Raw genomic sequence first — 144179 nt, forward strand, 5'->3', positions numbered from 1 at the left:
TGATACCAAGTCCGAGAATTCAATCCAGCCGAACACAATGAATTTCTTTAAAACAAATTATAAATTATAAATCACACACATATGTAAAATAATTTTTATGAAAATTCACACACTAAAAAGAATCCGAAATTTCCTTCCGTTGCTTCTCAAGAAGAATTTAGTGCAGTCGCTCTTGATGCCTCATTTTGATTACTATGACACTCTCTACACTGACCTTAACATGAAATTGACAGACAGACTACAGCGTGTTCATAATGCATGCGTCCGATTTATTTGCAACGTCCGTAGATCTGACCGTATCACACCTTCACTAAATATGCTGTCCTGGGTCCGTCTCAAAGAGCGAAGAACTATTCACTCTCTCACTTTACTCTTCAATATTCTACAAACCTCTAACCCTAGCTACTTAGCTTCTCGTTTTCAACATTTGTCCTCATATCACGAAATAGATACTCGCTCACAACACCATATCACACTCTCCATTCCTAAACACAGAACATCCTTCTACTCTTCATCTTTCACCGTCTCTGCAGCTCATCTCTGGAACTCTCTACCACAACATGTCAGAGACTGTCGGACATTGTCTAGTTTCAAAAATAAATTAAAATTGCACTTTTTGAATTAGATTCCTTTCAGTTATAAGCCCTTTTCTCTGCCATAGTTTCGTAAAAATATAGGCTATATATTTCTTTTTCCTTCTTTTCCCCTTTTTGCTCTCTTTATCAGCCGATGAATTTATTATCATAGCCTTTTTATCGTAAATTGTATTTAATTTTCGTATTTCTTTTCTATTATTTTATTACATTCCGTTTTGATATGTTCTTCCCTACGTTTTATCATATTAACTATTTGTACTAAATGAGTTGCTTTCACTATATTCCAATGTATTTTACTTTCTTTTTTTATTATGGTATTATTTTCATGTTGTTTAGTGTCGATTTTATTATGCTGTTATTATTTTTTTTGTAATATGTTAGTATTCTGTTCTTTAATTTTTTGTTACATTTTTAACTGCTTGTATACTTTGTGACTTGGTAGAGTATAAGAGAAGGCCCTATGGTCATAACTCTGCCAGTATAAATAAATAATAATAATAATAATAATAATTATTATTATTATTATTATTATTATTATTATTATTATTATTATTATTATAAGGGATTTAAGGGGGCATTGGCCTGCAAAAATTTAGTGAAATTCATTTTTTTTTTATATCTCAGCTACTATAAAAGCTAAATGAACAAAACTTTCCATGCTCAATTTACATATACATTACAACCGAGTGGTGTGGCTCATGGGACTCGCATTCGGGAGGTCCGTGGTTAGATTTCCGCACCGACCAACCTGACTATGGTTTTTCCATGGTTTTCCACAGTTACTTAGGCCAGCCGTGGTGAAAATGTGATCGTGCGCCGAGCCACTGTGTAACCTGCAACGTGCATAGCACCTATGGAGGGAGGCGGACATCCGAAGGGGAAGTAAAGCAACTGTCTGACTTATTAACGGATTTTCATTTTCCTTACGTCAAGCACTGAAATATAATTTTATACAGTATAAGGTTACAAACTAATGTTTAGTACGTGTAACGAAGAAAGAAATGAATAAGAAAACATAGGACACATTATCACAACCTAAAATTAACTGTCTTCAGAATGTCTCTGCGACAGAGTTTCAAAATCAGGAATTATGTCACTTACTGCCAGTCGTAGTTGATCACGAAGGTATTTGTCTGTCAGTCGTGATCTAAATTTGGTTTTTACTATTTTCATTGTTGAAAATAATTTTTCATAAACGTAAGTTGTAGCGAACATGGCTTCAACAGAGCAAGCGAAAGAACGAAGTTTCGGATATTTATTTTTTGGCAAAGATTTTGAAAAGTTCAACATTTGTCAAGTCCTTGCGTCTATCTTTCATTTAACATCACATTGTAAAACTGTGAGCTTAAATTGAAGATCTAACCGCATTATTCGTACTTCTGCTGAAAAAGTATCGATATACAGAGATAATAATAATAATAATAATAATAATAATAATAATAATAATAATAATAATTCACCTTTTAATGTTTCATGAGTGACATGTAGTATAATGCCGTTTTATGTTATACAACCGTTTTCCTCGTAATACTTGTGAACAAATCATACATTTAATATTCTCATCATATTGGCAGCAAAAAAATGCGTCCTCCCATCCTACTTGAAACTTTCGTTTTTGTAGAGGCACATGGTTTCGAGAGAGACATTGGACAATACGCCACTCACAGGCCAGAAACAAATACAAATGGAACGGAGTTCGACTCCACTGAGTGAGAGAGGGTGGGGGTTGGGGGAAGTAGGAAGTAAGAGAAATGCATAGCTGTCATTGAGAGCCACAATGTCCTCGTGAGTCACATTTTCGCCACGCCTGACTTAGGCAAATGCCGGGTTGGAATTTTCATTACCACGTTCCATTTCACTTTCCCTCCATTGTAAAAAAAGAAATTTAGATTTCATTTCAGTCATCTTCTTCGTCTCATTCCATAGACATATTCAGGTCATCCGCATATATTCGTCCGCTTAAGGTGAGGGGGGGGGGGTGTCCTCTCCGCAACCGTTCCTGGGTTCACATCCTTCCGCAATATCTTTTCCAGGATTTATTTCTTAAGAGCACTTTCAAGGGCGCTTCTATACCTTGTAAGGGTCGTTGGAATGAATCCTGTGGTGCTTGGCGGTATAAACTTAGGGCGGGGGGTAGAGGGCACCCATTGGGTAAGCGGGTGAGGGATCACATGCGTCCGGTGGACTGGTACACCTCATCCTCATTCAGCCCATAAATTAGGGGTGCACAATAGGCCTCAGTATGGCCGGCTTGAAAAAGGGTCGTTCCTAACCCGCATATAATTCTAAAATTCATTCATTCATTCATTCATTCATTCATTCATTATATTCCATAGATCTTACATTAGCAATGAAGCTTTAAGATGTGGAACAAGTCAAAATTTTACAATATTACAATTACAATTTTTACAAAATTTTACAGTTTTACAATTTTATAATTTTCTACAATTTTTACATTTTTTTACAATTTTTTACAATATTTTGGCAAGATGTAGTGAGATGAAGTGAGGTCCGAGGATTCGCCAAAAGATTACCCGGCATTTGCCTTTTGGTTGGGGAAAACCTCGGAAAAACCCAACCAGGTAATCAAATCAAAGGGGGGTAATCAAATCAAAGGGGTTGATGCCGAGGACTCGTCATAGAACATCCGGATTCAGTCCCACGGCTGGAGAAAACCTCGGAAGAAACCACCAAAGGGGGATCCAACCCAAGCCCGAACGCAGCTCCGGATCAGCACCCCAGCGCCGACTGAGCTACATCGATGGCTCTACTAAAAATATACAATACATAGCCAATCAGATTTTTAAATTTACAAACGCAAACGATCATTCATAAGTTGAGCTATATGTATTATAAAAAACAAGTAAGTTAATTAAATTTAAGGCATAAACAATTCAATAAAAACTGGCATAAGTTCATTTTATTCACATTATTTATTAAAATTGAACCTTATCAACTATAATAACATGATTCGTAGAATATGAAATCGTGGTAATACTAACAGATATATGGAAATCACTGTTAAAAGTTAATTTTGTTTGCATTAGTAATCAAAAATGAACCTTAGAATCAGTTTTGTCATGGCTACGAGTTTTGCTATGTGACGATGTTCACTTCGTGTTGTTGCTAGGATACGAAATCTTGATAATGCTAAAACAAACAAAAAAATCGTTGTTAAATTCATTTTATCTAGCGTCAATGGAATTGGTGACAGAGTAGTATTTTAGCGAGATGAGCCCAAGGAATATAAAATAATTTAAAAGCAAATAAATAAGCAAGAATGAAACTCATTAAATAAATTACAGAACAAAAATCGGAGCTAAATAAAAAACTAAAGATAATATACAATAAAAAAATGTAAAAGCCGAATTTCTAGAAAAAAAAGTTCATTGGTTTTAATAATTTAATAAAAATATTGGTCTTGTAAACCAAAAATAAGGTACTGTATATCTTTTAAAACTTCAAAAAAAAGATTATATCTTTTCAATGAGATTACCTGACAACCGCCTTAAAGTTGGAAAATCCTCTTAAAATTCAGTTAATCAGCACAAGCTAACTTCGAACCCAGGGTCAAATCCGGCTCGTTAAATACGTCGTGCCTAGGAACACAATGCAGTAGTTTTCAAATGCTGTTGAACTGGTAATAATGATCGTTGTGAACTGTGGTATGGAATAATGGTAGGGAAGATAGACATCCTGTCCTGGCAATGACTGTCGATTACAAATTTCCCTTCATCTCGTCGGGATTTGAACTCGGATATCCAGTGCGGAAAGCTTACTCTCTAGCGCTCGTTGAATTGTGTGCCTGAAGTTCTACGAGACGGTAACCTCGAATTTACGTCCTTTTCGAAGAAGATCTTATTGATTTTTAATGCCGTTTTTCATTGAGTTTAAATCCTCAAACTCGGCCACCGGCGTAGCTCAGTCCGCTAAGACGTTTGTCTGCCGATCTGCAGTTACGCACGGGCGCGTGTTCGATTCCCGCTTGGGCTGATTACCTGGTTGGTCCTCCATGTTGAATCTTTCGTACACTACTTTTAACACTTGAATATAAATAATTTATTAAATGGCGATCTTACAACATCATAAGGAAGACAAAACAAAAACTCAACACACACAAAAACACACAAAACACAACACAAACACAAGAACACAAGAAATACATCACACTAACATACGAAAACAAAAATACACACAAGATCGCATCCTCATTCAGAAAACAGAAATACAACATAGCATACAAAACAGAAAACACACTACAAAGACATCTCAACACACAAACAACACAAACAAATAAATACAACCACACAGGCGTATACAAACACACATGCAATAGTTGCGACAGTTTCTACATTGGACAGACTGGCAGATCATTCCAAACTCGATACAAAGAACACATTAAAGCAATAACCAGAGGACATAATATATCTACATATGCCTAACACATAACTAATGCTAACCATACATACAATAACATAAATACACACATGGAAATCCTACACATACAACCCAAAAACTCAACACACTAGAACAATGTGAAATATACAGACACACTAAAACACACCCTAATCAAATTCTCAACACACAGTTCAATTTCAGAACACACACACTATTTGACACAACTCTTCATCACACGAACGCACCCACACAACAGGCAGCGAAGTTGAGATAGCGCCGAGATCTAGTAGGCTCTGAGGATGGTGTCAAGTAACACCGAAACAGCTGTAAGCCACACATGCTTACATAATAATTAACACGAGTAAGATCGCCATTTAATCAATTATTTACCTGGTTGGGTTTTTACCGAGGTTTTCTCCGATCGTAAGGGAAATGTCAGGTAATCTATGGCGAATCCTAGGCCTCATCTCGCTAACATCATTTTCATCGACGCTAAATAACTTCGTAGATGATACAGCATCGTTAAATAACCAAGCAAAAAATCCTCAAACTCAGGATGTAATGTCATGTATGATAACAACGGGATTATTCAGGAAGTAAAATGCTCAGCACGAATGGGAAAACAGAATTCTCGATCACTGACAGTAAAATAACATAATGTAGACTTCCTTCAGATCTCTAGGTCTGCACTTTCTCACACGTCCGTGGTTGTGGAGACCAATCACGAAGGGACAATAAATTAATGTAGAGTATCCTTCATTTCTTTTGTCTTCGGTTTGATTTGATCCATTTGCTGGTGCCATTGTGGTTAGGGTTACCAGATGTCCGGAATTTGCCGGACATGTCCTGCTTTTTAGGCGTGTGTCGTAGGCCTACATCCGGCCGGGCATTGTAGAAAATCGGAAATTATCCTGCTTTTCTTTCATGTCAATTCCCAGTGGACCAAAGAGAGAAACCGTCTTTATCTAGGGTCCATTAGAGGAATAAATGTTTGTGAAATTTAATTCTAGACAACTATGATGCATGGATTTTCCCAAACATTGACTAAATTAAAAAAAAAAAAAAAAACCTTCCTTGCTCAAACAAGCTGAGTCATCAGTGAAGTATTAACATTCAGGAAATTAAACAAGGTAAAAGCTTATTTACAATCTGTATAATTTTGTTAATCAATTAATTCAATCAATGATAACAGCTTTGTACTTATCAATTTTATTGTAACAAATTACTTTATTAGGCTATATAGGCTAACATACTGACAAAAAAAGCATTACGTCACGTATCAAGTTAGTCTATTATGTCCTGATTTTACGTCGAAAATCCTGCTTTTTCAGATAAAATGTCCTGCTTTTAATTGTTTTCGTCTGGTAACCCTATAGGTTAAGGGTGTTTGAGAATAAGGTTCTTAGGAAAATATTTCGGGCTAAGAGGGATGAAGTTACAGAAGAATGGAGAAAGTTACACAACGCAGAACTGCACGCATTGTATTCTTCACCTAACATAATTAGGAACATTAAATCCAGACGTTTGAGATGGGCAGAGCATGTAGCACGTATGGGCGAATCCAGAAATGCATATAGAGTGTTAGTTGGGAGGCCGGAGGGAAAAGGACCTTTGGGGAGGCCGAGACTTAGGTGGGAAGATAATATTAAAATGGATTTGAGGGAGGTGGGATATGATGGTAGAGACTGGATTAATCTTGCTCAGGATAGGGACCAATGGCGGGCTTGTGTGAGGGCGGCAATGAACCTTCGGGTTCCTTAAAAGCCGGTAAGTAAGTAAGGTAACCCTATTTGTGATGTTATTTTATTTTCTGTTTAATGTGATCTATTATTGAACAAATTTGTAAGTGTATTTTATTGATCGTTAGAAAGAGCTATTTATAGCTAAAGATTACAAGGTGTAAACGGTATAGATACCAAAAATGTGATAAGGATAGTGTTTCTAAAAAAAAGTCTATAGAATTTTTCGAAATTCTCAAATATGAACTGAAAAAAAAAATCACATATTTCAATTTGCTTTTTTTTTTCAAACTGTACACAAAAAAAAATATTAACTTTCTGATTGAACACCTCCCCGGAAAAAGGATGTAATATCAAATTATTGAAATATAATAGAAATATAATAACTCGTTTTTCCTGAATTGAATATTTTCACAGACAATATTACATGCATTTTCTTCGTATCTAGGTTGTTAATCCGTGGTTATATTTTCGTCACTGCGTGAGAGATTCACGGTTTCAAACCTGTATAAATTTCTTTAGTATGACTTATTAACTAGATATTATTTCGATTTTACTCGGTTTCTCCAGATTTTTTATTGTTATTTGCCAAGGCTTCAAAAAACTTATACATTCGCTGAAAGGTAGGTACTAATCCAATCTTGTTTCCTTATAGAGATTTTATAACTACAGATTTATTCAGTCTTTTGAAGATAATCATAAACGTTTTGGGGGATGTATTAGTGTAAAATTGTTAGTAATTTTGATAAATATGTTTGAGGACGTATAGTTAGAGATGGTAGGCTCGTCTTTTGATATTCTTGGAAATTTTTGTGTTCGTGTGTGAAATTCTTACATCATGCAAAATGTCGACGTTTGCCTGTCGGTTTATTTTGGAGAAAAATCTCGGCGAAAACGCAATCAGATAGTCAGTCCAAGTGGTATTCGAAACGAGTTTGGCTATCTTTCTACAAAATTTATGTAAACATTTAATATTGCAAAATTCATGTAGGAGAGTATACTGAGTCCTTCTGGGCCACCTCCAATGGGAGGCAGTTATTACCTTATCTTACCAGTAGGTACTTTCAACAATATGGCATGGATAAATATATAATAGGATGCGAAACTCACTGAGTTTCCCGTAACACATACTAGAGGCGCTGTTGTAGAATTGATCGTGCTGCCATCTATATGCGGTTAGAGGCGTTATTACATCTAGCAGCGCACCAAGTAGCGAAAAAAGTAACTACTCCGTGCATCCAGCAGCGCACCCAAGTAGCGAAAATAATAACTAATTACTCCGCGTATCTAGCAGCGCGCCTGGCGGCGAAAAGTTGAACTATATGCAGTAAATATTCCTCCTCCCCCCCCGCCCCAAACCCTAAATTTAAAGTAAAACTTTAAAATTTTTATTCCTCACATCATCTTTCACTGAAAATTGTTATTGGAGCCAATAGTTGGAAAAGACGGTCTATTTTACACTACCTTATAATGTAACTAATTAAAATACAGCCAAACAGGGACAGAAAATAAAAGAAAACAAGGTTAGATAATTGGGATTTTATTCTTTAGGTAATAGTGTATAGTGCACTTTAAGTCTGCATAAAACTAGTTACATAATTGAAATTACTATATTATTGTATACTATTTTACAATACATTCAACAACACAATTTTGACAAGGTCCATCATATCACTGTTTAACATACACTACATGTGCAGTAGGGTTACCAGATTGTAACAATTTAAAAGCAGGTCATTTTAAATGAAAAAGAATTTTCCATATAAAAGCAGGGCATAATAGACTAACTTGATACTTGACGTGACGTCTTTTTACATTCTGTTATATAATTAGGTAATTTGTTTGTCTTTGTACAATAAAACTGATACAAAACTATTATCATGAATAGAATTGAAGTATACGGATTCTAAATTAGCTTTTACCTTATTTAATTTTCGGATTGTTAATACTTCTCTGGTGACTCGACTTGTTTGAGCAAGGATTTTACACACATAATTCCTCTAATGGACCCCAACTCAATAGTTACTCTCATTTGTCCATTGGGAATTGGCAAGAAAGAAACAGGACAATTTCTGATTTTTACGAACCCTGGCAGGATGCAGTCCATGTCAAGCGAAATCCAGAACATCTGGTAATCCTATACACACAGATACACTTACATATTTAGTGTGCAGTACATTGGTAAAGTCTATACAACAAATTGAATAATTGAAATTTTGGGGCCCAGTCGGATAAGAGAAAAAGCCACATCTATATATTTATATTTTGGAATGCTCTGCCATCTGTGCTCGTTTACAGATGTAAATGATACCATTTGAATAATGTGTTGTCATATAGTTTAGTCAGAACATATTTCTTCACATTCCAATGAGATATCCTACGTATCGAAATTTATGGTTTGTCCCCTTGTCTGCCTGGACCCATCAACTATTGGTTAGTCAACTGTCCAAAAACAGGTTTGGACCCTACAAGTAACACTCATGGGACAATCAGAGCAGGAGGTAATGAGTAAGAGTGGCCAATTCCTTTCTCCCCTCTGTTGCATACATCGCTGACTAGATACATATTACATTAATCGGATTTCAGATACTACAAAAAAATGTTTGATAATTGAAACTGTCATATTACTATCTACTATTTTGCAACACATTTTAGAATACTTTTCTAGGATCACATCTAAGGTTCTTAGACATTGTTGTTTGGCATACACATAACGGTAACGTATACCAAAATGTTGTATGTACTGAGGGTCAGAGTGAAATACATGAGCTGCATCACTTACTTGCATTATGTTGGGCAAAAAAGTTTACTAGGTGAACTGAAGGTATGTTAACCCCCAACTTCCAAAGTCAAATATCTCTCTTACATACACACACATGTACCACATACTGTAACTTTGCTCCCTACAATTACACAATATATTTAACATTTGCTAAAAACATTTTTTTCTGGGGCAAAAAAAAAAATAAATAAATAAAAATAAAAAAAAATAATAAAAAAAGCTATGAACTTTCTACCAATATGATATTATACCTTTTTGTTACACACAATATGAGCTATTTACACTACTTTAAAGACACTGCAATTTTTTCTGCAGTCTCTTCACCTTTGCTTTCAGAGCTGCCATTTTTAGTTTGTTGCTCCTGGGTGAAGATGAGAAGTGAGGACTCGAGAAAAGTTTTCGTTTTGCAACACCAGGACCTAAAGATTACGAAATTAACTTCAGATTAATCTAATTGCTGGGAACTATTTTAAATAAAAAATGAAACGTGACAACACCTTTAGCCTTGTTAAGTTAATGTAGGCCTAACAAAAGGCATGCAGGCTATGGATAGGCTATATAACATACTACAAAATTGACAATACATCAAAATGTGATCAATATTTACCAAGTTTGGAAGGAGGTGTAGCTGAAGCTGAAGGAAACTGTTCCATCTTGGATGTATTCATGTCAGTATCTAAGGAAATAAATGATAAATTAAATTGAAGCAAGAATTGAACAGACTTTGTGCTCCATTCATTTCAAACTGCTCTTAACTGTATAAATTATAACTCATATAAATGTTAAGTAATAGTAACAATCCAAAAGTTTAATGCTGCAACAAATTTGATTGTGTTAATCTGAATTGTTCGTTGTAATGTAATATAAAATATTTTTTTGCTAATAGGCTGGGCCATAGAGGACAACTGACACTAACAGAAAGGGATAATCAGCAGAGGTGTTGGGATATTAAAGAGAAGTCAGTAAGAGGGAATGATAGTGTACTTCGTGTGCCAGGGAGACTTGTCAGGATATCAGTTGCAATATCGATCGTCTGGTTCAAAAGTGCGACAACTCAAAAAAACAAGTTTTGAGATATCTTCAGTTGAAAGTTTCAAATAAATCCCCTAAAAAGGGACAGATTTGTGGTTCATAACCACGACAATTAGAACTGAGTCAGTATTCAGGACGAGTATATCACGATCTTCCAGTTCATTATTAATAGATTTCGAAATGTAGTAATAATGAATTAATAAAGTCCATAGTTAAAATTACTTCTAAAGCAGTTTATTTCGTTTTTATTCTTTTTGGTTGTAAATATGACTTATCTCAATATTGAATCGGAAAGAGCTCCGAAAGGGGCTTTCAGTAGTATAAATAACTAAAAAATGGCAATTTTTGAGTTGTCGCACTTTTGAACTGGACGATCGATATATAACAAGATAAACACCCTGCCCTGTAGTTAAGAGGATTTGTTATTATTCGCTACTGTAAAAGAATGAAGTATGAAAACTGCAGACATATGGCAGGGGGCAATTAACTTAAATGATTACTAGCATGTTACCAGGCTCACAAGACAGTATCGCTTACTTTCAGCTGTGGGAACCACATTGAATAGGAGCGATGGTTGCTGATAGCCCCTCAGCTGTTCACCAATCATACTGTTCCCTGTAATAATCACAAAAAAAAACGAAACATAATTAATTATGTATTTTGAAACATGTAATGTAAGAACAGCTGATGAGAAACTAAGGCATTCCTTGAAATCCATAAACTTGACTAAGTGGAATAATTACCTTGTTGGCATGCATCTTTATTCATCCCGGCATATGCCGTCGAAGCAGTAATCTTTGAAGCTGGAGTACTCATAGGAGCAGGAATTGTTTGAGGCATAGCTGCCAAGCCTGCAGCCTACTCAGTTGCAGCTTGTAAACCTATGAGACTACGCGTACCTGAAAATAAAGAAAAGAGTAATGAAATCGGAAATTTTAAACATGAATGACATAAAAACATTGCTAGTGTACTAACTACCTTCAGCAGCTGCAGAATCAATCTTCGCCCTCCTACCATACGTCCGCAAAGTCTTGTGATGCCTGAAAGTTGGGGTAGACCCCGGTGATAAGGTCGCTCGAGGCATAACTGGGCTAGATGGTGGGCTCCGGATTTTAGGGTTTGATGGCACCACTAATCCATTAGCATGAACAGTGGGCACTGCAGTTTGCTTAAGTATCACTTTTTGTGAAGAGCTATAATAGTCAGACTCAATGAAGTGGTCCATGCAGATTCTCAACCTGTGTGTGTGGCATGTGCGGCAACTCGATACCGGTCCTCTAGCCCACAAAATCGGAGCCACTTCCAACACCTAAAGCAATGGATTACAATTACTAATGAGATAAAGTAGAAGAAATATTGAATAGAAATCATGCAAAACTTGGGGAAAAAAATAATAAGTTATCTGCTGCATTTGTGTTATTTTAAGAGATGTCTAATGCGCATCACTAGGTGGTGAGTGACCATAGGAAAACTGGTAGCAGCAACAGATATTGGGTAAAACTAAATTAAATATTAGGCCTAAGCTTATTATTATTATTATTATTATTACTACACATGATTGAGAATTTCTCCAGAATGGCTAACTACATCAAAGAAGGCATAATTTTATTTTCCATAACTGTGAGATGTTTATACTAAAAACCACGTGGTTTTAGTTTGCAGCCATGTGGCCTAATGCTACAATTCAGGTTTACGAGGTTTCATTTTCAGCCTTCTTGCTCTTTTTCGTCAATATTTCACATTTCGTTACAGTTTGACTGAATTTCGGAACCATCTAAATTTATACTCCTACTATAATCCTAAATAAACTAGCAGAAAGCAATGCACAGCTCGTCTAACCTACTTCACCAAAAAGTACATTGTTTTCAAGTGTAAGGTTTAGGCTACACAGGACACAATAATAATACTAAAGCTTACCTCATAGGTTCCTGAGGAAAAAATGCTTCCCTCCCACAGTATTAACAGTCTTGCATCCAGGCGCTGAGCATCTTCCTCGAATCTTTTGCATTTTTCTGGAATCCATCTTGCCTTCATAACGCTGTTGGCTGGTCATCGGCCAACGTTCTGACTACTTCGTATCGGAGAGTGGAGAACGCTGGTCCTCACGTAGTTCTATGATTTACCACCTACGACGTCGGGCGCTGATCACCTTATTTCAGAATACCGCTTCTAGATCGTGCTGTCCGCAGTTTCGCATCCTATTATATATTTATCCATGAATATGGCATCCACGATCTCCATGTCTCAATCCTGCAAACTTTGCTTGTGGAATTACTAGCGTATAAGGAATTACTCCCTATTCGCTGGGTTTACCTTCATGAAAGAATTGTCGTGGCACACCCAACAACCCTATAGCAACTGAATGATGCTATCGCGCAATAAATTGGGAATATTCCAAGACATTATCTGCAGGGTACTGTTGTACATGATGCCGCAGAAAGAAGAATGATTGTTCAGCAAGAGAACAGCGAACATAATGTTTTGTAAATCCAAACCCCATTGTTTGCCCAACATAGCGATGTAATTTTTTTCCTACCTCAAATATAATATTTTACGCTTTAAAGTTCGATGTGATTTTTTGAATGTTATATAATATTTATTGTTCATTCCCATGCAAAAGATTGGCTGTTGCTATCATTCGAAGTGTTGGGTCACACGATCGTGGTATGGTGAAATTTAATTCCTAGTAGGCGTGGTAGGGGGCAGAATCGCATAATCGGGCTTGAGGTACATCTATTGTCAACTTCTCAAACCAACACCACTGCAACGCCAACATTCTCACAGAATTTATTCCTTCTACCTCAACTCCTTGCATCTTGCGGGAAATTTTTATCTGTCCATAACCAACAAACTGAACCAATGAAGATAACACAGATGGTTTATGCTCTTTTCGATATATCGAACTATGGCATTTTCGCATGCGCAGTCGGTTTTGATAGTGATACATTCGGAGGTTCTTTACGTGTGAGATAAAATATGGATCTTTCAAGGTTTTTTGTGTGTTTACACAAAGTTCAGAACATTCCTATTGTCATATTTATTACGTGAACATTAATTACACATTTATAAACGTTTATATTTGATTGTACATGTTCAAGGCCAGTGGTGTTTCAATGTCAATCTCATCTGTCTCATTTTTCGTCATCAGTAAACATGGCGCATAGAAGCCAGTTGTGTTTTCACTAACGAATACTTTTCACTACAAATTGCAATGTTTTCCACGCCATCTTCAACATCAGAACCACATAATTATGATTTTGAAAAGGAAGAAAACGCTGCAAAATGGAAAGGAGTATTTGTCAATTCTTTGCGAAAGGTAACATTGATAGTGTGTAAGTGTACATAGTTGTTACTTGTGATTAGCTCTGTGTGCTGATCTTTCTTTGTGGAAATTAATCATTGCCTTTATATTTCCGAAAACTTTCTCGTCTTGTTACAGGAACGTGTTACGACACCATGTCAAATGAATTTGGCCTAATACAAGATTGAAATTGTAGTTCGTAAACATTGTTAGGTATTTTTTTTAATCCAGTTCATATACATTTTGACAGAACACCAGTATATTTATTACATTTAACATTATTATTGTAATTTATAAGACTGTGTTTTATTTTGTGACCATATTGATATCCCTGAAAGATTGCCATGAGAGAAAATGTTGGGAATAATCATTTAAGTGTCATTTTGTTGTTTCATTCTTACATAATTTTTGTTTGTTTTGAAGTGAACCCTTATAGCCTAAATAGTCTATGACTGAAAAAGTTTAAAGATGTCAGTAACAGAAAATGATTTACAAATGTCTTAGTTTTGTAAAATAATTTTTCGTCATTACTCATGTTAAAGATATTAATGTAGCTAGTCTATTGAACATCTTTCGTGTAGGCAAATGTCATTTCTGATTTCCTGTGCACAATGGGTAGTTTATTCACCTTAGAAATACGAGTTAAAAAGATAAATTTAAAAACCTGCTAAGCATAGGAAATGTTACTGTGATCTTGTGGAGGCGCTTATTTTAAGCTTTTGCGTCATTCTTTGTTTATTATGTATACTTTGTAATGAAGTCGAGGAAAGGACAGGAAAGTAGACATATAGCTAGCTCATACGGCAGCATGTCATGGGAACTTAAGACGTGTAGAACTAGAAATTAAGTAGTGGAAGAGACTAGTTTTTACTTCGATATTGACAGAATTCGTATCCTGATTTGGGCAAAATGCCTCGTAAAACTGCGTAGGCCTACTTCTACTTGAGACAAAATTTTCAGAATTTCCATTTCTTAACATTTCGATCTGTCATATTATAAAATGTGAATTGCCGTGTGGTAATAGCAGGAGTAGCCGATGCTAGGCTCCAACGTCTTTCCCCAGTAAATTACATTATTAATATTCGGAGTTTCCTTTCTAGACTGAAACCTAGAAGCCTGATTTGGCTGTAAAAGTTTTGTGATAGTTGACAGACATGCAGTTTTTAAGCATAAACTAACTTAGTAGCTATACAATATAAATTACAAGTACACCTACAAATTTGCAGATGGTTGTACTCTTAAGAACCTACTCCATATAAAGAACAATTTTCAGCATGAATGCACTTACTGGACATTCAGATAGTTGCACACTTGTTCCGATTATAGGCTACCATACTGATAACTGTATTTTTTGTCGTTTTTTACTTTAATGGCACTGTTTGTTTACCATATTTGGCTTATAGCAGTTGATAAAGCGTAAAACATTTGGCAGATATTAATGGTAGCGTTTGATTGTGGGGATCATGTTGCACTGTATTTTTCCATCTGCTGGTATGTATTTCCGTAAATATTGCTAGTTAAAGATTAGGTTGAATTAGGTTAGATAAGCAGATAGCTAAGTGATATTTACTTGACATAATCCCAGAAGGAAAAATCCATAGGGTGAGGTCCAGGGAACTTGGTGGTCAGGGTTTCTATTCATTCCTTCGATGCATTTCTGTAGACGTATTTCATTTAGAAATTTCTGAACTACGCTAGAAAAGTGCGAAGGAACATTAGGCGTACCATTTTGCTGAAAGATTACATAAAAAGTGGCCTCATCACTAAACATTGTACACACTCTAAGAATTATTCGTCATTATCAATTTAACAAAATTGTCCTGGTGTAGTATATACACAGTAGGAACTGAATTTTATCGTCTTTTTCAACACCTTAGGAACTGTCATTTTTTAAATGCCTACTTACTACTTGTTGGTCAATTTACACGCTGATTGCTTGGGACTACACACACAACTTGGTTCGGATTGCTTCAGTAGACTAATTAGTTACTTAAAGAAGATCTCCCTAAACACACACTGCTCAGTAGGCCTCCTGCTTCTTTTAGCTGTTTATTCCAGTGGTGAATGTTTTCATATGGAAAATTCTTATTGAACATATGACGGAATTCATATCAGACAAGAGTAACAACTGATTCAATCCATGTTGAATCTTTCGTACACTACTTTAACACTTGAATATAAATAATTGATTAAATGGCGATCTTACTCGTGTTAATTGTGTTAAGCATGTGCGGCTTACAGCTGTTTCGGTGTTTCTTCACACCATCCACCACCACATTTCAACACTTTTCAACAATCGAACGCACCCACACAACAGGCAGCGAAGTTCGAAATGACGCCGCGATCTAGTAGACTCTGAGGATGGTGTGAAGAAACACCAAAACAGCTGTAAGCCTCACATGCTTACACAATTAACACGAGTAAGATCGCCATTTAATCAACTGATTCAAGTTCTGCAAGCTATAAATTTCATTACGTACACGTCTTTTTTACGTCCATCAATAATATTTGATCTGTAACCATGGTAACCATGTTGTTGTTCAGTGAATTGTCCGACATGGCACCATTTATGAGACAACTAGGCCAGGAGATAATGGGGTAGAGTGGCCAGTTCCTTTTCCCCTCCATTGCATACATCGCCATGATGGGACACTACTACAACAGTACTGCGACACTGCTATGGACATGTACCTGATAGTTTAACGATCCAGGGCATCGGTATGAAAAATCTTCATTTTCATGGAACAGCTGAATTCTGTGCCATGTCCTGGCAAATGTTTTGCGGAGATAATCAAAGATCACTTCGTTGAAGGCATCTTCTATACACAGCTGCTCATAATTGTGCCATTGTGTTATAGCGGTGATTTCGCACTATGTCCTTGAACTTCCAGAGAGCATTATCAGCGACTTCGTGGAGGCCAGGCAAAAGGAGCTTGATCATTGCAGATCCTATTCCAATCCACCGGTTGGGAAAAGTATTCAGGTATCGGCAATGCAAAGTGTGCTGGCACTCCGTCCTGTTGCAGGACCGCAGTGTCTTCGATACCAGCTTGTTGCAATTATGGCACCAACCATTCACTAAGCTGGCCCATTAACGGAACCTTGGAAGAAGCAAAGATCTTGTTGTTGGCCTTCCACTTCTGGAACAGTCTTTCACACTACCCATTGCGAATGCATGTTTTTCCCACCCCAACATTGTTGCTTTCCTTGGCGGTTTCACATCAAAGTGATCTCGAAATTTCATCTTCACTGTTCCCACGGTGTTGCCAGTATAACATCTTTCATGAAGCCGAACTACTGTCACTAATTTTTGTTAGATGATAAATGGACTCTGGTCAGCCATGTTTGTTTATAACTGCACTGTTACCCAATGGCGCACCCAGGTATTTCTCTTGGGGGTGGTCCAATAAAAGGATGTAAAGTTACATAAAAACATATCTTCCTCTATTTTTTTTTACAAAACAAAGTCCAGTCTTCTTGGTTCTTTCTTTAGTTCGTTAACACCTTGTGGAGGAACTGTGATATCACGATGCGTGACAAAAAGTGTTATGTACATCTACATGAATCATTTAGGTGAAATTATAGATAACGAAATTATAGGCCTATATCAATGCTTAAAATTTCAGTAAAAATGTTACAAAATGTTGAGGGAGGGGTCCGGACCTGATGGACCCCCCCCCCCCCCCCGTCGGTGCGCCCTTGCTGTTACCTTGGTATCATGGTACCGATGTAAACATGAGGGGTCCACACCTGTGGAGTAACGGTCAGCGCGTCTGGCTGCGAAACCAGGTGGCCCGGGTCCGAATTCCGGTCGGGGCAAGTTACCTGGTTGAGGTTTTTTCTGGGGTTTTCCCTCAACCCAGTATGAGAAAATGCTGGGTAACTTTCGGTGTTGGACCCCAGACTCATTTCACCGGCATTATCACCTTCATTTCATTCAGACGCTAAATAACCTAGATGTTGATACAGCGTCGTAAAATAACCCAATAAAATTAAAAAAAAATAAATAAATAAACATGAGGGTACCAACATTCACAAAGTAAGTGAAATAAGAATACATAGTGACCTCCCAATATAATTATTTATAAACCCACCGTGACTTTATGGATACATTGCAGCTGTATGAAAGGTAAAGTCATTCCCATTATAGACCATGGAAGAGCAGGAGGTTGATCCTCCCACCTGTACAATGTTACTCCTACATGTGTGCTGCCTTTATCCCCAATTAAATACCCCTGGCATTCATTTCTGTTATGGACTGAGTAAAACCAAGTGCCGTAGTATGGCTGGGAGAATTAGATTAAAGGAAAAAATTCCTGAACCCATCGGGAATCGAACCTGCCACCTTTCGATTTGCAACGTCACAGAGAAAGCAAGCTTCTTTGGAGTTTTATCACAAGATTACTAATCAAAGGTTAGTAACCTACCACAGAACAAATAATCATGTACATTCTTGTCTAAAAAGAAACTGCAAGATAAACCTTCAGTTAACGGCCACACCCTCAGTATCACTATCAGCAGCAACTTTAAGGATAACAAAGAAGAATGAATTAACGTTATCTTACAAAAGACATATTTAAAACGCACCTTAACCACAATGCTACCACTCACAATATATATGTATATGTGTTTGTTTTCCAATGGCTGGATATTGGCCTAAATCACTAATTCTCTTGCTTCCCACCATCCTGCAAGATCTTGTCTTCCTTATTTTCCAGATCAGGTTTTTGCTCATGGCTGGTGAAGAGTCGGAAGATGGCTGCTGTTGTTTTCCTTGGTAGATGTTCAGTCGCTCTTGTGTATTGTTTTATATTTTCGTATGGTTTTTCAAATAGTTTTTTTTTTTCTGTTGTCATGGGTTGTATTGGTTTTTGGATTATTGCAGTGCCTTTCTTGGCTGATCCAGACAAAATAATTACAAAACAATCAAAAACTTCTCAAAGAGAATTATTATATCATTAGTAATGATAAAAGTCAAACGAAATTCCTTGTTATTTCACTGTTTTTTTTATTATTTTCATTATTACTTGTCCATGGTTACTGACTCCCTAATCTATGGTTCCCAAACGTCATGGTATAGCTAGTACAGTCCCGAATTTCTGACATTTGTCCCCTTGTCCTGAAAGAGTGTGTCCAAGATGCCAAATGCCCCGGTTTTTGTACAAAATACAAGATAGTATTGTATATTTTGTAGCTATTTAAAATTTTCCGATTTTATTAGTATTCGGTATTCATCTGGAATGAATTCTGTCTTCGCCTATACTCAATGAGAATGTGTTAATATGATAATGACTTCTTATCAGTTTTTGTTTGCTTTGTTGGGTTCTAATGCTTCAATAGAGGGGGTTTTCTCACACTCTAAAGACACATTACAGAAATAGAATTATATGAGTTAATTTTCAAAGACAGCAAGTTGTAGAGAAGAGTCACTCATCAGAGGAGTATTGCTGTTGCAGAAAGCATCAGTAGTTAAATCTAACTCTTGCTAAGTACTGACCTTTTGTACATGTTTACTACTGTAAATGTAAGTTACTCCCTGCCTTTATTGTATCATGTCCATACAGTTTCACATTTTCTTCATACGCCTCCCCCCACCCACCCAAATGTTCTAGTGTGTCCAATTTTTTTCGGTTTTGATATCTGGGAGCCCTATGTCATACGTACAGATGCCTCAAACTAGGAAGCTGCCTGGAGAGGGGAAGTAGTATAGCTAACGGAGGAGGCCCACCTAGGCTCCGATACCCAGGTATAGTCATATTATCTGAAAAGTTGACCTCTTGACAATGTATTCGAGATGTACCCTCCCTATGTAGCCTTCTCAACTGTTATTAGAACTGAGCTGTACCGTTCTATAGTCCACAGTGCACAGCAGTAGGCGGACAGTGGTAGGGGAGAAGTGCTCTGTGCGCCTGCGCGAACGAGACAGCTTGCTAGTTTGAGGCATCTGTATGTTATAAATAACGAATACCACATTCTGATTTGTAACAAGACTTGAGAGTAAGACGGACCACTGAATACAGCAGTGAGAAATAATTTACGAAACTTTCCACATTGAGCTTGAAGCATGTGTATTATTAAAATGACAAAGTAAAAAGTACTTGAAAGTGGTCAACATGGTGCGAGATTTTTGGGTATTTGCACTACATGTCTTAATATAGAAACATCCAATGTTTCGGAGTTGCATGTTGGCTCCATCATCAGGGAAGCAAGGAATCAATCTTCTTAATGTATCCAGCTGTTTGCTGACAACATAAAGTCCACTATAGTCCACTGTAGTCTATTCAGTTGTTGTTTTTCACGAGAAATGAGGGGTATTTTGATTGGTGTTCATTATAGATCACTGTTGCTAGTAGCCAGAGGTGGGGTGTAGTCAATATATACTGCAGGGCTGTGTCTTCTGCAACTGGTACTGATGATTTTAATTTACTTCTTTTGGGGTTTATGGATGGACAGTATAGAAGAATGTGTTCCAGATCTTCATCATGATTATTACACCACAGACAAGTAGGATTATCAGAAAGGTGAAATCGGTGTAGGTACAATTGAGTGACAATGTGACCTGTTCTGGCTCTTGTTAAAAATGTTTGAACATGTCTGGGAGAGTTTTTGTGCATTTCCAGGTCATTTGGTTTCTTTTGTACAGACTGTAAAATTTTTCCTTTGTCAGAAGAGAGCCGATTGTTGATCCATAGGTTTGTAAAATGAGACTTTACTGAAGCAAAAGTAGTGGATAGAGATATCACTTGAAGAGGTCTTGGTTGCAAATATGTTGCCTGTTTTGCAATGTTATCGACTTTCTCGTTTCCAGGTATACCACAATGACTAGGTATCCATTGAAATGTTATTTCCTTTTGGAGTTCTTTTAGTTTACTTAGCTGTTTCTGAATTGGAATAATTCTACGTGCATATACGAGGCGTGTTCTTAAAGTAAGTTCCATTTTCAATTATAGCTGTCGCATCGCTGCAATCGTTATTTTGTGCATACGTGTTTTCTTCTTCAGTCCTCAGACAAGCTGTGCATGCAGTTTCAGAGCTTCAGTCCGTGTGTGTGGTTAGTTGTGATCAGTTGAAATGATTAAAGTGATCGAGCACCCCGCCGACTGTGAGATGCGGTCTGTTATCCGTTTTTTGAAAGCGAGAAACATCAAACAAGCTGACATTCATCATCAACTTTGTGAGGTGTATGGTGATGATGCCATTAGTGATGGAATGGTCAGGAGATGGGTTAGAAAGTTCAACGAGGGCCGCAACTCTGTGCATGACGAGCAGCATACCGGTCGGCCATCTTTGATCAATGACGATTTGGTGCGTGCTGTCGATGAAAAAATTCATGAGGACAGGAGGTTCACAATTTCTTCGCTTTCCTTGAATTTTCCACAAATGTTGCTGAGTGGTTCGCAGGCGGGTGAATTCTACAATGAGGGGATAGAAAGACTTGTGCCACGACTCGATAAATGTCTCAATAATGGTGGAGATTATGGTGAGAAGTAATTGAAGTGTGGGGAATACAATGCTACAAAAATGGTTTGTAAATATTTTCCCGTTTACTTTCTACTCCCTTTTGGAACTTACTTTAAGAACACGCCTCGTAGGTTTGGTACATATTTAATTATATTAAATATAGCCCCCTTGGAGTCGGTAAGTATGCAAATAGATTTTTCAGAAATTTGAGTAACACACTGAAGGGAAGCAAGGAAAAAAGGCAATGTTTATGTTGGATCTGTTACCAAGAGATATTCTCTGGAACTTACTTTATTGAGGCCCACATTTCTTGAATATTTGAGGCTGAACAGCAATTAATAAAAACAGTATAATTGGACATTAAAAAGTCAATTTAATTTTTGATATCACTGCTTGGCCATTGTATTGAACCATCTAGCTATATTTGATACAAAGAAATAAGATAACAAAAGATTAACGTATATTAGGCCTATTTTACAATACCCCAGGCTTACATAAGTGCTTTGCTATGACTTGCAGTGTTATGTCTTAATTCAGCATTTATTTCATAATATTCATGCTCTGTTTTATTACATAGCCACAAACGAGGAAGGAAGTCGATTGTTGTTGTGGTTTCTGTTATTCTGAAAAGTGCATCTTTGTTTTATTTTAGTAGATTATTTTACGACGCCTTATCAACATCTTAGGTTATTTAGCGTCTGAATGAGATGAAGGTGATAATGCCGGTGAAATGAGTCCGGGGTCCAGCACTGAAAGTTACCCAGCATTTGCTTATATTGGGTTGAGGGAAAACCCCGGAAAAAAAACCTCAACCAGATAACTTGCCCCGACCGGGAATCGAACCCAGGCCACCTGGTTTTGCGGCCAGACGCGCTAACCGTTACTCTACAGGTGTGGACTCTTTGTTGTTATATCCATATAATCCAATTATGTTTTATTACACATAGGCCTAGGCCTACCTAAAGTTTTTTGTGCGTTTTAAATATGCCTTTTGTAAGATAACGTTAATTCATTCTTCTTTGTTATCCTTAATGTTGCTGCTGATAGTGATACTGAGGGTGTGGCCGTTAACTGAAGGTTTATCTTGCAGTTTCTTTTTAGACAAGAATGTACATGATAATTTGTTCTGTGGTAGGTTACTAACCTTTGATTAGTAATCTTCTGATAAAACTCCAAAGAAGCTTGCTCTCTCTGTTATGAAGGATGAGTGGAATGGAGAAAAATTCTCTCCGGCACTGGATTTGAACCTGGGTTTTCAGCTCTACATGCTGACGCTCTATCCACAAAGCCACATCGGATTCCCATAGATCTCATAGATGTATGACAGTGGCACAATGTCCAACACATTATGTGCAGAGGTGCACTCATTATGAGTGACTAAGTGGCCGGGATCCGATGGAATACATCTATGACACAGTGCATGAGGGTTGGCCACCAGAGGGAACCTAAGAGGTGGAACTTAAACTGAGAGGATTCAATCCGGCATCGGGATCAGAGACTGCAGCATAATATTCTGTGTGATGAACATGAGTGAGACAAGCAGATTAGTCTTTTTTTTTTTAGTTGGTTATTTAATGAAGCTGTACCAACTACTAGACGTAGGTTATTTAGCGTCGATGGTATTGGTGATAGCGCAATGTGTTTGACAAGATGAGGCTTAGGATTCGCCATAGATTACCTAACATTCACCTTACGGTTGTGGTAAACCTCGGAAAAAACCCAACCAGGTAATCAGCCCAAGATGAAATTGAATCCGTGCCTGAGCGCAACTCTGGATCGGAAGGCAAGCACCATAGCCAACTGAGCTATGCTGGTGGCAAGCCAGTCTTAGCCACTGGCGTGGCTCAGTCGGTTAATATGCTTGCCTGCTGGTCTGAAATTGTGCTCGGAAGCGGGTTCGATCCCTTTAAAATACCTTAGTTGACTAGTTTCAGCTTGGGAGCCATCTTCAGAACTGCATTGTCCTTGCGTCTTCTGGTGTCTTTGCTCCCGGTGGGGGTGTGTTTGTGTTGTGTAGTGTGAAGTCAAATAGTGTGTGTGTTCTGAAATTCAGTTGTGTGTTGAGGATTTGTTTTGGGTGTGTTGTATATTTCGTATTATGCTGGTGTGTTTAGTTTCTGGTTTTTCTGTTGGATATGTACAATTTTGGTGACTGTGTCTATCAGTTTTTACAATCCTTATCACACAACTGCAAACCCATGCACCATTTAGTATTGTCCTCCTGCTGGACTGGCTGCATTGTATTACTTGTAAGCAAAATGTCTTGTCAAAAGAAAACTTGTGCTAATTGCCAAAAAATGTGAAAATAATTGAGCGACTTCGGAAAAGACAAACAGTGGTGCGTGTCACATCAGAATATGAGATATGCATTACAACTGTTTGCGATTTAATAGAAAACAAGGATAAAGTGCTACATTTTACTGTACTTCTTTGTGTTTGTTATTTATTGCGAACATAATATTGCACAGTAGTGTCTAGCATGAAGACATCTGTAGTTGCAGCATGGCAAGAACTTTAGATTACATATAAATAAATAAATAAATACATAAATCTTCCTCAACTTGTTGAGGTTGCCAAAGACAAACAATGTTAAATAGTAACATTTAAAATTACATTAAAATGTCTTACAAGAAATTTGTTTACCAGAAACTAAAATTTGCAGTAGATAATATTTCACATAATGAAAATTTAAAAAAATACAAATTAAAAAATGGACTGAGAAAATTCAACTGTAATTTGAATTGAAATACAAATGTCGCTGTAAAATCTGCAGAGAAACCTTCAAAGCTATAATAGAAATTTCCTTAATTGTTGTTGTTGGGACTCCACATTTATGACAGAATGACACAAATTGTTTTGTTATGGTCCCTCTAGCGCCCACCATTAATCTGATGACTTCTATATCCCTGAGTTTATATGATGTTTTGTAATAAGGGATAGTGGGTTCGTAAATTCTCCTTTTCTCTAGATTAACCTCCTCAGGTTGATTCTGATGCGTCTCGAATCCAGAATATAACCTTTTGTCTCTCCAAGTTTAAATGTTATAATATCAATACGCCGATGACTTCCAGTATCCACTATTCCATGGACTTCTTCATAGGTAGTGTAGCCATTGGACTTAAGGCATGTTGCGATTACAGACCTGATTTTGTGATGTCTGCTGTTACAAAGAGTTTTGCCAAATGGGCATTAACCCAAGACATGAGCCAAAGCTTCAACCTCAACAGTATTATACACTTAATTGATAAAAATCATCCGTGGTATAATTTATCCAATTTTCTCGATTAACCGTTCAGTTCACCCTCTTCATTACCATGAATAATCGAGGTTGTACTGTATCTCAAAACTTATTTTTTCGGCATCATAATACTTTCTCTTTTATATAGAGCTAATCTATACTAATAATAAATCTGTAGACGAAATTTTTCTGGTAATTTTCGATTTTCCAAAAATAATTGGTCCTAACATATATAATTAACCACCCTGAAGCCGAAAATCGTCTTTTTGAAATTTTTGTTTGTATGTCTGTCTGTCTGTCTGTATGTTTGTTACCTTTTCACGCGATAATGGCTGAACGGATTTCGATGAAAATTGGAATATAAATTAAGTTCGTTGTAACTTAGATTGTAGGCTATATGGCATTCAAAATACATTATTTAAAAGGGGGGTTATAAGGGGGCCTGAATTAAATAAATCGAAATATCTCGCTTAATATTCATTTTTGTGAAATATGTTACATAACAAACATTTCTTTAAGAATTATTTCCGATAAGTTTTATTCTTTGAAAAATTTTGATAGGACTGATATTTAATGAGTTAAATGAGTTTTAAAATTAAAATAACTGCCATCTAAGGCAGTGTAATGAAATAAAGAACAAATGACTTCGTCTATAAGGGGCCTTGGTCAACAATCGGAAGCTATGACAGATAGCCTACAGAGAATGTTTCTGTGTTTGTATGAAGTAATATCGGAAGCTAAATTAACCGATTTGTGTAATTAATTATTATTTCACCATTGGAAAGTGTAGTTTCTCTATATGGACATAATGCTATAATGTTATTACAGTAACCTCTGAGTGAATTGAGGACAGGTAAGATTAAAATACCTTCTTATGCACAGGAAACTTGATAGGCTATTCTGTATATTCAATTCCTGTATTTCTTAAAATAATGTCTATCTCAGAGAATTAACGAACAACGAGAGTGTATTAATTTAGTATGCAGTAATAATATATTAGCTGTTCTGTATGGTTGTGAAACTTGGAGTCTCACTCTGAGAGAGGAACATAGGTTAAGGGTGTTTGAGAATAAGGTGCTTAGGAAAATATTGGGGCTAAGCGGGATGAAGTTACAGGAGAATGGAGAAAGTTACACAAAGCAGAACTGCACGCATTGTTTTCTTCGCCTGACATAATTAGGAACATTAAATCCAGACGTTTGAGATGGGCAGGGCATGTAGCACGTATGGGCGAATCCAAAAATGCATATAGAGTGTTAGTTGGGAGACCGGAGGGAAAAAGACCTTTGGGGAGGCCGAGACGTAGATGGGAAGATAATATTAAAATGGATTTGAGGGAGGTGGGATATGATGATAGAGACTGGATTAATCTTTCACAGGATAGGGACTGATGGCGGGCTTATGTGAGGGCGACAATGAACCTTCGGGTTCCTTAAAAGCCATTTGTAAGTAAGTAAGTAATATATTAGCTTAACATTCCATTATTTTATAATCCAAATTTTAACTATGCTCAATTGAATCGTGTTAAAATACATAAAATACATATGCATTAAATGCAATGCAAAAAAATAGGGCAATGAGCCAAGCAGATTATGTTGCGCTGTTGTAAAATAAAATTTGTTCCTCCTGAGATTCAAGAGCCCCCATAACAAATTAAAAACTTACTTATCGGAGTACATCCGTTATCAACACACTTTTTATATAATATAATATAATGTCTTAATATAATATAATTTAAGTTATTTCAAAGGTTCAGAGCCATAGTGGGCCAAGCGCCATTTACTGAATACGTAGAAAACAAGGGTTAAAATTAAGTTATTAACATAATTCAATGGAAACATATAGCAAGTAAAATAAAGTGTACACATTAAATCTAAATGATGTCAATGTTCATTTAACTATGGTTGCATGTAATAAAAATTAAGAAACATGTTAAAGGAATTGTCATTGCACCAAATGATTGCTCTCTGGACCAAAATGATCGCATTTTAATTATTTAAATACAATTTAAATTAAGTAACATATTAAACGATTTATCCTTCTATCAAACACGAATGTTCCCTGGATCAAATGTCCTATTTTAATTATGTAATTACTTTATATTTATTTCTAACGGGTGCAGCGGAGCACACGGGTACGGCTAGTTAGAAAATAAGAATGGTTAGAGCTGATTTCTAGTGAATCACCTTTTTTTAAATGTTTGATTTATTTTTATAATAATTATTATCTTTCATACTCATCATTTCCATTTGAATTGACTTGTAGGTACTGGCAATATATGAAAAAAAATTCCGTCCTGTAGTTCAGGAGAAATGTTAAACACAGTAATAGATTTACACTGTTTTCCAAAACCTACTTTTTCGGGTATGCTGAAATTTATGTATTTCTGTAAGAATCTTAAATCTATTCTTTACAGAATCATAATACTTAAAGAAAAGTTGTAATGTGAAATTAAAATAGTTGACCATCATGATTTATTTAAACCATATCACCGTGAATTGAAAGAAACAATAGGCTAGTAAGAGTGATGAGACTAATTTTGAAGATTGTTTTCTTGGAATAAAACGTCATTGATTCAGAGTTGCAATGCTATTTCTCATTAGCGTTGTCCAGATCATTTATATTTATCTCTGCACTTTATCAGAAATCTGCTAATGGTGAATGTGTTTATCAACTCGTTTCCTGCTCTTGTAGAAAAGATGGCCTTCTGACTTGAATCCTGCATTGCTGTTATCAGTGAGAGTTTGATTGTGTTTCATAATCACGCTTTGCAAGTTATCTGTCTCCGCAGTCCTTGGATTGAGATGCAGGACTATCTCTTGGCAGAGCCTTGTTTTCCATTGTCACTGTAACAGCTGAGCTGTCAATCAGCTAATGACTTACCAATAGGGATTCTAGGCATCCCTTGTTTGTCCTCGGTGGTATTGTTGTTATCGTGCTTCCCACTGAATCTGAAGTCCCAAGTTCAGTTCCAGTTGAGAATTAAGGACAAGTCCCTAGCATGGCTTCCTTTGGTGGGACATTAAAGCTAGGAAGTTCTTGTCTAGGGCTTAAGTTATGTAAAAACAATCTATTTGAAGTCCTCTGGGAAAATTTATTGGTCATTCATCACGTGAAATTCAACTCTGGAGGTATCAAAATGGGCCCAGATAAATGGCTTAAATGTAGTCTGTCTTGGAGCATACACTATGAAATATCATCGCAGTGCCTCCAAAATCCGTTATGTGCATTTAAAAAGATTTTGCAGAAGAAATAAAAATGCATTGTCACTTTTATATCCCTTGATTTTCAAAGCTACTTTCGGTAGAATTTCAATCTTCACATCAAAAATGAGGAAATTATACGTAAAAGTGGCTTTGAAAATCGAGGGAATTAAAAGTGACGGTGCTTTTTTCTTTCTCCTGCAAAATCTTTTTAATGCATTTAGTGGATTTTGAAGACGCAGCTACGATATACAGAGTGAGTAAAAGTATGGAACAATGCTGTAACTTTCAAATTTCTAATTTTATGAAGAAACTATTTATACAAAAGTTGTAGGGTATCAAAGAAGAAACATTTTGAACATGTTTTCAAATACTGTGCTTTTCTTTTATGAAGAGTGTGCCAAAGGCACCATGTACTTCTTTCTCCATTAAATATAGAATATAATCTAAATTTAACAGAAGAAATACTGAAATCAGAAGTAAACACTGAAATAATGAAACAATTGTCTTTAGAGACAATTAATATTAGGTACCCTCCACAAAACTGGCTTTATTTATACACTGATGGATCCTTGATCTCCAGAGAACAAGGTGCCGGTGCAGGTGTTACGTGCTGTCTCTTCTCATTTTATAGATCTCTTGGATATGGAACAACAAGTTTTGATGGAGAAATCATTGCAATAGGCGAAAGTCTCAGGAATCTTCTATGCCACATCAATAAATTTAGGAATGCAGTTGTATTGTCAGACTCCAAAGCAGCTATTCTATCAATAGTCTCTAAACACACACCTTCTTCTCAAACATCAGAAATAACTAAAATGCTCTCTCAATTAATATCACTCAATAAAAGAATTGTATTCCAATGGATACCATCCCATTGTGGAATCCTGGGGAAACGAGAATGCGGATGCTTTAGCAAAGAAGGGCAGCACTGCTACTTACAGACCTGTTACAAAATCTACGTATTACTCTGTGAAAAAATTTATTAAATCTACATACTTAGACTTCGACAAACAAAATTTGATAACACAATCTCAAGGGAAAAAATGGAACTCTCTGCATCATAATCCACAGTTAATTTCCGATTTACCACGAAAATCGTCTTTACCTGCATTTAGATTGGCAACAGGCCATGATTGTTTGGCCAAACACCTACATAGAATTGGAATATATCAGTCCCCTAACTGCCCATTGTGCAACTCAAACCAAGAAATGGATTCAGAACACCTCAAAATCTGTGCTTCAGTGGCTGGCCATGATAGTATCTTTGAAAAATATTGGAGTGCAAGAGATCAAATGACTTTATTGTCAAATGCCTGGCATTAGAAAACAACAACTTCTTTTTCCATTTTTTGGATTCTTCAAGTCTCAGTATTTACAAAATCAAATTTTGTTTCGCCAATTATAAACTATTGTTTTGTAAAAATTACCTCTTTTGATGACAATGTATGTGCACTGAACAGAGGGAAATTTTAATGCTTCTGTACTTCAATTTGAGAAGGCTTTGGATTAAACAATTGCAGACAAAAGCTAATAGAAACAAGTGAATAAAGCTAATAAAAACAATTGAATAACAATAGTTATTTAATTCCAATATCTTCCTGAAAGTAATTAATCATGGCAAATCTTACAGAAGAACAACGAATTGAAATAGGCCTTCTAATAATAATGATCGGCTATGGTGATAGAAGGAAGAACCAAGAAGAGGTTTGTGTCTTATTTAATTAAATGCATCCAAAAAGGAACTTTACTGATTCTAGATATCTAAAATTTTAAGAAAATTCAATGAAACTGGAAGTGTTAAAAATAAGCCAAAGTCTGGAAGACCAAAACAAATTACAGACTGTGAAAAAGCTCTTGATACTGTATTAGCAGTAGAATAAAGCTCACATTTAATCGACTCACCAGCTTGCAGTTGACCATGATGTCAGCCATTTTGAGCATCTTTTGTGAAAACTGAAATCAACATGTGACAACACAACAATGCTAATTTTAGTTTTAATGGGTTTTCTTGGTTTAAAATCCATGTATTGTATTACTATTGCAGTTAAATTTCAATGATACATATCCTAAAACATGTCATTTTTAAATTAGCTATAAATTTAAATAATATTAATACCTATTGTTATTTAATTATTTTTATTAGCTTTATTCAGTTGTTTCTTTTAGCTTTTGTCAGTTATTTAATCCAAAGCCTCCTCAATTTGATGTACTGGAGCATTAAAATTTCCCTTTGTTCAGTGCATCTACATTGCCATCAAAAGAGGTAATTTTTACAAAACAATAGTTTATAAATTGCAAAACAAAATATGATTTTGTACTTACTGAGACTTGAAGAATCCAAAAATGGGGAAATAAGTACATGGTGCCATTTAAAAAAAAAAACAGTCTTGTTGGTACACTCTTTATAAATGAAAAGCATAGTATTTGAAACTGTGTTCAAAATATTCCTTCTTTGATACCCTGCAACTTTTGTTTCTTCATAAAATTAGAAATAAGAAAGTTACAAGCATTGTTCCATATTTTTTACTCATTCTGTTTTACCCTTTTTCATAATGGCATAAAATGATATGAAAAGCACTTAGGGTGTTGAAATTTGACACAAACGTTTATTTATGATCATCACATTCATTCTTTCATTTATAGCTCTTTGCCCAAGGTCAGGTCCTTCACTGCAAACCCAGCTTCTCCAATCTTCCCTCTTTTCTGCCTTCCACTTAGTCTCTGTATATGATCCATATAGTCAGCCTAGGTAGCTTAGTTGGTATAGTGCTGGCCTTCTGTGCTCGAGGTTGCGGGTTCGATCCCAGCCTAGGTCGATGCCATTTAAGTGTGCTTAAATGCGACAGGCTCATGTCAGTAGATTTACTGGCATGTAAAAGAACTCCTGCGGGACAAAATTCCGGCACACTGGTGACGCTGATGTAACCTTGGCAGTAGCAAGCGTCGTTAAATAGACCATAATTAAAAAAAAATAATTATCCATATATCTTAATGTTGTCATCATATGATATGTTCTGGCCCGAACTTTTTCCTCCTTCCACCATTCCTTCCAGTCAGCCTGGGTGGCGCAGTCGGTAGAGTGCTGGCCTTCTGTATCCGAGGTTGCGGGTTCGATCCCAGCCCAAGTTGATGGCATTTAAATTTTGCTGAAATGCGACAGGTTCATATCAGTAGATTTGCTGACATGTAAAAGAACTCCTGCGGGACCAAATTCCGGCACACTGGCGACGCTGATATAACCTCAGCAGTTGCAAGCGTCGTTAAATAAAACACAATTTAATTTTTACATTCCTTCCAGTTAGTTTCTTCAGTTTCTTCTTAGCCAGTGGCCCCACCAGCTCATCATATAACGCACAAGAATTCGAACCTGACTACTTTCCAGTAGCACTTTGGTAAATACAATTTTTGAGTTACAAATATTCATGATTACATGTTTTTTTTTTTTAATTCGTGCACGACTCGAGAATGTTGTCTGTGTTTCTTTGAAATACCAGTAATATTTCTTTAGATTTCAAAAATGCGTTAACAAACGTAAAAAAAAATTCTATTAATCTGAATAAATTTATTTTAGTCAGCAATATGAAAAGAATTTTGCGATGGTAGTCTGATGCAGAATGAGTTTTATCACTTTTGTTTGTGTGTCTTTTATTTTCAGGACTGCGAATCGTATCCCTTAAACTATTATTATACATTAGAACCCCGATTATCCGTCACCCTATTAACCGATGGGCGGATTATCCGACTGTCTATATCTCGCGCTCTTTTTTTTCTTCAGAAATAAATAACTTATATAAAGTACTGTTTTGTATATCATATTAGTAGCACAGTCTAGTATATACAGTCACGAAGCTCAATACGTAGGGAATATGCATCCATAGATAGTTGCTAACCACTAGGATCGCTACTATCGCTACTACCGCCTCATTATAGACAATACGAAATAGTACCGACAGAGTCTATTGTTCCTAGTACTCTCACAACTCGAGCTTCGTGACTGTATATACTAGACTATGTTAGTAGGTTCTACATAGGCCTGTTATGTTTTTGCTATAGTGTTTTATTACAAGCCTTTATCGTTATACAACATTGTTTACTGTTCAAATTGCCGTTCTATAACATAACGTCTTCCACGATGTTAACAGAAAATGTGTTGTGCTAAGTATCGAAAAAAAATGGAGATAATTGAATGGTTTGAGAAAGAGAAACTGTGGCTCATCTCGCATCAGCATACGAGATTGGAGTTACAACTGCGCGATTTAATAAAAAAAACAAGGATAAAGTGTGAAAAAGTATGTAAATCTACAACATGAGACCTCCTTTATTCCTATCTTTCCTGAGACAGTCATTACAAAGGGCTTCCTTGTCCTTTAAAAACCCGTCGTTTATAACCAGATTTAAATTAATGAACTTCTGATCCACTACATAGGGAGTTAAATACAAGACAATGGAGGAAATTACAAAATCTTTCATGGTGCGGATTATCCGATTTTTTCGATTAACCGTTCAGCCCATCCCCTTCATTACCACGGATAATAGAGGTTCTACTGTAGTTCCATCTGTAATCAGTAGACTACGTTTTTGGCATTGGTTTAATGTTACAGCCTGATTTTTCATTTCAGCAAATCCCATTAATAGTTACAGTGTCTCTCTGCAATATTATTTATAGCCTACATATAGGTCCTAATTATGTAGCTATTTACAGTTTTTCCATAATATGAGCAAAACCATTGCAATTCGTACAACACTAGGTCGACTCTGTCAAACAATTACGGCCTTGAAGATAAGAAACATTTCAAAATCTTCACTCTTGTGCATTTATGTTATTAATGAACTAGGCCTAAGTGTAAACACAGCCACCAGCGTGGCTCAGTTGGTTAAGGCGCTTGCCTGCCGGTCTGAAGTTGCGCTCGGGCGCGGGTTCGATCCCCTCTTGGGCTGATTACCTGGTTGGGTTTTTCCGAGGTTTTCCACAACCGTAAGGTGAATGCCATGTTATCTATGGCGAATCCTCGGCCTCATCTCGCTATCACCAATCTCATCGACGCTAAATAACCTAATAGTTGATACAGCGTCGTTAAATAACAAAAAAAAACAATTGAAACATTATTGCGAAATAGACTACGAATTTTTAGTAGCCTTGTAACGAGAAATCAATTTTGAGGAAGAACGTTTCGTAAAAAGAAGGGATAGAATTGCCGATTTTTATAAACAGAATTACAGAATTGAGATGTTGTGTACTGATTTTAAATGTCTTTTGTAATCAGATTTCCAAATTATTTTTAAAGTTAGGAGATAGTAGCCTACGTATTATTTGTTGTGATTGTAATTCTAGAGGATGGTATATTACAGTAGTATTCAATCTATGGAACCCCCAGAGGTACGCATCCCACTGATTATGTATGTAAAAATGCTGACATATTAATTTTATTATACTTATACAAATCTGGCTTTCAGGTAGTAGCTTCCTGTAAAGCAGGTTTGAATAATTTCAAGGATCGATACCCGATCCCGGAACAATTTTTCCTTGAAATTATTCAAACCTGCTTTACAGGGAGCTACTACCTGAAAGCCAGATTTGTATAATACATTCGTTACTGGAGGTACGTTAACAGAAAGCCACAATTTAAGTCACACAAGTAATTGTGTGCACTCATAGTTGAGTTCTGACGTCTTGTCAGCTCATTTGAGTTGTGTGGATATAAAAGGAAAAATTGTGACTGTCGTGTGTAGTTGCTGGGATAGCTCAGTCGGTAGAGCGTTCGCGAGCTAAGCGAAGGGTTCCGGGATCGATAGCCGGCCCCGGAACAATTTTTCCTTGAAATTGATTATACTTGTTGATAATTATTGCATTATATTATAGTTTCTTTTGCAATATCAATTCTTGTTTTTTCCTTGCTTCAATAACATTTTACGTAAATCATTACTATTATTATTGCATCAATAACTGCTGTATAATAATAGTAGTAGTAGTAATAATAATAATAATAATAATAATAATAATAATAATAATGAATAATGATATGTTTTTAGTACATCAATCATAGTCTTTTGTTAATTCTTATATAATTGCAATGCAGTTTGGGAGTACAAATATATTTTGGGGTTACGCTAGCAAAAAAATCCACACCTGTGGAGTAACGGTCAGCGCGTCTGGCCGCGAAACCAGGTGGCCCGGGTTCGAATCCCGGTCGGGGCAAGTTAACTGGTTGAAGTTTTTCCGGGGTTTTCCCTCAACCCAATAGGAGCAAATGCTGGGTAACTTTCGGTATTGGACCCCGGACTCATTTCACCGGCATTATCACCTTCATTTCATTCATATGCTAAATAACCTAGATGTTACTACAGCGTCGTAAAATAACGCTAGCAAAAAAGATTAAGATACCACTGGTAGGCCTATATTATATATTTCGATATCATTATGACTTCTCTTGGATGTACTGTATTGATTAGTGAGTGAGATTTCGTATATAAAAGCTTGCTCGTTCGGCTCTTCCTAAGTTATCGTAATTCGTGTATCATTTCTGCACGGAGAAAATAACTGCGCCTTTGTGTTATTGTTTCAACAACATTTAAATAAAAATTACAAGAGAAAATAATGTTAATACGAAGTTACATACTCTACTCAAAATTGCACGATATACTGGGTGTTCATTTCAAAGTGTGTCATGACGTCACTGTTGTAGAGTCACCGGTTTGAAGCGAGTTTCAGCATATATGTCAGAGAAGTTGCCTATTATTCAAGGCGTTCTTCAATCTGAACTTGAGAACGTGTACGGTATAACTTGAACGTCGTAGCAACAGATGGCGGTCTGTACGGTCTGTGTGCTACCATAACCTCTTTCGAACGGTGTTTTGCGCCGGCAAGTCGTATGTAGGGTATTTGTTATCATCGGTTGCGTACGGTAACATTCCACAACACAAATCAAATACTCCGTGTCCATGTTGACCGTCGAAGTTAATGTCAACAAATACGTAAGTAATCGTCTTAACCCTCTTCCCATAACCCGACAGTACGTATTTCCAAACAGTTCACATTCCTGCCACTACCGGCGTTATCGTACGCATCGGTACGTACTCTTCAGAATGAACGCCGTACTTGCTAGGCAACTTCTCTGCCTCCTAGGTAATACACCTTTGCGGAAGTGTAGGAAGATTGAATTCTCTAGGCTGATCGGCTAGCCACATGACGGCATACAGCGAGCCATGACACACTTTGAACTGAACACCCAGTAGTTTTATAGATTTGTTCATGGCAGCCTAGGAAGGAATGGAGTTACGTCATATTTTCTACAAGACCCTCAGAAAGTGGTTCGTTTTGTTACGCATTTAAGTCAGTTTATTTACTTTGTGTACCCAGAATATTGATCGTGCACTGCTAATTAATTATAAAGTTCTTCACGTAGTTTTTGGTAAAAAGTGGCATTAGTTGGACTTGAACCCGCAACACCTCATTCTTAAGGTATGCAATCGTGTTATCCATTACGCTAATGGGTGTATTTACAGTTACTTCGAGAGTGCCTTATGACATCATGTTGGAATATACTAGCGTCATAACAAGTTAATCATAAGATGAATTGTATTTTTTACTGCGTAAGATATAATATAGATAAGACTGAAATAACTTATATTAATCCACGTGTTGTTTTCTTCCTTCTTAGCCATAATAATTGCGCTTCATTGCTAAAATATCTTCGATCCTAAACCATTTTCAGCAGATTTACTTTATGTACAGTCTTCTAAACAATTGATAGCGCGATTCTTGGTGGTGAAAAAGTTTAAAGTACGCGATTCACACCAGTAATTTCCCTTTTTTGTCCGTTTCCGTACAGTTTTCTTTTGTGGTCTGTTTTGTTTTCACTCTGTTATGTTTTGTCCAATGAGGTAGTCCCGTATGTGTACTGTCTCCTTTGAGTTCCAAATCGTGCAACCGTAAGCCTTCCTATATCGTTCGCCCCTGTGAAGCAGTCAGTAACACTCTGGCTTGCGACGTCAGGGGTCCGGGTTCAGTTCTTGGTCAGGTGGGAATTTAAATTTGAAAAAAAAAAAAATAAAACTTTGCTAATTTTATACATGTCACCTGTCAAATTTCAATGCTATTTTAAAAAATGGAACAACTTATATCCAATATCTGTGGGTTAATGCTTGGCTCGACTTTATGCTAAATAATGAATTACTGTGGCCTACATCCCTAGTCAACAGTGTGACGATTAAACACAATGTATTAATAAAGGCAAGTAGGTCACATTTATAGTAAATGAATAACAATTTTCACACAAAGTTACTTCATTTAACTCACAGGGCATAACAAAATGGTTCATTTCCACAACTATTTTAAACTAAATCAAGTTAATGTGCAGTTTCATGATTTAAGCAAGTCGTGGAGTATTGCATCGCTTCATACAGACCATTTCTATCACGGACGGTTTTAGCCTAGTGGAAAGAGCACCTGCTTGCTTCCCATGCTTCTATGACATGTTCGAGCCTGCTGTCATGCATTCCTTGGAATTGTTTTTATCTCTTCTTTTATTTTGTTTCATTTACAGTCTTCATCGCGCTCTTCCCTGGCACTTGATCTTTCTACTTAGGGACGACGTATAACGAAACAGAACTAATATTATTACCTCAACTAGTGGTTGACTTGTGAACCTCTGATCATGCGCATTGCCTCCTTTCTGTGTGTGTGTGTGTGTGGGGGGGTGTTTGTATGGCGTGTGTGTGTGGTGTGTGGGGCGTGTTTGAGTGTGTGGGTGGTGGGTGTGTGTGTGTGGGTGGGGCGTGTGTGTATGTGCGCGCGCGTGTGTGGGGCGTGTGCACGTATGCGTGTTTGTGTGTGTGTGCGCGCGTGATTGTGGGGGTGTGTGCGTGTGGGGCGTGTGTGTGCGTGTGTGTGTGGGGCGTGTGTACGTGTGCGTGTTTGTATGTGTGGGGCGCGTGTGCGTGTGTGTGTGGGGCGTGTGTGCGTGTTTGTATGTGTGGGGCGCGTGTGCGTGTTTGTATGTGTGGGGCGCGTTGTGTGTGTGGGGCGTGTGTGTGTGCGTGTTTGTATGTGTGGGGCGCGTGTGCGTGTTTGTATGTGTGGGGCGTGTGTGTGTGCGTGTTTGTATGTGTGGGGTGCGTGTGTGTGTGGGGCGTGTGTGTGTGCGTGTTTGTATGTGTGGGGCGTGTGTGTGGGGCGCGTGTGCGTGTGTGGGGCGTGTGTGTGTGCGTGTTTGTATGTGTGGGGCGCGTGTGCGTGTGTGTGTGTGTGGGGCGGGCGCGTGTGTGTGTGTGTGGGGGGCGTGAGTACGTGTGCGTGTTTGTGTGTGTGGGGCGTGTGTGTGGGGGTGGGGCGTGTGTACGTGTGCGTGTTTGTGTGTGTGGGGCGTGTGTGTGGGGGTGTGGGGCGTGTGTACGTGTGCGTGTTTGTGTGTGTGTGGGGCGTGCGTGTGGGTCGTGTGTACGTGTGCGTGTTTGTGTGTGTGCACGTGTGTGTGGGGGTGTGTGCGTGTGGGGCGTGTGTACGTGTGCGTGTTTGTATGTGTGGGGCGTGTGTGTGCGCGCGCGTGTGTGTGGGGGGTGTGCGTGTGGGGGTGGGGCGTGTGTACGTGTGCGTGTTTGTATGTGTGGGGCGTGTGTACGTGTGCGTGTTTGTATGTGTGGGGCGTGTGTGTGTGCGTGTTTGTATGTGTGGGGCGCGTGTGCGTGTGTGTGTGTGGGGCGGGCGCGTGTGTGTGTGTGGGGCGTGTGTGTGTGCGTGTTTGTATGTGTGGGGCGTGTGTGTGTGTGTGTGGGGCGTGAGTACGTGTGCGTGTTTGTATGTGTGGGGCGTGTGTGTGCGCGCGTGCGTGTGGGGGTGGGGCGTGTGTACGTGTGCGTGTTTGTGTGTGTGGGGGTGTAGGGCGTGCGTGTGGGGCGTGTGTACGTGTGCGTGTTTGTGTGTGTGGGGGTGTGTGCGTGTGGGGCGTGTGTACGTGTGCGTGTTTGTATGTGTGGGGCGTGTGTGTGTGCGTGTTTGTATGTGTGGGGCGTGTGTGTGTGTGTGTGGGGCGTGAGTACGTGTGCGTGTTTGTATGTGTGGGGCGTGTGTGTGCGCGCGTGCGTGTGGGGGTGGGGCGTGTGTACGTGTGCGTGTTTGTGTGTGTGGGGGTGTGGGGCGTGTGTGTGGGGGTGTGGGGCGTGCGTGTGGGGCGTGTGTACGTGTGCGTGTTTGTGTGTGTGGGGGTGTGTGCGTGTGGGGCGTGTGTACGTGTGCGTGTTTGTATGTGTGGGGCGTGTGTGTGCGCGCGCGTGTGTGTGGGGTGTGGGGGTGGGGCGTGTGTACGTGTGCGTGTTTGTGTGTGTGGGGGGTGTGTGCGTGTGGGGCGTGTGTACGTGTGCGTGTTTGTATGTGTGGGGCGTGTGTGTGTGTGCGCGCGTGTGTGTGGGGGGTGTGCGTGTGGGGGTGGGGCGTGTGTACGTGTGTGTGGGGGTGTGTGCGTATGGGGCGTGTGTGTGTGGGGCGTGTGTGTGTGTGCGCGCGTGTGTGTGGGGGGGGGTGGGGCGTGTGTACGTGTGCATGTTTGTGTGTGTGTGGGGCGTGTGTGTGGGGGTGTGTGCGTATGGGGCGTGTGTGTGTGTGCGTGTGAGCGCGCACATTCTTCATAATAATTATTTCATTAATCTGCTGCCTGTTCTAAATGATATAGTAAATACTGAATAGTCTGTGACAGTTGATTTAATGGCTTTCATACTGGACCTGTTGAAGTGAAAACAGAAGCCACCACCCCAATAAATTATTTCCTTTTAATGTCCTATGTTTATATCTACTACTTTTAATGGGGATGAAGATGATTTACATTTTGAAACTGTTGATGTGGTACCAATATGTTGTACCTTACATATTCTGAAAGCAATTTAGTTTTAAGATAAAAGTGTGATTCAGTTAGCATGATATCAGTGACAGATTTAGTGTTCCCTGTTCAGTGATATGAGCTTTTAAAGTTTTTAACTGCCTTTTGCGTTGTTATTCGCATATTTCAACATTCTATTGTGAATAGTATGAGTCAGAACTATCGTGTGCACACATGATTACTCTTATCAGCAAATGCAGTGAACAATGCAGGCCTCATCTGTTTCAACCTAAGACACATGAATGTTGACAACACTTGTTTCTGTGATTTAATAAATATAAAAAAAAACTGTTTGCTTCGTTATTTTTTCTTCTTCGTCTTGTTCTTTTTCTTCTTCTTCTTCTTCTTCTTCTTCTTCTTCTGCTCCTCCTCCTCCTCCATTATCATCACACCTTTCATCTTCAGACCATTGGTGATGTCTATATGAAACTCTTCTGTTGTCTGTTCTGGTTCTGTCTATTGATTGGTAATTTTGGTATTTCTTTCTACTCATAGTTTTGTCCATTTTTGGCTTATTTATTTTTGATAAAGTTCATAGTTTTGTGAATTCTTTGCAAGGAGCGTAAAGAATTTTATTTCTAGGAAATTTGTTCTGTGTGCTATCTTTTCTTTGAGCATTTAAAAGTCTGATTAATTATGTTTTTCCATATTGCATTTGCTGTTTCACAAGCATATTTGTAATACAGCATTTACGTTTTTAATACATAATGTACGGTACATGATGAGAAAGTGTGACAAACTTAGGAACATAGGTTAAGGGTGTTTGAGAATAAGATGCTTAGGAAAATATTTGGGGCTAAGAGGGATGAAGTTACAGGAGAATGGAGAAAATTACACAACACAGAACTGCACGCATTGTATTCTTCACCTGACATAATTAGGAACATTAAATACAGACGTTTGAGATGGGCAGGGCATGTAGCACATATGGGCGAATCCAGAAATGCATATAGTGTGTTAGTTGGGAGGCTGGAGGGAAGAAGACCTTTGGGAAGGCCGAGGCGTAGATGGGAAGATAATATTAAAATGAATTTGAGGGCGGTGGGATATGAAGATAGAGACTGGATTAATCTTGCTCAGGATAGGGATCAATGGCGGGCTTATGTGAGGGCGGCAATGAACCTCCGGGTTCTTTTAAAGCCAGTAAGTAAGTAAGTAAGTAAGTAGCTGAGATATATAAAAAAATGATTTCATTAAATTTTTGCAGGCCTATGGTGTACCTCCCCCCCTTAAAGCAAAAAAAAAAAAAAATATATTCACTAGTTTTCCACCATATTAAAACCATCCTCTCTTGTTAATTTGATTGGATGCTGACAAATGCATCAATAAATTCTGAGATTACATGGAGAGGTAATTCATATTAACATCTTTCTTGCTGTACAGTACGATTATTTAGTCCGGAGATATGTGCCTAGATCAGGCAAGTCCATTTAGTTACGCCAAGGGGTGTATGGGTTAGTTACTCGCTTGTTTTCGAAGTGATCGGATGTCATGCATGTGGTAGAGAGTTATGTTTCCAGTACAATTAAGCTGTACTGCATTCCTTTACCGACCGCTCGCCCTTATCTCTACTCCGAAGCTCTCCCCACTACTATTACTTCCCCTCTTTCGCGTCGCTGAGCTGTCAGGACTAAATAATCGGTCTGTACATTTAATCTTCCTCTCATTAAACATTCACAAGGAGAAAAAAATTGCATACTTCTTGCAAAGTCCTTGTATTCTCGTAGTGACTGCAGTGTCATCTTGCTGTTGTTGCATTTCAGGTGCTAGAACAGGTGCATCACTCCCTGGATGCCCGGGAAGATGCGCTGGATTATGTAGAGAGCTTGATTCTACGGCTGCTGGGAATGCTCTGTGCACGTCCTTCACCACACACCATACAGGATGTGGAGGAGAGAGTGCGACGCACGTTCCCAACCCCCATCGACAAGTGGGCACTGTCCGATGCGAAGGAGGCATTGGATCGAGGCAAGAAGAAGTCTCCACTTGTCTTGCCTGTTGACAAAGTCCATCATATGTTACAAAAGGTATGTACTGCTATTTTTGGAGTTTTGTATTGCAGGTGTTGGCTGCATTCATCACATCTAAAGCATGAAAAAAAATGTACTCCAGTTTACTTTCAGACTTCTATTGTGGTGTTGCTGTTCAACCAGATTTATTGTCTTGTGCATAAGAACCCGAAAAATTAATGATTTCAAATTCATTTCATTCATTCAAGTGTTCTGCCCAAGGACAGGTCTTTCACTGCAAACCCAGCATTCTCCAGTCTTTCCTGTTTTCTGCCTTCCTCCTTGTCTCATATCATCCATATATCTTAATGTCGTCTATCATCTGATATCTTCTTCTGCCCCAAACTTTTCTCCCGTTCACCATTCCTTCCAATGCATCCTTCAGTAGGCAGTTTCTTCTCAAACAGTGACCCAGCCAATTCCTTTTTCTCTTCCTGAACAGTTTCAGCATCATTCTTTCTTCACCCACTCTTTCCAACACAGCTTCGTTTCTTATTCTGTCTGTCCATTTCACACACCTTCATTTGTCTTCACTTCGTCATAATGTCCAGGTTTCTGCCCTCATACAGTGCTACAATCCACACAAAGCACTTCACTAGTCTCTTCCTTAGTTCTTTCTCCAGAGGTCCGCAGAAGATGCTCCTTTTTATATTAAATGCTACCTTTGCCATTGCTATTCTCCTTTTGACTACTTGGCAGCAGCTCATGTTACTGCTTATATTACACCCCAAGTATTTGAAGCTGTCCACTTGCTCTACTGCCTCATTTAGAATTCGCAAGTTTACCTTCTTTACTTTTCTTCCTATGACCATGGTCTTCGTCTTGTTGGCATTTATCTCCATTCCATACTGCTCACAGCTGTCATTTAGCTCTAGTAACATATCCCTTAGTATCATCTCCTCTTCTGCTAACAACGCCATATCATCAGCAAATCTTAATACACTTTATTCTTCTTCCTCCTCCTATCACTCCTCCCATGTTCTGAAAACAGTTCTTCACTAAATGCTCCAAGTAGATGTTGAACAGGGTAGATGATAAAGGGCATCCTTGTCATACTCCTCTTCCTATTTCACTTCCTTCATACATTTCTTCTCCTATCCTGACTTTGATTTGTTTCGCATAAAGGTTACTGAACAGTCTCTTCTCTTTCCAATCCACGCCAATTTTCGTCAGGATTCCCATCAGGATTCCAATCCACTCTGTCAAATGCCTTTTCTAGGTCCACAAATACCACATACACTTCTTAATTTTTCTCTAGGTATTTTTCACCAAGCAGTCCAATTTCATCTCTCATACCTTTTCCCTTCCTAAAGCCAAACTGCTCTTCTTCCATCTTAGAATATAAGCGTCGATTCAGTATTCACACAAGAATCTTCGCCGAGTGTGATATCAGGCTAATAGTCCTTTGTAAAAAGGTATCCCCATAACATACCATGAAGGCACTTGGGGGGGCATGGAGGTAGAGCCTCATGTTTTCCATGACCTCGGCACTAAAATGAGGTGGTGTGGTCGGCACCATGCTCTGACCGTCTTTTACCCCTGGGAAAGACCCAGTACTCAATTTTATAGGAGGCTGAGTGAACCTCGGGGCCGTTCTGAAAGTTTGGCAATGAGAAAAAAAACCTGTCACCACCTGGGATCGAACCCCGGACCTTCCAGTCCGTAGCCAGCTGCTCTACCAACTGAGCTATCCGACCACCTCCTTTGTAGAACATTAAAAATGAGTAAACATTTTAAGAAAATGCCTTGTTGTATCATCAGGCATTTCATTTCAAGCCTTTTTAACCTACGAATTCTCGAGAATTTTGTAAAACTTGAGACAATAAACATATTTCCATGTATACCCACGAATTTTACGACAGATACCAAGTACGAAAATAGTTGGCCTCCCCCTTCCTGACGTAACTAAAAAAAATGCCATTTACATTTCAGACAATTGCTCAGCCAATCAGGAACCAGTTTCGTTGAGATCTTAAATATATTTATGTATTTACACCATTCGGTAAACAAGTTTACTCTAGAAAGTTTTTGTTTTCAAACAGTATTAAAATTTGTAGTTAGGCCTACATGATACTTCTGATCACATATATAACAGATTGGCCATTCCCATGTCCCATTCCACTGTCAATTGGTAACGACCACTAGATGGAAGTACAGTTGCTTCATGCAATTCAAATGAGAGTTACAACGTGATGGCAGTTCGTGAAATTGATAAAAGTTGTTGCCTTCAAAGCCTATAAGGCTGTTCAATCTGTTAATATATGATCAGGAATGGTACTCAAACAGATTAATGGGGACCATATTGTTTTGTAAATGTGATATGCGTGAAATTTTCCACAATCACTGTCTTTGTTACATTTACCCTTCTAGGTAGCTGAAATATCATATTTAAGCAAAACATTTTTCGAAATTTCTATCGCAAAAAATACGAAATATGCACCAAAATTTTATTCAATATTATTACAAAACATGTTGAATTTTTTTCCAGTCACTTAGTAATGCCAAGTTACTGTGTACACTCATTTCTCATTTTTACTACTGGGTGTTCAGTTCAAAGTGTGTAATGGCTCGCTGTATGCCGTCATGTGGCTAGTCGTTGAGCCTAGAGAATTCTATCTTCCTACACTTCCACAGAGGCATATTAACTATGTCAGAGAAGTTGCCTGGCAAGTACGGCGTTCATTCTGAAGAGTACTTACCGATACGTACGGTAACTCCAGTAGTGGTAGGAATGTAAACTATTTGGAAACATGTAGTGGGGTGAGTTTTTTTCTTACTGTCGGGATATGGGGAGAGGGTTAAGATGATTACTTACGTATTTGTTGACATTAACTTCGACGGTCAACATGGACACGGAGCATTTGATTTGTGTTGTGGAATGTTGCCGTACGCAGCAGATGATAACAAATACCCTGCGTACGACTTGCCCGCGCAAAACACAGTTCGAAAGAGGTTATGGTGGCACACAAACCGTACAGACCGCCATCTGTTGCTACAACGTTCAAGTTATACCGTACACGCTCTCAAGTTCAGATTGAATGCCTTGATTAATAGGCAACTTCTCTGACATAAAAGCTGAAACTCGCTTCAAATCGCTGACTCACAATAGTGACGTCATGACACTTTGAAATGAACACCCAGTAGTTCCATGGCTATCAAAAGAAAGTCGATTTCTGTGGTCGACTGTAACATACAACATAACATTCTTTAATCTTTGCTGCAATAGGTACATTTTGTATCGGAGGCTGTATTTTGATTCAAAGAGATTTGTGGGGGAACTAGCAGAGGACCGCAGTGAATTCGGTGTGAATTGTTTGCAGACAGTGTGGTTCCCTGTGTCTAATGTGGACAGTAAGAGGGGCTTTTCTGCATACACAAAAATACTAATTGCCACACATATCTTCTTGTGGACAGTGTAGAAATCACCATGCTTAGTTTATGTTTTGGTGTTGTATTGTATTTATTAACATTCCATGGTATTCATACATGCTTACAGCTAGAATATGGAACAAGTCAAAAAACTTAATACTATTATAAAGTCTTAATTTATAGTCACAGTCTAGATGAAATATATATAGACGAGATTTACAATATAGTCTACTAGTACAACACAAAGTTCTAGTATCAGTTTCATGAAGCGTTATTGAATGTCACGAATTCACCTACAGAATAGAAGGCGTGAGAAATTAGGTACTTCTTTAATTTGGCCCTAAATAATTTTATGTTTTGAGTTTCATTTTTTATATCGATAGGGAGGCTATTAAACATTTTACTGCCATATAACGCACTCCTTTTTGATAGCACGATAGACTTGCCGATGGAGTACGAAAGCCATTTTTTTTTGACGTGTATTTATGCTATGAACTGTTGAATTAGTTACAAAGTTTTCGCGATTACATACGAGGAAGACTATTAATGAAATGCCATGGGCATTATTTGTAGTTTTTTTAAAATAGTCCTACACGACTCCCTAGATTTCGCACCTACTATTATTCTAATTACTCTTTTTTGTAATAGAAATATATTGTTACTATCTGTGGAATTTCCCCAGAATATTATTCCAAAACTCATTACCGAGTGGAAGTATGCAAAGTATATTGTTTTTAAGGTATTGATATTTACTATCTTTTGCATAGATCTAATAGCAAAACAAGCTGAATTTAGTTTGGGGGTAATTTCTTTAATATGATTTTTCCAATTTAACACATTATCGATTTTTAAGCCAAGAAATTTGGTTGTTGTTTCTAATAGGGATCTATTGTTAATTATTGCGCTAGAAATTTGCGACGTTGAATTTGGACAGGATTTAAATTGAATTATGTTAGTTTTGTTACAATTTAATACTAATTTATTGACTGAGAACCAGTCACATATTTTGAAGAGAATTTCCTCTGTTGAAGATTGGAATGTGTTGCAGTTATTGGCTGTAATTACTATACTTGTGTCATCTGCAAATAATATGGGATGACCTACATCTTTTATAAGGGGGGCAAGGTCATTTATAAACACTAGAAAAAGTAGGGGACCTAATATTGATCCTTGAGGAATTCCATTATTAATAGTTCCCCATGTCGATGTAGATTTCATAGTTGTATTGATTTCAACTTTCTGTTTCCTATCTATGAGATATGAGTGACACCATTGGTGTGCAACACATTTAATTCCATAATAATCTAATTTATCTAGCAGCATTTTATGATTGCTGATATGTGGTAAAAGAAAGTAACAAAAAGTTTTTATATCAAACATAACACATTACATTTAATTGACAACTTATTTCATGAAATAGTGGCAGAAATCATTCATTTTATTTCACCAAAAAATACAGTCCCTACAGATTAAACTTCACACGCGCATGCACACACACATAATGGAAGTTCGATTATCGAAATTCTAATAATCTTTGTTTTTGTCCGATAGAAATGCAATTTGGTACATGTAATATTAAGCCTTTAGACATTATTTTATTCCATTTTGAATCTTGCGTACACTACTTTTAACACTTGAATATAATTAATTGATAAACTAGTGGACTTACTCGTGTTAATTATGTAAGATTTGTCCGGCTTACAGCTGTTTCAGTGCTTCACGCACCACACACATGGTAGGCTCTGAGGATGGTGCATGAAGCACTGAAACAGCTGTAATCCGGACAAATCTTACATAATTAACATGAGTAAGTCCACTAGTTTATCAATTAATTATTTTAGTGCTTTGTCTTTTTCATATAAATATATCTTTTCTTCACAGGAGGTTCTTCAGTACAAAATTGACTCCCAGGTTTCTCTCTATGTTGTTGCTGTGCTGGAATACATCTCAGCTGATATTCTCAAGGTAAAGTTTTTTTTTTTTTTTTTCTGAAGCATTCTGTTTAGATTCAGGAGTGGTAAGCAGTCAAAATTTTAACTGTTGTCATAAAGCTGTTTGAACAAATCTTGTGTCTTTGAATGAATACCAGTATATACAAAAAAAAAAAAAAAAAAAAAAAAAAAAACAAACAAAAAGTTCGTATTTCATGGTGCCAAATGTTAAAACTGCAACCATGTGAAGCTTATTTCTTTATCACTTGCTCATAACTGAATAAACATAAAAACTGTGTGGATTTTCTTTATTACAACACATCACACAGTGACTTACACCTTCTCATCATATGCACTGCGGAGAAATTTGGAATTTAACCCAGGCAAATTGGTGCACAATTTAGTGATTACAAGTTGTGCACCGCCATCTCTCCTAGTCCCGAGGTAGAAATTTTACATGAAAATTTCTGATCCTGCCGGGAATCGGACCTGGGTCGGCTAGTCTGGAGGCAGACGTGCTACTGCAGAGCTAACTCGGCGGATATATACTTACATATAAAGAATTATTGTTACTGAATTAAAAATTATAAATATAGTCTGAAAAGAAGATTAGATTGCCATAACAGTTGAAATTTAATTTTCTCCATTATAACAGCTGATCTCTAAATAGCTGAATGTTTTGTATTTCAGCTGGCAGGAAATTACGTGAAAAATATCCGCCATGTGGAGATTACGTGCCAAGATATTCGTGTTGCCATGTGTGCAGACAAGGTAATAAAAATTATTCTTATGTTTTGTTTCTCTAATTTATTTTATATAAGACAAATTATATTTTTATGTTATTGCTTAAATTGTGCAATGTCATAGTTGGCATAGAAAGTATGCATCTTGTGTTTAAAAGATTCTGGGTACAATGGGTATTTAGTTTAGAAGTTGCGAGAGATGTGGAGAGAAGTAGAGCTGTAATGAAGCTCTTGTTGGCAGTTATTTCTTGTTTCGTCTCTCTCCTTGATATCAAGTCCATCGTCCCTAAAATTGTATTGTACATTTCCTTGTACATCATACATTATGGAAAAATACAGAAATAAAAAAAAAAATGATATTTTTTGTGAGTATTGTTGATTTAGTTTGAATTAAGAGAAACTGTTCTATATTTAAGTTTGACCATCAATATGACCAGAAATTACGAACATTAGTGAAGTGAAAATAAGCCCTTTGGCAGTTATTTAAAGTTTGATAATGATCTACTGGATGTAACAGAATAACTATTCATAATTTCTGATGTGATAGAGAGCATGAAATTAAACATTTTTTTCCTTAATAAAGTAATGTCTGGAAATGTTTCATTTTCAAGTGATAGTGGTATGAAGGAAAAATTGAAAGAATCTCAATTTGGAAAGTTACTTTATTTACTCTCTGTGGTTATACACAGTAACTTTTTTTTTATCTTATACCAAATATTAAGAAAATGGTATTAACAAACTGTAGAAACTTTCAAAATTGCGACCGCCATTGTTGACACACAAAGTATGATGCCGTATGATTAACGTGGAATCCTTCAAAATATCTGTGGTCAGTTATGAAGATCGTCAAAAGCAAGAATAATTCTAGCAACTAATTCTTCTGCTGTGTCGATGGGTGATTCATAAACAATTGAATTCAATATGACCCCAAACACAAAAATCAACTGGAGTTATATCTGGAGAACATGCTGGCCAAGCAATTGGACCTGGTCTCCCTATCTAACGATTTGGAAAATGTGCATTAAAATATTTTTGACAGTTTAAGCCGAAATGTGCAGATGCACCGTCATGTTGAAAGATCACGTTTCTCCGAATATTAATCAGGACATCTTCAAGTAGCTCCGGAAGCATTTCCACAAGAAAAATACCATAAACATGTTCATTCAATCGCGCAGGCATAAGATATAGCCTCACTAGATAGTTATCAACAAATCCAACCCAAATATTTACAGAAAACTTTCATAGATTGAGGAGATTCTCCATAGTTTTAGGATTCGTGTCACTCCAAATGTAACTGTTATGTTTATTAAAAAAGCCATCTCTTGAAAAACATGCTTCGTCTGTCCATAATATCTGGCCATTATTTTTCCTTCATACCACTATCACTTGAAAACGAAGCATTTCCGGATGTTACTTTATTAGAAAAAAATGTTTAATTTCATGCCCTCTATGACATCAGAAAATTAGGAATAGTTATTCTGTTACACTCTATAGATCTTTTGATAACAGTTAGTAAAACTGGCTAACGATTTGGTAACTCACTGATTAGGTTATAAAGCAGTGTCTTCTATCTTGAAGCCCGAAATATTGAAAAATAAACATTTTGAGGAATTTATAAATTGTTGGTAACTTCATTTGCTGTTAATTCTGAATTGTTTCTTTGTTAAATTATTTCCATCATTAGCAAACAGGAACCTTCATTACCGGCCTCTAGTTCTTCTCAATCTTTTCTTTTTTCAGTTTTACATTTGCTATAATATTACAACCTTACATTAATTATTCATATTGGGAATGAAATTTTGACTAAAATATTTTACTGCAGCTTTGTCTATACGATTATTATGTTATTTGTATGTTTGTAAATATATTTTGAAAGTTCTTAACTGTATGTAATGTATATTTGAATAGTAATGAAATACAGATTTGTTTGTAATTTTAATTCTAGTTACTAAGATGTATTAAGAGGTGAAGCACGTGGACACCTACTTCGATATTAGGAATACAGACAACAAATGGTTTACTTGTATAGGGTATGAACTTTGTACAGTATTGTAGAGTGAATCAATGACAGAGAATAATTTTATTTTTTCTTACTTATAATATAAAAACAATACGTGTCTTCTTCACACACAATTCAACTAGGACTCAAGATTTGCCACGAAAAAAAAGTATATGAAAATTACGATCATAACATTGTTGTAACCAAAGTAAATATAAGCTGGACTTTAGCTAACTAACCATTTTTTGGGATGAGGATGAGGGGAGAGTTCTCTTGGATAGTTTCCATTACTGAAAATGTTGTAGTCAACACGATATTAATTTTATGCCATCAAAAGATTGCATCAGTCTTTGTTGTATAAGGGACAGGCGTCCTCATCTTACCTGTTAAAATAAAATGTGTAACAGACTTTTGAAACTGTATTTTATGTATTTACAACAGTAGGAATAATGCAAAGAAGTCTTCAAACAGCATTATCAGAACTCTAAACTTCACGGTTTCTGAAAGAAATCAAAGATTGTTGCCAGTTTTAACATAATAAAGTACTGTATTTGTTTGCAAGACACAAAAAATTATTTTTGTTGTATAAAGAGTTCAAGTTGGAAATTGTCACTGAAGTAGTTCTTTTGCCATTCAGTTTGTTTTTGCTGAAGAAGTCCAGTTTGCTCAGTTCAGTAGAACGACTGGCTATAGGCTGAAAGGACATGTTACAGCACCAGTTCTTCTAGAAAGGTTTCGGTGTCATGTCATTCTGTACTGATAAAATGATGAAAAGTTATGGGAGCTCTGCCTTCTTGATGTTACTCATTCTTCATGATTTATACATTGAGAATTTTACTTTGCATTGCAATGAGTGATGAACTATTTGGATTGTTAGAAATGGAACTGAGCTTCTGTTTGATACATTAAGTTTGGCCAATAGAATAAAGTCTTCTTAGTGGTATGAAATAATGGAAACTATTTTACGAACAAAATTTTATAAGTTAAGAAGTCAGTAGACAAAATATTTCTCTCGGTGAGGAGCAGTTTTAAGTCCTTGAATGATTCAGATAACTTGGAGAAACTTAATTTTGTGCATTAGGTTCATTCAGTAAACAAAAGTTTTCTTAGCAGAATGAAGTAAGGGAAAGTAATTTAAGGGAACTCGGACCTTAATAAATAGTAAAAATTTTCACTTTTGGTTTTTACTGCATTATATTCTCTGAAATTTCCTCTTTCCAACAGTATATGAAACTTGCATGTTACTCACTTCTAAAGAGCTATTTTTTTTTCTAATACTGTGCCATATGCGGCTTGGATATATTAAAAATTTTGAAGGCCACATTGAAAAATAGTGAAAAATTTTCGTTTTTGGTTTTTTACTACATTATATTCTTGAAATTTCCTTTTTCCAACGGTATCTGAAACATATACACTATTGACTTCTAAAGAGCTAAAAAAAATGTTTGTAACAATCCCCAATATACAGCTGGGCTGTAGTACTAAAAATATTGAAGGTTATTTTCCTTAAGTTTATATTTTCTGTACAAAATGCACCTTTTCTTAGTTTCTACCTGACAGAATTACTTCAGACTTTCAGAGAATATTCATAATAGCTTAGTACATGACTTAACACAGGGATTTTATGAAATTTAAATTTACAAACCCTAAAAATATAGTAAAAAATAATATTCAAATTTGCATTATATGGAAAAAAATTCATAATTTGTAGGTTAAATTATATTTTTCCAAAAACCTCTGTTAAATTAACGCTTTTTAAGTGCCAGGAATAACCTGGACTCGACCCCCATTTTGATAAAAGATGCATTAAAAATCATTCATTTAACATAGTTTGAGATTGGAGGGTCCAGGTTCCCTTAAGGACATGTATGACCAGGAGAACTTCGAGGTACATAGAGAAAAATTTATTTTATTGGTTGAGGTTAGTTCATACATTAAATCTCCCTGTTTTTGAGAGGCAGTGGAAGCATAACTTTGGTGAGAAATAGGTATAACAATACTGCAGAAAAATATTTTCTCTTCTTGCGAGTATTTCCAGCCAGAATTGATTATCATCATCATTCACTTCACGGATTAGACCTCATGGCCTGTTCTGGCTTCATAGAGATCTGCGCAACGTTTCGTTGGATGTCCAACTTTCCTTTTCCCTATTGGTATATAACATAATAACTTGTGTGCCAGTCTTTGAGGTTCACCACTTAATTGTCGTTGTCGATATATGAGGGGTAGTCATAAAGTTTTAATTATCACCTCGAAAAAATGAAGCTGCGACCATGAAACTTGGTGATGGTGTTAGTCCTTTTCTACATATTCACCCTTCAAAGTGACACATTTTTCCCAACGATGGATGACTTGACGGAGGCCTTGGTTGTAGAAGTCTGCATTTTGGCTGTTCAGGAAACGTTCCACCTCAAAAATGACCTCGTCGTCGTTCTGGAAATGCCTGCCACGCAATGGTTCCTTCATCCGAGGAAAGAGGAAGGAGTCACTGGGTGCCATATCAGGAGAATACGGGGAGTGAGGCAAAATTTGATAGCCTGAAGAAGCAGCATGTGTGACTGTGTCCTGTGCAGAATGAGCTGGGGCATTGTCATGAAGCAAAAGGACCCCCTTGGACAGCTTCCTGCGACGCTTCGTCTTGATAGCCTCCCGTAACCTCGTCAGGAGATTTCGGTAGTATGCTCCTGTGATGGTTTGCCCCTTCTGAGCATAATTTGTCAGCACTACACCTTGGATGTCCCAAAAAACACTCAGCATCACCTTGTCCGATGATTGTTGGGTGTTCGCCTTTTTCGGAGGTGGTGAATCCACGTGTTTCCACTCCCTGTATTCTCCTGATATAGCACTCAGTGACTTCGTCCTCTTTCCTCGGATGAAGAAACCATTGTTGGCAGGCATTTCCAGAATGACGACAAGGTCATTTTTGAGGTGGAATGTTTCCTGAACAGCCAAAATGCAGAATTCTACAACCAAGGCCTCCGTCAAGTCAAGTTGAAGGGTGAATATGTAAAAAAGGACTAACACCATCACCAAGTTTCATGGTCGCAGCTTCATTTTTTCGAGGTGATAATTAAAACTTTATGACTACCCCTCATTTAAGTTGAAAAGTGTAGGAGGCAAAGAGCATCCTTGCCTAATTCCACTTGTTGTGAGTTTATGTTCATCACTTAATTTATTCTTTATTTTCACTTTTATTTAGTATTGCAGTATAAATTTTGTATCACATTAATTAAATGATTTGGGATATCCCTATCTTCTAGAATGTGGTACAATTTCTGGCGATCTAATTTATCAAAGGCTTTGTGAAAATCAATGAATGCAATAAGTGTATCTCTGTGTTTTTCTATCAGTTGTGTGATAATTGATAACTAATAGGGTAAATTAGGGTCTTTTGGACAGTCGGGCATGTTGGACACTTTGTACTTTAACGTGTTACCTCGCCACTTGTGGGCACCACATTCTGCTAGAAGTCAATGACGGAAGTAGCCTCGAGTGGGGCTACTACTTCCGTCATTGACTTCTAGCAGAATTTGGTGCCCACAAGTGGCGAGATAACACGTTAAGGTACAAAGTGTCCAACATGCCCGACTGTCCAACAGACCCTAATTTACCCTATTATTATTGTGGCAAAGTTTTCATTTTAGCATAAAGTAATATAAACTGTTGTAAGTGCATTAAAAAAAACTTTTGAGAAACTGTATTCTGTAGATTAAGATCAATCAATAGATAACTTTTCGTTCCTGTATGAATTAATTGGTACTGCACATATTATATGATTGAAGAGACATAGAGACACAAAGCAACCTTGTTTCGTAGATAGGCACAGGGGAGGGCTAGCGTGTTTGCAAGATCATTATAGTGTCGTAATTTGTTGACTTGGAGTCATTGCTCTAGTTATTATTGATTATGCTGTGTATGTACTTTCCATGCGTCCTGTTGCGATCCGATTTGAACAAATCAGGTGGTATGTAAAACAAAACAAGAAATATTGACACTCACCCCTCCTCATTTTCTACTTTAAACTGTGCCTTATACATACTTAGTTTCCATGGGTGTACACTTAGACAATTAGCTGGATCTTGCAAACTTGTCTTACAGAATCACAGCTGCTATGTAGGCTTTTGTTATTCTGGATTGTTCATTCCATGCCTGTTTATTTGAATGCTGTTTTTTCACCCATGCTTTAATCATATGTTTTTCATACTCTCTTACTGATTGGCTCTTGGGAGAAAATATTTCACTATATGGCATCTGTGTGGATTTCATGAAACGTGTGTCTTTATATTGTAATAAACAGAAACTACTTACGATACTACTATAAGATCAACAACTTGTGATGTCATTGTAATAGTATCTTGTGAACAATCTTGTGCATTTTAACATCCTTTCTTCAGACGATTACTGTACTTACTTGTGTAAATGTGCATTTGTTAAAACCCCAAACTCTTACTTCCTGATCCCCTTCACTGGAATGCATGCTTCTTCAACATAGGGACATGCATGTTCAAAGTTACCAGTGAAATATACAAATTTGCAAGATCATGCGATGTTAAGATTTTCATTCCACAAAATTTTACAATTTCATTAGTATATTTTGTTTTTTTTTTTTTTTTTAGTACAGTGTGGCACAAAAGTTGCTTTACAAATGGAAAAAGTAGTACTGTTCTGAAATGACAGAGATAGCTATAATAAATTCGGAAATTTTACTTGAAGCAAGTAAAGCGATCGGTTTGGAAGGAAATCCCGAAAAGACAAAGTATATGATTATGTCTTGTGACGAGAATATTGTACGAAATGGAAATATAAAAATTGGAGGTTTATCCTTCGAAGGGGTGGAAAAATTTAAATATCTTGGAGCAACAGTAATAAATATAAATGACATTCGGGAGGAAATTAAACGCAGAATAAATATGGGAAATGCGTGTTATTATTCGGTTGAGAAGCTTTTATCATCTAGTCTGCTGTCAAAAAATCTGAAAGTTAGAATTTATAAAACAGTTATATTATCGGTTGTTCTGTATGGTTGTGAAACTTGGACTCTCACTTTGAGAGAGGAACATAGGTTAAGGGAGTTTGAGAATAAGGTGCTTAGGAAAATATTTGGGGCTAAGCAGGATAAAGTTACAGGAGAATGGAGAAAATTACACAACGCAGAACTACACACATTGTATTCTTCACCTGACATAATTAGGAACATTAAATGCAGACGTTTGAGATGGGCAGGACATGTAGCACGAATGGGCGAATCCAGAAATGCATATAGAGTGTTAGTTGGGAGACCGGAGGGAAAAAGACCTTTAGGGAGGCCGAGACATAGATGGGAGGATAATATTAAAATGGATTTGAGGGAGGTGGGATATGATGATAGAGACTGGATTAATCTTGCACAGGATAGGGACCGATGGCGGGCTTATGTGAGGGCGGCAATGAACCTTCGGGTTCCTTAAAAGCCATTTGTAAGTAAGTAAGTAAGCTATAATAAATTAAAACAGCTTCTGTGAAACACAATATTGTTCCATTATTTTCAGTTAAACGTGACTGTTTATATCCGAATATTTAGTGTTTCATTTACTTCAAGACAATGTCGCATTCAATTCTATATTCCTGTTATATTTCGAAATATTTACTGGTGGACTTTATTGGATAAGGCTTTTGTAAATGCAGGCTCTTTAAAAAAAACGTGCTGTTTGATACATTACACAAAAAAAAAAGTCGAGAGGTATGAAGAAAAGTTTCATGACAAGTTTACCACACCCAATCCAGTACACACCAATACCATTGGGAGTCAATATGATTGCTTCATTTACGTCATTTGTGGCAGTTGACATTGGATACACGTCAACATATATATGCCTAAAAATTGGAGTCCGCCACAAAGGGAAACATCGAAGGAGGAAAGTTCTATTCGGTGCTGTGGTTCGAATTCGGCGTAGCTCAGTGGTCAGAGCGCTTGGTACGTAGAACCAAGGACCCGGGTTCGATCCCCGGCGCCGGAGCGAATTTTTCTCCTAAAATATTAAGTGCATATAGACATCGTGGTTGCACTGGGAAGACTAAATTTTTAGACATAAAACCAATTAATGTTGTCTGAGAATAATGTGGTGCTGTGTTTCATAGCAGTGTAATAATTACGAGTTTTTTTTTTTTTTTTTTCCCTTAGAAAATAATGTATTATCCCTTTCTTTATCACTTCAAAACGGAGCTACTTTCCCATTTGTGTCACACTGTATTTGTTAAAAAAATTTCATGTATTTATGAAACCTTGGGTTTTAAATTGTTACATAGCAGCAAATGATAGGTTTGGCTTTTCATATACAAACAACATAAGTAAATACAGTAATGAAAATACATTTTATGTGTTGTTTGTTAGGCGGAAACATGCAATTTCCGTAACGAGTCATTTACCACAACTAATTTCGGAAAATGTTTTAAATATTGCACATACATGAAAATTATTGCCGTCTTTTCAGTAACTTACTTTTTCCTTTTTTTATTGTACGGACATATTCGTAAGATTATTATTATAATTTTCTAAGTTCACATTATCTTGAACTTTGTCATGAAAAATCATTTTCATTTATTTATTGTATGTCTGTTGAAATTTACATACAGCCTCCCTTTGGTACTGAGAAAGTAAACATTATGGAAAGAAATAAAGAAGTCCAGAATATTAAAGCGTAACAAAAGTCACATAGCATAGAATCTCTTTTATTGTAATTTTAAATCTGTGCTGTTATTTTAACATACTTCGCCCACTTAGTCTTAATAAGCACTACAAAACCTTTGTAATTGCTAGAAAATGCTTAGCATTTGCAGCAGTATTTGTCCATGGTTTATAATGTGAGCATGTAATACTTTTTCTGTCAAATTTCGAAATGAAACTTATGTATTATTTTTAATAGATACAAGTTCAGGAATATTTCATTTATGAGAATTTCACTGACTAACAAAAATAAACTTATCTTATTAAATTGATTTTCATTTTAGCACTCATTCACAGTTTCCCAGATCAATTCTGATAGCACTTTTCTTGGATTAATGTTTGATTCAGAAATTCATGTGTTTAAAATAGATCTGCTATTAGCTAGGTTTCTTGTAATTTGTTTCCCGTACATTTAAGCTATTGAAATGAATTCAAAATAGAAAACTGAATAAGTACAATCAAAATTCTGTTCAATCTTGGAATGTAGGCTTTCGTTGATAGGATGCGTGTTTTCCGGGCTAGAGGGCCGTGGTCTGTTGGCGTTACAACCAAACGTTTCGTCCACAACTCCGGTGGACATCTTCAGTGGCGTGGTACACGTGTGCGGAGAGATCTGCTGTGTGTATCAGGAACTGGCATTGAGACTGGTAGCACGTCGCTATTTAAGGTGTGGGGCTGTTGTTGCTTGTCATTGTCGCCGTGGTCCGCACCAGTGGCTTCGGTGTTCTGATTGTTTGTCGTAGTGTCTAATTGTTGGAGAAAGGGTTTGATATGTGTGCTTCTGTCAACATAGCTTGGTATCCGGCCCTCAGAAGCACACATATCAAACCCTTTCTCCGACAATTAGACACTACGACAAACAATCAGAACACCGAAGCCACTGGTGCGGACCGCGGTGACGACAAGTAACAACAGTCCCACATCTTAAATATCGACGTGCTACCAGTCTCAATGCCAGTTCCTGATACACACAGCAGAGCTCTCCGCACACGTGTACCACGCCACTGAAGATGTCCACCGGAGCAGTGGACGAAACGTTTGGTTATAACACCGACAGACCACGGCCCTCTAGCCCGGAAAAATACGCATCCTAAAATTCTGTTCAGTTCATTATTGGGAAATACTGCAGGTGCAACTGGAGGAATCTTAGGGAACAATTATGTGATTATTGTAATTTTAACAGCAGTGTTAAGTATGCTTAAATGCGACAGTATATTTTATGGCATGTAAAAGAACTCCTGCAGAACAAAATTCTGGCACACCGACGCTGATATAACCTCGGCAGTTGCATCATTAAATAAAACATACTTTAAATTTAACATCAGTGTGGGGCTATAGGATAGCTCAGAATAAGTTGGACTTGCAATTCCTTGCTGTGCTTGGGTGTGGGTACCTTTTCCATTTGTATTAAGGTTTTTACCGATGTTTGCTCCAATTGTAAAGTGAATATCAGGTAATCTGTGAGTTCTACATCTAACCTCACCAGTTTTCAGCAGTGCTAGGCAACAATGAATTTGATACAACATTGTTAAATAGCCTCTTAAAAAAACACAACAGACAGAAAGTTGGCTTTTCATGTCAAAAGATGCAGGTTCAAGCCCCAACAAGTCCAACTGAAATTTCTGGTAAACAGAGGAAGATTTGGGTTGGGGTTTCACAGAATAATTTGTTTCAGAGGGGGACACTTGAGGCAAAATGTTGAGAGTCAGTAGTTTCCACAGTTAAAAAATAAATACACTCTGTGATCAGTATTCATAATTATGATGATTCTAAGAGACTGTTTATGCAGTTTGCAATTTTGATATTGGATTAAGACTTTCTTTAAGACGAACTATTTTTGTGTTGAAATAGTTTACATACAATTAATCAGCTTCCTAGAAATATACATCTTGAAGCTATAGAACTTGTCTATTCTGGGGTTAAATAAAGTTATTTGCGAACTCGGAACTGTCAGTAGGTTACATTCCCCTTTCAGACTTCTTCCCTACAGAATTCTTAAACGTTTTCTTAGTGGAATGGTGTAGCTCTGTGTGAGATGAGTGGCCTACAAGTTTGGAGCTCACATTATTGGTCAATCCCAAGATTGTTTGTAAGTACTTCTAGTCTTAAAGTTTTTCCCCCATTTACTTCAGTGTCATTGTTTAACTGCGTACAGACTTTGTTAAATGTTATGTTTTATTTAACGACGCTCGCAACTGCAGAGGTTATATCAGCGTCGCCGGATGTGCCGGAATTTTGTCCCGCAGGAGTTCTTTTACATGCCAGTAAATCTACTGATATGAGCCTGTCATATTTAAGCACATTGAAATGCCATCGACCTGGCCTGGGATCGAACCCGCAACCGTGGGCATAGAAGGCCAGTGCTATACCAACTCGCCAACCAGATCAACTACAGACTTTGTTGTACAAGAATATTGTGTATAGAAAAATTTCGTAACTTAGAACTCTATGATCCTTCGAAACTTGTAATTTAAGTTGTTCATAACTACATTCATTTGCATATAATCTTGAAAATCTTTTATCTCTCTTCACACAAGAAATGATATGTATTCAATGGAAGCAGTTGTCATGGTGATTAGTTTGTTTGAAACTAGTTCTGTAATATGTCTAATTCTATTGAAGTGGTGTTCTATAAATTTGACAGTGGCCTTTTAACAGGCTTGTATCCATAATGCTTTGAGTTGGTCTATGTAGTTTGAGTTCTTTCCAGAAGCTTTGAGAAAATATTGAATAAACTGATTCAGTTATGGTTGCAAAGAAATTGGAAAGACTTCTCATGACGACATGTAGCACACTGTTTAGATGCTGAGAACCTGAATGGAATAGATTCATCTACATTTTTAATAATATACAGTGTCTGGGTTAGAGGTGTCAAGAAATAATTGTTAATCATTTATTAACAGAAGAATATTTTATTATTATATGTTTGACACAGCATGCAGAAACTTTCCAAGATTTTACTTTTATAATAACAATGCTAGAAATCTATACAACAGAGCAAAAGAATTAAAGAAAATAAGAAAAAAAGAGAAGTTTTATATGATATTCTTATTGAATTTGGTATTCCCAAGAAACTAGTTCGATTAATTAAAATGTGTCTCAGTGAAACGTACAGCAGAGTTCGTATAGGTCAGTTTCTGTCAGATGCGTTTCCAATTCACTGTGGGCTAAAGCAAGAAGATGCACTATCACCTTTACTTTTTAACTTTGCTCTAGAATATGCCATTAGGAAAGTTCAGGAGAACAGAGAGGGTTTGGAATTGAACGGGTTACATCAGCTGCTTGTCTGTGCGGATGACGTGAATATGATAGGAGAAAATCCACAAACGATTAGGAAAACACGGGAATTTTACTGGAAGCAAGTAAAGAGATAGGTTTGGAAGTAAATCCCGAAAAGACAAAGTATATGATTATGTCTCGTGACGAGAATATTGTACGAAATGGAAATATAAAAATTGTAAATTTATCTTTTGAAGAGGTGGAGAAGTTCAAATATCTTGGAGCAACAGTAACAAATATAAATGATACTCGGGAGGAAATTAAACACAGAATAAATATGGGAAATGCGTGTTATTATTCGGTTGAGAAGCTTTTATCATCCAGTCTGCTGTCAAAAAATCTGAAAGTTAGAATTTATAAAACAGTTATATTACCGGTTGTTCTTTATGGACTCTTTATGGACTTGGACTCTCACTTTGAGAGAGGAACATAGGTTAAGGGTGTTTGAGAATAAGGTGCTTAGGAAAATATTTGGGGCTAAGAGGGATGAAGTTACAGGAGAATGGAGGAAGTTACACAACACAGAACTGCACGCATTGTATTCTTCATCTACATAATTAGGAACATTAAATCCAGACGTTTGAGATGGGCAGGGCATGTAGCACATATGGGCGAATCCAGAAATGCATTTAGAATCTTAGTTGGGAGGCCGGAGGGAAAAAGACCTTTAGGCAGGCTGAGACGTAGATGGGAAGATAATATTAAAATGTATTTGAGGGAGGTGGGATATGATGATAGAGAGTGGATTAATCTTGCTCAGGATAGGGACCAATGGCGGGCTTATGTGAGGGTGGCAATGAACCTCCAGGTTCCTTAAAAGCCAGTAAGTAATAAGAAAGATACGATTTATGTCAGAATTACTAACAGTCAACATTAATCATTTCGTGTAGCTGGAGCTTGTACACACATAGTCTGAGTCGTTTATGAAGAATCATGAACAGTTGATTTGGGAATCTGTAACTGATGACTAGCCTGCCTAATAGACTTCCTGGGCTCCGGTTGTTGGGATGTTTGCCTGTTTGTGGAATCAAGGATCCTGTCTCGTAAAAGAGTTCTATCCCACTGCAAAATTGATTTCGACATATGTGGATCCACATTGAATTCTAGACGAAATTGGCGTCGAACTCTGGTAACAGATTGAAGTTCTGCAAGTCAAAGCACGACTTCACGTTTTGCTGTGGTGTCCAGATTTTACGTTCAATTAGACTGATTAATATTGACTAAATCTAAAGAAATCTAAATCTAAAGAAAACATTTTAAGCAGAGAAAACCCTCTAACCTTCGAACCAATTAACATTCAACTAGATTTAGAAGAACCAGTTACAAAATCTGAAACTTCCAAACCTGTACTAAAAGCGCTGGCATTAGAAGCTGTGAACAATAGATACCCACCAGAAGAATGGTTACATATCTACACAGATGGGTCTACTATCGATAACAACTCAGGATCAGGAATTACGTATGCGTTATTCTCATTTTATCAACCAGCAGGACATCATACAACAAATTTTGATGCGGAAATAATGGCTATTCATATCTCACTCCAACACCTACTGTACAGAATAGATAAATTTCAAAATGCTGTCATTCTCTCTGATTCTAAAGCAGCATTATATGCAATAAATTCATATAAAATGATGTCAATCCAAATTAAAGAATGTCACAAAATGATCCAACAACTTCAAAAACTACAGAAAACAATTCAATTGCAATGGATACCTGCACATTGCGGAATTGCTGGAAATGAAACTGCTGACATTCTTGCCAAAAAAGGATCCAATTTAATTCAGAATACAAATACAAGCCTACCTTTTACATCCATCAAAAGACTAATTAAAAATAAATATAAAATCAAGCAAAACCAAGCACTATGTACCAAAGCCAAAGATATAAAATAGAGCATTTTAATAAAAAAAAAAAAAAAAAAAATTATTCCAGAAATCCCACGTAAATCTGCAGTAGCAAAATTCAGACTGCTTACAGAACACGATTATTTGGCCAAACACTTGAATAAAATAGGAATTTACACAAATCCAAATTGCCCTCTATGCAACAAAGAAGAAGAAATGACTGAAGATCATCTCATAACCTGTGAAGTCCTACCTGATGGATCCACCACTGAGAAATATTGGAGAGCAAGAACGCTAATGGCTTCGTTGCCAAAGCCCGGCATTAGATAACAACAACAACATATTGACTGTTAGCAATTCGTGACATAAATCGTATCATTTTTGTTTTCTTCAATTTTCTTGCTTTGCTGTATGGAGTTCTAGCATTGTTGTTATAAAAATAAACATATTATAATAAAATATCTTTCTGTTAATAAATGATGAACAACTATTTCTTGATACCTTTAGCCTGGACACGGTGTATTAAATAAATGATTTAATTTTTACATCTGGAAATTAATAAAACGCTCTTTCATAATTTTAAATTGGCATTAAACTTGTTAAACTTAACTTTATTTAAACGAACAAACTTGTTATTGTGATAACAAAATGCAAATGTTGCTTACATTGTAAAGAAACTTTTTTTTTTTCTGTAGAAAGACTATGTCCGGATTTTTAACATTCCATAACAATTGGTGAAGACATGAGCTATTTAAAATGACTTTCCTCCTCACATAATTTTGAATGTAGTGCAGCGTAGAATTACAGATATCTGGTCATTACCAGTTATGCTCACTGTTTGCCATTGACAAATACAGTGTCGTTCTCTTTTTAGAAATAAAAATTACACTAAATGCAGAATTTGGAAAGCAAAACCACACATGGAAACTAAGTGCGTTGTGATTTATATATTTATATTCCGACAGTGTAGTGTGATACATATAAAAAATAATATTAACCAAGCATCTAAAATTCTAACTGAACACCTTCTTAAACTCTCTTTCATTACTCCAAGTTTGTATGCCCCAGTCCCATGTTATGTTCTGTGTGATGCAAGCATTGATCGTTTGTGGTTGCTGCATGAGTAGACTACAACAGAGCTTCTCCGTCCTGCTCTGGGGTCAGGAACATAGGTGGCACTGCATTGTGTCTGTTAAAACCAACAGTTGAATGTTAGAGTACACAAATGGCCCAAACAAGAACTGTCGGCCATGTTAGCTCATTAAAAATGCAGTATATGTCACTTCTTACATAAAATGTTTCATTTTAGTCAATGTCAGTTGCTGTCGTTATAATTTGTTTTCTTTACTATTTTATTATTTCTTTTAGCTTTGAAGAATTCATAAAAATACGTCAGACAGTTTTATTTTGCCTAAGTGATAACATGTATCCTGTATTGAGAGTTGGGTGGATATCATAAGTGTTAAAATGTCATTGTTTGTTGCAGTGTGTTATATTGAAATGAACTTCTGATCATTTTGATAAAAATAATTGCCACATGGTTTATATGGCTGTAATTTGATTTAAATACAACATAAGTTCACGAAGATCATTTCAGTATAAGATACTCACTATAAAATGTTAATAGAGAAAATGGAGGATGTTGTAAATTTATTCATATCACTCCAGAATCTGTGTTAGTATGCGACACTAGTCACAAAACTGTAATTAGGACATTTTATCAATGTGATTTGAAGTATTGAAAGCACAGCTACATAACTTGTATCAATACTTGGCTGTCACATACACTGAAATTGAGCTGAGATACATTACAGCCTAAAGAAATAAGATTATTTTAAATGCTGGTACATGGATATTAATTTTGTATACATGTCTTAAATCAAGATCTATTCAAAATGGATCATGCCATTCATAATTAGAGATTTTATAGGCGAGAAGGATAAGACTTGATCGTTTAAACTCTTCTTTCGATATAAGAACACAGTTGTGTCTGAAATTAATATGAATCTTAATTTTGTTCAGGATTACTGCTGATTTTGTTGAGTTACAGTCGTTATACATAATACTGTTTTGGTAATAATGTACAATGAAAAGTTATACTTTCTTCAAATATACACAATTTCTACATAGCAAAAATTGAATACTCATGCAGGTATGGTTAACCACATCAAAGAGTTCATAATGTTGGTGTAAAATATGTATATGACTGTACAGATTTTGATGGTTTGTAAGTACTAGATAAGGTGGAGGAATTAGGTGGAAGAGAATATAAATTAATTCTACGAGTAATGTTTTAATATAAGATAAAATAAATATATCATCATTGATTTTATGAAATCTCCTATGTGACAGTACAGAAAATAATTTTTCAGGAGGAAGAAAAAATTAATTAAATATCAGTAGCTGTACATTGATCTTCAATGATGTCATTCATATTCATATGTAGCCCATTAATTTGTAACTAATTTTTTTCTTCCTCCTGAAAAATTATGTTGTGTACTGTCACAAAATCAGCGATGATATATTTGCTTCTGTTCCTGGCTACTTTAATTAACAGTATATCTTAAGCCACTAGTGCCAAAATTATAAAACGAAATATGTGAAAAACCAAATTATGCATCAATCAAAGGTTGCTGAGTTTGTGGCAGTGATACATAAGGGTCTGCCACCTTCTAACAGAACTCATTAAGTGTAGGTACTTCATTTGCGTTTTTAAAACAAAGATAGTGTCTTATATCAACTTCTGCTAATGCAGCTTTGTCTGCTTTCAGTAGGGAAGACCCTAGAGATATTTAAGTTTCATACTTCACCTTGCGTCGAAATCTCGTAAAAACTGGTACAGCTGTTCTGAGAGGTTGCTATAAAACTGAAATGGAAAGAGCATGTGAATTACTCTGTGTATCTTCATTTGCCCAACTGTTATTTGTACATTGACTGTTACAGATGCAGAACTTCTAAAAATACATTTTAAATCATTTCTGACTAGTGTTACATTTTATCGAGACTTAAATTTCCTTAGATTTATTACCTGGGAAATTAATTTTAGATAGGGAAGGTAACAGAAAACCAACAATATAAGTAGTATTTGTGACAAGAATGCGCAATTTGGAACTTCATTAAATTGCTTATGTCTACATTCAACTTTAAACACATTCATTAATATAAATAAAACATTTTCATATGCATTGGATGTCTGTCTGTTCACTATAGTGCATTTAGCATCATAGTTTCAAATCTCATTAAGCTGATGCTAAACACTGATCTTTTCATTTTGGCACTATTGACTTGAGACATACTGTTCGCGCAACTTATCTGGGCAGTTAAAAGAGCGGGGAAGCGGGGTATAGCGAGGTTGCTTGTAGCGGTAGCGTGGCAGGAGAGGGAAGGAGAGGGACAGCGAGAGAGCACTAGGGAACCCAAGTGCCTAGATAAGTTGCGCGGACAATACTATAGAAGTACATCAATATTTTAGGACTATAAGATATTTTCAGTCTGTAGATGTGTCCATAAAAAATTAATTAGAGTGGATATTGAGGTGAATTAGGGCCATGAGAACCTTCAGACCTTCTGCATATCGATGGTGTTGAACAGCAACATATGTATAAAAAAAAACCCAAGGAAATGAGATTCTGCTTTATCCTTGTAAAAAAAGTTTTACCGAATCTTCTGCAAACACATCTTATGTCCAGGCATGGATACGAACTGTACAAGAAGATATTAAATCGCCTCTTCTTCAGACATTTGTTTGTCTTCTTCTTCTTCTTCTTCACTTCAGGGATTAGGCTTAAAGCCTGTTCTGGCTTCATAGTGACTCTTTCCAACGGTAGGTTATTTCACGACGCTTTATCAACATCTTAGGTTATTTAGCATCTGAATGAGATGGAGTTGATAATGCCAGTGAAATGAGTCCGGGGTCCAGCACCGAAAGTTACCCAGCATTTGCTCATATTGGGTTGAGGGAAAACCTCGGAAAAAACCTCAACCAGATAACTTGCCCCAACCGGGAATCGAACCCGGGCCACCTGGTTTCGCGGCCAGATGCGCTAACTGTTACTCCACAGGTGTGGACTTTCCAACGGTCTCTTTTTCCTTTTGCTCTATATGTTAATATTCGTCTTGGAATTCGGTTGCCGTCCATTCTCTCTAGATGTTCAGTCCACTGCTCTCTAAATTTACGAATCTTTTCTTCCAATGATACCACGTTTAGTTCGCTTCTTATGTCGTCATTCTTAATTTTATCTAGCCTAATGCAACCTTTGACCGATCTTAGAAACTTCATTTCAGATGCTTGCAATTTCTTTCTGTCATTGCTTGTGAGAGTCCAGGTCTCTGATCCATACAACAGAACTGGTACTGCTGTTACATTATAAAACTTCGAGGGTGCTATTCATAGACATTTCGCTAGCCTGCGCTACGAGCATGCTAAACTAGCCCCGACTATCGACTGGTTACTTGTACGGGATTCATATCATATCGCTAACTCTGGTTTATGATTACGAAAAACATTAGTTCGCTGATCATTCACCGGAAGCCCGCGCCAAGAATGTCTATGAATATGGGTGTCTTTTCTTGTTTTACCCTTCAGTGTTCTATTTGTTGTACCACATATCTGCTGGAACATCGAAAGTTTGTTTCTACTTCACTTGTGTGTTTGTAAGTACGAGGGGGATCCAGGAAATAACGACCGTTTTGTTGTAATAATTAAAATATATATATATTTATTTGAAAAAACAAAGTCTGTTACATAACTGAAGCTTCCTTTACTTCTCTACATAATCACCACCTACATTTAAACATTTGTCGTATCTGTTCACTAGCTTTAGAATTCCCGTGTTATACTCCTCTGCCGCCAGTTCATTAAGCCAGGTGTTCACTGTCTTCTTCAACCCTTCATCACTTCCAAAACGATCCCAAAAGACAGTAGCCATGACTTTTTGTGTTGAGAGAGTCTGTTTGAATTTCCTCGGTTTCTTGGGTTATGAGGGATGATGCCACTGACGTGATTGGCGCTTGGTCTCTGGGGTGTTGTGAGACACCCAGGTCTCATCACCAGTCACAATTTGATCAAGAAAGGCGTCTCCATCTGTGTGATATCGCATCAAGAATGTCAATGCTGAGGCCATTCTCTGAGTTTTGTGTTGGTCACTCAGTTGCCGTGGAACCCATCGTGCACAGATTTTGTGGTAGTCAAGATGTTGTGACACAATTTCACCAAGCAAAGAACGAGAAATATCAGGAAAGGCAATATGCAATTCGTCGAGTGATGTGTGCCTGTCTTGCAAGATTCTGTCGTTCACTTTAGTCTTCAGGTCTTCTGTGATGAGTGATGGGCGTCCGGGTCGAGTTTCATCGTGGACATTTGTTCGCCCATTGTTGAAGATTTCGCACCATTTTCTCACATTTCTTTCATTCATTACAGTATCACCATACACTTCTTTCAATTGCCGGTAAATTTCTGCAGGTTTCAAATGTCGGGCATTCAGAAATCGAATCACACTCCTCACCTCACAGTCGGCGGGATTATCAATAGCGTCGTTCATTTTGAAGTAACACAAAATGCACAATGGCGACTTGTTGCAACCAGTACTCACAACATTATGAGAACACATGTTAAGGAAGCCAGTTGACCTTCAAACAAGGAAGGGGAGTCAGCTGCGCGGCGGGTATGCGCGAACGGTCGTTATTTCCTGGATCCCCCTCGTAACTTCACATTCTACGTATTTGGAACTAGTGACCTCTTCTATAGGTGTATCATTTAAAATAATTTCATTTCTGACACTGTATTTTCCATTAAAAGCCATTGTCTTTTTTCATGTGCTGAAATTTTAAAATTATACATCTCACTTATTCTTTGTAACTGATATATTGATTTCTGTAGATCTTCACTTTTTATTTATTAAAACCCGGTCATCTGCAAATAGCTTCGTCTTAATACTAAAATTAGGAGTGATTTAATACCATTAGGTGATTATTGTTCCATTCTCTAAAAGTATCGTCCATATAGATTAGAAGAAAACTTGGTGAAATACTGCAGCCTTGTCTTACACCTTGATTAATTGGAATATCCTTGCTGTATTTGCCATGTCCAATATTAATGCTAACTGTCGTGTTTTTGTTTGTTTGTTATCAAGATATTAAAATGTTTTTTCGCTCTCTTGTAAAATTGAATATTTTGACATACGCGGTTGCTGTTCAATACCATATAAAAGGGCAGAGTTATTTTACAGTACAGTTCCTCAGAATATGAGTCTGACAGTTTTGAGTAGTGTTGTCAGATTTTATCTGTTAATTCCGTTATATAATTTGTACTGAAACATAATAAATTACATACACAGAAATTCGCGGTATTGAAAACAATTGAGGACCTAACATTTTAAATGTGCTAGTGTCAAAAACAACTTTCTGAGATATTGATGAAAAACACTGTGCAATGCATGTTGAGATACCTACAACACTGTATTTTGGCACACGAATGAGTCACTTACAATTGAGCTACGACAAAGATAATTTAGTATGATATTCTCATATGGATGTTCTTCCCTTAGATTGAATAAAATTAAATTTGAAAAATTAGCACTTAGCAAATTTAGAATGTTAGGTCTTCAATTCTTACCAGACTTATTTATTGCAGTTTATCACAGTTATTTGCGATTTCAAAACAGAGGATAGACGTAACACTTTCCATGAAGATTTTTTTTTAGTAGGTTATTTTACGACACTTTATCAACAGCTCAGGTTATTTAGCATCTGAATGAGATGAAGGTGATAATGCCGGTGAAATGACTCCGTGGTCCAGCACCGAAAGTTACTCAGCATTTACTCATATTGGGTTGAGGGAAAACCCCGGAAAAAACCTCAACCAGGTACCTTGCCCCGACCGGGAATCGAACCTGGGCCACCTGGTTTCATGGCCAGACGCGCTAATGTTACTCTGTAGGTTGGACATGAAGATGTTCCTTCATCAATTATTTTTTCTCAGTTAATACAGTGTAAATGAATAACCATTTACAATATGATTTTAATTTTCTGCTTCCTTCACTCTCTTCTCTTCCTCACATACCTGAAACTGAACACTCGCCACAGAAATTCAAATAGCCAACATAACCATGTACAAAAAAATTTAAAGCATCTTCCCATTTTTTGGGATGTTCAAACCATTGTTCTCCTTTTGTTATGGAGCATGGTTCAGTATTAAAGGTTTATAACCTAGATCTTGTGCCTCCCAAATTCCGTTTGTTTGGGCCTCTGAAAGAAACACGTTGGAGGATAATGGTTTCCAGGTGATGCAGTGGTATAGAATACTGTCTGAAAGTGGTTTGAATGTAAAGAGTTGCTGAAAAGGAATCAGTTTCGTGTCAGGATAAGACAAATGCATATGTTCTCGGAAATTACCTAGAATATAAACAGTAGGATATAGTTAACAAAATAATTGTAGTTCTTGTATCATATGCAAATAAAAATCTGTATAAAATGGGAAACCTCAATATTTTTTATGCTCGACCATGCCGAAATGTACTAATTATACACCTGGTAGCAGTCCTTTAATGCATGTCATTAAAGTACACCTACTCATTAAAGGTCAGGTCTTTCAGCCAATGACGACTCAGGTTATAACTGTTCAGCCAATGACAGGTCAGCTTTCTACCATTATAAAACCGCAAGTATCGATTATTCTCGGATATGCAATCGGAAGAGAATTAGCGAAAAGTCACGGAGGCTGGAAATCCAATACTGTCGCAGAAGGTTATGTTCTGTTACTATAATAATTAGCGTTAATTGTAAATAATATTCAAATAAATTCAATTTGTCATCTCGTTTTTCAGTGTCGAATTCAATAATCAAGGTTATAATATTATCAAGTTTAACGGGACTATGTCAAGGTCAATGACATTATTGTTCCTCGGAAAAAATCAATACTTTCGCGTCTGCACACATCTCACAATTCACGACCTAGAACAAGGTCACTTCCGATCTTGTCAGATACCTACAAATAAAATGTATACATCTGAATACCGATAATTTCAAGTTAGAAATATGGTCGAGCATAAAAAGTCGTATGAAACTCGTCTATAATGGTAATTAAGAAGCTCGTATGAAAATTATGAAACTCGCTTGCGCTCGTTTCATAAATATCCATAATTACTATCATTATAGGCTCGTTGCATAATGTACTATTATCGGACCTCATATTGACATTTAAAATAAAGACAATATAGAGTTTCTTGTTTTATGCATTTGGTGCTTGGTAATTTATATAAATCATTGTAATAGGTAGACGACCTTGCTACAACAGCATTTTTCCACCCAAACTCTCAAAAACTGTCAGGGCCATACTCTTGGATACTGTATTGTGAACAACTCTTAGAAACTAATTCGTCTCTTTTGATCTTTATTCTCTTCTCTGAAATTATGATATTAAACAACTGTTGATGCATCTTATTCATGAATTACATACCATGCAGCCATTTCCTTATAGTGTGTGAAGCGTACACTTCAGTTATTCATCATAGAGCCTAGTTTTGTGCATGTGTTTTGTGAGGATATTGTGTCTTGTCAATAGGCCTCTTACGACCTTCAAATCAGTTCTTTTGAGGGCAAATGTCTCCGGTATTTGTTCCTTAAATTGAGCTGATACTGAATGTAATGTTCCTTTATGAATGGCATTCTAGTCTCATGATTTTCGTGTGATGTTACCTGTTGTCTGAATGGTGCATGACCCTTGACTGGGGTTGGTGGTAAGGGATGTTTCATGCTGTGTGCTCTGGACAGGTGCTCATGGACATGTTCTATCAAGACGAGGATGCCAGTGGGGGTGGCGGTCTGTCAGGAATTGGTGTGATTGACGACTCCGACCCCGTCACGCCTCGCACCTCCCTCACCTATGATGAGGTTGTCAAAGACCTCATTCATGACGAGAAGCAGTACCTCCGGGACTTGCACATGATCATCAAAGTGTTCCGAGAAGAAATTGCGAAGCTGGTGGGAGGAGACTCAAAGGTAAAAAAAAAACTATGCACTCTATTTGTAAGTGACTACATTGTACATCATACAGTGGAAAAATGAATGGATTTTATTTTTCGTAACAGTAGGTTGTTTTAGTGGGAAATATGATAAATGTTAAAAAAAATTTATGAAAATTTCATTAAATGACTTTATGCTCGACCATGCCGAAATGTAGTAATTATACACCTGGAGCAGCCCTTTAATGGACCTCATTAAAGTTCAGGTGTTCCACCAATCAGAAAATACCATTGTAGCAATATGAAAGCGCAAGTATCAGTTATTCTCGGATATGCAATCGAAAGACAACTAGCGCGAGATTTCACCAATTGCACAATAAATCACCTATATTTGAAATAAAGTCAGTTCTGTTACTATAATAATTAGCGTTAATTGTAAATAATATTCAAATAAATTCAATTTGTCATCTCGTTTTTCAATGTCTAATTCAATTTCAAGCTTATATCAAGATTAATGTTTATTTTACTCTCTAGATTATATCAAGGTCAATGTCGATATTTGTTTACACACACACACACACCTCTCATGGAGTCACCATTTAGACAGCTCTGATATGGATGTGTGTAGGAAGGTAGATGAGTGTCAGTTATGAAGATCAACTAAGTTTATAGTTTTTTATTTAGATGTGAGTTAGCTTATTGACTGAATCATTTGGAGATTTTTATCTAAAAGCATCCTACTATTTTATGTGTTGAAACAAAAAAACACACTGTGTGCAGGAGTTGGACGCCATGTTCAGCAATATCATGGACATCTATGAGCTGACAGTGACGTTGCTTGGATCTCTGGAAGACATGCTGGAGATCAGTGAAGAGAAGCAGGTTCCAGCTATTGGAAGCTGCTTCGAGGAGTTGGCTGAGGTAACACATTATCTCATAGCCAAGAATCTCGTATAAAGTGCAGGTGAAGTGATTAGTTTACATTTTGACAAATGAATTTTTGTGGAATAACTTAAACATATGTCTGCTACTTTGAGAAATTTTTCATAAAATGGACTCACTTATTACGTTTAAAAATTATTTTGTAAATATTTTATTATCCAGTAAGAATTAGACCTGATGAAACTTGTTCTGGCTCTAGTTTATTTTTAATGACTCTAGTATCATTATTACTATTGTCGTTATTATCAGTTGGTTTGAATTGTTAGTTTGGTTAGCCAGTTAATTAGTTTAGTTTAGTTATTTGGAGTAGGTGGTTGATTGGCTTGTTTGCATTGATTGGGTTGGGTTAGTTGTTGGTTTGAGTTTGTTAGTTGGGTTGCAATTGATTCATTTATTTATTCATTCATTGGAATTGATTTGGATTTGTTGGCTTAGGGTTGATTTGATTTGAGTTGGGGTTAATTTGGATTGGTTGTTTTGGTTGGGGTTGATTTCAATACTTTTGGGTTAGTTTGGGTCACTTGTTTTGGATTGGTTTAGGTTGGTTGGGATTGATTTGATCACTTTTGGTTTGGTTGGCTGGTTTGCTTTGGTGTTTGCAGTATTCAGTCATTTTATAATTGAAATTATCCATCCATCCATCCATCTTTCAACTCAGTAACACTGAATTACATTGATACTGTTAGAAAGCACTCAGATCAATAACTGATGCATTTCTGGATTCGCCCATACATGCTACATGCCCTGCTCCTATCAAACATCTGGATTTAATGTTCCTAATTATGTCAGGTGAAGAATACAATGCGTACAGTTCTGTGATGTGTAACTTTCTCTATTCTAGAATAGGCCTAAATTAACTATCGGACAGAAAGTAAAAATAATAAGGGATGTTAAGGATAATCCTCAAATATCGCTATCATATATGGCAAACCATCCACACCTGTGGAGTAACGGTCAGTGCATCTGGCCGCGAAATCAGGTGGCCCGAGTTCGAATCCCGGTTGGGGAAAGTTACCTGGTTGAGGTTTTTTCCGGGGTTTTCCCTCAACCCATTACAAGCAAATGCTGGGTAACTTTCAGTGTTGGATCCTGGACTCATTTCACCAGCATTATCACCTTCATTTCATTCGGATGCTAAATAACCTTAGATGTTGATACAGCTTCGTAAAATAACCCCATAAAAAATATATGGCAAACCATGGTTTGCCAACTACTTCATTATGGTGTATGATGAAGAAGAAAGAAAAAAATTTTCAGTGCCGAGTTTCAGTGTGGTTCGGATTCAACCAAATAGAAAAACATACATGCCCCACCATTTGAAGAGTTAGAAAATATTGTAATGAAATGTATTGTAAATAAAAATTGTAGGCCTAATTAAATGATTATGATGATTGGTTTATAACACACATGTTAATACTAGCTATTTTAGCCTTTCGTTTCCATTTTATGTAAACCCTCTTTTAAGGCAAACCCCTATTTAAGGAAACAAAAAGTAATCCCTCGGAGATTCATTAAAAAGGGGTTTTACTGTGTTTTAAAATTATTACTTTTGTGTCGTGCACTGTAGCTCCATGGCCTAAGACGTCATGCCTAGGACTCTAATTATGAAATGAATGTTAATTCGAATCCTCATGGAAAAGGAATTTTCTCATGAAATTTCGGCCAGTGTGTGAGACCAGTGCTCACCCAGCATCATGATGAATTTGGGAAGCTACAGTAGATAGCAAAATTCGGTTATCAAAACCAGCTACAACAGCTGGGGGGATCATTGTGCTAATCACATGATACGTCCGTTTTGGTTAGATGATCGTTCACCTCTACTGAGGAATGTGGCTGGTCGGCCTTGGCCCTAAATGGACTGCCACACCAAAAATTATTGTGTTATTTTTTAAATAAGGTCCAGCTTTATAATTTATACTTTGTTGTCATGTTTCATTTCTTTGACAGTCTGGAAATAGTGTGTTAATGATTTGGTAGTATGCTGATTACTTAATTGGAGAGTAAACAACAAAGGTTGTAAGTGCACAAAACAACATATTTTAGGAGAGACTTTTTCTACATCCAAACCATATACTACTGGTGGCAATTGTGATTGCATACATAACTAGGGCCTATTTTCAGTTTCAATTTCAATATTTCACTTTCCTATGTTTTCGGGCTTCACACAGACAACCTGTTTTGACAACCACTTAAAAATGACAAGAATGGCTCTTGCAACCTTTGTTGTTTACGCACTTCAATTCTTAAATTGAAAGAAATTCAGTGTTGTTGTTGTTTTCTAATGCCAGACATTTGACAATAAAGTCATTTGACCTCTTGCACTCCAATACTTTTCAAAGATATAGTGAAAATGGCAAGTTGTAGCCGATTTAAGTGAACACCATATGTTAACGTTTTGGTGGCTTCTTCATTCACACACCCCCCAGAATGTCTGGAGAACCACACCTGCTGTTGGTCAACGGGTCCACTGGACCTAGTTGGGAGATCTTGTTGATCACCAGCTTTCCCTCCTTAAGCCACTGGAGGACGATTTTAGTGCCATAGCAGGTCAGCACTAGGAACAGAAAAGTAGAAAGAGGAGGAAGGAAAGTGAAATGAACCCCTAGACCTCGAATGCTCTAATACTGTCGGGGTCGAAGAAAGTAAGAGTTCAGTCAGAGGACTGGATAGGAAAGGGTAAAGAGAGAATTAGGTATTGAATAGAGAAAAATTATACCAAATTCAGTCATTAACTCATCAAGCTGACCAGTGCTAATTGATGAGTAGCCCCTCCCTTTAGTTCAGCTTGTAAAATTATGCTTACTAACAGCTGCACCACGGGAAGGTAGGGATGGGACATTGGGTATTTGTCCAGATTGGTTCCTTAAAGCCTTCAATGGGAAGGATTAATGGCTCTCCCCCCCCCCCCCGTCCTGTATTCGACAAATACCGTTTTGCAGCCAGAAATTCAGTGTATGTGCTGTACTACTGTATTAAATTCCATAATGGTTTAGGTCATCTGTAGCTTCATCTTTCAAGATCTTCTGGATTTCATACCTTCCTGGCCTGGGATAGACCGCCAGTAGTCCATTGTATTATCTTTAATTTTTCTCTTAAAAGAGAACTTCAGTGTTGCCACTGCTATTTTTGAGATCCTTCTTGAATAGTAAACTGATCATTAAAATTATTCTTTCACAATATATTTGTAGTGGATGTTCTGTGTTCAAGGATGGTATATGAGTGGGGCATTCTTGTTATTGCACATCCTTCCTTGACAGGTTAGTCAATGGTTTAACTTCTAATTTTATGGTGAAATCAAGATGTATAATTACATCTGTGATAGTAGGCTCATAAGTTTGGATTGTTCTCATATATTAATTCAAGTTATTTTTAATTGCATTTCAGGCTGCTGAATTTGATGTGTATGGCCGGTATGCAAAGGATATCACACAGCAACAAAGTCGAGATGCTCTTACTAGATTGATTAGTCGACAAGAAGTATCTGATGCACTGCAGTCAGCTGGTCACGGATTTCGGGAGGCTGTGAAATATTATCTGCCTAAGTTACTGCTGGGCCCAGTGTGGCATTGTTTCCTGTACTTTGAATATATTAAGGTGAGTATTTTCTAGCTGTTCTTTGAAGCAAAAATTAGTTGAATGTCGTTGCCTTCAACTTAGATGTAGAGGGTGCAACAACCATTGTTGCAAGAAAATTACTAGCATTTTTTACCAACATCAAAATTTAAGTTGGTTAGTCATCATCATAGATGTGCACAGGTTATTTTGTGAGGGAGTGCCACTTTCTTAAGAATTTTTGTTACACATGCTATAATGCTAATAGAAGCTCCTTTCGAAGGAAGCTGTGCTTATAAAATCACATTGCCCAGAGCCAGGTTTGAACCTGCAAGCTCCAGGTATTTTGAGGAGCATGGTAACACTTGGTCAACTCATAACAGAAATTTGAGAAATATATTTAAATTCGGCAGATCTGAGGTACGATTTCTGACTGGGAAGTAAAGATTTTTGTTTTCCTTGTGTAGGGAATGAATATACTTTACTTTAATTTTGAAAAAATACTGTCTTTGTTATAGTCGCGACGCTGTTATTCCTGGCATGACTCCTCCTCTTTGCTTACGCTTAGGAAGTGAAGGCTCTATAAAGTCTATGTACGTAGTATCATTCGCCATTTTTGTTCTTTCGTTGCCGAGCTACCAGATGAGGAATCTATTTGCTGTACCGTTAAACATTATCATGTCGTAGCTCCTATGATAATAAATCAAACACACTGTAATTCAGCAAAAATTTGTGTGGCAAATAATGTCCTCGTGTGCTTTCTGCGAACGCCAACGAAAGAGCCAAAATGGCGGGCGATTATATTAAGTATTTATCGAGCCATAGGAAATGCATAATGTCTTCATCAGCGAATCACAAGACGCACACGTTTAAATGTAGCCGACCTGCAATGTGATTGGCTGCCTGAAATTAGAGCGACGGGACTATAATTGTGGTTTTTTATATGGAAATTTGTAACTACTGAATGAGGACATATCGTATTTACTCGCATATTTTTCCCACTTTTTTTGGATAAAAAAATCGTCTTGAAATAGGGTTGCGTAAATTAATTTTATTGTAATGAACTTATACTGTATATCAAATAATAAGTATGTAAATACAATATTAAAAATCTTCGAGAACTGAACTCCACTTCGGCAAAATCACAGTTGACTGAAAAGCTAATGAAAATACAGTAACATTAGGTTTTATCATAATTTTATGGCGATCGGCCAGGATGGAGGGGGTGATCTTTATGCTTGTGATGACATTGGCTACAAGCAACTCTTTGTCACAACAACTCAAGGAGAGCCATGAGATATACTGAGGCATGTGGCGAGCCATAATGTCATTGTATTTTTTTTACCATTATAATTTCCAAAAGACTAAACTTTGCAAAAGAAAAAAAAAAGACGAAGAAAACTGCTTAAAAATTTGGGTGCATAAATTATGCGATGGCAAAAATTACACAAGTATATACGGTAGTTTTGAAATACCAATTAATAAAAATAACTTCTTTACAATATACTGTACTTTTTAATAATTGGTCTAATTTGCGTTTATATTATCATTTATTAGTTTATTATCTTATGTAGAAAGTATTTGCAATGTTTATAATGAATGTTTCATGGTTCTGAATGTCTCCTAATATTGGTAATCTTTGCTGCAGTTCCTCCATCGATTAAAACCTGGTGATGAAGATGGCGAGAGTTTAGAACAAGTAGAAGGGTTGCTTCGGCCCTTGCAAATGGAGCTTAAACAGACTGTTGGCAGCTTGCCCAAAAAGTGAGTTGTTTAGAGTTGAAAATGTCTTAAACTGCAGTGACAGACTTGTGAAGTTATACATCGCAACCGTTAAACATTTAATAAACTTCAGTGTCATAAAAAACAATTGCATTCCATTATGAATCAATAAAACGAATAATACAGAAGAAAATTAATGAAAATTATCATAACTTGATGAATGAAAATTGTAAACTTAAGGAACTTTTGGAGAACCCTAATCAAATTCTTGAATTGTCTCGTGAAACTGCTGTTGCCATGTTTTGGCTTTTACTGGACATGATTGTCTGGGCAAACTAATTTAAGTACGGTAACTTAATAGTTTATCAATTATATTTATGGCTTTTAAGGAACCTAGAGGTTCATTGTCGCCCTCACATAAGTCCACCATCAGTTCCTATCCTGAGCAAGATTAATCCAGTCTCTATCATCATATCCCACCTCCTTCAAATCCATTATAATATCATTCTCCCATCTACATCTCGGCCTCCCCAAAGGTCTTACTCCTTTCGACCTCCCAACCAACACTATATATGCGTTTCTGGATTTGCCCATATGTGCTACATGCCCTGCCCATCTCAGACGTCTGGATTTAATATTCCTAATTATGTCAGCTGAAGAATAAAATGCATGCAGTTCTGCATTGTGTAACTTTCTCCATTCTCCTGTAACTTCATCCCTCTTAGCCCCAAATATTTTCCTAAGCACCTTATTCTCAAACACCCTTAACCTCTGTTCCTCTGTCAAAGTGAGAGTCCAAGTTTCACAACCATACAGAACAACCGGTACCGGGAATATAATTGCTTTATAAATTCTAACTTCCAGGTTTTTTGAGAGCAGACTGGATGATAAAAGCTTCTCAACCAAATAATAACAGGCATTTCCCATATTTATTCTGCATTTAATTTCCTCCCAAGTGTCATTTATATTTGTTACTGTTGCTCCAAGATCGAGGCTTATTTGAAGGTTTCGTAACAAGCTGTTTTTTTTACGGTGATGGGTTGTTAGCCCTTCGCCCAACCCCCAAGCTGGATGACCACCCCTTATTGGCTGTCCGTGACTGCTTATTCAATGTATTCACAACTACCCTCCATATCTGGAAGCCGTCTCCTCTATCCGCAACCTGAGGACACACCATGCATTGGTGATAGGGACCCACAATACATTATATTCTATAATTTTCTAGGAATATTTCCACATATTTCTAGACACTGTTTATGGATGTAATACACCAGCACTTGTTTACTATAACTGGAATGTCTTCTTATTCCAAAGTTCTGAGATCAAATCTGTAAGGCTGTAATCTTTACAAGGATGCACGTGTCTTGTGTATATTCTTCCTTCATGTTCCGAGTTTGAATTTTAACTTTGTCATTTGTATTACTCCAAATGACATAAATTGAGTATAATTGATATTTGCAGGGAGACTGGTGTTCGAATGCATGGCAGAGCGAGACGACAGGCAGCACTTGAGAAGACAAACGAGCTTCAGAAAAGTATAGATGGCTGGGAGGGCAAAGACATTGGACAGTGCTGCAATGAATTTATTCGAGGTATGGTTTTTGGCACAGCATTAGTTTATCATTATGTGAATTATTCTTAAGGGGAGAGGATGGTATTTTTTGGTAAAAAATGAGTAAATTTTCAAAAAGAAAAATTCTTTAAAACACTCTGTGATATGTATGGAATGCATAGCATAACATTTTGTGAGTATCTGTGCCCTTATGGATGTTGAGTCGCCATTTTTAAACTTCCTGCGTTATGGATTTTTAAATCACTCGCCCACTTTTATTGTTGCTTCCGGTAAATTAAATTAAAAAAAAAAATATATATTTTTTTCTTTAAAATACCCTTTGATATGTGTGGAATGCATTGCATAACATTTTATGGGCATTTGTGCCCTTATCGGATGTTGAGACGTCTTTTTTAAACTTCCTGCGCTATGGATTTTTAAATCACACGCCTGCTTTTATCGGTTTCCAGTAACTTCATTTTTTTTGCTACATTGCCAGACAAAAATGAATGTAATTTCTGAACTATTAAAGATACATGCATGAAATTTAGAACATACATTGTTAATTGATTTCATTTTAAAAATACGTCCGTTTGTTTGCAAGAAAGGAAATCAGAAAATTGTTATTAAGTTTTGTTTATTTTACAAACTTAGGGACTAATATCAAAATTCTGTTACAGACAGTTTGTAGAATATGCTTTTGCAAATGCATTGCAAAAAACTGTTTGAATCTATCTTTAAAAATGGTTTAGATATATCGGTTTTAGTACAATCCTGCATTGGGTATATTTTTTTCAAATTTGGGCCCCCAATTTTTTTTTTTTTTTTTTTTTTCAAAATATTTTTATTGGTTGAGTTGCCACAGCTATGAGCTCTCTACATACAAAAATTAATATTTTACACCAAATAGGAAAAAAGTTTAAAAAAATACCATCCTCTCCCCTTAAGCTGGAAAAATTTGATTTCGAAATCTTCACAGAAATGTTTTCAGCATCCCTGTTGCTAAAATAGTTGACTGAATAAGCTTTTGTGGCTTTATATTGTCTGTTTGCATACAATCTTTTCTCTTTATCTGGTTAATTTTCAATGCCAAACACTTCGCAACTTGTAAGTCATGGACTCTTTTTTTTTATACAAATGTGACTGTATGATGTTGTGGCTCGAACCAAAGGAGAGGAGAAACAAGTGAAGACCGATAAAGATAGCTATGCAGTGTATTCCAAATAATTATCCCTGGACCAAAGATATTGGCTGTGTTAGTAGATGTTATTACAAAATATCAAGTTAAAATGACTAATGTGTTAATCAGTGAATAAAGATGAGTATTTCCCTGGACCAAAGAAGTTGTACTTTCTCTTGGACCAAAAAAAAAAAAAAAATACCAAATGAAAGGAAAATATTTTCCCTGGAGTGATTACTTTACAAACTTCTCTGTACAATTGGTCCTGATTTTTCGCAACATTACTGTGTGATTTTTAGCTACTTGTATTCCATTGTTGTTCTTTCAAAATGGCTGGATATAATAATTGTTTAGTCAACTGTCTCAAGACACGTTTGAACCTCACAAGTGACACCAATAAGGTATCACTCATGAGGCAGCTTTATTCTTAAAAATAAAAAGAAGAAGGTTGGAATAATTGGTCACTATGCATTTATCTCAGAAACAGATTAACACTATGATTGTGCATTTAATGACATAGGTACACTTCTCTGAAATGGTTGTTTAAGTAACAAAATAAATCAGATCTCTTACATCTATCAAGCAAAAACTGTGTTAGTTTAACGTCATTTAGAGAAAATCTCTAAATACCCGGCTTCAAAATTTGAAATGTATCTTACATAATAATTCATTAAACTTTAAATATGATATTTTTTGTTATGCTTCCCCTGCTTGATCTAATATGTAATAAATACATAAACCATTGAACTTTGTTTTTGTTTCTCATTCTTGTTGTATAGAGGATGTCCTGCGGAAGGTGGGTAGTGGCAGAAGACTCACAGAGAGGCGGGTATTCCTTTTCGATGGGCTCATGATACTGTGCAAACCCAATAGTAAACGAGCATCAGTCTCTGTCACGGGCCCCATTGGTGGAGAGTATCGCCTTAAGGAGAGGTTCTTCATTCGCAAAGTGGAAATTCTCGACCGGGAAGACACAGACGGTAAGTTAAATGTACAAGACTATGCTGAACATAATGCAGGCAGCAGTAAATGATATGAAGCACATAATATTGTGTACATACAGCATTCTGTAACATATGTCTCATTCTTGCCAATTGCAGTCAGCTAATTTCAGTGGTAACATTATTGCCATTATTAAACTGGGAATAACGTGAAAATGTAATACAGTAACTTTCAATTTTTCTTTCAGTTAATTTATTAAGACTTCTTTGTCTTTACTAAACTGAGTATTGTCATTTGTGTCATAAAACTCATAATCCTGGCCAAACAAGTCACTGAGCTGAGTGCGTTCCTACTGTAATGGCAGTTGAAATTGGACATATATGCCTAACTTGGAGTCAGGCCACAAAGGGAAACATTGAAGGAGGAGGGTTCGGTCCGGTGCTGTGGATTGAATTCGGCGTAGCGCAGTGGTCAGAGCACTTGGTACTTAGAACCAAAGACCTGGGTCACAGTATAGAGAACATACAGTAAAGACACCTAAGCCATTTCGTGGGAACAAATTCTGAGTGCGCATGTCACGAAACCGGGTGTATTATCTGAAACCTCCACCAGATGGTTCTCAATCTACAACAAGACTGGCATAATTTTTAATATTAAATGAAAATATTTATTACTCATATTTTAACAATTTGAAAGACATGAGGCAAAGGAATGGCAACATAATCGTAATAATAATTACTTCCGTATGTAAACATCATGAAAATATTCACTAATTGACGCTAATTTTAAAGTCACTGGCAGATACTTATGTTGGTAACGTAATATTGAACCATTAGCTACATAGATCACGACATTCGTTTCGATGAAGTTACGACGTCAACAATGGATATAATAAAATTTTGTTGACTAGCTAATAACATTATATTAGTGATGGATATAATTTCATACCAGTAACGTTATACTTAGGCCTACATGATTATTCCTATTATTGACAGTAATATTTTGTATATTGATATTGATTGTGGTTTCCAAATTGGAATTAACATACACATTAAAAATTTCTAACTGTATCGGTTGAATAGAATGTCTCTAAAGAGGCTACTGTAAGTGAAAGAAAACATAACCTCGGCTACATAATAATTACCCGATTACGTTGTTGTATAGCTAGCCCTTGGATCTAGCTATGAAAGAGTGTTTGAAAAGAGACAAAAATTGATATGAGCAATGACTCTTGCCAGAGTAGTAACATGCCGTAGTTTGAACTCCGTGAGTGTGTTATTTCCTGGATCCGAGGCTTGTATAGAGATAAGTAATTAGTATGCGTATGAAAGAGTTAAAGAATGTCAAAATTTACTTACATAGCCTAATGATTTTTGCTCATAGTAATAAGCCAACTTTGTAAGGGAATTATTTTCTGAGTTCGACTCTTACAAACTTATAAGACGTAATTAGGGTCTGGTGTAGGCTCTTGTGTCTAGCTATGGAGTTAAGAATTTGTATTACTGACTACAAAAAATCCTTTACGAGAATGGAAGAAGGTAAGAATTTGTTAATTCAAATGTGCTACTACAATATATCTTTTACGAAAATGGAAGAAGGTAAGAATATTGTAATTCAAACGTAGCCTATTACAGCAAAGGAAAAGTGAAAGAAGTTACCGGGATTTAACTGTTGCCAGTTAAGCATTGCCCTCCGACTGCAGCACTCCATAATGAATTACGTAGTTATGTGATAAAAGTTGCAATAGATAATTATTATTAGGCCCTCTTTTTACACCTGGTAGTTAGGCCTACAATTAGTAGCCTACATCGGATATATACTGAACACATTTTTAATTACAACAGGTTATCTCGAATTTTTGTTTATTTATTAAATGTTCCCCTGATGTATATATTTTACAACAAATTGTGATCCAAGATGAAATGCAATGGATATGAAGAAACAGAATAAAACGGTAAGCACTTCGCTAATATTATGTTTTACTTCAATCATGAACGCTGCAATTTTATATATATTTTGAAAAGAAAAAGTGAATTTTCATTAGACCTACATAATAAGACATAAATATCACTACAGAACAAAGGCGTAATTACAACAGTTAATACAAAGTTTCATTCTGAAAGTTTAGCATGTCTGAACAGCTGATCGCTGAAATCAGCTGTTAGCTCTGCCGATACTAGCGACATGGTTGGATTCATTGACAACTAGACCTCCCTGAGCTTGACTTTAGTACCAGCAACATCAAAGGTGCCGACAAGAGTTGTCTCTACTGTATCTTCTTTATACTGTGCCTGGGTTCGATCCCCGGCACCAGAGTGAATTTTTCTCCTCAAATATTAATTGTCAATATTACAGATATTATTCTGTAGGACAAATTAATAAATCTATAATATACTGCGCATGAGCAGGCAGTTCAGAATCGATTTTGAAGTGTGCTGGAACAAACCTATTATTTACATAATTTTACTGTATATGTAATAAAAAAATGTTTCTTAAAAAAGGTGGAATTTATCAGTGACAGGTTATCGTATTTAGTACTAAAGGGTAGATGGTGCGATATCGTAGTTATAAATGCTCACACCCCTACAGAAGAGAAAGACGACCATATAAAGGATAGCTTCTATGAGGATTTGGAACACACTTTTGATCAATTACCTAGATATCACATGAAAATTTTATTGGGGGATTTCAACGCTAAAGTAGGACAGGAGGATATTTTTAAACCAACAATTGGAAAAGAGAGCCTACACGTAAGTAGTAGTGACAATGGAGTTAGGTTAGGGAAGATAATATTAAAATGGATTTGAGGGAGGTGGGATATGATGGTAGGGACTGGATTAATCTTGCTCAGGATAGGGATTAATGGCGGGCATATGTGAGGGCAGCAATGAACCTCCGGGTTCCTTAAAAGCCAGTAAGTAAGTAAATATATCTAAATTGCTTTGCAGAATTAACATGATCCAATTTTTTTTATGGTTATAGAACAAGAAACATACTTTGGTTTGATATAAAAATTAATATCTACATAATTATATGTGTAATTTAAAAATTCTTCAGATAAAAATTTTAGGGCTTTAAAATGTAAGTTACACGAATTAATTTTCAGAACTATTTTAACCATACTTGTTATTGAACTAAAACAACGATAACGAAACTATAGACAGAAAAATGAACTTGAAGTATGAAAGACTGGAGAGGGAAGAGCAACATTTAAGTGTCAGAATGTACAGACAGACAAGCAGACAGAGCTTAGTCACCTTTTGTATTCTTGGACTAATGTTCATATTCTTTACAAGTCACACATAGGCAGAATCCCATTCTAAAAAAAATTATACAAATACATTTTCATATTTCCATCAGTTGTAAATATTGGATTTTTATAAAATACAATGTACAAAAAGGTGTATAATGGGAATTTGTTCAAAATTAATGCTATACATACACATACACATACGTCGCACAATTTGTAAATTAAGTCAGACACCTTACTCATTGCCTTTTATATGCATCTTTTAAATGATAGTTCAAAAAATAAACTACATAATACATAACATGGGAAGTTTTATATTTGTGACATTTTTTCTTCTTTTATTGTAGAATTGAAGAATGCTTTCGAAATAGCTCCACGAGTCCAGCCTAATGTTATACTTGTAGCGAAATCTCCAGAAGAGAAAAATAACTGGATGGCTGACCTCGTCATGCTCAACACTAAGAGGTATATATTTATCTGTTCAGGAACTTGAATGTTGTGGAACATATCTTTTCACCTTTTTCTTTGGTGTATCACTCGTCCTATGCTTGTCTCTTGTAGTATGTTGGAACGCACACTGGACAGTATCTTGTTGGATGAAGAGAAGAAGCACCCATTGCGATTACCTTCACCCTCCATATATAGATTTGCAGAGGCAGACTCCAAGTCCAATATAGTACTGGAGGAGCGGGAGAATGCAGGAGTGCCACTTATCAAGGTAAGATTGTTTATATTCTGTTTAGCTTTTAATGAATGATTTAATTGGGAGGACATAAAATAAAAACACTATAACATGAGTACAGTTATTGTATCGGGTTCAGTTCTGATGTGCAAACATTGTGAATGTCGTCTGGAGTGTAAATGGAAAGATACACTTAATGAACATTGTCTGTCCAAAAAAAAAAACAGTTTGTATCTCCAGTCAAATGGACTTCAAGTTGCGACATTGGAAGAATCACTTTCCATTTAATGTAGGGAACAATTATTGGTAATTTAATATGTTTAATGATCAGCAATTTAATGAACAGTGTGTATGCACACACATTTTAACAGACTCTATGTAGCATATAATACAGTATTTGGTAATTTCACATATTTAATTATCTGAAACGTAGTCACTACTCTACATACAGCATATATTGGTTGATACAAATAAAAACACCACAGGACTATTAACGATATGTTCTAAACTTTTGTAATAGACAAACTAATATGATGTAAAAGCACCTCAGTACATACATACATAAGTGTTCTGCCCAAGTCTTTTACTGCAAACCCAGCTTTCTCCAATCTTTCCTATTTTCTGCCTTCGTCTTAGTCTCTGCATAAGACCAATGTATCTTAATGTCGTCTATCATCTGACATCTTCTTCTGTTCCGAACTCTTCTCCCGTTCATTATTTCTTCCAGTGCATCCTTCAATAGGCAGTTTCTTCTCAGCCAGTGACCCAATCAATTCCTTTTTCTCTTCCTGATCAGTTTCAGCATCATTCTTTCTTCACCCACTCTTTCCAACACAGCTTCATTTCTTATTCTGTCTGTCCACTTCACACGTTCCATTCTTATCCATATCCACATTTCAGAATCTTCTAGTCGCTTCTCTTCAATTCGTCATAATGTCCGTGTTTCTTCCCCATGCAGTGCCACACTCCATACAAAGCACTTCACTAGACTCTTCCTTAGTTATAAGCAGTGAAAAATATAGTGGGACTGCGTTGGTGTTAATGCAGCTTCTGTGGGTACCTCTTTGTTACTTGTTAGCTTAAACAACAAGTTTAAGCCCCCTCACCACGACAAGGTGAGTACCCACGGGGGTTCTATACTGTCCATCCATAAACCACAAAAGAAGTAAATTAAAATCATCAGTACTGGTTGCAGAAGACACATCCCTGCAGTATATATTGACTACACCCCAACTCTGGCTACTAGCAACAGGCATCTATAATGAACACCGATCAAATAACCCCTCATTTCTCGTGAAAAACAACTGAATAGACTAAAGTGGACTTTATGTTGTCAGCAAACAGCTGGATACATTAAGAAGGTTGATTGATTCCTTAGTTATTTTTCCAGAGGTCTGGAGAAGATGCTCCTTTCCTCAGTACATATATGTAATTATAAAATGTTCATGTTTTTCTTTTGTTTTGTGACAGGGTGCAACATTGTACAAGTTAGTGGAGAGGTTAACGTATCACATCTATGCTGATCCAATGTTTGTTAGGACATTCCTCACCACGTATCGTAGCTTCTGCTCACCCCAGGTAAGTTTTGTATTCACTGGTTAAAGCTATTAGATTATCCGCTCACAAGAATATTTTTGTGTTTGGTATTTATTTTTGATATCCCAGTCCTAGCTATCTCTCACAAGAATATTTTCGGAATATGTATGGTAAGACTTTCGTGTGTTAAATTTCAACGTGCCTCATTTACATGTTTCGACCTATTTATGGGTCATCTTCAGAACTGGTCGTTGTCGGTCTTGGCACCACTTGTTCTGTTTCCTGTGAGGGTGTGTTCCTGTGGTATAGTGTAGAGTCAAAGAGTGTGTGTGTTTTGAAGTTGAGTTATGTGTTGAGAATTTCGTTGGTGTGTTTTCGTGTGTCTGTATATTTCATATTGTTCTAGTGTGTTTAGTTTCTGGCTTTTTGGTAGTATTTCCATGTCTGTGTTGATGTCTCTGTAGATGTGGTTAGCATTTGTGATGTATTCTGCATATATGGAGGTGTTTTGTAATTTTGTTATGGCTGTGATGTGTTCTTTGTAACGTGTTTGAAACGATCTGCTTGTCTGTCTTATGTAGAAGTTGTTGCAGGTGTTACATTTTAGTTTGTATACGCCTGTGTGGTTGTATTTGTTTGTTTGTGTTGTCTGTGTGTTGAGATGTTTTTGTAGAGTGTGATTTGTTCTGTATGCGATGTTGTAATTTAATTTCTTGAATGAGGTTGCAATTTTGTGTGTTTTTTTGTTTTAGTATGTTAGTGTGATATATTTTTTGTGTTCTTGTGTTTGTGTTGTATTCTTCTGTTTTTTGTGATTATGTTTTGTCTTACGTATTATGTTGTCTATTATGTTAGGGTTGTATCCGTTTTCTTGTGCTATGTATTTGATTGTGTTTAGCTCTTCATTGTAATCCTGTTGGTTCATTGGTATGTTGAGTAGTCTGTGTACCATTGTTCGGAATGCAGCTTGTTTGTGTTGTGTTGGGTGGTTGGATGTGTTGTGTATGTGTGTTGTTGTTGTTGTGGGTTTTCTGTATACTTTGAATGTGTGTTTGTTATCTACTTTTGTTATTGTGATGTCTAGAAAATTTATGGATTCGTTATTTTCAATTTCTAATGTTAGTGTAGCTTTGGATCTGTCTTTTGTTTCCTTTGTATAGTATTAGTATGTCATCTACGTATCTGTGCCAAATTCCGAAGTGACACAGTGTTAAAAGTTGTGTAATCAAGATGTATAAGAATATTTTTGTTTGGTATTTATATTTGATGTCCCAGTCCCAGCTGTCGCTCAGCCGTGATTGTTGCCAACTGTTGCAGGAACTCTTGGACCTCTTGGTGGAGAGATTCAACATTCCGGACCCATCGTTGGTCTACGATGACAACAAGGACTCTCTGGAATCAGAAAAGACAATCAAGAACTCGCAGAGGGAAGACTGGAAGAGGTACAGGAAGGAGTACTGCCAGCCTGTGCAGTTCAGAGTGCTGAATGTGCTGAGGCACTGGGTGGACCACCACTTCTACGACTTCGAGCGGGACCCTACACTGCTGGAGAAGCTGCATGCCTTCCTGGACACTGTCAACGGCAAGTCCATGAGGAAGTGGGTGGACTCTGTTCTAAAAATAGTGCAAAGAAAAGTAAGTACAGTTTTTACTTCCTCATTATGTAATGTATATGGGCTATTCCATATGAAATCGATCAGTAAAAAACCTCGCATTTCTTTACACTCTAATTTTTTCCCTACTTATACTGGGTATTCATTTCAAAGTGTGTCATGACGTTACTGTTGTTGGGTCACCAATTTGAAGCGAGTTTCAGCTTATATGTTAGAGAAGTTGCCTATTATTTAAGGCGTTCTTCAATCTGAACTTGAGAACGTGTACGGTATAACGTCGTAGCAACAGATGGCGGTCTGTACTGTCTGCGTGCTACCATAACCTCTTTCGAACTGTGTTTTGCGCCGGCAAGTCGTACGCAGGGTATTTGTTATCATCGGTTGCATACGGCAACATTCCACAACACAAATCAAATGCTCCGTGTCCATGTTGACCGTCGAAGTTAATGTCAACAAATACGTAAGTAATCGTCTTAACTCTCTCCCCATATCCCGACAGTACGTATTTCCAAACAGTTCACATTCCTGCCACTATCGGCGTTACACTACGTATCGGTACGTACTCTTCAGAATGAACGCCGTACTTGCTAGTCAACTTCTCTGCCTCATAGGTTATACACCTCTGCGGAAGTGTAGGAAGATTGAATTCTCTAGGCTCATCGGCTAGCCACATGACGGCATACAGCGAGTCATGACACATTTTGAACTGAACACCCAGTACAAGGTACTGAGGACAGTGCATTTTCAAAAATATACTATCGAAAGTCAAACGGTTTTCGTATTATTGAGCGACAAATTTAGCGTATTTTATAAAAACAAGCCTCTTTCAGCACTCAGAACTCTGGAACCATTTACTAAAGTCAAACGGTTTTCGTATTATTGAGCGACAAATTTAGCGTATTTTATAAAAACAAGCCTCTTTCAGCGCTCAGAACTCTGGAACCATTTACTGCAGAACATTGAACGAGAGCTTATTTTGAAGCTGACATTTGGTAGTTTATGTTAAGAAGTAATCCTTATTTTTATTGTACACAGATAACCTGATTTTACTTGCTTTTAGGCTTTTTGGCCATTTGTAAAAATGTAAAAAAATATTGAGAAAAAACCTTGCATTATTAAGAGGGATTCGGCATTGTTTGCTTAGTGGTACGGCAATAAGTTTCGAGGGTATTAAATAGATTATTTTCACACACCTAAACTTGAACTGCATAGTACCGCACACACTGGCCGAGAGCTGAAGATAAGTGAGAGTTGGGCGTCGTTTTACTCCTGTGTTTATGAAAACCTATGATAAAGCTAGCACAGCCATGACTGCTAGACGACACATCACGTGTTTGTCTCCTGGCTTTGCTTGTCTCACAGTCAGCTGGTTAGTTCACGCGCATACTATTTATTTTCTTTATTTGATATTTTCAATACTTTCTTATCAACATACCATCAGTAAAAAATATGTGTTTGTTTGTACTTTCAATGCGGAATCTAACTATATATTTTTTAAATATTTTTTCCTAGCCAAAGGCGTCTTAATGAGGAAAAATCTAAATTTCTCCATTTCCATAAAAAGTAAGAAAATCTGTTTACATGTCAATATAAACTTTAATTTTTCAGCATCAAAATAAACCATGATTTTGATCATTGGGTGAAAGGGTTTCGGAGCTACAACAGTTTAAAGTTGCTAATTTTATGAAAATACGATAAATTTAAATAAAGGTTTGGGAGTTGTTTTCTATTCTCACTGGAAGAAAGGTAATTCGTGGATCTCAACCAAAAAGGGACTTTCGAGCAGTCAGTGGACGCAAGCCATTAAGATGAACTGTAATACAATACCTGTACGTACTCTCCCTGGTAGAACTCTTGACTCAACCCGTTGCAGAAGATGCGACGAGCAAGAAACGCTTCCTCACGTCTTGGGTTTCTGCCATCATGGAGAATTGCTCCGAATCAACAGACATAATACGGTTCGTTCTCTCATCGCAGCTTCAATCCATCAGAATGCTTCCTATGAGGTTTATGAGGAGGTTGGTTGCATCTCTTCTGATGGCTCTACTAGACGGGCTGATATCATCATAATTGATCGGCAGAAGGATAAGGGTGTCATTCTTGATCCCACAATCCGTTTTGAGATGCATGAGCAACAGCCACAAGAGGTGTGTCGTGAAAAACAAGTCATATATGAGCCTTGTTGTCAGCATCTTGGAGCACAATACCACATTACACATTGGACAGTTTTTGGGCTCATGTTCGGTGCCCGTGGCACGATCCCACGTGAAACTTTAAATCAACTTAAACAATATAAAATTTCTGATGCAACGATTGATGCCATAGGATCTCACGTGTTAAAATCATCCTTAGCTATAATTAGTAATCATTTGTACCCAACAAAATTGTTATTGTAAATGATTTCCTACGTTTTCTTATCTTAATGTTTTTTCTTTTTCTTTCCAAGTGTCACAAAATTGTTTTGTTTACTTATTATTCTTTATGAAATGATTAGTAGGCCGATCTATCGAACCCTTATTTAGGGCGGCTTTTGTTTATACAAATTATCTTCTATCTAATTTAAACACTATGAAGTTCTGGTGCCTCAAACTTTGCACAAAGCATTGTATCACAGTTCTCTACGTACAAAAAAAGTTTTATTGTATTTAGAAATTGTAAGGTCAATTTGAGATGGAATAGCTCATATAGTGTATCCAATAGTGGAAAAGCCACTTGGTATCCTGTCTGTCTATATAAAGAGCGATTTCTCGTAAAATATTGGATGGATTTTGTTTATATTCAGTGTAGTTACGAGTCAGTTCATCCAGAAATGAAGCCTATAAAGTTCAATTTTTACTTAAAATTAATGACTGTATTTTAGTGGATAGCATAAATGACGATCTACTCAGAATAAACCCTTTATCTTTTATCTTTTTCAAAAATAAATAAATAATCCTCTTTACATGTAATTGCGATACTTGGAGAGTATGCAGGTAGAACTCGGGATTGAACCTGAGACTTCCAGTCATTTGCCAGTTGCTCTACCAGCTGAGCTGTCCAGCCACCCGTTTTTTTTTTTTTTTTACATAAAATGAAATTATAAATGAAATGGAGGAAGCAGAATGTTTCAACACTCATATATTCCGATAAATTAGTTATTAATATAATTATTGTATTTCAAAATGAAAACTTCAGACAAAAAAAACTTGTGACTTTAAAGTATTTGTACGAATTGATTTGCAAATTAACATAGTTCCATCATTCCGGAAATAAAACAAAAGAGTGGCTTTATTTTAAAATTAATATTTAATTCAGAACTTCGTTAGAGAAAATTTTAAAGCCTAAACATATCAGCACCAATTAATTTGCAAAACTAACTTAATTCTAGCTGTTACAGAAATAAACCAGAAAAAATTAGGTTACAAAAAAGCTTTGGTCTAAGAAATGATTTGGAATGGAATCTATAATAACTCTCTAGACAGAGAGTTACTTTCTCTCTACAAATAATTTCGATTCACAGTATTGTTACCACAAGTTAATGAGAAACACCATAAGCTAAATGTCAAACTGAGAAATAATATTAATTTCTTTAGTGTCAGGTACACCTAATAAGTTTATTTTTACAGAAGGACTTATGAAATTGTTGATAAAATGAAAACTTCTTGTGATATTAACTATGGTAATTGAATTAAACAACAGTTAATAAAACTTACAGTCGAAGATGACGATAATCGATGCCTTACTGTGTCGACTTAAATCATATGGTTTGAAGTGAATTTAGATGTTTTGCTTTTTGGGATTACAAAATATACATTATAATTTTGTACAATGCATCTTCTCCCTATAATGTCTTGTAAATTATACTTTAAGAAAATACACTACAAACAAAACAGTAACATAATGTGTCATCTTTGTGATACCATTTTTTTATTTTTCTGCAAATTAGTTCTATATATTAAGTGGAAAGTTTCTTCACAAATGTTACAGTCTGCACAAATATCTACGTACCATATTGTTTCTTTCTTTTCCAGTCTGATCCCAATGAACTTCAGCGGGAAATAACATTTAATTTTGGTCGTTCTCCACCACCAATAGAATGGCATCTTACCTACAATGAAGAGGAGTTCACTATTCTTACAGTAAGATTCTCTTGCCTGCTTTAATAAAATCAGCTAGAGATTCCTGTGCTACGTGTTCTTGAGTATTTACTGTAGGGATCCCATGGAGTTGGCCTTTTGAGAAATATAACTTACTTACTGGCTTTTAAGGACCCGCAGGTTCATTGCCGCCCTCACATAAGCCTGCCATCGGTCCCTATCCTGTGCAAGATCAATCCAGTCTCTATTATCGTATCCTACCTCCCTCAAATCCATTTTAATATTATCCTCCCATCTGCGTCTCTGCCTCCCCAAAGGTCTTTTTCCTTCCGGCCTCCCAACTAACACTCTATATGTATTTCTGGATTCGCCTATATGTGCTATATGCTCTGCCCAACTCAAACATCTGGATTTAATGTTCCTAATTACGTCAGTTTGAGAAATACAGGGTGTATCACGAGGTTTTCCCCCGATTTATTGAGGTGATTCCTGGTGTTATTTGGAACAAAAAATGTAAATACAGTAATGGGGTGACATTCATAATTAAGGAGTTACGGCAATTTGAAAAAAGCAACAAAAACTTCCTTGTTTGAGGATATCACTGACAAAAATGAAAATCATAGAATACAAACAAGTGCTTCATTTTGTACCGGTCTCTTGCAAGTAGAGTGGATTTAAAGCAAATGTTCAAAATTTTCTCCCTGCATCTGAAGGCAAAGATTCGCAAGGGTGTGTATTGTATTGTATTGTATTGTATTTATTAACATTCCATGGTATTCATATATGCTTACAGCTAGAATATGGAACAAGTCAAAAAACTTAATACTATTATAAAATCTTAATTTATAGTCATAGTCTAGATGAAATATATACAGACGAGATTTACAATATAGTCTACTAGTACAACACAAACTTTTAGTATTAATTTCATGAAGCGTTATTGAATGTCATGAATTCACCTACAGAATAGAAGGCGTGAGAAATTAGGTACTTCTTTAATTTGGCCCTAAATAATGTTATGTTTTGAGTTTCATTTTTTATATCGATAGGGAGGCTATTAAAAATTTTACTGCCATATAGTACAACACAAACTTTTAGTATTAATTTCATGAAGCGTTATTGAATGTCATGAATTCACCTACAGAATAGAAGGCGTGAGAAATTAGGTACAACTTACAAATGGCTTTTAAGGAACCCGAAGGTTCATTGCCGCCCTCACATAAGCCCGCCATCGGTCCCTATCCTGTGCAAGATTAAGCCAGTCTCTATCATCATACCCCACCTCCCTCAAATCCATTTTAATATTATCCTCCCATCTACGTCTCGGCCTCCCTAAAGGTCTTTTTCCCTCCGGTCTCCCAACTAACACTCTATATGCATTTCTGGATTCGCTCATACGTGCTACATGCCCTGCCCATCTCAAACGTCTGGATTTCAAGTTCCTAATTATGTCAGGTGAAGAATACAATGCGTGCAGTTCTGTGTTGTGTAACTTTCTCCATTCTCCTGTAACTTCATCCCGCTTAGCCCCAAATATTTTCCTAAGCACCTTATTCTCAAACACCCTTAACCTATGTTCCTCTCTCAAAGTGAGAGTCCAAGTTTCACAGCCATATAGAAGAACCGGTAATATAACTGTTTTATAAATTCTAACTTTCAGATTTTTGGACAGCAGACTGGATGATAAGAGCTTCTCAACCGAATAATAACACGCATTTCCCATATTTATTCTGCGTTTAATTTCCTCCCGAGTGCCATTTATATTTGTTACTGTTGCTCCAAGATATTTGAATTTTTCCACCTCTTCGAAGGATAAATCTCCAATATTTATATTTCCATTTCGTACAATACTCCCGTCACGAGACATAATCATATACTTTGTCTTTTCGGGATTTACTTCCAAACCGATCGCTTTACTTGCTTCAAGTAAAATTTCCGTGTTTTCCCTAACCGTTTGTGTATTTTCTCCTAACATATTCACGTCATCTGCATAGACAAGAAGCTGATGTAGCCCGTTCAATTCCAAACCCTGCCTGTTATCCTGAACTTTCCTAATGGCATATTCTAAAGCGAAGTTAAAAAGTAAAGGTGATAATGCATCTCCCTGCTTTAGCCCGCAGTGAATTGGAAAAGCATCAGATAGAAACTGACCTATACGGACTCTGCTGTATGTTTCACTGAGACACATTTTAATTAATCGAACTAGTTTCTTGGGAATACCAAATTCAATAAGAATATCATATAATAATTCCCTCTTAACCGAGTCATAAGCCTTTTTGAAATCTATGAATAACTGATGTACTGTACCCTTATACTCCCATTGTTTCTCCATTATCTGCCGAATACAAAAAATCTGATCAATAGTCGATCTATTACGCCGAAAACCGCACTGATGATCCCCAATAATTTCATCTACGTACGGAGTTAATCTCCTCAAAAGAATATTGGACAAAATTTTGTACGACGTCAACAAAAGTGATATTCCTCGAAAGTTACCACAGTTGGTTTTGTCCCCCTTTTTAAAAATAGGTACAATTATGGACTCCTTCCATTGTTCTGGTACAATTTCCTTTTCCCAAATAGCAAGTACAAGTTTATAAATTTCGCTATATAATGCACTTCCACCCTCTTGTATTAATTCTGCTGGAATTTGATCGATACCTGGAGACTTGTACTTTTTCAGATTTTCTATCGCAATTTCGACTTCTGAAAGCGTGGGTTCGGGTATAAATGGCTCAGCAGTTTGTATTTCAATTTCGTCCCGATCATTTCTATTTGGCCTATGTACATTTAGTAGTTGCGCAAAATAGTTTTTCCATCTGTTTAGGATTGATGGAGAGTCTGCAAGCAAGTCACCATTCTCATCCTTGATCACGTTTACCCTTGGCTGATATCCGTTCTTAAATTCCTTTATACCCTTATATAAATCTCGAATGTTTTTATTCTTACTATTTGTTTCTACCTCATTCAGTTTTTCCTTCAAGTAACCTCTCTTTTTATTCCTAAGTGTACGACTTGCTTCCCGTCTTTCATTGAAATAATTATCTCTCTTCTCCTCAACTGGATCCTGTAAGAATTTCAATTTTGCCTGTTTCCTTCTTTCTACTACCATGCAACAATCTTCATCAAACCACGGTTTCTTTTTCTTAGTTTCATAATAACCTATGCTCTGCTCAGCTGCAATTTTGATACTATCTCTGATATTTTCCCACACGCTATTAACATCTAATTCCTTCTCAACTTCGTCGGAACTTTCTAAAGTGGCAAACCTATTCGAAATTTCGACCTGATAATTTTGCTTAGCTTCCTCGTCCTTTAATTTCAAAATATTGAATTTACTAATATTAACTTGTTGCTCTACTCGCTTGGCTACTGATAATCTTTCTCTTAATTCTCCAATCACCAAATAATGGTCAGAATTACAGTCTGCACCCCTGAAAGTTCGAATATCTACTATACTAGTATGTCTCCGTTTATCTATCAAGATGTGATCTATTTGGTTGTGTGTCAATCCATCTGGAGAAGTCCAAGTATATTTATGTATATCCTTATGGGGGAATGTTGTACTTTTGACAATTAAATTTTTCGATGTGGCAAAGTTGACTAATCTAACTCCATTGTCACTACTAATTGCGTGTAGGCTCTCTTTTCCAATAGTTGGTCTAAAAATATCCTCCCGTCCTACTTTAGCGTTGAAATCCCCCAATAAAATTTTCATATGATATCTAGGGAACTGATCAAAAGTATGTTCCAATTCCTCATAGAAGCTATCCTTTATATAGTCGTCTTTCTCTTCTGTAGGGGCGTGAGCATTTATAACTATGATGTCGCACCATCTACCCTTAAGTACTAAATATGATAACCTGTCACTGATAAATTCGACCTTTTTTACTGCTGATTTTATTCTTTTATGTACAAAGAATCCTGTTCCTAATTGGTGATTATTGTTTCCTTCCCCATAATACAACAAGTAATCTCCTATTTGTGATATGCCATTCCCATCTAACCTAACCTCTTGTACTCCTACGAAGTCTATTCTATATCTAGCTAGTTCTTTTGCTACTAATGTTACCCCTCCTGTTCTATAAAGACTAGTTACGTTCCAAGTGCCAAATCTCAAAACCTTATTCCTTTGCTGTGGTCGTGCCAGAGAATCAGTCCTATTCCGAGGCTTACTGTAGGAATTCGTAACAAGCTGTTTTTTACGGTGATGGGTTGTTAGCCCTTCGCCCAACCCCCAAGCTGGAGGACCACCCCTTATCGGCTGTCCACGACTGCTTATTCAATATATTCGCAGCTACCCTCCATATCTGGAGGCCGTCTCCTCTATCCGCAACCTGAGGACGCGCCATGCCGTGGTGATAGGGACCCACCATACATGGGAGAAATTAGGTACTTCTTTAATTTGGCCCTAAATAATTTTATGTTTTGAGTTTCATTTTTTATATCGATAGGGAGGCTATTAAAAATTTTACTGCCATATAATGCACTCCTTTTTGATAGCACGATAGACTTGCCGATGGAGTATGAAAGTCATTTTTTTGACGTGTATTTATGCTATGAACTATTGAATTAGTTACAAAGTTTTCACGATTACATAAGAGGAAGATTATTAATGAAAAGATATACTGACAAGCCATGGGCATTATTTGTAGTTTTTTTAAAATAGTCCTACAAGGTTCCCTAGATTTGGCACCTACTATTATTCTAATTACTCTTTTTTGTAATAGGAATATACTGTTACTATCTGTGGAATTTCCCCAGAATATTATTCCAAAATTCATTACCAAGTGGAAGTATGCAAAGTATATTGTTTTTAAGGTATTGATATTTACTATCTTTTGCATAGATGTAATAGCAAAACAAGCTGAATTTAGTTTGGGGGTAATTTCTTTAATATGATTTTTCCAGTTTAACACATTATCGGTTTTTAAGCCAAGAAATTTGGTTGTTGTTGTTTCTAATAGGGATCTATTATTAATTATTGTGCTAGAAATTTGCGATGTTGAATTTGGGGAGGATTTAAATTGAATTATGTTAGTTTTGTTACAATTTAATACTAATTTATTGACTGAGAACCAGTTACATATTTTTAAGAGAATTTCCTCTGTTGAAGATTGGAATGTGTTGGAGTTATTGGCTGTAATTACTATACTTGTGTCATCTGCATCTGTGAACCGCGCGTGTATCATTTCGTAACTTCACATGTTTGTTCCTTATTGTTGCTGCTGCATCGAGAATGCGTTGGATCAACTCTTCTCGTGTTTGCACCCTAATCTGGTACACGATGTCTTTCATCCACCCCCAGATGCAGTTATCTAGGGTGTTAAATCTGGGGATCTGGCAGGCAAACGGTTGGCATGATCATATGGTTCTAAATGCTGCACTTTTTGCATATGAAAAGGATACAGTCCGTTCTCATGAAGAATTCTCCATACCTTGGAATGTGAAACGTTAAATCTTCTCTTCACACATCATTAGTTCTGTGCAAACATGTCTAGCGCTACATACACTATGGCGTGTTTCGAAAATCTGTTTTAACTCCTTAATTATGAATGTCACCACATTACTGTATTTACATTTTTTGTTCCATATAACACTAGGAATCACCTCCATAAACCGGGGGAAAACCTCGTGATACACCCTGTATAATACTTAAGGAAATGATTTTTGAAGCTATTGGAAGTAAAGTTCAAATGAACTTGTTCGATTTCGGATGGTCACAGAACTACAGTTGCTTGGCTATGCTTCCATTACTCTAAATCACGTTTAGCTCCAGAGAATTTACAGTTTATGTTTACACATACATATCTAGTTATTTGAACTCGGAGTCAACTTGTTCACCTTTGTACTGACATGTGAATAGAATGAGATTACTTGACATCACTTCCCTTATGCTTGCTGTGGTATCCAAAATGTATTAGAGTAATGCATGTTTTTCCACTTTTGTGTGATAAACCAGGTCAACTGAAGTTCGATCCAGGTCATGAGACAGGAAATCATATGGTGATGTGTAATTCATAATGGTGTGTTTGCGGATATACCTCCTTAACCATTTGGAATTGGACCATGTCCATATGACCGTCTTTATTTACATCATAGTAAAGTTATTGCTCATGTCAAAATTGATACTGAATAACCTCTATAGTTAAAAGAATCGTTAAACAAAGTACTGCTACTACTACATAAATATGCAGAAATAATCACACAGATACATGAAAACTTAAACATCTATTGTAATGTTAGGTTTATATTTATATTTTTCCACTCTCTTTCTTCTCTTATTAGTCTCTTTTTTTTCCTTTTCTCCTGGACATAAATTAGATTTAAATATTTTATGTTTTCAGTTGCATCCCATAGAAATTGCCAGACAGCTAACGCTACTGGAATTTGAATTGTATCGGGCTGTGAAACCATCGGAGTTAGTGGGAAGTGTATGGACCAAGAAGAACAAAGAACAAACTTCCCCTAACTTGCTTCGAATGATAAAGCATACTACTAATGTAAGTTTGACTGAAGATTGAAATAAATTAAGTGTAAATGAATTGCTAAATGAATTTATATTTTAAAAAATATATACAGTAGAATTCCTTGTATCTGGCAACTGTGGGACAAAGTCAGTGCCGGATAACTGATTTTGCTGGATAATTGGAAAATATGTTTAAAGGTTATGTAAAGACACACTGTACTGCACAAACATTTTTTTCCCATGTTGAAATTTAGTAATTTTCATATAGATATTTAAAAATAGTTTTGAAATACGTACAATGTTTATTTTTAGTACTGAATACAGTAATGTAGGCCTACTTTAATCAGTTCATAATTATTGTAATACAGTAATACAGAATAGTGTAAAAAGTACTAAACGTTTTCGTAACCTTATGACAGTTTTAAATGGCAGTCATGTGACGTGAAGAGCAGTGTAGCCAATGTCGCAAATATGAAGACGAAGTAACACTTAATGATTTGAGCGTAAGAATATTTCACTTGCGTTTTGCGGAATCCATTGTGCAACAGCAGTGCTTAGTGGTAATAGCCATGATACTATCTATCACTTAAATGAAATTTTTGCGTGTTATAGGAACAGAGAATTTCACACTTTCCTATTTAGACTCGTCCGACAGCCCTTCGAAATGGGCGAGTTCAAGTTGTAAATTTAAAGATATTGTCTCTGCGCATTGTTCTCAAGGTCCAAGTGACAGTTTACTGATGTTACCCGATATACTTCAGGGACATAACATGTTTTTTTTTGTCTATGTTTTCATGCGTGAACAATGTAAAGAGTAAGCATGATATGCGGCATGTGCGATCCATGAAAACTACTCACATCTTCGTCTGACTTTCCTCTTTCGCATGAATGACTTTTTTTTTGGCCTAGCCAAAAGTTCCCTTTGTTTTGGTATTGCTGGTTATTTGGGTGCCAGATACGAGGGATTTTACTGTATATATATATTTTTTTTAATTCCAGTTCACTCGATGGTTGGAGAAAAATATTGTGGAAGCAGAGAATTTCGAAGAAAGAGTTGCAATTATGTCTAGGATTGTAGAAATCATGATGGTGCTTCAAGATCTAAACAATTTCAATGGCGTCCTAGCTGTTGTTTCTGCCATGGGGTCAGCCTCCGTCTTCCGACTGAAATACACTTCCCAGGTATTTTATTTGACTCATTGTGTTTTCAAGAAGAAATGTACATTGGCCCTTGAAATAATATTTCATAAAGTTTTAAATAGTATTTTAATATAAGCTGGCCAAAAAAAAAATTGCTGTGCATGAAATCATAAGAAATACATGATAAAATTCTGTAACCATAAATTATCCTGTGAGTTGATGAGAGTGAATTTTATAGTGTGTGACAAGAACTTAAGAATGTCGTCCTCATTGGTTACTGTGTTTGCCTAACTATTAACCCACAGTGTCAGATCAATTCAAGGACAACAGAATTTTAAGGTATGATGAAAATATTTAGTGTCACTTCAGATGGAAATAAAACTAGAAGTCCCATGTCTGACATTTACAGCAATAAAAAACCATGACTCAAACATAATTCATGATAAATTGTTTTTCAACTCTCCAAATTTTTTATTTTGCAGACAAATGTCCCTGCAAGCTAACATATCTACTGAAATAGTAGAAAAAGTAGGACATAGTAGGCTTTCAAAGGCAACTATATTCTATATTTCTGCTACTTACAGACCTGTTACTAAATCTACGTATTACTCTGTGAAGAGATTTATTAAATCTACATACTTAGACTTCAATAAACAAAATTTGATAACACAATCTCAAGGGAAAAAATGGAACTCTATGCATCATAATCCACAATTAATTTCCGATTTACCACGAAAATCGTCTGTAGCTGCATTTAGATTGGCAACAGGCCATGATTGTTTGGCCAAACACCTGCATAGAATTGGAATATATCAGTCCCCTAACTGCCCATTGTGCAACTCAAACCAAGAAATGGATTCGGAACACCTCAAAATCTGTGCTTCAGTGGCTGGCCATGATAATATCTTTGAAAAATATTGGAGTGCAAGAGGTCAAATGACTTTATTGTCAAACGCCTGGCATTAGAAAACAACAACATATTGTATATTTATATTTTCCCATAATTCAGAGATGAAAAATGGAAGAGAGGAAAATCATGCAAGAACTACAAAATATGAAGAATAATAATCATAAATAACATCAAACAATTTAATATACTAATCAAATCAATGTTTAATATTAAATATATACAGGGAAAGCCATTGATTTAGTTCCCAATATGCTCAGTTAGTTTAAGAGAGCAGTGTATTATGATAATAAATGATTGAAAGAATTTTAGTTTTGTCCTTTAAATGTGCAGAAATTTGATCTGAACAAATGTGACTTTTCGTTTTGAAAAGGAATTTTAAAATGCTACATTTGTTCGGATCAAATCTCTACACATTTAAAGGTCAAAACTAATATTCTTTCAATCATTTATTATCATAATACACTGCTCTAAGCATATTGAAAATTAAATCAATGGTTTCCCAAAACACGCTATGGAATGTTTATTATAAAACAATTTTTATCCTTAAAGAAAAACGAGCAAAACTGTATTAAACTTTTTTGTTTGAAATATCTCAAAGAATAACTCCTTGAAATTAATAGTGACATTACTTATGATTCATCCTGTATATGTTGTTGTTCAAGTGCCTAGACATATGCCAACAAAGCCGTTAATCCTCTTGCACTCCAGTATTTTTTAGATATAGAATCTTCTTTTTCTAGGATTCTGTATCTTCCTAAATGTTCCAAGTTCATGAGTTTATTTGAATTGCATAACACAAATAATTATGGATAATTTTGTGGCTTTTCTGTATACCGCTGTATGTCAGTTTTAATGCCTTCGACATTTGACTGATCTCAGATTCTGATGTTAAAGTTCCCGTGTAAAATGTTCTTTATATCAAATTAAATCATTAATTTTATCAACGTAAAGAAAATTAACATACATGTATTTTATACTGCATTACTTTCAATAGATAACAAATCAGATCATCTTTCTTGTTGTCAGAGAAATCATAGACGTTTTTAATTATACAGTAGAACCTCTATTATCCATGGTAATGAAGGGGGTGGAGTGAACGGTTAATCGAAAAAATCAGATAATCCGTACCATGTAATATTTTCATAAATTAAATGCAGAATACAGTTTTCTAATTTCCTCCGTGGTCTTGTGTTTTAACATGTCAGATAGTGGATCAGAAGTCTGATTTTCAATGACGGGTTTTTAAGAGCCAAGGAAACATTTTATGACGACTGTCTGTGGAAAGACAGGAACAGTACAGGTCTCATGTTGTAGATTTACACTCCGTACTTATTACACTATATGTTTGTTTTTAATTAAATCGTGCACAGTTGTAATTCCTATTTCGTATTCTGATGTGAGATGAACCACAGTTTCTCTTTTCTCAAACCTCTCAATTACTTGCACTATTTTTCGTAGCACAACTCCTTTTCTTTGACCCTGTGGAAGGCATTTTGCATTGAATTTAGGCCCCTTGAAGAGTATACCATACTGTATAAGAGTAAAAGTTTGTAAAACACACTCTTATATAAAAAATTTTCGTACTAATAAAATGTGCAGTACTTCATATTTTTTCTGCAGCATAAAAAGAGCGCAAAAGGAAGACAGTCGGATAATCCACCATAGGGTGACGGAAAATTGGGGTTCTACTGTAGAAGGAATGAATAACAATGATCTTTGGTTTCCCATGATTACTTTACCAATAGGCAATCTTCACAAAAAATGCTCTTGAAGGGGAAAGAAATATTAAATTTTGTTTAAAGTAAGAGGAAGAAATTATGCAAAGAAAATAAAATTCTGGAAAATATGTTTTAAAAATCTTGAGGGGGAAATTACACATGTAAATACAGTATTTTAAAATATTGTTCAGAAATTGATTTTGTTTGAAGGATGAAGAATCTTTGTTGTTAAATGGAATATAACTAATGTACTTATTTTATTCTTAATTTAGAAATTGCCAGAAAGACTGGAAAAAGCTCTAGAAGATGCAAGAGAGTTAAACAATGACCACTTCCGTAAATACCAAGAGAAGCTACGTTCCATTAATCCACCCTGTGTCCCGTTCTTTGGTAAGTTCGTTTATCTGTACTGTAGGACATATTATCATGCACATGCATGTACCATGACAGTAGATAAATACTTTGATGGTACTTTGACTCCCATGTATACACCCATTTCTTAGGCATGTACCTGACCAATATCCTGCACATTGAGGAGGGCAACCCAGACTATCTGCCCAACTCCCCCGAACTCATCAACTTCAGTAAACGGAGAAAGGTGGCAGAGATTACAGGGGAGATTCAGCAGTATCAGAACCAGCCATATTGTCTCAGTGTCGAACCCAAATTAAGGGTAAGTAACCAGTCCAGTAGAGTCATTTGAATTGAAATCCCTTAGGCGAATGATTGATTTGATTCCTGTATATAATATTTTTATGTATTTGTATTTGTTACATTCAGGTTTCGAAGTAATGCTACTGAGGCTGTTATGTATGAAATCTTTAGCTATTCTGAAAAAGACTACAGGGGGAGTCACGAAGTTTATTGACATTTGCAGTTTAATTTTGGAGGTCATTTTGAATAAAAGAGTTCATGTAGATTTGGATCTGATTTTCAGTATAGTGGTATAACAACTTTAATCTTAAGAAAAGTTGCAGTAATTTTAACTGTGAAACAAAAAAGTAAAATACTGAAACAAATTCTGTTTTGAGTCCCGTGAAAATATTTTTTTTCCTTTTTTTTTTTTTAAAGAAAATGAATTTTGAAATTTAAAGATTTTGGTGTTAAATTTGACAATTTTTATAATCCTGACGTAAGATATTAAACATGATTAAGAAAGTAAAATATGAGCATTTTCAACATTCATTTTCAGCTCTTACAATTTATGTAGATTTTAATACACAGCTGTATTCTGTTTGTTGACAAAATGGCGCAACGAAATGTGCCATCAGAAAAAAAGAAAAAAGGACTGAAATGGTGAAACAGTTATTTAAGTGCGGAGGTACACCATCGGCCTGCAAAAATGTAGTGAAATTATTATTTTTTTTTATCTCAGTTACTATAAAAGCTAAGTGAACTAAACTTTTCATGCTTAATATACATACATTACATTTCATAAAACACTATTCAGAATATTAAAATAGCTAATAATTACTTGTAAAAATAATATAAAATTTGCATAATTTTTTTACAACTGTAAAGCATTTACATAATAAAATATCTGCACGATTCTTTTACTGGAATATTTTAAAAACCTACATCAACAACATAGTCTAGGATCTTTTACCTATTCCTTCAATAAATATATTTTTTTAATCTTTACCTTCAATATTAAATTTTCTAAAAAATTGTATTAAGAAAAAAATATTTCCTGAAGGAATAGGTAAAAGGTCCTAGATTATGTTGTTGATGTAGGTCTTTATAATATTTATGTAAAAGAATCGTGCAGATATTGAATTAATTGTAGATTTTATTATCTAAATGCTTTATTGTTGTAAAAATAATTATGCAAATGTTATATTCTTTTTACAGATAATTATTAGCCATTTTAATTTTGTGAATAGTGTTTTATAAAGTGTAATGTATGTAAGGTCACTTGGAGGAAGCTGAATAAAATTTATTCAAAATAAAAAAGCATGAAAAGTTTTGTTTTTTTAGCTTTTATAGTAGCTGAGATATAAAAAAATTAATTTCACCAAATTTTTGCAGGCCTGTGTTGTATCTCCTCCCTTAAAGTACTTTACTCTTGAGATTTTGCAAATAAAACAAGAAGTATTGCTGGAATTCATTTAAGAACTTGAATCATATTTTTCTTCGTGTTATCTCGCATTTCAAAATTGTGTTTTTTGGGGTTATGGGAAGGAACATAAAGAAATGGTGTAAAAATTGCCAAATGAGAACAATTTGCATTATCACATCACGCGAATTCCACGAAACTCTAGCTATGTTGTTATGTATCAAGTACATGCTTACAATGCAGAATGTTGAAAGATTTTTTTTTTCTTTGAATTTGCACAACATGGAGACTAGTATGAAGTTGAGCAAATACAGATAATTAATTTAGAAATGTATAACATTTTTGGGGAATCTTGTTAAAAGGAGGCCCAGATGTTCGAAATCTAATATTTATATGGACTTCCTTTTATTTGAAATTACCTTAGGAAAAACTGTGAAGTGTTCATGTAACTTCGTGAATCACTCCTCATGGATTATGTATTACTTTGTTGTAGTTATCATGTAAATTGTTTGTGAAAATTTATTACTAATTTATTTCATAAGACGAAATATTGTAATAAAATTTATCAGACTCTTGTCTTCAGTATAATTGGCATATGTAACACAATGCATATATGTGCACATAGTGACTTATAAATTACATTTAAGAAATACGAACAATAAATTCCTAAAAAATTCATTGATTTATAAATAAGAATTGGCTATTTTTTTATACAAATGTACACTTTTAGTATTACCCTTCATTGGAAATACATATCATATGTAGACATAAGTAGTACTAGAAATACATATGTACATAAGAGACGTACATGTTTCTCATGAAACATCTGGTTAAGGTTATTTTTTGGGAAGGAAACTCGGTAACTCCTGAGAACCTGCTAGGAACCACTGTTGTGCTGTACATACTACGTACTTTTCCATTACAAGTATTCACATGAAATTATTTAGATAACTTCCACTTGTTACGGATATAATACATTAGATGAACCAGAGTTTTGCATGTAGCTACACATTTTCTTGACCTTGTATTAATCCTAACCTTCATATTATATAATTCTGTACATTTGTAGCTATTCATTGCAGGAAACACAAAGCATGATGTATTGATTTTACTACCATTGCCACTGCATTCCTTTTGGTAAGATAGTTGAGGTATATTTTTTTTAAATATGAGGGTCGTTTCATAAGCCATAGCAACCATGTTATATCTTCAGAACATGTGGCAACATGGTTAGTCTAGTATATAATTTGGAAACTTATGTTGCACACTATGGAATGCTACCACCAGATTTGTGTGCATTGGTAGCTAGTCTCTATCCAGTGCTTTTGCTTCAGTAAAGTCTCATTTTACAAACCTATTGATCAACAATTGGCTCTCTTCTGACAAAGGAAAAATTTACAGTCTGTACAAAAGAAACCAAATGACCTGGAAATGTACAAAAACCTGCCCAGACATGTTCAAACATTTTTAACAAGAGCCAGAACAGGTCACATTGTCACTCAATTGTACCTACACCGATTTCACATTTCTGATAATCCTACTTGTCTGTGGTGTAATATTCATGATGAAGATCTGGAACACATTCTTCTATACTGTCCATCCATAAACCACAAAAGAAGTAAATTAAAATCATCAGTAACAGTTGCAGAAGACACAGCCCTGCAGTATATTGTAACTTTATTACACAAAACAACAATGTAATTTTATTATTTCAACAATAATTCCTTTCTACAATTCACCTTAAATGCTCTCGTCAACAATAGGATTTGCACTCAACACAGTATTCGTTATTGCACCCCACAGACGACAATGACAATTTACTTGGATTATTGAGAACAACAATGAACTGTTAATTTTAACTAATGTTCACAAAGCACTATTTACAAATCAGAACTGTCAGTTCTCAGTTCGTTTGCCTTGGCTAGTAAGCTCTTCTAGCTCAGTCACTCGAGTTCACAGTATCTCGAATCCCAGACCTTCAGAGACAATCCACTGAACTTCGAACTCAGGTCCCCCAACTGCGGTCCACTGCACTCAAACTCAGGACTTCCGGCTTCACTGCTACACAAGACTGGCTGGCTTGCTGTTCACTGACTATAACAACACTACTACTCTTCACTCGCGTCTCTTTTTATAACCAAACCATAGTTTTTGGAGAGTACGATCTCCCGAACAATCGACAGATGCCTAGAAGATTTCCACGGATGCCAGGATGGCATTCTCGAATAATCTGGATATCCCCCCTCTCTGCCGCGGTCACTCTCTCTCCTCCCCCCCTCCTTTCTACACCACAGCACATGCCACAGGAAGCAGATGCGCGCGCCGACCTTGTAATCCTTCTGCCGGTCGTGAGATCGTATCCCAGCTCTGTCATAATATATTGACTACACCCCACCTCTGGCTACTAGCAACAGCATCTATAATGAACACCGATCAAAATACCCCTCATTTCTCATGAAAAACAACAACTGAATAGACTACAGTGGACTATATGTTGTCAGCAAACAGCTGGATACATTAAGAAGATTGATTGATTGAGGTAAAATTATTTGTAGTTACTTTCGTGGCAGAAATGCTCGTGTTATGCAGAGCTGCGAGAAGCTGTTGCCCTATTGAAGTGTTGCACGTAAGGTGGAGGCCTTCAAATGTGAATGCGTAGCAACTGTTGACCTGCCGCACAGTGGATGTCTCGTATCCGCTCACACAGTGGTGCAAGTGGCCATTATCGAACAGTGTTTAACAGAAGACAGGCATTGGACTGTGCAGGAATTAGCCACACATCTGGGTATTTCTGTGCATTTTACAACAGGACAGCCACCGGCGTGGCTCAGTCGGTTAAGGCGCTTGCCTGCCGGTCTGAAGTTGCGTTCGGGCGCGGGTTCGATCCCCGCTTGGGCTGATTACCTGGTTGGGTTTTTTCCGAGGTTTTCCCCAACCGTAATGTGAATGCAAGGTAATCTATGGCGAATCCTCGGCCTCATCTCGCCAAATATCATCTCGCTATCACCAATCTCATCGACGCTAAATAACCTAGTAGTTGATACAGCGTCGTTAAATAACCAACTAAAATAAAAATAAAATAAATACAACAGGACTTGCAGAAGCGCAAGGTGTGTGCAAAGTGGGGAGTTGTAGAAGTGGACATGCCGTATCCATCTGGAGCGATGAATTGTGAAAGAAAGTACAGTAGCGTGCAAATTAATCCGAACAACGTAATTACTTATGCAAAAACACTCAAACGGGATAAAAAAAAGTATCTAAGACATACCTCAGTAATCTATGTGGCCTTCCTTGTTCCTAATAACAGCTCTGAGACAATTTGGCATGGATTCCACTAATTTCCCACAAATATTCTTCATTTCTTCATCGCGAAACCATACACCAATGAGGGCAGAAATCATCATCTCCTTTGTAGAACAATCCATTTTTTGCATTCTTCTTTTGCAAATTGACCACAAGTTCTCAATGGGTTTGATGTCGGGTGAGTTGCCTGGCCAGGGGAGTACCTGAATATTCTTCTCATTGAAGAATTCTGTAGTTTTTCGAGACGTATGGCATGGTGCCAGATCTTGTTGGAACACACCTCTGCCATCCGGAAATGATTTTTGCATCTGGGGTACGATTCTGGTTTCCAATAAGTGAATATATTTGTCAGAATTCATCATTCCCTTGATAGGTATTAATGCTCCAGGCCCTTCATGTGTAAAACAACACCTAAACATTACTTTAGGGGGGTATTTGGGTGCTTGTTGGAGATGAGCTGCTGTTACTTTTTCAGATCCTTTCCATACGTAAGAAACACAGTGGCCATGGACCTCGAAATGAGACTCATCGGAAAAAAGTACATTCTTCCAGTCATTCACTGTCCAGTGTTGATGTAATTTTGCCCACATTAAGCGTTTTTTGCACATAACAGGGGTTAGCAGTTGTTTCTTAATAGGCTTACGAGCCCTTCGTCCAGCTTCCAAAAGCCTACGCCGCACTGTTGTGACGTGAATATTCGCCCCAGTGGTAGCCATTAACTCGCGGGTTAAGTCGACAGCAGTTAGTCTAGGATTTAATTTACTTTTCCTGACAATTAAACGATCATCTGCAGGTGAAATCTTCCTTTTCCAGCCACAGTTTCCTTTTTTCTGGGGTGTGATGGATCCAGTCTCCCTGTATCGTTTTATGATCGAATTAACAGTAGCCAAACCGATGTGACATTCTGCAGCAATTTGCCTCTGTGTCATAAAAGAATGCTCTGCTAATGTTATAATTTTAGACCGTTTTCGTGGAGTTGTATCCATTTGTGAAGACGACAGAATGTACACAGGATTGCAGTATTAAGTCTTCAACACAACTGAAATGCTTTTAAGTACAAAACGACAGGCAAAATGTCACATATTATAAAAAAAAATAATGACAGACCTTGAACAATGGAATTACACGTACTACAGATGTCAATTAAAGCGGTATGAGCAGCTGTGAGGCCAACAATGACAGAAAATGTAAAAATATGTCGTGTTCGGATTAATTTGCACGCTACTGTACATGCTAAATTGAATTCTTGCAAGTGATGGAACTTGGGCATGAGCATAGAAATTTGAATTGAAGTGTCAGTCAAATGAATGGCGTCATACTGCTTCACCACGAAGACACAAGTTTCTGATCTTTTGGCATATGACAGTCAAGATATTCTGGAGTGTTATACCATTCATGAGGGCTGCACTGTCAATGCTAAGTGCCACAGATCATTTCTGCTGTACTGTCTGCGTTATACAATTCAGAGGAAACATCCAGCACTGTTCGGTCCGATTCCCTGTCGGGGCAAGTTGCCTGGTTGAGGTTTTTTCCGGGGTTTTCCCTCAACCCAATATGAACAAATGCTGTGTAACTTTCGGTGCTGGACCTCGGACTCATTTCACCAGCATTATCACCTTGATCTCATTCAGACGCTAAATAACCTGAGATGTTGATAAAGCGTCGTAAAATAACCAACTAACTAACTCCACCACTGTTGGACAATGCCATAGTCCTTCATGATAACACTAAAGCCCACACTGTAGCTCATGTCAGAGGTGGGAGTGGGAGATCTTAGAACTTCCTCCCTACTCAGTCCATGCGACTATGACCTCATTGCGCAACTGAGGAAGCCACTGCGTAGGAAGAATTTTGCAAATAAGGAGGACATCTTAACAGCATTTCGACGACAGATGGTACACATTGATGAATCACACACATTCCCCTTCATTGGCAAAGATGTGGAAGCCTTGGGGAGACTATTTTGAAGGGTGTTAGCTGTGTGTAATGCACTTTATTTCCTTTTGTGTATTTATGCATCTTCTTATAGCCTTCTCCCCGGGCCCCTTTTGGTGCTAGCATTGCGAAGCACATTCCAGTGACCTTCAAACGCATATAGTGCATTTCCATTGCTGCACTTTTATCAGCTGAGTTGGCCTCAGTAGCGTAGTTGGTATAGCGCTGGCTTTCTGTGCTCCAGGTTGCGGGTTCGATCCCGGCCCAGGTCGATAGCATTTAAGTGTGTTTAAATGCGACAGGCTCATATCAGTAGATTTACTGGCATGTAAAAGAACTCCTGCGGGACAAAATTCTGGCACACTGGTGATGCTGATATAACCTCTGCAGTTGCGACCATTGTTAAATAAAACAATTTAATTTTTATCAGCTGATATAACACAGTTGCCATAACTTATGAAGTGACCATCGTATAAATCAGTGTTTTGTTTGAAACATCTCATTTACCAGAGGAAGAGAGAATAACTAAACATAACTTTGGAAAAAAAACAACACAAAGATTGAGATTACGTGCCATCATTTTAAAACAAACAATACTGATATGGTGGCAAAGTTTGAATTTTACAGAAGTAGATGCTCAAAAACTAGAAAGCACACAGATAAGATTCCTAAGACCACTCTTTGAGCTCACAATAAAATTTTGTAAAGAAATATTTAGGAGTTTCTTGGAATCCCTCAAACGTAGTGGCTAGTTATGAAATGGGGACTATTTTACTAAGGAAAATTAAATATTTGAGATATATTGCAGAGAAAGACAATAATATCGAGTAAAAACTGTATATAATATTTGTGCTCGATAATGAAATCGAATTGGCTAGAAGATTTATAATATAATGTTAACAGATTAGGCCTAAATTGGCTATGTTGAGAAAATGAATGTAACTTTAGCACTAGATGATGTGTTTTTTGTTTACATCACACCAGTACAATCCCATTGCCATTTTTAATCTCACGTGTAATATGTTGTTTCAGCACTTCCTAGAAACACTTGCTCCCTTCGAGGGTATGAAGGACACAGACATTAGTAATTACTTATACAACAAATCACTAGAAGTGGAACCTCGGGGTTGCCGGCAGCCCCCAAGATTTGTAAGTAACATTTATTACAACTGTAACTGTAGAACTTATTAATCTTTAAACAGAGTTGGAATTTCTCGAAAGATATTGAATGAAAATAGTGGGTTTAAGTATGTTAATGTTATGAACTCATGTATACTACATGTAGACAATGAGAAAATCCTTGCAGGGGGTTATGCTTTTGAATAGGCTTTGGAAGAACCTCTCTACAATCATTGTTAGTGGTGCAAAAGTCAGAAAGGTTATAAATTGCAGCATATTGTTATACTATTGTTCTAAACATCATCAAGAACTGTGTCATTGCTAGTGAGTGTGCATTTGAGAACAGTATACTTTTGAAAGTGATTTAAGTATTATTATGATATGTACATTTATAATTTCACTTGCACAGACTTTCCACTTCACTGGCATAATTTCATTTCATTTTTTATCCAAAATGTATTTTAAATTTATCGATCAATCAATCAATCACTTAGACATTACGGAGAAAGCATGTGAATTCTGTGCTACTGTCCATGGCGTTATCTTCCCAAATGTCAACCCTTGATGATGATAATATATTTATGAGTAATCGTTATTCATCAGAGTTGAATATGCATTTAGAATGAATAATTGCAAGGGACAAATTGTTCCGGGGCTGGTATCAAACCCATGATCTTTGGCTGAGCATGTCGATGCTCTACTGACTGAACTACCCAGGAACGTACTAGACACCGGCTCAATTTTTCCCCTTTATATCCACATACCTCAAGCAGGCTGACAAGACGTCAGAACTCAACATTGAGTGCACACAAACTCTGTGTGACTTGAATTGTGGTTTTCTGTTAACGAACAGTGATGTATATTATGCAAATCTGGCTTTCAGGTATAGCTTCCTGTGAAGCTAATTTGAATAATTTCAAGGGAAAAAATTGTTCCGGACCAGCGAGCTCAGCCAAAGGTCCTGGATTCGATACCCAGCCTCGGAACAATCTTTCAGTTATTCAAATCAGCTTCACATGAGAGCTAGATTTGGATGCATTTAGAATGTCTAGAAGTACAGGATTAGTATAAAAGAAATCGACATTATCATTGTTGTATAGAACAAAAACTATTTGTGATATCGATATACATTTTGCACTGTTAGGTTGAGGAACTGTAGAAGTTTTGATAAGACACTATTGGTACTGCTGTGTTGATTGTTGGGCTGTTGCAAGCATAATAGCTAAGATGGTCATCTGTAATATCAACATGCATTTTGCGGTGTTAGGTTGGGGACTGCCTCAACTGCATAGGGAAGGGGGTAACTCCTTCGTCCAGCAGGAGGACTGGCACCAGAGTGTTATAAATTGTCTGGACGAAACTCTTTCACAGCACTGGGTTAGCTGTGCAACAGATGACAACCGCGCTCTCGCAGAGTGGCCACCAAGGAGCTTCAATCTCACACCGTGCGACTTTCTCTTTGGTGATTTGTGAAACACAATGTTTACTTCCCCTAGTGATTTAGATTCAATTCAATTCAATTCAATTCAATTTATTTGGCCATTAGACATACAGTTTTAGGCTTCGTAAGAATATGTTGAAAAACATATAAATACATTTAAAAAAAACACTAATAAAAGAAACAGTAAAATTTAAATAATACAATGAAAACGTGAAATAATTTGAAACTTTTAGATTAAAGAAAACTAACTAAATTGCAATTAAGCATATTTATTAAAATGCAATTTCATACAAATTTGTGTTGAAAAACTCGGCAACAGAATAAAAAGGATTATTTAATAACCAATTGTAAAATCTAGTTTTGAAGCTATTGATTGGTAATTTATAATATTGACTTGGGAGCTTATTATATAATTTCATCCCCATAATTAAAAAGTTTTTGTTGCTCTTGTGTAATCTACAATATGGAATATTAATTTGTTCACAATTTCTAATTTCATGATCATGTATATTGGCCACTAATGAGTAATTGTCGATATTTTGTCGAGTGTAAAGTACTAGATCATATATATACAAATTTATTATTGTTAAAATCCGTGATTGTCTGAAAAGTGGCCGACAATGTTCCAGATAGTTTGATTTACATAAAATTCTAATGGTTGTCTTTTGTAAAATCAACATGCTTCCAATTTTGGTTCCATTTCCCCAGAAAATTAGGGCATATCGTATTATCGACTGAAAGAAAGAAAAGTAGGCACATCTTAAATAATTTTGAGAGACGGAAGTCGTTAATTTCTTTAACAAATATAAAACTCTTGATAGCTTTGTGCATATGTATTCGATGTGCTTATCCCATGTTAAACTGGAGTCTATACAAAGTCCTAGAAATTTTGTGTGGTTGAGTCTGTTGTCCTTATTTATTAGATAATTATGCTGAAAGTTATGTTGATAGTTTTTTCTTGATTAAGCAAGAAACCATTAGATTCAAACCATAAAGCTATATGTGATAGAGTGTCGTTGTTGAGAGCATGTAATCGATTTAGAGCAGAGGAAGAACATAAAGTAGTGTCATCTGCATACATAATTGTTATTGCTTTAATGAAAGATGAGTTGAAACTATGCATCATGATTGCTGTCACTAGCGTTGATCCAGGTATGTTACACCAGGTTTGGGATGAACTGGACTGTCTCCTTGATGTGTGCCGTGTGACACAAGGAGCAGATATTGAACATTTGGGAGTTTCCAAAGTAAATTAGAAAAATTACTTTATAAAACAGTGCAAAGTGATTCCTGATAACTTTAATAGTTTTGTATTTATAAAACATTGAAAGTGTCTCTTTCTTTTGTAGTAACCCTGTATATTCATAATATCATCTAATCAGTAGCGGACGGTGGGTTTGAAAGTTGAGGAGGCCAAGACGTGAATGATGTGAATATAAAAATATAAGGCCCTGTGACATACCTCATTACCAAGTGCAGAATTTACAGATTTTAAGAAATTAAAATTAGGTTTTCCTATTTATGTTTTAGGATTTTAAATCTTATGTTTAGGAATTTATATGATTTTACGGGGGGAAAAAAATAAACAACATACTGTTAATGTATTACAACAGCTTGGTAAAGATTGCCACTCTTTGGGACACTTTAAGTCCTAACTTACGAATTAGGTCTTTTTAGGTCATATTACATTTAAGAATGTTACTCTTTGGTACATAAAACGAACAAGAAAAACAATATTTCGAGAGTAACGAGATAGCAACAAAATTGATTCGAACCTAAGAATCCGGGACTTGCTCACTACTATTACATAGTCTAATTTTACAGCAAATTAACTGGACATTCCTCTTTCTTCACAAACCGATCAAATAGGTCACAACATACTGAATAACTGCTACTACAAGAAGCTAGAGACAAATCTGCATTTGTTTCTAAACTCTCGATATATTTAAAATAATGTATAAGTAAATACATCTCGTAACACAAAAGAATAAAATGACAAGAACACCCGCAAACAAGAGAAAACTAACAACACGTCACTCAATTTTCTAAAACCAGAAGAGAGAAAGAGAGAGAGCTTCCCAATACAGCCGAAACCGCCCGTAACTATAAGCAGTACAGTTGTCAGCGGTGGGTAGGACGTCTCCAAATTGGCTCCCTTCGCGCGTTCTAGTCAAGTTTATACACTCCTCTTACCAGCTATCTTATTGGTTGAACTGCTGTTGTCATGGTTACCGGGGAGTAGCGTCTTGTAGCGGACTCCTCTCTTCCGCTCTCGCATAGACACTGCAGGCTGCCAGATGTCGACTATACGGACTCTGGACTATACAGGTTACAGCGCTATCTGTTATTTTTCAGTACGAATTATTTGTACTATCTACATTATAGCGAGCGGGCATCGCCAACTGAATGTGGTCGACTTTTCGTAACTTACATCGTAGTTGCAGTGAATAGTAAAATTAATATAAAAGGAAAAATGTTCGTCATTTACTGTAACTTGTCTGTGATCTTAATTCAGCTGAAATTATTACTGCCATATTGTGTTCTGGTAAAATATTAGGGGAGGCTAGGCCTCCCTTACCTCCCCTGAAAATTCGCCGCTGCATGTAATATGCTCTCACCCTTAATTCTTTTTTACATGCCTGAAGGCAAATTTTTTCCTGGGACTTTCTCATTGGTAGCAGACAGTGGCATGAAACTTCATGGATTCAAATTGTATTGACAGTAGTAGTACATTTTTCCTTTAGACACATCCCATATACAGGTATTACTAGATTTCATCTGTTTTTTACAGCCTCGTAAGTGGCCGGAAATTAACCTCAAGTCGCCAGGCATAAAGCCACGCAATCTGCCTGGCCGCAACCATCCTCCAGGTCCTCTTCCATCAATGGGTGAGCGTCATTTGTTTCCAGCATCTGTTCGGTTGCCAGAAGATGGAGAGGAAACTCCGAGAACGCCACACACGGTATCTGCGCCTCATACACCTCCGTACCAGGGGTCTTCCTCGGACTATAGTATCTTCGCACAAATTCTTCTTGGTCCCGCAGGTTAGTAACTTCTGAAAATGGTGTTGGAATGGTATACAGAGTTACACGATTTTATTCTTAAGTGGGATTTTGAGTGTGTGAACATAGCAGTTACATTACTGTAACAGTTTAAATCATAAGAAAACGTGTAGAAATTATGACAACTATGAAAGAAAAATGAGTATGACAACCTTTCTCATAATATGTTTTACACCTTTTGCAACATTTCGGTTCTTTTAACATTATTGTGAATGATGTTACATTTGCAAGTTTATTTTATTTTTTTTAGCAGTTATTCAAAAGGCGTCCCGCACTATGGTCTAAGGCATCCCGCCTAGGACTCGTGTTACGGAATGCGCGCTGTTTCGAATCCTCATGGGGGAAGAAATTTTCTCACGAAATTTCGGCCAGTGTATGGGACCGGTGCCCACCCAGCATCGTGATGCACTTGGGGAGCTGCGATAGGTAGTGAAATCTGGTTGCGAATGCCAGCTATAACGGCTGGGGGGATCATCGTGCTAACCACACGATACCTCCATTCTGGTTGGATGATCGTCCACCTCTGCTTCGGCATGTTGTCGTGAAGCCAGCAGCCGGCTGGTCGATCTAGGCCCTTCACGGGCTGTAGCGCCACAGATTATTATTATTATTATTATTATTATTATTATTATTATTATTATTATTATTATTATTATTCAAAAGGCATACCTACGAGGGTTGTTCCAAAAATAGTGGTGTTCACTTAAATCGGCTACAACTTATCATTTAATAAATCTGTGCATCAGTGGCTAACCATGACAATATCTTTGAAAAATATTGGAGTGCAAGAGGTCAAATGACTTTATTGTCAAATGCCTGGCATTAGAAAACAACAACAAATAGTGAATTCTATTTTTTTGTGTTGACCTCTAATATCTGAGCCGGATGTTAGTGGTGTAGGAAAGGTTGAATCTTCACGGTTGAATCTGTTGCTACAGATAGTTGCAACAGGGCAGTCTACCAAAATGGCATCTGACATAGAGGTGTATAAGGAACAGTACATGTTAGTACATGTTAGTAGATTTACTGGCATGTAAAAGAACTACTGGGGGACAAAATTTCGGCACACCGGAGACGCTGATATAACCTCTACAGTTGCGAACATCGTTAAATAAACCATAATTTAAAAAGAATTTCTTTGTTTGAGAAGTGGAGGTCAGTAGCCAAAAGAATCGTTCCCTCTTGTGTTTGTACCATCATTTCCACATGATTCTTATATTTAATCCTCTTATTTGCAGCTTCTGGAAATCAGTCGCCTGGCCCCATGCAACCATCCGGCTTGGCAACAAATTTGGTGCCAAATTCCGCTGCCAACTCCCCTGCAACGTCTCCTACACTCCCTTCACAGCAGGCAGCCAGTGGCAGTTTGATAGGCTCTTCCTCGCCGTCTCCTTGTCCTCCCCCCGTGGCCACATCCATGCCTCCCCCGCCTGGCCCACCACATAATCCCCGTCCCCCTCCTCCACTTCCACCCCGTCGCCCAAGGGAGCCCTCACTAGGGGATAGCAACCCCCCACAACAGGTAAGCTGATATTGAATAACTTTAAACTGACACTAGAAGTAAAGCTATAGTAATAGGGATATCTTATGCAAAGTTTTGCCGTTAGATGGCAGGAGCATTACATGTGGCACAACATATTGTAGGGCCATATTATGTCATATGCTACAGTTGAGTACATTCTCCCACTTGTTGGTTTTCTGTGCATGTCAAAATTATATTTATAATTATTTTGTATAACCTAGTATAATTTAATATAATTCAGTATTTCCTTACCTCATAATTTAATTTAAAATAAATAATAACATAAACTTGCATAATACTGAGCGATTCCCCTTAAGAGATTGATGGGGAAATCTGCAGTGTGCAGAATATAGATACGAGTAAATTGAATGTTCATTAAGCTAAACGAGAACTTTGAAAACAAGGTGCACGAATAAAAAAATAAATAAATAAAATAGGAACTCTGTCGAAGGTGAGTATTACCTCTTTAATCATTAGTATTGTAAGTACCGTATGCTAAAAACAGGATATGCAGCCACCGATGTGTTTTTTATGGAGAAGTGACTATCAAGATTGAAATCCTCGTGTTTTTTTTTCTCTAGTTGCAGAAAGATCAAATGCATGTTTGATAAGATGATATAATATGATCGCAATAGTATCACGATTATTCCTGTGTTTTATAGGTTAAGGACGTGCAGTTTTGAATATTATGTAGGACGATTTTGAAAATTTTAAGTTAAAACATGGTTTTAATAATTAGTCTACAGCACATTAAAACTTTATTCACGAAATGGATTTCACTATGGATCGTCCTGGATAATAAACATCCCAGTTAATCGAGAGTTTACTGCAGGCGTAAACTTCGGAGACTCCTAGAAGTACTGAATATAATCTAAGCTAACATAGCTTGCTGTCGAGGTTGCATATGATTTTATTAATTTTTCTTTTCCCTCTTCCAAAATGAAATTGTAGTCTGCAATTCCTTACTGGAAGTAGTTATTTTTGTTTCGAGGCGCAATTTAATTAGTTGAATTTTTATGGTTTAAAGCATATATTCAGAATATTTCGGGACCTGAATGAAGACAAAAGGGTTTCCTGGTTTTTACATTTAGGAACACAACAGAAATTTGGCATTTTTTACTTCTTTTTAAGAGTATTTAATGTACTAATACACTACGTAAATCCTCAATGTTTATATACCAGAAAACAAATGCACACGCAAAGCGCATCCCTCAAAGTACACGCGTGCTATCTGTTGGTGCTAGTTAAGGATATCCCTATTAATGGGATATAGTCTAGGGACTGGCAACTCATGAGAGTTCGAGAACAACTATAGAAATATGCAAAAATGTCAATTGTAGTCTAAATTGGAAAGTCAAATTCTGTAAAAAAAATTTATCATAAAATTCGTCAATTTTCAATTTTGTTAATAAATCTGTTCATATCTATAGGTTGAACTTGCTGTGCAAACTTCTTACAGTTAAAACACTTTCTTGCAGGTTCGCCAAGCCCCTGATGCCCCCATGCTTCCTCCACGGGACCTGTCTCCTCCCCCACTACCTCCTCGTAGAGACGTGGGAGGCTTTCCCCTCGTGGCTGGGACTATGCCCCGCACCCTGCCTTCACACTCACGTGGTGATCTCAATGCTACTATGAATAGTGCTGCGATAACTCCTCTTCAGAGACGCAACTCCGCTCTGGACATGCATCTCATCTCATCACAGTCCTCACAGACACTGATACCGACTTGTTGTGCTAGTGGCAGCATTTGTGCAACACAGCCTATCCCGACAAGAAGGCACATGTCTGTCAATGGGCCCATTATGACACCTTCTTCATCTTGCTATCCCAATTCCTCAGGTAAGAAATATAACAGTAAACTTGAGTAGCTTAATATCAAAGGCGGACATCTGACCTCAAATCGAAATTTAGATAGCTGTGGATTTGTATACAATTTTTCATGCTCTTTCCAGTTATAGTGAAACCACATGCAAACTCTAACACTAGATTTATAAAATAAATTGTGTTAAATATTACAAAGAACACTGTGAAACAAAAAATTGCCTCTAGATCAAAACTACTGAGACGACAGATGTCTGTCTTTGATATTAAACTACTCACTTGGATTATGATATGTGATTTGAAAGGTGTAGACAAGAACTGTCAAAAAAGTGGCTTGGAAATGACCTGAATATAAACGTATGTTTGTTAGTCCACAATAAATTGTTGCTAGGTATTTGGACTATTCCTATAAGAGGGAATTGTAATAAAATAAAAGTTGCTCCAACTGATTTTTCAAAACTTTGGACAAATCGTAAAACAGCGAATGCCAGCAGGGGAAGTTATCCCCACCCTAGCCGCTCAGCACCTCGCTCGCCTGCTCTCTCTCTCTCTCTCTCTCTCTCTCTCTCTCTCTCTCTCTCTCTCTACACTATCTGCCCCGCTTTGGTGGATCACTGCCTACCGCCTTGCACGTATTTCATATTTTACAACACAACACAATAGAGCCAGGACGAGAAGTTATGGCACCAGCGCGAGGAACGCATTTTAGTTCGTTTGCTTGGACTCGCCCTCACACTCAACTGGAGGGGTGTTGGGTTAGTTGGTTACTAGCATTCCGAGTGTTCAGATCATTCTGCTACTACCGCTATTGCTAATACTGAAAACATTGTCCTTCTGAGCTCCCTCATTATGGCATTGTCTAAGGTGTGAAATCATAGAGTAGTTCATAGTCAAGGACATGAAATAGCATACAATGTATGGAAATTCATGTCAGAAGAGGCTGTAAATGAAATACCAATTCCATTGAAAGGCATGTGTGCAAGAGTACTGGCCGCCACTGGTATTTCAAAGCGAACCTTGGCAAGAATCAGGAAAAAGGGAATAATATTGAGGTAGGAACAGCAGATTCTTTCTCCAGTCCGGAAAAACACAGCCGAAGAAGAAGATTGTTGCAGCTGTAGACAGTTTTGATGAAGTCCTAAGAAGACTCATCTATAATTTCTATGCTACGCATAAGCAGAGACCGACTCTGCAATCGCTTCTTCCAAGAATGGATATCAGCGTATGATTATGTGAAGAAAGTAGAGAACAATTACATTGAAAGTGAGCACGTGATGGACAGTATTTTGGAGAACATTTCCATAAACTTAGGGACATCTGATTCCAGCACAGATCAGTCGTCTGATTCGGACGGAGAATAAGAATATAAAGATGGAATAGCAGACGTAATTCCATTAGGTACCTTTGGACTCTTGAGTAGGAAAATGTGATACTAAGGTAAGACGAATGTTTTTAGAAAGAGATGAAACGGATATGCCTGCTGCTCTGAGCTTGAGAACCGTAACCCAAACAACCCCCACTCCTCTACCCTATCGGCCGGCAATTTAAAACTTAGCGCAGGTTGGTGCCATAACATCTCGTCTCAGCTCTACAACCGAATTAATGTGGATTAGACAACAACCATATACGTACTAAGACATATCCAACAACACACATTGCATTTCTGCAATACGTTACGGCAGTTCCCTTGAACATAAATAGATTCATTTTCCCTTCTACCACCAACTCGTCTCGGTAGCCGAGAGGTCTAAAGCGTGCATGCATTTCGTTAGGAAGATCAACAGATCGAATACTACCCTCTGCTAAGTCATAAGAAAAAAAAAAAAAGAGAGAGACATGAAGCAAAGAAGAGAGAAAGAGAGGCTGGAGAGGGAAACAGGACGAAGTTCCACTTTTGCTTCGTAGATGCCGCATTCACTCTTTTTGTTCCACTCTCCTCCACTAGATGTCACCCCACCCTAAACCCCTATTTCCACTCTTTCCCGCTAGAGTGTGTGGTGAGCTTGTAGGGGAAAAGTGGAAAGGGGTCTTGGGCGGAGCTTAGCGTTCGCTGTTTTACGATTTGCCCAAAACTTTTATTGCAGTTCAGACAACTGGTAAGTGGTCCAGAAAAAAAAAAGTGACCGAAATGATTTTAGAGTTAAACACATGGTTGTGGATACTAATGTGCACTCATGTCGAATACAGCTCGCTTCCAAGCACGCCTTCATTATTGTGCACGTGTTCATGAAAATCCTGATTGTCTCCAAAATTAGTGGTGGTCATGTGGTGCTGAGTGGACATAAACAGAATCAGTTGGCCTGCATCATGGTTTCCATTGCAGCTAGCTAATCAAAGTGTAACTCATTTGTTTTCAGTGTCATGTGGCGGACACAAGACTGGCTTATGCAATCATCGAGATCCCTTCTCGGTGCATCACCATAGTAACACAACACCTAAACTTCCGCCAAAACCCTACGTGAGTAGTAAACCTTTGCCACCCCCTGCGACCGCGCACTCTCACGCCCCCCCACACCCCGCCATGTTCCAATTCAACAGCAGTCAGAGCTAGTAAACCCAGCTGCTCAGCGGAAGTCCTCCTGAATGACTGTTCCTGTGTGTTGCAGAATAGACTCTTATCTCTCTCTCTGCCACCACTTCGTTAAAAAGTCTGGGAGAAAGTTATACCATATTGTTTTGAACATGTTAACATTAGCTGGCCCATATCTTAGTTCTTTAGGCTTATGGTACCTGTTTAATATGTTGTGATGAGGCTGTTAGTTCGGACAATCAGGACAGTTCTGAAGTAGTGCGAGGTATTGTAGTTGGGCGTGAAAGAACAGATTTGGCGTATCTAAACTGCATTGGCGTTTCAGATATAAAGCATTACATATTTTGTAATAGTTTAACTATTACTACTATTGATTAGGGTGGTGAGTTAATTGTGTCTTAAGTAAATAGAGAAAAATATTTTAAATCCTCAATTTACAAGCAAAATACATTAAATCAAAAATATTATTTCTGTGAAAATAGCGTATATTATAATGTACATAATGTATGTGTGTAAACTTAGAATTGGGAAATGAAATGCACATAAAAAGAAACGACTTACAAAAAATAATATTTTGAGGATTCAGTTTTATCAAGAACTTCCAAACGCTTTTTTCTCACAAGTAATATTTTTGACTTAATGTGTTTTGCTTGTAAACCAACGAAATAATTAATTGTCTACTGTATTAATGATAAAAAAAAAGAGGAAATTATAGACAAACTGAAAACAAACAAAATCAGTACATAAATAATGAAATAATTCTGTAATAAGGAGTGTGGATAAGCTTCAGGGCTTCTACCGCGTTGTCTTGGTGTTAGTGGCTGACGTTTCGACCGCTGTGTTGTGGTCATCTTCAGAGCAGTTGTTGGATAAGGAAATAGTCTGTGCTCGTATATGTATAGTAGTCTCGATGGGGGAGTACTTGCGGTGATAGGTCGTAGGTTCTCCTTCTGGCATCTGATTGGTCCTACATTGTCCAATCCGGTTGAGGTCTGTATGAAGGGGAGTATTCATATTAAATACTGGCCCTCATAAGGTCCAAAATAGTGACCTTGATACTGTGCCCGATGTCCGGATGAAGGGGGGGGGCCGCGTACATGTGGAGACCTGGTCATGTGGAGACGAGCTCGCAGACTATTTCCTTATCCAACAACTGCTCTGAAGATGACCACAACACAGAGGTCGAAATGTCAGCCTATAACACCAAGACAACGTGGTAGAAGCCCTGAAGCTTATCCACACACCATGTACACCAGCCGCGGAAGCCTACGTGAACAATTCTGTAATAATATTGGATCAGTTCTCTGGTCCTTAACTTTCTTCTGTTCAGAGTGTCTTTCGCAAAAGAAGCACAATTTATATTTTTTGGTATCAGCCAATCTCAAAGGTGTAGTACCACTCGATTATGATAGTTGCTTGGTTTATATTAAGCACTGTTCTCATGAGAACACTTAATATGAATGTACGTAATTTCTGAATTATCTAATCACAGTCTCAGGTGCTTTATGTTTCGAATACCAATGTAATCCAGACACTCAAATTTTGTTTTGTTATTTCATCTACAATGTCTATGAATTTGTCGCATTATTTCAGAACCATCCGGTGCATTCTGCTCTTACATCCTTAGTATACCACCACTTGAATTATTAACTTCTCAGCAGTCATAAAAAATCTTTGTTGTAACCCATAATGTTGTGACTAAAGAATTATTTTTTAGCATTCACTGTACATAGCAGATATTAACTTAAAAGTGAATTGCTTGCATGTTGTTTTTCTCCTCCAAACTGTATTACCCGTGTGATGCTGCTGAAATGAAAAGTAATGACTGAGAAGGTTTAATTCGGTGGTCATTTGTCTGATTTTCTAAGAAGTTGCTTTCTTTTCCATGATATCCTTCAGTCTTCCTATCTCTTGAATCACGATTACTTCCACCTCATGAGATATCATATTTCTCGTACTTTCACATCAAGCTTCTTCCCAGTTCGAAGTATGGACGTGAAGGTATGGATCACATTGTTGTTTTTTAGTATATTTTATGTTCAGCATATTATGTAAACACAGCAAAAACCAGTTTCAATAACTTTATTGTTTCAAGTATTGCTATATCTAATGCCCGGGACTTACATTACCTTGTATATAATGTGCATTTTATGTATATATTGAAATAATGGCATCACTTGCCTAACATTAGTAAGTAATTTGCTCCTAAAATTGAACCACTGCACATGAAAACACTATCCAGAAACTTCTTTGTTGCTATTTCAAATGTGAAGAATTATGTTGCTAACTTCCTAAAGTATAAATAAAATAGTGTTTCTTGATCAAACCACTGATACAGTTGTTAAATAGTTGTTTGTATATAGGAACATGTACAGTTACGTCAGCAAAGTAAAAATAAAAAAAAGGCAATTTTTTATTACCAGTTGTTTCGCGTTTACATATTAAAGTATTAAAAATGTTACTTTGAATTTTTATTATATAAATGTTATCTTTTTCATTGCAAAAATGTTTTTAACAATCTCGATCCCTCATCTGGTAGGAAAAATGTTACACTTCTATTTTGAATCCTCTTTACCCCATTATTAGCTGATAACGAGAGTTCAAAATAAATTTTGAAAAATGTTTCAAAATGAAGAAAATTTAGATCACAAGAGTAAATATTATTTTGATAATGATAATATAGAATAAGATAGATGCATGTTGTATTATCTGTTCACTTAGTTTATTGATGCTATCCAATGCCCAATTAGTTATTACTAAGTCGTTTTGTTATTTACACATAATGTTATTACAGTTTTTACTTTCATAATTTTACAGGCGATGAAGTGTTAGTATTACAATTGTACACATGATTTTTACTTTTCATAGAGATACTTGGGACCTTTTCTTACTTACATAACGAGATATTATGTGCTTAGTTATTTATGCTTGTTGAATTCAGTTAATATTGATAAGTAACGCTCATACAAAAACACGAAGAGGACTGATTAGTTAGTTATGCTTTGTCCAATGAGGCAGTCCCGTTATTGGGAAAGCTGAAAGAGTGTCTTTCATATTATTTCTGGTTTTTATTCACATAGAAAAATACACTTTTTCAGTATCAAAATCTTTGATAGCAAATGTTTTTGACTGTCGCCCGTCATTTTTTATTCTTTTAAGTACACAGAATAGATGACAGTTTATCATAACTGTTGTTGTTAGTGACTTCAACTATTTTTATATTTTTACGAAAAATATGCCTAATGGGAAATAGTTGTTTAATTTTTATGTTTTCTGATCCTGGTTTGCAATAATATTGCAATGAATATTTTCTGCTTCCCTCCACAGTAACATAAGTCTAGCAAACAGCAGGGAGGTCTTTATTAAATACAAAATGAGATATGATAGATCCATCTTGTCTACACATGTATCCATGCGTGTGTGCACGTGTGCCACTGAACCAGTCTTTAAAAAGTCTGTTTCCATCACGTGAGTTTCTGAAGTGTCCTTGCACAGCTACAATTGAGTCAAGTTTCGCAGATCACAAAACAACCTCAATAAGCATTACGACAATATTAGCAGTGAGGAACAAAATGATTTTCGTCGAGGAAGATCTGTTGTGATGGATATTTCACATTGAAATTACTGGTTGAGAAACGTAGAGAATTTAATCTAGAAACATATATGGCATTCATTGACTTTAAAAAGGCTTTTGATAAAGTTAATCGGAATAAATTACTTCAGATTTTGGCAGATGATCAAGTGCCTCAACAGATTATACAAAATATTTACAACCTATATAGAACAACCATCATAGCAATTCGAAGCAACAATAAACTTTCACAGTGGCGACCCATTTATAGTGGAGTACGACAAGGCTGTGATCTTTCACCACTTCTGTTCATTACATACATAAACAGAATCGTTCAAGATTGGCGACAGACACGCCATGGATTTATTCCAATTAATCGAAATTTGCAGCTTGATGCTTTACTTTTCGCTGATGATTTAGTTTTCATGGCATCAACTGAAGATGATTTACAATATTCAGTACACAATTTAAATATGGTCAGTGAAAAATATAACATGGAAATTAATATTGAAAAATCGAAAATCATGTCATTTCGTGGGAAATTCCCTGTACCAAGTAAAATCTGTTTGAATAACAAAATAATAGAAAGAGTAAATACCTTCACTTACCTTGGCTATACACTATCACCTTATGATGAAGTAGATATTGTTGAAAAAATATGTAAATATAATAAAACAATGGGGATCATTAATAAAATCATGAAACCTTCACTAGTACAAAGACACACAAGAATAGGCTTGTATAAAACCTTAGCACAGCCAGTATTAAGCTATGGTACTGAAGCGTGGACTGTGAAGAATAAAGATGTCGGTAGAATAACAGCAAGTGAGATGAGGTTCGTGAGAGCAACAGCTGGATATACTCGCTGGGATCATAAAAAAAATGAGGACATAATGCAAAAACTTCAAATAGAACCCATTATGCAGTTCATCAGCAAATATCAACTTAAGTGGAAGGGTCATCTCGAACGAATGAATCGATGCAGAATTCCAAAAGCACTGTTTCATTACCATCCATATGGCAAAAGATCTCTAGGCTGTCCAAAGAAGAGATGGACTGAAAATTCTAGTTTGAGACCGTAACAGGCCACTCGGCCTAATACTTGTTAGGAAGACGATGACAAAACAACCTGTGTCTTCTCTGCCACCTCCACCTAGCCAAATTAGAAATTCCTCCAAAAATCGTACAGCCCACATGCTATATGACATTTGTACAAGACAGTATACCTATACATTAATTTATCACAATTTTCAGATTAAGACAGCACGTAGAATGTGGTTCATAGCAGATAGTGCACTGTAAAGTAATACAGATTAAGCCTGTGTAGCAGTTTAATATCTATTTATTATTATTACAGACTGGTTTACAATGTAATATCACATCTTCCTGTGACCAGTGTCCTATGTTCTTATTCTTTTCCTCCAATTCTCTCTGTTTTCCCAATCCCGTTCTTGCAGTCCTTTCTCTGCCAACGCTTTATTTATGGGTTACCAAACATAAAGTCCATAGTAGTATAATGTCCACTTCACTCTGATGTCCAGATTCAAAATATTCATAGTAGTATAATGTCCACTTCACTCTGATGTCCAGATTCAAAATATCCATAGTAGTATAATGTCTACTTCACTCTGATGTCCAGATTCAAAATATTCATAGTAGTATAATGTCCACTTCACTCTGATGTCCAGATTCAAAATATCCATAGTAGTATAATGTCTACTTCACTCTGATGTCCAGATTCAAAATATTCATAGTAGTATAATGTCCACTTCACTCTGATGTCCAGATTCAAAATGGCCATAGTAGTATAATGTCCACTTCACTCTGATGTCCAGAGTCAAAATGGCCATAGTAGTATAATGTCCACTTCACTCTGATGTCCAGAGTCATAATGTCCATAGCTCTACAATGTACACTATATCCATTGTTCAAGGTAGTTATAGTAACCTATGTAAAAATTTTCAAATGCAGAACTAATCAGAACTGAATCTTTTAAAGACGGACGAAATCCTCAGTTAGTGCCATCACAGAAGGGTAAGCCACTTCTTTCTCTTCGTGGATGCCTGTACCAACATCATGACTTTAATAGAGATAGGACTAAAATATATTGGCGATACAGGAACATGAACCTCCAAGCCTGAAAGGCATGCAGCACACTAACAACGCGGTAGAAGACTGGCACAATCTTCTTCAACGCGTGATGGCTGTACATCCATCCACTTGGCGATTTATACAGTGCCTAAAGCGCGAAGAAAATGGAATTTGGACACAAATATTGCAAGCAAGAGTGAGGCATACACAAATTAAAGAGCCGGGAATGAAACTTATTTGACGAACCAAAGACAAATTCTCCAGATTGTGACAAACTACAACAGGTACAAAGAAAAAGGAGAAATTCTCTTAAATCTTAAAAGTATTAGTTACCATCTTAAAAGTGGGACTCCGGTTCCTGATGATTAATAACTTATTTGTACGAGTTATGGAATAAAATTTATTGTGCTCAATTCAAACAGAATTTTCCTTTGAACTTGGATATTATGGACGTTTGACACTATGGACATTTTGACCTAACGGACGTTTTATCATATGGCCTTTCTGTCATATGGACATTTAGTACATGGACATTTTCACTGTATGGACATTTTGACCTTATGGACGTTTTATCATATGGATGTTCTGTAGTATGGACTATATACGGTGTTTTGCGGTCTACTTCTGCCTCTCCATCCCTCTGAAATCCAATCTAAAATTCTTCTTGGTGACCTTCCATCATTCATTCGCTTTACATGTCCATACCATTCTAATTGTCTATATTGTACGAAATCTAAAATTGAATTTTCTTTATTCATATGTTGTCGGATCACTTTATTTCTTATTTTTTCAAGTTTCGAGTGTCTGGCCGAACGTCGTAATAAATCCATTTCTAATCCTAATAATTTTGATATAACTTCCATGTTTCTGCTCCATATGTTGTCAAACTTTGGACTATAGACAGATAAATATTTATTTTCGTTTCCTTAAAAATGTTCTTGTTCCATAATATTCCATTTAAGATCGCTGTTGATGATCTTCTATTATTTATCCTATGATTAATATCATCATCATCATCATCCTGTGTAGCAATTTTTATTAATTTTGACTCCTAAATATTCAAATTCATTGCACTCTTTGATGATGCCTATTCCATCTTGCAAAACCAAATCTCTTGTATTATCACCGCATCCCATATAAATTAATATCTATTTACATATCAGAATTTTTAAGATGTGGCCAAAAATCCAGTCCTCTTCTCATATACGTTACCTCATTAAAATACATTTGAATGTGTTATTAAATGTTAAAATTTTTTGCAATTTTGTATAATATGTTATATTTACTTCGAAATGAGTCACTGCCTGATATAAACTGATGTTGGAAACTGAAGGTAAATTTATCTGGTGCTGCTTTGGCTATAGGGATATAAATGTATGTATCCAATATGTTTAATTTGAGTGCAACACTTATTTTTATACAAACCATATTATTCCGATATTGTTAACGAAAAGTAATACTTGTGCATCCTTTAAAACACATAGTTTATATTCTTCAGTAGAGAGTTAAAAATGGGACTACCAGGTTATATAAATGTTTACATAAACTATAATACTTGTTATTTTTGTTGTATATTATAGACATGACAAATATAATATAATATAAATTTAGCTTCCCTTATGAAAAGGTTGCCAGATTTGACAAAGCGTATTACATATAATTTGGAAACACACCTAAAAGGTAAAATGATATACATATGAAACGGTTAGGGAATCAAATATACAAAATGTCAGAAAATTAGCGTTTGTGCTCATTTACAGTTAAGAAAGGGGGAAATAGAAATCATAGAATGATTTGAATGCCATATACCGCGAGAAAATAATAGTACGGATTTATTGGCATTGATATCTAAACCAATCAACAGGCATCAGTTAAGATAACTTGAAATTTCCATTATCACTCCCATAACAAATGATTTCTCAATATCTGAACCGATCCTTTGAGGGCACTAATGGCTATTTCCTTCACAAGGCTGTGTGTTAGCCCCAGGTTTTTACATTTGTTGGCAAAGAAGGAGGGTATGCTACCTCGTGCTCCCACCATCAGACCTATTACATCAATGTGAGACAGGCTATATATTTATCTGTATTTATATACTATAAATATGGCCCACGTACCATGACAATGTTACGTACACACTGTCTTAAAATTTAATTTTTAATAATCTTGTTGAAATTTTGATTTCTAATGGTTATTAATAATGAATTGTAATAAGTAGAAATGGGACTTCTATGTGCAGATTGATTGGCACTGAAAAAAAAAAATAAAATTTAAGTATGGCATAAAATTTATTTTTGTTTTTTGTTGTATTTATTATTCGTTCAGACCATTAAAATTTTATTATCTGGATGTAATGTTAGCTTTTATTGTAATATGATTTAAGCTACAGTAGAATCTAGTGAGAGTTTTAAATTAAGGTGCAGATGAACCTCCAGGTTCCTTAAAAGTTTAAAAAAAAAGGAGAGATTTTAGGACCTTATAAATTCCAATTTAGGACTTTCAGGAGTTTATATAAAATTAATGCTTTTAATTTTAGTAATATTCCATTTTAGGGGGAATTTATGTACAAAGGGCTGGTACTGACGATGAGTGCTACTGAACTGAAGGCTCAAATTGTATCAGTGAAAGAGACTGATTGCTGATTGGTCAGTTTCATTTCTCATAACAGGGGCGCATTGACGCGAAAACTAATTTGTAAGCTCTCGCCTAACCTGAACAATATACCACCCTTTTATGCTAGGATGGACTTTTCCAAACGAACTTCAATTTCAGGAAATAGGTAAAATCTTTTCTCCTCCCCTTCTAAGACCAGTATGGAACTAACTTGCCAGACCAGTGTTTGTCTGTAAGATGATTTTTTTTTTCTTTCATTTTTAATAGCATTTATTGCTTCCAAGCTTCTAGGATGTGGCAAACGAAATAGATAGGGAACTAGAAATCCTTTCCCTAGTCATGAGCATGCTGACATGGACTTTTCTACCGGTAAATTCCAAGTGCATATAACTTTTAAATTACAAAGCAATTCATTTGTGCATTTCGATGGATACTGTAAGGGATATAAGTATCAGAATGTAACTTTTAAACAAAACATTTTTAAAACAGTGCACTGTATTTTAAAATATAAGGTAAGACTGTAAGCAGAGTATTACTTTTACTTATTTAAATATCTATCTATGATTCTTAATAATTGTAGGCGTAAAATTATATTCTTATTTTAATGAATCTTAAGAACAATTAAATCGACTTTTGAAAAAGGACATATGTTACATTTTTGTCAAAATCGGGTTTTTCATGGAAACTGTAACTTAATGGATGGCCAATGGAATAATAATACGATTAAATTATAACATACGAGGGGTAGTCATAAAGTTTTAATTATCACCTCGAAAAAATGAAGCTGCAACCATGAAACTTGGTGATGGTGTTAGTCCTTTTCTACATATTCACCCTTCAACGCGACACATTTTTCCCAATGATGGATGACTTGACGGAGGCCTTGGTTGTAGAAGTCTGCATTTTGGCTTTTCAGGAAACGTTCCACCTCAAAAATCACCTCGTCGTCATTCTGGAAATGCCTGCCACGCAGCCGCCTAATCACCATGGACGAGTGCTGGGTATATCACTATGACCCCAAGACAAAGGAGCAAAGCAAGCAGTGGAAACACGTGGATTCACCACCGCCGAAAAAGGCGAAGACCCAACCATCATCGGGCAAGGTGATGCTGAGTGTTTTTTGGGACATCCAAGGTGTGGTGCTGACAGATTATGCTCAGAAGGGGCAAACCATCATAGGAGCATACTACCGAAATCTCCTGACGAGGTTACGGGAGGCTATCAAGACGAAGCGTCGCGGGAAGCTGTTCTTTTGCTTCATGACAACGCCCCAGCTCATTCTGCACAGGACACAGTCACACATGCTGCTTCTTTAGGCTATCAAATTTTGCCTCCCCCCCCCGTATTCTCCTGATATGGCACCCAATGACTTTTTCCTCTTTCCTCGGATGAAGGAACCATTGCGTGGCAGGCATTTCCAGAATGACGATGAGGTTATTTTTGAGGTAGAACAGTTCCTGAACAGCCAAAATGCAGACTTCTACAACCAAGGCCTCCGTCAAGTCATCCATCGTTGGGAAATATGTGTCGCGTTGAAGGGTGAATATGTAGAAAAGGACTAATACCATCACCAAGTTTCATGGTCGCAGCTTCATTTTTTCGAGGTGATAATTAAAACTTTATGACTACCCCTCATCAGTCACATTCGTAGCTAACTTCATGTAACAAGAATATCAAGTTCCAATTTTAAGTTTCCTGCCTGCTGTTACGTTTTTCTTGAATATTTCAAAACATTAAATTTGTAACATGTCCTTTTTGCAAAAGTCGATTCAATTATTACTACTAAATTAATCTTGGTTGCTTCCCCTGCTTTCAGAAGCCATGCTTCACCACTGACATATATATACAGAGGTGTGAAAATTATTAGAATAATCTTAATTTTAAATGTTTTTTTAATAGTTCCTTCACAAATATTAATTGAATTGATGAATATTTGTATATATTACTATACTGATGTAGGATATATTTACTACTAACAATGCCGGAAAGCATTGTTGTACATTGGTATTTTTTTTATTTTACAATTGTTATGGGAATTCAGAAATTATTATATTATGTTGGCGGAATTGGAAACAAAAAATTATATGCACAAAACAGATGTATACGTTCATTTCAACCTTCACAACAATGTAAACGCAAAGAACAAATTGTTTAAAGCATTTCTTAATTAATTTTTAATGTTTCCAATTCCGCCAACATAATATAATAATTTCTGAATTCCCATAACAATTGTAAAATAAGAAAAATACCAATGTACAACAATGCTTTCCGGCATTGTTAGTAGTAAATATATCCTACATCAGTATAGTAATATTATATACCAATATTCATCAATTCAATTAATATTTGTGAAGGAACTATTAAAAAACCTTTAAAATTAAGATTATTCTAATAATTTTCACACCTCTGTAAATGAATCGATTATTATAGAAAGGTCACATGTCCACTTTTTTGACAAATTGAGTTATGACCATCATCATCTTCTTCTTAGTGTAGCGCACCATTTGCTGAAGAAAAGGCACAAGTATGTGCACTCTACCGAATGTTACAGTGTAAAGAAGTTTCCGTTTAGTATTGAAAAGGCACGTGTTCAGGACCTATCAGTAACACTCTCTTCTTTTCCATCATTCTTTGCATGATGTACAATATAAAATCCCACGATTCCATTCTTTGTTTACAACAGTTACAAAATGGCGAGTAGGTGAATCATTAAGAAAAGAAGTGCTTAAAGATCAAAAAATATAATTTTAAATTTCACAGTATTCAGTGATGGCTTTTGATGCTAAGTCTCGGATAGGCATATGAATATATTGATGGAGTAATGACACACACATTCAAGTTACTGCACAGAACTAATGTGATGTATCCTAATGACTTGAAACTACTTTAAAGTAAGCATATTATGGAAAAGTTCCAATAAACAAGAATAAAGTTGAAGATGTCAGTCAAGTTATGCCTACTTCCTGAATATCTTCAATTTTATTAAGAAATTCCCCAGTAGCCGATAGAAGAAAAAAACAATGAAGATGACTGAAAACTTCAGAGGAAGTGTTTAATGAAGAAACTTAAAAGCTTTTATGCTTTTAAATTGCTTTATTTCAGAAATAAGATATGTTGCCGTAGCAAAATAATGTTCTTAATGGTTATATTCTTAAATATTTGTTAGTCAATAATAGTTAAAACACATTTAAGAACATAAAAATTCATTTTATTACGTTTTACTTATTGTTTATTATTGAAAGGACACAAGTCCATCATAAATATTATTTTTTTACAGTTAAGTTTTAGTGGTTACCATGAATTTATGCATGTAAATGTAACTTAACACCATTGTCGTCGAATGAAAAATGTCTGATTACACTACAAAGTACCGTTAGCAAAATAACAGTTTTTTGCTTCTCCTGTAAAATTGACAAAAGTGGACATGTGATCTTTCAAAAATGATCGGTTCAAATATGTTTTAAAAACGTCTTTTTTTCTTACATTGCATATTAGTGTAGTCACATTTGTGCATAGACATTTGCATGTTCCAGGTTATTTTAGTTTGCCAAGTCACACTTTCAAGTCCATGACTCAAGTTACGTAACCAGAAGTCGTTTGGTTTTAGCATAACATTTAGTCCCTTCTCTAAGGTCGTTATACTGTTCTTATGATATTGGTTCTTATGTATTACAAATGTACATTATATAATTAAGACAATGTTCTAAATGTGGTTGTGATGAATTGCTGAACACTTCAGGATATAGCTGGTTTCTGCTGTACCTTTTATTTTTGTACTTGTATTACAAAGCTGAAATGCCCGTATACGTAGGTTTATTTCAATGTAAGAGAGTCTATCCATGCTTTTTTTTTTCCTTCTTTATTAATGATATTTGTCTTTTTTTCCAGTAACATTAAATAGCATTTAGTTTAGTTAAGGCTAAAGAATACTGTGTTCAAAATCATATATGTAGTAATAACACATTCATTTTTTAATTTAATACTCAAATTCATAAATGATTATGTTTCCCCCATTCTGCTCTCATAAACTCGTACTCTAAAAGTAATGCTACGATAATATTTTCTGTCACATTTTCCAAATACTAATCAGCATCTTATACGTGAATACTTTCTTTTCTCTGTCTTGTAATGAGATTTACTCAGATATGAATCATCTTACATCTTTTATAATAGTTGTATACCGGCATGTGAAGGACATGAATAGGAATTTTTTTTTGAGGGTGTATGTCTACTTGAAAATTAAGAAAAAAAAATCTCGACACTTTACATAATTTATAGTTTTCAAACTATAAAACAGTTATTGAGCATGAACTGAAAATATCTTTTGTACAAAATAACGTTTTACCTTCGGCATACGTGACTGTTGTATTAGGAATTTTGATAGAGAATAGAATTCCCTTTCAACCAAGCAATCTCTCAAACAGAACTTTAATGTGCGCTAGATAGTTCTAACAAATCTTCAAACTCCACTAGCAAATAACAGTACGAAACTGCTGTTTTGAATCTGGATTTAAAAATGGTTGCTGTTACGGTACAAATAAAATAGTAGTTAAATTTATGTATTTGTGCTTTTTAAACGTGATCCCTTGCCAGCTTTAGTTATGATTTACAGACATTCGTTGGTTATAAATAATATTATAAGGTCAGTGTTTTATTTCAAGATCAGTAAGGAACATATGTGTAAGAATATATGTAATCATTCAAAATATTATGTAATCCGTGTTGTACATTTAAATTCACTTACTGAAGTACAAGCTGTCCTTTTGATATATGTGAAGAAGAGAAATGTAATGTATCCTTTATTCTGTTACGTGCATTGTATTATATCTTGCACATTAGTGAAAATCGTCTTACAAGGTTTTGTGTTACTTTCTCTTCATAGAATATCTAATAGTCTGCCGTGTCATAGCTGCTCCATGTAATCAATGGGTTTCTGTCAGTAGCGTTATTGTGTATTATAATGTTTATACTGTGAGGTTGCTATGGCTACAATACAGGGAATAGTTGACTGTCAATCTCGCATCCTATACCAACAGTATTTAGAACAACAACAAAATATATTATATGATAAAAGCTGTTACGTTCAGATTTCTTGTATCTATTTTGACAGCATGGTGTAAGAAGGCAGTTTATCAAAGGCTGCAAAAGAAGTATTTCGTGATGCAGATTTCGTGAGATATCCCAAGGTTTCCTTGTGGAATGTAATAGAGACTTCATATCTGACCAATCTCTTGAACACAGAATAGATTTAAGAGGTAAAAAAGAACATTGAGTTGCTGAAATAGTAATATGCGTTACAAGAGCAGTATGTTGAAGTTTTCATGTTCGAGGAAAAGTTTGAAAAAGCGAAACGTAGTTGAGCTTTTTTAATTTCCGAGAATTGAAAGAAAACATACCGCTCATGTATTGTACATTATTTTGTGCGAAGATCATTTATTACATACCTGAAAGAGGAATTTCTAATTAGTTGCAATGAAATCTCCATCTTGGTTTCTGTTCAATGACGGCAAATTTGCAAAACAAAAATATCTATCTTCAACATTGTTGCTTTAAAATATTTTTTGTATTTACTATACTCCAGCAGGCCGTGATATACATCTGTCTTTTTTTTCCTCCAGTCTATAAATGCGAACTTAAAACAAACGGTAAGGTTATGTAAAGATTGATTTTTCATTTTAATATTTTAACAATATTATTTATATAACATATTGCAGTAATAACATCGGCAAGTTTAATTTTGCTGGTCAAGGAGATGTTTAGAAATGGAAAATATCTTTAATAATATATAATGGTGCTTGCATCACGAATGCAGTAACTTTAGTGGAGTTGTAGAGTTTACTTAATTTTTGCAAATATTTAAAAACAATAATTAACAGTGCAATTTAGGTGAAATTGCAGTGGTAAGTTTCCAATTTATAATTATTACTATATTGAACGTCTCTAAAAATAATATGTTAAAAGCCTAAAGCAGTAAAATCAATATGTCACTTAAGCAGTAAGAAGAGGGAAACTGTTATGTGTGTTAGGTTGGGAATACTGAATGTGGAATTTTAGACTTTCCGCGGATTGGTTTTGTGCAGAAACCAAGCAAATACGCACGATCTCGCACAAATGTATTTTGCCTTCAGACGAACAGAATTTGTTCTTGCTGACATAAAATTATAGTTTATACTTTGTTGAGTTTACAGTAACATATACAAAGCATTATTATTGTTATTATTGTTATTATTATTATTATTATTATTATTATTATTATTATTATTATTATTTGTGCATTTTTTACAAGTGTCTTACTTTGCTGTGTTATTGTAGTTCAGGTTTATTATTTATGAACGTGGAGAATAGACAATCATAGTCCACAGAAGCTTTTTATTCTTGTTGCTTATATCCGAACGAAATCTCTTCCAAACTTCTCTGTCTTCCTCTATTTTCTCCTTGTTATCTACTTCTAGCATTTCGCTAAGTCTCTTCCAATTAAAAGTATATATAAGAATATGATTTATTTTAGTGGTAAACATACCATGGAAAGTAGTTGTTTTTCTCACAGAATATGTCCAAAAATGCTTTACTTCATATATGATTTTGAACAGATATGTCATATTTTGTCTCAGTTAACCATGTTAGTAAGGTTATACTAGGTGTTCAGTTCAAAATGTGTCATGGCTCGCTGTATGCCGTCATGTGGCTAGCCGATGAGCCTAGAGAATTCAATCTTCCTACACTTCCGCAGAGGTGTATAACCTATGAGGCAGAGAAGTTGCCTAGCAAGTATGGCGTTCATTCTGAAGAGTACATACCAATACGTACGGTAATGCCGGTAGTGGCAGGAATGTGAACTGTTTGGAAATACGTACTGTCGGGTTATGGGGAGAGGGTTAAGACGATTACTTACGTATTTGTTGACATTAACTTCGACGGTCAACATGGACACGGAGCATTTGATTTGTGTTGTGGAATGTTACCATACGCAACCGATGATAATAAATACCCTGCGTACGACTTGCCGGCGCAAAACACAGTTCAAAAGAGGTTATGGTAGCACACAGACCGTACAGACCACCAACTGTTGCCACGACGTTCAAGTTATACCGTACATGTTCTCAAGTTCAGATTGAAGAACGCCTTAAATAGTAGGCAACTTCTCTGACATATAAGCTGAAACTTGCTTCAAATCGGTGACCCAACAACAGTGACGTCATGACACATTTTGAAATGAACACCCAGTAGATCTACTTAGCTTATTATTATGTTCAGAATGATATGGTATCAGGTGATACAAGGTAAAGATTTGTCCTTGAACAAACTATGAACTCTTTGTTCACTGTAAGCATGTTAAATAATCGTGTCTAGACTTTTATTTACACTAGTCAACAACCCCATTTCTCCTCAGGCTATTTCCCCCCCCCCCTCCCCGTTTCTAATATTTTTCCCCAGTGTCATTACCTACTGCTGGTTAGCCTCTTGTGGCAGCCCCAGAAAGACGACTGCTGTGGTGGGATGTAGGTACTGAATGTAAATACTGTAATTCTAGTGAAGACCGTACCTTGTAAATACGTGACGAAGAAGAAGGAGCAACTGATGGTACTACAATAATATTTAATACTGTCCCCCTCCCACAGTTGAACCCGAAGTGTCAAAGAAGCAAACTTGTAAATATCGATAATAAGTGGTTGTTTCGAGTTGTTTGTAAAAAATAAATATGTGTAACACAAAAGTTGTTACTATACACATACCAAACTTATGGGATACCTTGCACCAACATAGGACTTCTTGTTTGTGAGATTTTTTATTTAGTTTATTTCATCTTTTAACGGCCTTCATCTACACAATGTGTATGCTTTTCAACAAATCTGTTCATTGTGATAAGAGTAAACAGCTTTTATATAGGGATATTGAGGCGTTCAGAAGTCAACATGATTAACTCCTTTTCCAAAGATTTTGAGATATTCAAGGTTAAAGTTGAACACACACTATTAATTCTGTGATGTAGTCAAGAAGAATACTGCAGTCTGTGGGCTTTTTACTGAACTATAGAGCAAATCACATTGACCACTGAAAAAATGGTCAATTTAATACATTGCCAACTTATAAACTCTGAAATAACCAAAAGTGGAGTTAATCATGTTGACTTCTGAATGCCTCATGTTGTGAAAAGTAAGGAAAAAAGTGTTTAACATTTAAATATGACTTAGGTTATAAATGTAACAAACCAGTACAAATTTATTAGAAGAATACTGCAGTCTGTGGGCTTTTTACTGAACTATGGAGCAAATGACATTGACCACTGAAAAAATGATCAATTTAATACATTGCCAACTTATAAACTCTGAAATAACCAAAAGTGGAGTTAATCATGTTGACTTCTGAATGCCTCATGTTGTGAAAAGTAAGGAAAAAAGTGTTTAACATTTAAATATGACTTAGGTTATAAATGTAACAAACCAGTACAAATTTATTAGAAGAATACTGCAGTCTGTGGGCTTTTTACTGAACTATGGAGCAAATGACATTGACCACTGAAAAAATGATCAATTTAATACATTGCCAACTTATAAACTCTGAAATAACCAAAAGTGGAGTTAATCATGTTGACTTCTGAATGCCTCATGTTGTGAAAAGTAAGGAAAAAAGTGTTTAACATTTAAATATGACTTAGGTTATAAATGTAACATACCAGTACAATTTTATTACAACTGGGAATAGATACAAATTCTTCTTTTTTTTTTCTGTGTTTATTTATTGTCTCCTTAACTTCTAGGTTATATTGCGACTCTGAACTTTATTGTTGGGTATGCACTGTTGTGCTGTGTTATTATTTTGTGGTAATTGGGATCCAGTCCAGCATTTGCCTGAATTTAACTGAAAATTAGTGGCATTCAATTGAGGAAGACCACGGAAAAAATCTCGACCAGATTGGTCAGCACCAGGGATCGATCCTGGAATCTCTCGAATGCGAGTCTACTGCATTACCACAGAGCCATCTCGCTCGATTATTGTACAGGGTGGCACACGAAATGTCATACCATTTATTTTACACGTAACACCTATTGATTTGTATTAAAGCTTTACAAAATTATACAGAATTAATAATTAGGATTTTGAATTTTATCTCTAATGCAGAATATGTTCCATATGACTGCCGTTTTGCCTCACAACCTCTTGCAACGAACCCTTACATTCGTCACCACTTTTCGACACAAGTCTTCAGATAGCGCATGGCACAACTCCACTAGAAGGGCTCTGAGCTGCACCACGTTTTCTGGCCTCCTTTGGTACACTTTCTCTTTTAGGAATCCCCATAAAAAGAAATCGCACGGATTAATGTCCGGGCTATGAGGCGGCCACATTTTGCCGCACCCATGTCGATGTGACATCACACGAAGATCAAACATCTCTTGCAGGTAATCCAGAACGGTGTTTGCAGTGTGTGGACAGGCTCCATCCTGCATGAACCACTGTGTTTCCATAGGGAGACCTTTGCCATGAGATGGAGGATAAAACTGCTTTCCAACACGATTTTGTATCGAACTTGGTTGACAGTTTCATCAAAGAAAATTGGACTGATGATTCCGTGGCTCGAAATTGCGGCCCATACAGAAACTTTTGCCCCAAACATTTCTTTTTCATGCAGAATGCAAGGAGGTTCCCTCGCCCATAATCGAACGTTTTGTTTACTCACAACACAGAATAACTTTCACCTTGTGTTCAACAGTCAACCGCCCGTTATCCACCATTTCACAAATTGATGTTTGTGCTCGTAGCTATGGTTACATCCAAACTGTGATGTTACCTATCGGATTTTCCATGAATTTTGGCATCCACTAGCGCAGTTAGAAACATCGAAACAACAATATTAAAATTTTTATGTGATAATTAAATGGTATGACATTTCGTGTGCCACCCTGCATGTTGATTGGGTGCTGATATCAGAATACCAAGCTGTGCATTATCAACTTTTTTTTTGTTTTTTCAAAGTGAATCATTTTGTTCAAATTTGTGTATTTTGATATACAGTAAACCCATCCCTTGATTAACTGTTCTGCAGATTATTCATTGCCCTCCCCTCAAAAGAAAATGTGTCATTTTTTAAGAAGTATGAAGATTAGTCGTCTACTTTCTGAATCATGCTTACCCTGATCACATAACTTTGACAGACGTGTAACTTTGGTTCGGTTTTCTGCCAAAGTTAAATGCTTTCACTCCCTTTGCACTACTAAAAAAGTAACTTTGCACCCCCTCACATCCTTACTTGAATATTTCTTAGTAATTTTTTATTTTATTTTAGTAGGTTATTTTACGATGCTTCATCAACATCTTAGGTTATTTAGCAACTGAATGAGATGAAGGTGATAATGCCAGTGAAATGAGTTCGGGGTCCAACACCGAAAGTTACCCAGCATTTGCTCATATTGGGTTGAGGAAAACCCCCGGAAAAAACCTCAACCAGGTAACTTCGAACCTGGGCCACCTGGTTTCGCGGTCAGACACACTAACCATTATGCCACAGGTGTTGACTCTTAGTTAGTAATAAGCTTGAAATGAACATGGGAAGTTCAGACAAAATTAACTGATTAGAAGTTATCTCGAATGGCACAGATATAATTAAGTCCATTATAATTGATAATACAAATTATTATTATTTTTTTTTTCGAGTAAAGGCTAATTTACAATAAACAAGTGAAGAACGTGAATGTGAAGATTTTTTATTCACAATAAACCGAGAACAGAAATGGCTGTGCATATCAATATGTATGTCAGTAACGATAAGTAAAGTCGAGATTACACAGTCTGATGTTATTTGTTTATAATTGACAAATGACATTCTTTCATGAGTACAAGCCAGTCAACATAAACACAGGTTAACCAACTTCGAAATTTAAGGCACGGAATATTGAAGAATTCAGTTCATGTGGTAGTCTGGTCATATATACACATAATATAAATATTGAAAGTGATTCTACTGAATTTCTGCATTGGTTATAAGCAAGGAATGGACAAGAAATTATGTCAAGGCCTCCTTGCTACAAAATACACGACGACCAAATAGCTTTTTGATGACAACAGAATGAATCTAGTAGGCTGTTAAAACTTGGCCAAATCTCTTTTCCCATTCCGGGCTTCAGCACGCTTCTTGTTAATTGTGATTGCTCACATTTAAATACATTTATTTTTTAAAATTCCATTCTAGTTAATTATTAATTAATGTTCCATCCACTAAAATGGTTAAGGGCTCAAATAACCATTTTAGCTGACATGCCCTTTTAAACCACACTATCTGTCTATCCACTAAAATGGATATTTGAGGTTTTACAGTATTTGTTATAAAATATTTGTCATGAACGTAGAAAAATATTTAATTTATTCTAATATTTCAAAAATCATTTCCTTTAGGGAAAAAAATAGACATTATCTTTTGATAAGGCTTTCTCCACTCCCAAGTTTATTTCAGATGATGTGTCGTTATTACATAATATGTTCTGGTATTGAGAAGTTTATATTGGAGTATTTCTGTTGATGCAAAATGTCTGAAGAACATGGCTTTCGATCTGTTAAGGTCTTGTGGCCTATTTCAATCTCAATAGAAACGAAATTATCTCATAAAATTTATGAATGATTCACAAGAGAAAATTCTGCAATAAATCAGAGTACGGTATACCAAATAGTCCAAAATATGCCCTTTTTGTAACAGAAGTATGATAACATTTAACTGATTTTAACAACTTGTTTAAAAATATGTGTTATTTTCTGAAAATTATTTTGGGTTAAATTTTTCCGTCTTGATCATTGTTTCATTCGAAATTCGTTTTAATTCAGAGAAACAAACAAGATACTGTTGTTGGTGTAAAGTTACGAGAGTCTTAATTGTTTTGCAGAAAAAATCCTTTGTGTTACAAATGTTTGTTTTGGAACAAATAATTTTGAAATTTCCGATGTTATGCCATCCCTTTCCCCTTCCTGGTGTTCCCAAACATATACATGTCACTGGGCAAGAAGTGGAAACGTTTGAAGAATTATTCCAGTTCTTACAACAACAATAAATCATAGCATTGTGTGTTTGTATAGATGATGTGTGTGTTTGTGTGTAAGGTTGAAAGATGTCAGCGCTGTTTATGTGTGATAATTGTTATAATTATTTTTTTTTTGGTATCTCATAACGATTATGGTATCATCGAATGGATTGCCAGCTATGATTAGTGGAAACAAAAGGCCTGTAATATAATGTAGCCTTTGATTTTTGGAAGTATAATATTGGAAGTCAAGTTTATGGAAATTTTTTTTATAAAACAATCTTTATGTATCAATAATGAATTATATTGTGTATATATAATCAATTATGTAAAAAAAAAAGAGAGATATATTGACAAAGAAGAAAGAGAATGTGGATAATATGTTTTTTTTATTAAGATTATTCTTTTCATACAAATACCGTACCTTTCACATCCTTCAGTATTGATATTCTTGATTCCTGTTCCTTTAGGAAAAATTGGAACAAAACTCCTCTGATAGTTCAACTCGACACCCTCAACAAATACCGTTTTTGTGGATTTTCATTTTTGTATGTATCATGAAGACAACACACATTTTCGTATCATATATTTTATATGTCTACACCTCCAGTCTCTCTCAGTTTTCTAACAAGATAATGCACTTGTAGATCAATGAAGAAAACAAGAAAATTCTTTGCAAACCTTTGTTCTTCTAAGGTAGAGTTGGTGAGTACGTGAAAAAGTAAGCATTGGCTGTTGTATAGTAAACCGAGAAATATTCATTCCAATAAGACGATCACCACAAAAAAAATGTTCGCACATACAGATTGTCAGATTCATGTGTCATCCGATGTCTTGTGTTTGTCCTATGTTATCTTGTTACTGTCTCAGGCCTCGAGTTGTTCTTATATTAGTATTGCCATGCCATGCTTTAAGTTCAGAATCTATATATTATATAATTTGAACTGGTAATGCAAATTACGGGAAAACAGCTGAACGAATTTTAATAGATCACCCCTCATTTTGAAGCTTGGAACCCAAAGTTTTTCAGAAACATAGTAGTTTTCAGTGAAATATCAATTTTCCTACATTATTTTCCTATTTTCCAAGGTCCATCTTCAGTTTTGAGAATTAATTGCATTTCAACATGGCCATGATTTCAGAATAAAACAAAACACACACTACAGTAAACAATAGCTATTACGCGAAGGCCATGACCTGCAGGATTGCTGATATATTTAGAGTTAAAATTCAATTGGTTATTAAAAACTTCAAGACTTACTAAAAAATAATTTACAGGTCTGATTCTGCGGTGTGTAATTTCCTGAGTACAGCTGTATATTGGATATTGAAATCTACAAAACTTGAAGTAGTTTGATGACATTATTACCATTAGAAATGAAATATTATTATAGTTAATGCCATGATGTGACTGTTCTTCATTAATTATACATATTAATGTTATACTGATGATATGAAAGTGAAAATGTTTTGGGGTTATATAAGTAGATATAGAGAATGTGTTAAATTAGATCTTCATTTCTATAATTTACATAAGGTAATAATATTGTTATTAAAAATCAAATATTTTTATAGTTATTAATCAAGTGGGGTTGGGTCTTTTTCATATATTTAATGGCGGTGTGGTGTAGATATTTATATGCGTCATTCTCTTTGGTATTGGCTCGAAAAAAGCGCAAAAATTACGGTTCCTAAGGAAAGACGATATTACTTACTAATAAAATAAGAGGCCTACAAGATTTTGTAGTCTCTCGATCATTTCAGCAAGATCTCTTAACAGGATAAAATGATTTTTCCCTCTACATTTCAAGCTCTACATGCAGCAGCTATACCAAAATGCCACGTCTATTGTTTCAAAAGCATAGCATAGGGATGAAGTTACAGGAGAATGGAGAAAGTTACACAACACAGAACTGCAATCATTGTATTCTTCACCTGACATAATTAGGAACATTAAATCCAGACGTTTGAAATGGGCAGGACATGTAGCACATATGGGCGAATCCAGAAATGCATATAGTGTTAGATGGGAGAGCGGAGGGAAAAAGACCTTTAGGGAGGCCGAGACGTAGATGAGAGGATAATATTAAAATGGATTTGAGGGAGGTGGCGTATGATGATAGAGACTGGATTAATCTTGCTCAGGATAGGAACCGATGGTGGGGTTCTACAATCCACAATGACCTGAAATAGCTATTGCTTCACTCTCATGTGAAAAACCCATTGATCGCCCTGACATTGTTACTTGCGTTTTCGTGTTGAAACTCCAGATACATAAGATACATAGGTTCAAGAAAACGTATTTGGCATAAAAACCATTCAGAGGGAATATGTTTCATTATTATGGAAGCAAATAACTTTCAAAATGTCTGGTATTTTTCATTGAAAATAAATCTGAAAAATTTTTATTTGAATATCGAACTTAGTTTGCAGCATTGGCTAGTATAATATTCTGCAATAATAAAAAAAATGAACAGGAATTCGACTTCGGTTGCCATGGAAATATGTCCTTTCTGATAAAATATACAGTCCAGGCTGTGATAAAATGACAGTGTGAATGAGTCCAATTCTATACACATGTAGGCTTATACATGACCTACTTGGAAGAGTTTATTATAATCCATGGGGGATATTATTATTATTATTATTATTATTATTATTATTATTAAATCTCTAAGAAATGTCTTTTAGATTATTGAAATATAAATAATACAAATACATATAATGAGAAATTAAAGATTAAATAAAAGCACAACAACAAAAAAGAAAATACATTTTCCGCTCTCTTAAGGTTCCAAATACTATATTCGGAATATATTACAGTATACTGGTACATAATACTTATTGTTGTATTAAAAGAATTGTAACTGGCTCACACCCGAAAAATATGATCATATGCAAAGACTAAGAGGAAGCCAAAAAGTAGGAAAGATTTGGATTTGCAGTGAAAGATTTACACTTCGAATGAATGAGTGAATGAACCCGAAAAGCAAGATGCTTGAGATTGAGTGTGACAAATAATGTCTTACAAATCCATTCAAGCACTATTCTCCGTATCAGCTTTCTTTATAATATTGCAACAAACGTACGAATTTCATTATTTTCACTGAATAATGTCATTGTTCCATTTTATTTATAATCAAGGAAACTAGTTGTTCTATTTTGTTTGTGACCACAAAATGCCTCATACTTCCATTTAACGAGGTGTTACTGTAATAATATTTCTTTCCTATGAGCACTTGAACCAGCTCTCATTTCGTAATGCAAGTTGCATGATGCCTTAGACCACAACACTATGGACAACCAGGGCTGTGCAAAATACTGACATCCAAGTATTTCAAATACAAATACAAAATACTTCAAATAATTGTATTTGAAATACAAATACAAAATACTTTTAAAAAATTAACCAAAATAAATTTGTATTTCAAATACTCAAAATACATTTGTATTTCAAATACTCTATAAAATATATAGGCCTAAACAAATAAGAATATTGCTGAAAATCTAAAATATTATATTAACATTAAAAGTATTTTTACCTCGAAGTTTTATGTAAACACTGTAACTGAACTTCTTCCTTTTCCCAGTCAGCAATGAAATTATGCTACATATGAATAATTACTGCTCCCTTTGAAAACAAACAGTTCCTCAAATGTTCGTAAGATAAGGATCCCCTTGCTGGTGAATGAATAAATCCTGCAACACAGAACAGTCTTTCTACAGGCGTAGAGGAACACAAACTTGTATTATATTTATAAAAGCTTGTTTCACTGTTGGGTAATTCTCTAGAGTGCACAGGGTTGTCCCTTTGCCATTGAAGAATTATATTAGCTCATACTCCACAGCAGACAACTTCTTTTGTTTTTGCTTTTCAAAGTCTGTTTTACTTGAGTTGAAAACATAAAAATTGTTTCATTGTCTTCATCGTCTGAACTGACCAAAGATGCAGCAGACAACTGCTCAGCTGATTTCACAACACATATTCTGTGTCCTCTTCTTATCACTTAGCAAGGAAATTTTAATGAATATTTCAAGACATCTGATTTAATTTCTGAGTATTTAAGTCTCCTAGACGCATTCCATAATGCTAAAATTTAGCAAGTATTGGGTGATGGATCCTTGAAGCTGTTGGATATTTCTTCATGGCATTAAGGAAATCAGTTGTGGCAAGAGAATTAAATGTAGGCTATGGCTAGCACAACTGAAATGAGTAGGCAAATAAGACAAAAATTCATTCTTCAAATCGAAATTCAAAACTTGAACAAGAAGAAGGAAAAAGTATTTTGAGTATTTGAAATACAAAATACATCAATTTTATGTATTTAAACATAAAATACTTTCGAAAATCCTTACAAA

The 144179-nt window shown here is 36.2% G+C and overlaps 2 protein-coding genes across 6 annotated transcripts; one reads left to right on the forward strand and one right to left on the reverse strand.

The window, feature by feature from the left end:
- Window positions 1-9782: 9782 nt before the first annotated feature.
- On the reverse strand, window positions 9783-12767 carry LOC138714625 (uncharacterized). 5 transcript variants are annotated; one of them, XR_011336051.1, is made up of 6 exons: window positions 12465-12767; window positions 11526-11856; window positions 11291-11446; window positions 11085-11162; window positions 10123-10191; window positions 9783-9934 (listed from the first exon to the last, which is right to left on the reverse strand). XR_011336051.1 is itself a non-coding variant. In XM_069846659.1 (5 exons), exons 2-5 carry the CDS (start codon window positions 11385-11387, stop codon window positions 9804-9806), a joined length of 375 nt encoding a protein of 124 aa, XP_069702760.1. In that variant the 5' UTR covers window positions 11388-11446; window positions 11562-12767; the 3' UTR covers window positions 9783-9803. The 5 variants fall into 5 exon arrangements, 3 of the variants coding, with proteins under 3 accessions (XP_069702760.1, XP_069702758.1, XP_069702759.1); XR_011336050.1 differs by having other exon boundaries at window positions 11523-11856; XM_069846659.1 differs by having other exon boundaries at window positions 11562-12767.
- A 706-nt stretch (window positions 12768-13473) lies between these two features.
- On the forward strand, window positions 13474-119687 carry Sos (Son of sevenless). Its single transcript, XM_069846660.1, has 24 exons — window positions 13474-13863; window positions 40385-40648; window positions 45881-45964; window positions 46621-46701; window positions 69274-69501; window positions 70245-70385; window positions 73791-74000; window positions 75607-75722; window positions 77142-77272; window positions 79192-79392; window positions 82952-83069; window positions 83166-83322; window positions 84757-84864; window positions 86140-86457; window positions 90446-90553; window positions 96859-97014; window positions 97980-98162; window positions 101021-101138; window positions 101252-101421; window positions 109075-109191; window positions 113394-113646; window positions 114903-115186; window positions 116665-117025; window positions 119365-119687. The coding sequence occupies exons 1-24, from the start codon at window positions 13759-13761 to the stop codon at window positions 119556-119558; spliced, it is 4206 nt and encodes a 1401-aa protein (XP_069702761.1). The 5' UTR covers window positions 13474-13758; the 3' UTR covers window positions 119559-119687.
- Window positions 119688-144179: the final 24492 nt, after the last annotated feature.

The sequence above is a fragment of the Periplaneta americana genome, chromosome 15 (genome assembly GCF_040183065.1).
Source record: "Periplaneta americana isolate PAMFEO1 chromosome 15, P.americana_PAMFEO1_priV1, whole genome shotgun sequence".
Lineage (NCBI taxonomy): Eukaryota > Metazoa > Arthropoda > Insecta > Blattodea > Blattidae > Periplaneta > Periplaneta americana.

Excerpts from the sequence above, each read along its gene's own strand:
- LOC138714625 (XM_069846659.1), bottom strand. The coding sequence starts at position 11,387 with ATGCCTCAAACAATTCCTGCTCCTATGAGTACTCCAGCTTCAAAGATT. Across the intron at positions 11,163-11,290 it reads TAAAGATGCATGCCAACAAG|GGAACAGTATGATTGGTGAA; the intron begins GTAATTATTCCA and ends TGATTATTACAG. Across the intron at positions 9,935-10,122 it reads TACACCTCCTTCCAAACTTG|GTCCTGGTGTTGCAAAACGA; the intron begins GTAAATATTGAT and ends CGTAATCTTTAG.
- Sos (XM_069846660.1), top strand. The coding sequence starts at position 13,759 with ATGTTTTCCACGCCATCTTCAACATCAGAACCACATAATTATGATTTT. Across the intron at positions 69,502-70,244 it reads TGGTGGGAGGAGACTCAAAG|GAGTTGGACGCCATGTTCAG; the intron begins GTAAAAAAAAAA and ends CACTGTGTGCAG. Across the intron at positions 117,026-119,364 it reads TTGCTATCCCAATTCCTCAG|TGTCATGTGGCGGACACAAG; the intron begins GTAAGAAATATA and ends ATTTGTTTTCAG.